Genomic DNA, 144,179 nt, shown 5'->3' on the forward strand with positions numbered 1-144,179 from the left:
CCTTACGATTTGGCCACTTTTACGACCGTTTTAAGAGTTGTTACGAGTTATTACGATATGCTCACGGTAGAATTCCACGATTTGTTACGAGTTGTTGCAGATAATTACGATCAACTAACGTGTTAGTAACGACCTGTTTACGTGTTGTTACGAATAGTTACGAGTTAGTTACGAGTATTTACGAGTCCTTACGATTTTTAACCAAAAAATAGCAACTGCAAATAAATTGTTTAAATTTGCAGCTTTTCAACCTTTCCCCCAAAACGTAAACAATACGTAAGAATACGTAAAGTATACGTATCTATTCGGAAAGCACTCGTAGCTACACGTAAAATGCTCGCAATAACTCGTAACAATCCGTAAAGCCATCGTAACAGGACCCAAATTGAATCGTAAACAACACGTCAGCACTCGTAATACTCCGTTAATAATCCGTAAATGATCTGTGAATAATTCGTAAACAAATCGTAAACTAACCGGAACAAATCGTTTACAAAATTGTTACAAGTCATTTACGGATTCTTGCGAGCAGTTTACGAATGGTTACGTGTTGTAGCGAGCGATTTACGATACTTACGGATTGTTACGAGCTATTTACGAGTTATTTACGGAAAAATAAATCCGTGGACAATCGTAAGAAGATTTTTGACACGTAAAAAAAATTGCCTCTCCTTTCTTGGATCCTTACGAGTGTCTGCGAGTTGTTGCGAGTTGTGACGAGTTATTTCCGGATACCAGCGAGTTATTTACGGATGCTTGCGATTGACTACGAGTTGGCGATCCGTATAAGGACTCGTAAGGAAAATCCATGTATGTGAATGGGGCATTACACGTTATAAAAAATAATTACCGTGGCGTTTTTTTTATGTTGTTGTTGTTATTATTATTTTTTATATGGGGGCGGTTTTGAGGCGGCATAATGTGTGAACAATCCTTTACAGTTAATTTTGTTGGAGCAATGCTTAAAATAAAATGATTATGCACTAAATTAAGTGAAATTCTCGCGCTGTTTTTTAATTCCAGCGGCTACTGAGTGCGGTCTACCGGCGATTCCACCCGTTGAAATGTCAGTTATGATTGTTGGTGGTCATACTGCCAAGCCACACAGCTGGCCCTGGATGACTGAAGTGATCAAGAATAACGGGCACTACTGTGGCGCCACCCTCATTGAAAATCAATGGCTTGTCTCTGCAGCTCATTGCTACAAAAAAAAGTAAGCGCATGCTGGCACAGGAAAAACAAACGATTACTATATATTCATATTCACATGTTGTAGCTGTATGCATAGCCTCGACTAAACGAGGATATGCTGGACATTAGGTCGGACCCTTCGTAAAAAGAAGAAATCCAAATATCGTGAAACCAAATTTCTTCAAAATTCATTTCGTCAAATAATATTCTTCCTATAGTTGTATGATGCTCATGAGCTTAGCTTCCCACATTTTGACACAGTTTGTCTCGTTAATTATTTTATCAAGTGACTTTAATGTACTGACTTTAAGCGTGGAAGACAAACCCCCCCCCCCCCCCTTTTTCAAATATTTTTTTACTACTTGTTCAGATGTGAATACAAATATAAATTCATTATAATATATACCCGATCAGCAAGTATCCGATATCTGAATACTCAAAGAAAGTTTCACCCTTATCCATTTCAGACTGAACCTTAGCATCTACGAGTTTTCCGTAGGAGGTCACAAAATAGCCGATACAGGAGAAGCGACTCGTCAGACTTTCAGAGCCCAGAAGATTATCCGTCATGAAAAGTATTTAGATGGCGGCGACAGTCACGACATTGCTCTCATCAAGCTCGATGGTCTTGTCCGATACAATGACTATGCCTCACCAGCCTGTCTAGCTGAATCCAGACCAAGTGATGGTACAGTGGCCTACGTCACTGGCTGGGGAGCTTTAGGTAGGTATTACATTATATATTGGCCCAGACTATAGCCTGTATACCTTATAGATGATTAACATGTATAATCATTTAAAAAAAATTATCCCGCATACTAAAAGCCTTGCAATTGATTGGTCTAAACGAGGTCACATGATCAATGATAGATAAGTACTATCTCCCTGCGATAGGACTTTTGTACCGTAATTTTTTGCTGCTGCCCCACTTGCCCATTGAATAAGCGTAGCAAGTAGGTTACGCGAAATGTCAAATTCAATGTCAATGTCAAATGAGCGCGCATCGACTGTATTACATGTATGCGTGTTGTGCTTTGTAAAATCTAGCTGAAGCCGTGTCTGCAGAATCAGTTCTTTTAATTATGTAAAATTCACTTTAAAAAGACCGTATTGCCGATGTGGGATATAAAACAAATACCTACTTTACTCGGGCAATGTATGATAGTAGCCTAGAGATCACCTCGGCGATGATAGTTTGTACCATTACCCTCGTAGTCGATTAATATTTGCTTACTTTCTTTATATCTTTACATATTTTTTATTCATGAATGACTTTATCACTCTCGTTTGCTTACAAAATACCAACGTGCTCATATTACTTCATATTCCATATGAATACAATATATATTTGACTGTAAGAAGCAAAGCCGTCGATTCTTTTTCATTGTTGGGGATGAATTATCTTAGTTAAAAACGCTTCTTAGGATACACAGCCCAGATATTATCAGAGGCTACTGCGCAAGTACTATTCTGACTGAGGCCCTATATTCGAATCTTATCTCTTTAAAGGGAAAATAACCTTTGAAACAATCATGTGAGAGCACACAATAATGTTAATTTAAAGAAATGAAAAGAAAAATACAGGATCTTACCATAGTACACTTTCACTTCGAGGTATCTGAATGTGAATATTATGTAGGAATCTAAAATAAATACAAACATCTATTTCAATTACCTTCCAGTTGTCTTATAATGGAGATAGTAAATACTGAAGATTTTGCTTTGCTGAAAGCTATCCGCGATGATATGTAGCAGACGTAGATTAGATCTTAAACCAAATCCTTTTCAGCGACCGTGGGCAATTCTAGACAGGGGTTGCAAGAGTACTAAATACTCAAATAACTCGAAACCAGTTTGAGTAAAACTCCGTTTAAATACGAGACGGTTTACCGCGTCATGTCTGAACTGGTCTTCTTTATCATCATCATCATCATCATCATCATCCTCGGTCACTTCTTCAGGGTTGGTTATGTTCTAGAGTAAACTTATTGCACGTGCTTATTGCACGTGCGCAGATTTTGGTCTTGGAATTATGAATATGTTCAATGGCATCCTTCACCAGGCGTGCAATTCCGTTTGATCAATTTGCACCATTGCACGCTGACATCACAAACGATGTACAAAGGATATTGTGAGGTAAGTGACGTCACCGTGCAATGGTACAAAATGGATCAAACGATCATGACGACACAATAATCATAAGCATGGTACGCGCATGGTACGCGCATGGTTTGCTTAAAAATAGTGCACGCTCACTATCGGTAATTTCATCGATAAAAAACCAACAACAAAAAACCCGCTGAGATTTGGACTAGTCTTAGCTTAGAAAAACTGTTCTTTAAACAACAACAAATTGTTTTAAGCACGTTAACGTCCGAGGTGTTGAATAAAACAAATAGTGAATGGTCTTTATTCGTGCAATGGAGCAAGATTTTGCATTCGGTGAGAGATGAGACGCTCTATTCAACTTGGCTGCGGCTCGTTGAATAGAGCGGAGTGTCTCTTATCTTTCACCTCGTGCAAAATCTTGTATTATACAACGCTTACTAAGATTCTTGCAACCTCATTGGTCAATTCTTGATCACATGACATGCGCTAAAAGTACCATTGAACGGCATCATTGACGCGGAGTGCAATTACGTTTGATCCTTTCGCACCATTGCACTCTGACGTCACTAACGATGTACAAAGTATATGGTGAGCTAAGTGACGTCAGAGTGCAATGGTGCGAAAGGATCAAACGAAATTGCACTCCGCGTATTGGTACGCGCGGCGCATGGTACGCGCGTGGTTTGCTGCCTGCTTAATAGTGCGCGCTCACTATCAGCAATTTCATCAATTGAAAAAAGAAAAAAAAAATGCTGAGATTTAGGCCTAGGAAAAGTGTTTTAAGCCCGTTAACGTCCGAGGTGTTGTGTAAAACAAATAGTGAATGGTCTTTATTCGTGCAGTGGAACAATATTTTGCATTCGGTGAAAGATGAGACGCTCCATTCAACTCGGCTGCGCCTCGTTGAATATAGCGTCTCTTATCTTTCACCTCGTGCAAAATCTTGTACCATTGCACTCATGACCATTCACTATTTGTATACTATACAACTTCCAAGAATGTTCTGTAATGTGATTGGTTCAAATCGGGTCACGTGACATTCAGTGGACTGCACTATAGCATCCAAATGTACTATACCTGCACTCGCCAGAGTGCAGGTATAGTGCTTTTGGTATAGCACATCCCCTGCACTCAGAATGAGGTCATCGATGCGAGTGGCAATGAGCGGGCGTGTCAAAGTTTGCGCGAAGTGTACGCACAATGATGCTCGGATAGCATGAAATTGGATAGACTTTGCAACTTTTTTGATCACTTTTTAATTTTAATCAACGGTCAAGACCGAAGCGTGAGGGTGAAGGTTATAATCCAATTCAATTATTTATTCGTTGGCTTTGGGGGGGGGGGGGCAGCTCTGTAGCAGGGGGAATTTGTATAAAACAAACAACGCACGTTTGCTTGTGCATTTGTGGGCCGAAATAATGCAATCGCCACCTGGATATACAGCACTCTGTCCTGTGGACCTCGGTGCGGTATATCCAGGGGCTCTTCTCGCACATCGTGCATTATTTGGCCATGAATGTACTCGATACCGTGCGTTATTTGTATGCCATTGCACTCATGGCCATTCACTATTTGTATAATAACTAGTTATGTAAAGTTGTGATTAAATACCACTTACTTGTGTGCACGGTGAAAAATACACATTTTATCAGAAGCCTATCGACTATGTACAGATTGTAAGGAATCTGATACATGTAAGTAATCAAAAATTGTATGGTCAGATCAGTACGCTACTTGAAAAAAACAAAAACAAAAATATGTATATTATATAGTCTATATAGATACTGATTAGTGATTGGTCAAAGCGCCATCACGTGACTAGAGCTGCAAGGATCTCCAACGTTATATTGCCCGATTGATGTCACAGCGGTCCGTTATATTGGACCGAGGAGCGTCATCACCTACGTCATAGATAGATAGATAGATAGTTTATTGGTTTCCACAATATCTCATTTTACAAAGAGTGTAACAACATATTGAAAATGATTATTTTATACATGTACATACAATACCGGTACACACTATTCAGAATATTGTCCATTAAGTTTATCTTAAGAGATACAGTGGCGGAGCCCATGGAAAAGCAGAGCTTGTTGTGGATAGGCTCCTTAAACTAAACATGACATAATTAACTAAAGTAAAGTATTACATAATTAACTAAAGTAAAGTAGAATGTTGCATAGCTGCCGCACGCGCAATGCGCTGCATGCATACAAAATACTAGCCTGCGCCCAAAAGCCTGCGCCTATACAGCTCCGCGCTTCTTGATTTTAGTATTTTGAATTATTTATTTATTTATTTATTCAGTTTTATTTAAAAACAGGGTAGTCTTTTCAGTGCCAGAGGCCTGCTTTACAAAAGAGCCCTGTACATACAAAGATTTACAAAAAATAGAATACATTGTAGAAAACAAAGACATTATATAAACAACATACCATAAGAGAACTAAAACAACTTAAAAACTAGATCAAAGTTAACATAAGGCCTGAACTATTAAACATTTAAGATATTTTTGATACAATACAAAATACAAATACAAATACACATGCCATAAATGACAGACATAAAATCAAAAGGGTAAAAGGTAAGAAATAAAATTACTACAGACTACACAATTACAAACAAACAAAACAAACAAAACTAACTGTAATAAGTCATGATATAACGTTAGGTACCAGTGCATGCATTAAGGAGGGAGTGATTTAATTTGTTTTATGAACATTTGGAGTGAAGTTGCCGTGCGAATATGAGTCGGTAGATTGTTATAGATGCTTGGAGCGATGAAAGAAAAAAAAAAAATCGTTTTTTAAATTCAGTCTTGGGTTTTGGGATAAATAAGGGATTCAAGGTAGAATGACGAGTAACATAGTAAACTGGACGTTTACAAGCAAAAGGTTCTAAATAATAAGGGGCTAGATTATTGAGTATGTTGTAGACGAAAATGCAGTAGTGGTAGTTGATTCTATTTTCAACACTTTGCCATTGAAGAGTGCTTAAAAGGATGTCTTTTGGGGTTAGATAGTCTGCATTAAGGACTAATCTTGCATATCTGTTCTGCGTCCTCTGTAATTTGAGTAAATCTTTATTTTTGCACTTGCCCCAAACAACTGAACAGTAATCTATATGTGGAAGAATGAGGGAGTAATAAAGATGTTTCAGTAGGCTTTGGTTCCAATAACTCTTAATCCTTCTAGTGCATGCAATAGCCCGATTAATCTAATTAGTCACATTCAATATGTATGGTGTCCAACTTAGACTTTGGTCAAGAGTTACTCCTAAATATTTGATCTCAGTAACATTCTCAAGATAGTCTCGTCCATGACAGATTTTCAAAATTTGGTTCTTAGTTTTATGTTTCGTTCCAAAGACCATCACTTTAGTTTTCTTTGCATTTATTTCCATACTATTTATTTCAAACCATTTACGCAGTAAATCATAATATTTGTGTAGTTTCTTCTGACTGCTTTTTAAATTGTTACCTTTACAAAACAGTGCCGTGTCATCAGCGTACAGAGCAATTTTGGTTTGTTTACTAAATTTTAAGTTACACATCTCATTAAGAAATAAGCAAAAAAATAGGGGGCCCAAAATAGACCCTTGGGGCACACCAGAGTAAATCTGTAGAAAATTGCTTTGGACACCTTGAAATGAGACGCATTGTTGCCTATTCGTTAGGTATGAAGAGAACCAGTCTAATTCAACAGAATTAATACCATAATGTGGCATTTTTAATAACAATATTTCGTGAGATATAACATCAAACGCCTTTTTGAGATCAAGGAATATCGCCACTGTTATCAAACCACAGTCAATATTGTTTAACAAGTAATCAGTTATTTCAATTAGACAAGTTGCAGTTGAATGCTTTGGGCGAAAACCCGATTGGCGCTGAGATAGCAGTTTGTATTCTTGGAGATACTCATAAAGCTGGGCATGGACTGCATTTTCAAGTATCTTTGACAGACAGGACAATAAAGAAATTGGCCTATAATTGCCAATGTCACTTGTTTCACTACTTTTTGGTACTGGAATAATCTTGGCTCTTTTGAAATCACTTGGGAAGCATCCTGAGCTTAGAGATTTGTTAAACACTATTGAAAGTGGTTCAGCAATAAAAGGGGCAGCGATTTTCAATAATCTTGGATTTAAGTCATCCAGACCAACAGCTTTGTTAACATCAATTTTCCCAAGTTCTCTTTTTACAACCTCCGAATCTATGCTTTGGAATTTAAACGTTGATCCAACCTTTGATAATGTATTCAAGGAATTAAAACTTTGTTGGTTAAGAGGAGAATGTCGTTTTCCAACACTAACAAACAATTCATTGAATGACGTTGCAATTTCTACTTTATCTGAAGTCATATGAGTTCCTGTGTTAATATTCGGATTAACTGAAACTTTTTTCTTCGGGAGTAATTTTTTCAGGACTTTCCACGAATCTTGCAATTTGTTTGCACATTGTTGAAATTTGTTGCGAAAAAAGTCCCTTTTCAGCTTTTTATTTAAGATATGTACTTTATTTCTGAGATATTTATATTTATTCCAAAGTTCATTGATTTCCTGACCTGCTTCTGCTGATTTTTGAAGTTTGTCAAACTTTCTTTTATAATAGTCACGATCCCTAGATAGAGCCAGGTATTCAGTTGTAATCCAGGGAAACCCATTTAGTTTCTTTCTTACTGTAACATGGGGAGCATGTTTATCAGCTAATGCCTTGAATGCTTCACTGGATTTCTCCCAGCAATACTCTACGTCCTCTTCGGACGATAATAGATCATTCCATTGTATTTTACATAGGTCTTCGACAAAATCTTCGACGACAAAATGCCTAAACGATCTAAATGAAAAAAATTCGGGCTTAGCTTTTGGGGTATTATGTCCAAGGATCAAATAGACTAGGGAGTGGTCACTTAGTCCACTTGAAATTTATTGACGGTAGAGGAAGACTTGGACCTGGCGGGGAGTTGTCGGCCAACGATCCTCCCTTTCCCCGTCTCGGTCTGTCACCTGTTTCTCTCCATTATAATTTGCACATATTGACCACAAGGTGGCATGAAGTGATATATCCACCTTTAGATTGAAGAACTTGGACGAGAGATACAGATGGAAACAGAGAGAAAAGGACACAGAGTGAAAGACAGATATACTGAAAGAATGAAATGGAGAAATAGTGATGAGAGAGAGAGAGAAAATACGAGAGCCAGATCAAGATACAGAGAGTGCGCGCCCTCTACAGGTGCAGAGACAAAGATATTCCAGACAGAGGGAGAAGGAAGATAGAGAGAGAGAGAGAGAGGGAGAGATAGAAAGAGAAGATCCATAATATAGAATGTTGATAGAAAGATAAGGAGAGAGAGAGAGAGAGAGAGGGAGAAATGAAGATAGATATACGGAGAGAGAGAGAGAGAGAGAGAGAGAGAAATAGAAATAGAATATCCACAATATAGATAGGTGATAAAAAGATAAGGAGAGAGAGAGAGGGAGTGAAATAGCGAGATAAAATGTAAAGAAGTAATTCCCTCCTATACCCAATGCGCTATACTGTATATGCAGGGGCTATGGTCTGCGTCACACCGAGCATGGACCCTACCACATCAAGCCCTTTACGGGGAACCAAAACCTTCATCCTAAGTTACCTTTATTGTAAAGTTTAAACGATTTGAATAAGATTAGTGAAAAATTGAACAAAATCAGGCAAGGTATAAGGAAGTGGGAACCAGAGGGCGATATTTAATTTGATGACATCATTTGTGGACAACTCTCCATGCCTTCTGATCATGGAATTTCACAATTCTTTCATTTTCTTCGTATTTATTTGTGTTTAATATCCGACTTCATAAAATGTGAAGTAGAATATCATTCTGCATTCTATATCTTGTTTTCAGGGGAGTAGATCATCTCAATCACAAGAAAGAGGGAAAAACATCACTCATTATTTCATTAAACAATCATGCGGATATCATGAAATTATAATTTTGGAGGATATTTTCAAAGTGGGGAAATTTTTGTTGAATAAACACACGCTCACACAAACACACGCACGCACACACACACGCACACAAGGTTTTTCCCGTCCATTTTAACAATTTCTTAATATATCTTATTCAACAATAAAAGAAAGCGTACACAAATTATGAAAAGGGTTTATTTAGCTCTATCCGACGAATTTGAATGAAACTATTTTGAAATGATTGCAGACCGTCAGGTGGGACGTATTTAACAGAAGTCTGACGATATGAAATGGACAGGTTTTGAAATTGATTGAACATTTACCAACTTGAATGACAAATGACTAAATCAACTTATGGACATTTGCACGTTGTAGGATTCTCAGGACGACATTGAATTGCACATTGATGAAATTGAATGAAAAAGGTGTTAACTGACTACTGAATTCTCTTATTCACATAGGCTTAATTCAGGCACCACCAAGCTCCCGTATACAATGGGTTAAAATTGACGGGAAATCCTATATATATATAAATAACCCTACATGGTACATTATGTGGACATCATAAAAACCCTAACCCTAACACTAACCCTAATGTCTACTTAATGACTCATTTTTTCACTCCAAATGTCCCTCCAATGACGCCTTTAGTAAAATTACATATATAGAGAGAGATATATAACAAAATTGGACCTTCTATGGCCAAATCTACGGGCGTTCTCAATGACGTCCCAAGTGAATCAAGTGCCTCGATACAAACTATTTCATTCACCTGATAATAATAATAATATTTAAATAGACAGAATCCAATCTGCATACATTAGTTGTTGCCACACTTAATACATACAGTTTGCATTCTGACTATTGCGAATCCTAGACAGGTGAATGAAATAATTTGTATTGAGGAACTTCACAAAGACGTATGTATTAAATTTGATTACATTACGAAAATGGCCTGTTCTCTTCCACGCAATACGGTACAGACGGGACTACACGACTAGCATAACTTGTCTCGACCAAGCCACAAAACGGCTTTTTATCAAATTTCAACAATAATTTATCATCAAGTTTTAAAACAAATATCCATATTTATGTTGTTATTGTTCAGAAACAATAATCGGAAGAAACAAAACTCGCCGAAGAGTCATTCGTGTCAGGGGCGGATCTAGGGGGTTAGGAGATTTAAATCCCCCCTTGGGCTGGCTAAGGTGCTTTCTACCCCCCCCCCCGAAATATTGGTTGCCACTTTTTTCAAATTGAAAACAAATTTTAGTGCTCCCTACCCCCCACTAAGCGAAATATTGCCGGTCGGCGCGATTTTTCATATGTCGACCCCCCCCCCCCCCCCCCCCCCCCGTCCACGCCTGCATAGAAAAGAAGCTAGATCCGCCCGTTAAAATTCGTCATCCTTCGTTATTAGACGACGAAATTCTCATAACCATCTTTGGTACAAGCTCGCTGATTGGCTGTTTATTCACTTGGGGCGTCAATGAGAACGCCCGTAGATTTGGCCAAAATCCGTTCTGGATTTCAGTACCTCAGCGATCACCCTGCTGTTACTATAGTAGCTTCTCAATTTTGCACACGAACCGCAGATTCTCTGTCCGCAATGAGCTTGCGAAATATCCCTAATGATGGTATTGAATGCACTGGAAAAGTCTATAAAAGCTGATCTAATGTACGACCTAGGAGTATCTAAATGTGAATACACTTTATGCAAGAGAAGCGAAACTGCATCTTCCACACCCCTGTTTTGTCTGTATGCAAATTGCATGGGGTCTATGTTGAATAGGCCCCAGCGTGTGAAAGTGGGTCACATCGTTTCTGATGATCGGGTAGTTAGTACTGGAGCGCCTCAGGGGTGTGTACTATCCCCAGTGCTATTTTCACTGTACACTAGTGACTGTGTTAGTACGGATGCCGACTGTACTATCATCAAGTACGCCGATGACACAGTCATCACAGGATACCTTTCCGGTGATGCCAACTGTTATTTCGCGGTGCTTGATACTTTTGTGAAATGGTGTGACTCACATTTCTTGCAACTCAATGTATCAAAAACTAAGGAAATGATCGTAGACTTCCCTAAGAATGTACCGGATGAACATGTACCTCTCACCATACATGGTGATGTAATAGAACAAGCCAAGGAATATAAATACTTGGGTACTACCATAGCAAACAGACTTGACTGGTCAAGCAATGTACATGCCACACAAAAGAAAGCTAATCAGAGGTTATTTTTCTTGAGACAACTCAAGAAAATGCACTTAGATAACACTCTTCTCGTGTTGTTTTATAAGTCAATTATCCAGTCCATTCTCTTGTTTAATTTAATTTGTTTTCATGGCAACCTCACATGTTACAGTAAGAAAGCGCTAGATAGACCACGGAAAATAGCACAGAAAATCATTGGTACAGCACTGCCCAACATGGAAAAGTTGTATGGTGAAGGTTCACTAGCTAAGATCATGCGAATCATGAAAGATCCAACCCATCCTTTGTTCAGTCACTTTAGTTTCAACAGATCTGGTGTTCGTCTATGTGTCCCCCGTACTAAGCGGGCCCGCTTTAGAAACTCGTTTGTCCCCGATTCCATCCACATGTTCAATAGTAAAGTAATAAGATGAGAGGTTTCCTGAAGGTAATGGGAGGGGGGAGGGGGGCGATATCGTTAATATATTTTGGTACTAAGTATACTTTAACATTTAAAATGATTAATATTATTCATACATGAATATTTAAATTAATTATACAGTTGCCAACGAGTCAATATGATCATATAGTTAAAATGCAAAAGTATGATTTATTGTTCTAAAAAATGTAGTGCTGAGTTTATTAATGAGCAATGTGTAACTTAAAATGTGTTCAATAATTGATCTATGCTTTATATACTGTATATAGTTGTAACCATGTGAAAGAAGAATTTCCACTCAAAGTGGACAATAAAACAAATCAATCAATCAATCAATCAATCATGTTTGTCGAACTGGCAACAACTAATGTATGCAGTTTGGATTCTGTCTATTGAAATACTATTATCCTTATCAGGTGAAAGAAATATTTTGTATCGAGGCACTTCACAAAGACGTATGCATTAAATTTGGTTACATTACGAAAATTGCCTAATGGCATCGCAAATGCAATAGCTCCGTAAAGATACGTACGCAATCACCGAAAAGCGAAACCACGTATTGTATCGGCGGTCTGTGTGCGACGGCCGTAAACCTGAGTGCTCTGCGTCCGCGAAGGTCTGTAAGTTGCTGAGCGAAAACTCGCTATTATCCATCACCCTCCCACACTCACACATACAACACACATACATCCACCCTTGAGCGTGCATACGTAATAATAATAATAATAGTGGAGTCTTGTATAGCGCTCATGTCTAGCACATTGCCAATCCTGGCGCTCCATTTATTATTACCCTGGCTTTAGCACGGCTGCTGTTACGCCCCTCCCCCAAGCGTTAAAAGGAACTAATTCCTGCCAGGTACCCATTAACCTCACCTGGGTGGAGTGTGGCAATTGTAGATTAATGTCTTGCCAAAAGACATACGCACATAACATTGCAGAATATTGTATTTTCTGCACTGAATTACCATTTCTTTCTTTGGCATTTTGATAAAATGTAAATTGTTCAATTTCATAAAAGAGAGATAAAAACTCATTCTTAAATATTCGATTTATTTGCTTTGTTTGTGCATCAGTGAGGGCTTTATTCGGGGGGAATTAAGGGCTTGATGTGGTAGAGTCCATGCATGCGTGGTGTGACTATGTCGGGTTTCAGACCATATAGCGCATTGTATATAGGAGGGAATTACTTTTTTACATTTTCTCTCGCTATTTCACACACTCTCTCTCTCTGTATATATATATATACATATATATATATATATATATATATATATATATATATCTATATATATATATATATATATACATATATATATATATATATATATCTTCCTCCTCCCTCTCTCTAGAATAGCCATGTCTCTGCACCTGTAAAGGGCGCGCACTCTCTGTATCTTGATCTGGCTCTCTTATTTTGTCATTACTATTTCTCGATTTAGTTCTTTTACTGTGTATTTTCTCCCTTTCCAGAGGTATCCCTAGTCCAAGTAAAAGATTCTTCTATCTAAAAGTGGATATACCGTGCGTCCCAAAATTGAGGGTGATATGATACATTCATGATTTGCTGAGTGAATTTCATGGTTTATTAAACCAAACTTGTATGCATGAGTGAACGAGAATTGCATTTTTTATTGTAGCATTGTAACTTTCCCTGGTAGATTCAGTGGTGTGTTCATGGGAGTCAGGATGGGGTAATGGTACATGTTGTAATTTCCATGTTACAAACTTTTTTTTTTTTTTTACATCTGTGACTTTGAATACAAACCTTCACCCCACATTTCAGTTATTGTAAGATTAGTTGAACATCTCATTGATTTACTTATTAACCAGAAGGAGATTTTTGTAAATTAATTATTCAAACACACCACCGAGTCTACCATGGAAAGTTACATTGCTAAACGGTAATAACAAATGCAATTCTTGTTCACTCATGCATAAAATGTTAATCCCATAAACCACAAATTTCACTCGATTTCACTTGATCATAACTTGGTCATATCATCCTCAATTCCGTAAGCTCCAAAGGATTTACCTCTCACAAATTGGAAGGCTAATTCCTGCGCAACCCAATTTTCATTCCCTTTACAAAAGTGAGCAGTGCTCACCCAAGCATGAATTATGTTCAGAGTTTTTGGTGTCATATGAAAGTTGAGTTTATGAGCTTTCCATGCATATAAAACTTTTTTGCCCAGAATCATATATTTTTTATTCGGCAATCGGCAGCCATTTCAAAAGTGTATAGTTCTTTTTGGGACGCAAGGTATCACTTCATGCCATCTTGCGGTCAATATGTGTAAATTATAAAGAAACACGTGACCGGAGAGAGGGGGAAAGAGTTCTTTGGCACTGCACCCCCTCTCTTTCTCTTTACCTCTACTGACCTCTTGAAATGTATCTGTTTCGAACGATATCAGGACCATTTTGTCAAATTACTTTGCTTTTCAAACCATAAAAATATACAATTCAAAAGGTAATTTAATATTCAACTTATTACATCGGTTTATTCATCACAAGAACTGCATTCTTGCACTTCATCTATTGGTATTTATTACAAGGTCATAATATTACTTTGAACATCAGAATATAAGCTGTCCAGAAATGTTAATAACGAAACTCTAAAACGTCAATACGAGATTAAGTTTAATACTGAAAGATTAGAAAAGTTGTATCCAAATAATGTGGCCAAGATTGCTCTAGTTATCCGATGGTCCTCGTATTTTTCTTTTCTCTCTCCCTCTCTAGTTTTGTCTTCTTATATGAGATTGTACCTCTAGTTTTGAGATATATAGATATATATATATATATATATATATATATATGTATAGTACTCCGAACATACCTGCTACATGGTGACCCTTTTATAACTTGGCAAAATATTAACTCTTCCTTCGAAGTTGATAATGTCAAGTATACCATTTTTTAAAATGTTTTTTAAAATGACCAAATATCATGGCGTTGTCGAATGTAATCCACAATGCAAGTGCGTTTTATGAATATTATATTCCGCTTGTTCAGTTCGTATTAGATATTCTAAGATAAAATCCTGCAAGCGTTGAAATTGTGTAATTATACATTTGTCAAGAACCATCGATACATTCTTACACGTTGCAATTACTCTTGGAGGAATAACTGTGATCAATTGTTTAGTTGCTGGCCATGGTATCCTTTATCCAATCGTTAAATTATGACACATCAGAGTAGACCCCGTAGGCATTTGCATCGGCACAGCCGGAACCCCAGCTGACGACTCCTACAAGAGTCCATTCATATGAGTTAAATCCAGCTTTAGTCTTCACCACCAATGGTCCGCCGCTATCACCCTGTACAGCAATGAGAATGAGATTAAAAGAAAGGTTCAATTTTGGGGTGGTTGTGGGGCATGGTGGGGATCGATGCATTTATCTTTTTCAATGTGGTATTGATGTTCGTAGTATCCAAATATAATCACATCCTTCAGCCCCTCCACATTTACTTAAGCTAAATAAATTTCTTCCCAATTTATCGTCCCCGCCTAGTGCTTTCTTTCAGTCTATCTTCCTTTTTAAAAAATGAATATTTTATTTTGTATCTTGTTATTTGATTTGATTTGATTTGATTTTGATTTGATTTATTTATTTTCCACTCAAATATCCACAAATTAAATGACATATATAAACCATACAGTAATACAATATATAATAGAACAAATGAATTATACAAGTAACGAAAAACTGACAAGTATGTTCGTAATCAAGTATTGTGGTCAGTTTGATCTGTCTCCAGAAATGTTCTGTTGACTCCAATCAGAGTTAGAATCCAAATTCGGCATTATAACACCCTTCTTTGGCAAGACGTATGGGTATGTGTATGTGTGTGTGTGTGCGTGTGTGTGTGTGTATTTCATATATAATATTTGTTTAGTTTTGTTTATTATAAGTGAATAATATGTACAATTTATTTATTACATATGTTTATGTACTATAAGTTTACTTTCAATTTTTGCTAAGTTATATATACTGCATATGAGTTTTTGTTTAATTATGTTTATGTTTAAGCAATCAATATTGAAAATATTTGTTTATTTTATTCAATTGTATGTTTGTATTACACTATTGGAGGAAAAAAAAAAATAGAAAAAAAATTAAAAAAAAGTATTTCATGCTGACAATCTCAGACTGTAGTTTATCTTTCGATTACACTTTGATTAATCGGAAGAAAAGGCCAACCCAGTAAATTTTAATGTCAGTAACGAATTCAGCACTAGATGAAGCCAGCGCACGCCCCTCCCTTGTTTTGTACTTAATGGGCGGAAATGAAACGAGCGTTTCAAAAGAGGAGAGCTCTTATTTCTGAAACAAAACAGTCGTAACTTGTTCCATAAATTGTCTTATTACCTCCGTCTCTGGAATTGGTCCCTGAACTTTTGCACAATCAAATGTAATGGCTTTCCAGTAAATGGAACAATTCAATTAAGTGAAAACGGTTAAAGTGAATATAAATATTTTTATGGGAACAAGCTACACAAAACTGCTTAGTAAAACCTTTTTATTTTATATTTTTTAAAGAAAAAAAGAAATCACGATTATGGTGGCGTCTCAAACACACACTCGCACACGCCCACACAACCCCACACATACACCCTCTCTCTTAGAGTTTGTCGATTAATTATATTAGTGCTTCACTCGGTATTCTTAATCTTTGAAGTCAGGATGCGTCTCTTCAGTGTACGTATTTTCATGAGGAAGCCTTTATTGTATACAAAATTGGATTTTATAAATTCGGAAATTTCCGGCGATGCGGTGGTCACAACCCGCCGTACTTGCAAATGCGTGCTTTCTACGTGCAAAAACGTGGGCAAAATTTGGGTATCCGTGCGTGATGAGTATCGCATCCGTACGGATTTGGGAGCACGCTGACACACCGTAGCACTTTTAGTGCACGAGGAACTTTCGCTGCGTTCGGGCTGCGTTCGGGCTACCGACTCACCCCCAGTGCGTGTGGCGTGCGTGCCCGGTACTGCCAACGAGCGCACAACGCACTGACTCCGTGCGTCTTTTAAATTTGTTTCCCACGGTCACTTGCTCTACGGAAGGCGCATTTAGCACGTGCGTGCTGCGCACGTGATAAGTGCGTGGTCCGTGCTTACTCGCCACTTCCCCAGTTCAACTGTCCAATGAGCCCGCAGAACTCAAGTGGAATGTACCGAATAAGCACGTGCTCCGCACTTACAACGCACATTGTGCGTACTGATTTAATGCAGTATGTCGTATCTGCGGTGGAATGGGCGGCATCTTGAGGCAGCAGCAGCTGGGACTTCTGGAGAACATCGGAATGTCGTCCTATATATACCCCGACATCGGGTGGAAAAACTCACCGAGTTCATCGCACGTGCACGCACTTACAACATGCGAGTGAGTAAGGACACCGTACGTGAGCAGTACGTGTAAGTACAGCCTCGGTACGATAACGTGGCAACCGAACGAAGACCGTACGTTGTAAGCACGGACAACGCACTTACCACGTGCGCAACGTACGATGCACGCAACCGGTCACGGCCAGGCGTGGCGTGCGGGCCACGTACTAACACCGTGCGTGTGACGTGCGTTGCCGGTACTCCCTCCCTGCCTTTGCCACTCCCTCCGTACGTTTTCAGAAAAAACGTGGCGGCCGTGGCCTCCCCAAAAACCGTACGGACTAAAAACACACACGGTGGGTTGTGACCAACGTTTTAGTGATCTGGCGACAGTTAATCCGGAATTTGATGCGTCCGAGATATAGGGCTAGGGTTAGGGTTGCAACTGGGTTAAAGGTTAGGATAGGGTTAGGGTTAGATTATTAGATATTACTGTAAGTCAAGGGTTGAGGTTAGGAATTCGGTCAATGTAGGATATTGACTGTGAAACAATATTGTCATCGGAACAGTTTTCTAACAACCGATATTTGGGGCACAATGTTATTTCAAGGAGATAACAGGGAGGTTTTCTCGTTTTAATCAATACATTTACATATTAGCGTCTTTTTGTATTGAATTCAATGTTTGACAGAAAAATTCGTTTCATGAATATAACCTTTAAAGATTCATGATCATTGATTAAATATTTCAGCATCTATTTATCTATTTTTCCTGTCTTTAACACACGACTCCACATGTATACGGTTTCTCTATACCCTGCCTCTCTCCGAAAGTCTAGATTTTAAACTATAGATTGGGATATATACAGGAAAAAAGTAAAATACATGATTATAGATTACAATCTCAATAAATAAAAAATAATAATTGTAAGTTTATGATGACAATAATGACTTGCTTCTGTGGCAATGTATTGTTTGGTTCGGAATATTATCTCGTCCTATTGAAATGTTAAGTTCTTGTTCAATCTGTTTTCTAGATCAGAATCTACTACCCAATCGTGCTTACTGTGATAATTGGAACAGGTCTACCAGGTAGGTTTATAGCATCTTTATTTATTTCTCAGTACTTTGATTTACTTTTTATTATCGATCGGTCTTTACCTCTGCTGTTATAATATTCGGAATCCCTTAATTTATAACCTTTTGAGTTGAAAAATGTTGCCAAAAGAATTGCCGGAAATATCTTTAAACAAGCAAAAAGACCTATGTGTGTGTGTGTGTGTGTGTGTGTGGAGAGGGGGGGGTCACACTTGACCTCCTTTTTGCGAGATCTTTTAAATTAACAATCAAACAAAATGCTAAAGATTATCTTTCAGGATAATAGAATAACTCGTTATTGTTCGATTACGGAGTACCAATAGTCTCGTAACCATTGTTGAGCAACAAAATATGCTTTATAATTTCAGATTCCCCCCCCCCCCTTTTTTTAAATAGATTTATATACATGTTAACAGTTTTAGGTAGTATAATTGCCATTAATATTCACTGTGCACGTTTGAAATCAAAGTCAAGAGGCGGATGCAAGATTCTTTAAACAGAGTAGGTGAGCATTTGTCTCTAAAATCGCCAAGAAAAGAAAAGAAAAATCGGTATTTTACTCATTTCACCATAGTTTGTTCTTCGCAAGTTCTTACTGCGGTACCCCCCTTTCTCCCCACCCCCTCTCTCTCTCTCTCTCTCTCCACAGGTGTACATGCCCAGTCATGTCACAAAAGACTTGATGATGCGTCAACGAGATTCTTTCGACTCCGATGTCGAAGAGGTCTTCTTAGCAATAACTCGATGATCGCATCTGAGCGCGACCTAGCACCGTGGATTCCAAAAGGGTGCGGAATAAGAAACAGAAGACAGCACGAAATTTGCAGCGTTCTCGGTAAATACAGAACCAAATATGTCGGATAAATCAACAGATTTACCCATTTAAAAGCTCGATGTATTACAATCAATTTACTTGAAATTAAATATTGATTAAAGAGAAGTACTTCTTCCAGTGCCGGATTCACAATTTCCTGTCCGGGGGATAGTGGTGCACTTCTCAGAAAACATTTTTAAAAAAAAGAGTTTTGATCACATGTTACTAATACCGTCTTCACAATAAAACAAATCTAATCCAGGTGTCATTGGGGCATAAAATGTCTGTCGGGGAACCATTAAGGGGAGTATTTCTTGCTTTGCCCTCATTTTGCCAATATCTTTCCTGTCATTTCATTTTTTTTAAAATAACGATTTCTTTTCTTCAGCGACGGAGAAACCGCAATCATATGAAACTCAACCATCTACAGTGCCCCCAACAGCATCAACGCCACCTTTAGATGACAGAGACTGCCAAGGTTCTCTTGCTCGGAGCGGTAACATCACAGGTAATCAAAGTCATGTGTTTTATGGGCATGTCAAAGGCGTGTCCAGGTATGGACCTCGGGAGGGACGAGCAAGGAAACAATGGAGGGGCGGATATCACCCCGACCCCATTTTTTTTTTTTTGGGGGGGGGGAGAAAAAAAAGGGGGGAGGGAACTGGTTGATTGGAAGTTTTAAATACTAAGACAATTATGGCTAATGTACGGGAAATCTGTCACGATGGACATCACCCCCCCCCCCCTTGCCACTCTTTCAAATAGTGAACGTTTTGGTGATTTATACGTTTCCACGTATTGTGTCTTTATTATGGCATAATAAGTATGATATAATTCCCTTAACGCTTTACATTATGAACTTGGAGGACATAAACATAATACAGAACAAATGCTTTGTTTCTTCTTTGTAGAGCATTAATATACCAGTGATTGATTGATTGAGCGAATGGGTGATATTCTCGATTCATTATCATGCCATTTCTTTAGGTGATATTCATCTCCGGACTACGCAATGTAATATTATTGGAAAGCGGTACCCTTTCGAAAAATTGCCACCTGTCCCAGCTGATAAATCTATGAATTTGAGTATTCGGTTTTCTACTCGGTCGGTAGGCACTATCTTGATCGCGCTGGCAGAACGATCTACATACCACACGTTTCGCAGAGCAGATGAACCACTCTACGGCATATGTAAGATGATTAAAATGTATCATTATTTAATTATAAATCATACAAAATGAATGATACTAATACCCCCTTCACATACACGGATTTTCTTACGATTCCTAAAGCAGGGCTCCCACTTAGCCGAGTTGTATTAGCGAGTTATGGCGAGTTGTGGTGAGTTGCCTCAAAGAGGCACTCGCAATAACTCGCGAACAATTCGGTATGGCTTAGCGTAACTCTTTACAACATTCCACGACTCTCCTCGAAGTCGCGAGCAGTTCCACAATTTTGGACATGTTCAAAAAATTTCCCCGATTCGTTGTAATTCGAGGTGAACTCGCCTACACTCGTAATATACTCGCATTATTCGTAACAAGCTCGCGCTACACTCTTCATAAGGTGGCTAGTTGCTACGAGTTATGAAGAGTGCAGCGCGAGCTTGTTACGGGTAATGCGAGTATATTACGAGTGTAGGCGAGTTCACCTCGAATTACAACGAATCGGGTAATTTTTTGGAACATGTTCACAATTTTGGAGCTGCTCGCGACTTTGGGGAGAGTCGTGGAATGTTGTAAGGAGTTACGCTAAGCCATACGGAATTGTTCGCGAGTTATTGCGAGTGCCTCTTTGAGGCAACTCGCCATAACTCGCTAATACAACTCGGCTAATACCCCCTTCACATACACGGATTTTCCTTACGAGTCCTTACGGATCGCACAAATTCACGGATCTTTCACGGATCCTTACGATTTGGCCACTTTTACGACCGATTTAAGAGTTAATTGTTACGAGTTATTACGAGCTATTTACGATTTGTTAGGGATTATAACGAGTTATTACGATATACTTTCGGCAGAATTCCACGATTTGTTACGAGTTGTCACGGATAACTACGAGCAACTTACGTGTTAGTAACGACCAGTTAACGTGTTGTTACGAATAGTTAGGAGTTAGTTACGAGTATTTACGAGCCCTTAGGATTTTTAACCAAAAAAATAACAACTGAAAATGAAGTGTTCAAATTTGCAGCTTTTATACCTTTCCCCAAAAACGTAAACGATACGTAAGAATACTTAAAGTATACGTATCTATTTGTAAAGTACTCGTAACTACAGGTAAAGTGCTCGCAAAAACTCGTAACAATCCGTAAAGCCATTGTAACACGACCCGAATGAAATCGTAAACAACACGTAAGCACTCGTTGTGGCTGCAGCGAGGTCGATCTCAAATAAATAGTCTAAACAAAGGCTTCTACGGGAATTGTAGCTTTAATTGGAGTTTCATTTTCGTTCCAGTAAATTCCGTGAAAACTGTGGATAAATCACAGATAAAGAATAATAAATATAAGTACATCATAGCATCATCAATATAGCAATAAACACAGTATATTTGAAATAATGTACATTGTGTCATGATCTTTATAACTCATTAAAATAACCCCAGTCACTATTCTAGTCCATCTGTATTAAATGGCTTTACATAAATACAAATCACTACAAGTGTCTCAACTAGACTTCACTATATCTTGAATAAACGATGAACTAAACAATTATACATTCTGAATCTCTACTTAGTGCTTCAGCACTCTCATAATATATCATCAAATTATTTAACAATATCTTCACTATCATCATTGTTCTTCATATCAAATCAAATGTACATATTAAACCAGCATGGGCTTGCATGTCTTACACTACGTACTAACATCAACATATCTCAGTATGAAGTACAAAATACACACACTAATTTACACTTTATGTTTCAACAATTCATAGAAATAGATTCAATATACAACAAAACTAACCTCTTTGCCTGACATAATGACAATCTTAAGACTGAAATCCCCATGATGCGCTGACAAAAAGGGGATCCTTAGACCTCAACACAACCATGTTCTTGTAGCCTTCTGAGTGTTTGATATCAAGTGGTTATCAATAGATGGCGCTATACTAGGCACCTTGCCTGAGGAAGTGCTATTACAAATATATGTGTCTTCATGTCATGCATCAACAGTACAAGAAACAAATGACTTGGGTGATAACTTAATTAAGTGCAACTGTCACAACACTCGTAATAATCCGTAAATAATCCGTAAGTAATCCGTAAATAATCCGTAAACAAATCGTAAACCAACCGAAACAAATCGTTAAAGAAATCTTTACGAGTCATTTACGGATTCTTGCGAGCAGTTTGCGGATGGTAACGTGTTGATGCGAGCGGTTTACGATACTTACGGATTGTTACGACCTATTTACGAGTTATTTACGGACAAATAAATCCGTGGACAATCATAAGAAGATTTTTGACATGTCAAAAAAATTGCCTCTCCTTTCACGGATCCTTACGAGTGTCTGCGAGTTGTTGCTAGTTGTGACGAGCTATTTACGGATACAAGCGAGTTATTTACAGATGCTTGCGATTGACTACGAGTTGGCGATCCGTAAGGACTCGTAAGGAAAACCCGTGTATGTGAAGGGGGTATAAGTGGGAGCCCTGCTTTACGGATCGCACAAATTCACGGATCTTTCATGGATCCTTACGATTTGGTCACTTTTACGACCGACTTAAGAGTTGTTACGAGTTATTACGAGCTATTTACGGTTTGTTACGGATTATTACGAGTTATTACGATATACTTCGTTACGGGTTGTCACGGATAACTACGAGCAACTTACGTGTTACTAACGACCTGTTAACGTGTTGTTACGAATAGTTACGAGTTAGTTACGAGTATTTACGAGTCTTTACGATTTTTAACCAAATACAATTGAAAATGAAGTGTTCAAATTTGCAGCTTTTATACCTTTCCCCAAAAACGTAAACGATACGTAAGAATATTTAAAGTATACGTATCTATTTGTAAAGTACTCGCAACTACACGTAAAGTGCTCGCAATAACTCGTAACAATCCGTAAAGCCATTGTAACACGACCTCAATGAAATCGTAAACAACACGTAAGCACTCGAAATAATCCGTAAGTAATCCGTAAATAATCCGTAAACAAATCGTAAACCAACCGAAACAAATTAAAGAAATCTTTACGAGTCATTTACGGATTCTTGCGAGCAGTTTACGGGTGGTTACGTGTTGTTGCGAGCGGTTTACGATAATTACGGATTGTTACGACCTATTTACGAGTTATTTACGGACAAATAAATCCGTGGACAATCGTAAGAAGATTTTTGAAATGTCAAAAAATTTTACTCTCCTTTCACGGATACTGTTGCGAGTTGTGACGAGCTATGTAAGGATACCAGCGAGTTATTTACGGATGCTTGCGATTGACTACGAGTTGGCGATCCGTAAGGACTTGTAAGGAAATCCGTGTATGTGAAGGGGGTATTTAAACACAAAGGGTTAACCCCCCCCCCCCCCTCTGTTTATACATATCTGGATACACCGATATTTGTTTAATGCTTCAAGAGCACGCATTCATTTGATCTCTTTTGTTTTGTTGTCGTAGATATAGGAGGACGTGCTCATCATGTCATTTGTCGGTGTAAGTCTGGATGTGTGGTACGTCAGAAACACAACCCATCTTATGGACTGAGTAGCAACAGAACGCTGTCAATCCTCGTCACGTACGAGCGGGGAGCCCTCAAGGTGTTCGACGATAACGACCGAACCCCGTTCATGACATACACCGATCCTCACCCGCTCTCCATTCGTCATGTTGCAATTTGTAAACGCGCTACAGAGGGAAAGTTTGTTATTCATATCTGTGATTCGTATTAACTCACGTACAGTGAATCCGATCGCAAAGGCTTTCGAAGAAAATCAACCCAAGGCAAATTCAATATCCTTGGCAATCACCTATTGAAATGTGCGAATATTACAAAGATTTGCTTTCCTTCTCATCCTCTTTCGAGGTATTTATTGGCACTAACTTTTTTTTTAAACAATCATAGTTTTACAGCAACCATTGATGACACAATTTGAACTTCACCTTCTTTTCCAAATGTATAGTTACTAACAGGGGCGTAGACAACGGGGGGGGGGGGGGGTGAGGGGGATGCATCCCCCCCACCTCACAAGGTGGGGGGGGGGGGTGGCATGTACAATCATCCCCCAGGTTTTGGGGAATGATATTTGCTTACTTAATAAGTCATAATGATGATAATAATAGTAATAATAATAATGATAACAATTATAATATTAATAATAATAATAATTATGATGATGATAATAATAATCCTCATCATTATTGTAATTGTGTTTATTGTTATTAGCCGCATTCACACGATGAAAGCCAATTCAGACGGTAAAAAAAAGAAAATCTTACAAGTATTTTGTGGTTAGCTTGTGGTTTGGAAACCACAAGATAACCACAAGATTAAACAGGCGCGGATCTACGGGGGGGGGGGGGGTTTAGGGGGTTTAAACCCCCCCCCCCCCTTGGGCGGCCTAATAAACAAACCACACAAAAAAAGGGAAAAAAAAGAAAGAACAAAAAGAAAAAAAGAAAGAAAAAAGAACGCACGCTGGAGAGAAACCCTTTCAAGTGCAAATATTGTGAGAAGATATTCAACTCATCTGGTAACTTAACCAAACACATGATAACTCTGGATATAACTGTGTATTTAACTGTTACTTGATTTAAAAAGACGTTATCATGAACTGCTTTTTATGGTCTCCATTGTGTTAATAGATGCTAGGAAAACATCACTTACGGTGTTCAAATAAACACCCCCAAAAAAATCGGTTCGCCGCTTCGCGGCTCGTGGACGATGCTCCGCATCGTCATTATTTTGGTCACCCCCCCCCCCCTTAGCAAAAAGCTAGATCCGCCCCTGAGTAATCCCCCCCCCCAGGTGTACGAGCCTGTCTACGCCACTGGTTACTAACACTTTGTAGATATGATTTCACCATTAAATTAAAATCAACCCATAAAGAATTTGCGTTTTTTTTTAAAAACCTTTGAATGTTCATTTTGTATAATTTCAAAAGACTGTCTTCTGTGCGATGTTGCAAATAAGATTTAACATAACGTAAGTTACAATGTTACATCATACACTTTATAGCCTTTCACTAGAAGTTCTTCACTTATATATATATATATATATATATATATATATATATATATATATATTTGTCTTGCAAAGGTGACATAAAAGCCTTTTGAAGGATTTCCAAAATGTTCGTGCGAGTTTACAGTGTAATACAAACTGTCTATATTTGCTGTCATTAAGAGCACCATTGTAGCAAATTTTCTTTTGAAGGTAAACTATCGTTCAGAAATTTTAAATTAAATTGCTAATCCTGTTATCTCTTAATTGTGAAAAACAATTTCCAATTTAAATATTCTGGTAATGACAAAACATTGCACAATGATATAGTTGACGATTGTGAGAAACCCATGCACTCAATATTGAATATACCTTTTTAGTAGTTATAGAACCAAGAGATATATCATCTCCTGTTTTAAGTGTAATTTAATCATCTTCCTTTCGTTAGCAATTACTGGTATTTTTTTCCTAGATCTCATCTTATTAAAAAAAAATAGCCTAATCAGAACATGATTTCCTTAGGCAATGTTATTGGGGGGAATTCTTTGCTATCGTCTCTTTAGTTCTAAAAGAACGAAACCAAATTTCCTCGTGTTATACTCAGTAGATACGCACAACTAAATTTGTTTACATCACTAAAAGGAATCCTTTACCTTTACGTAGAGAATTGGTTGGTTTCTTTAAAGATACAGAAAAGTGTTGCTGGAATTGAAATTCACAGAGGTAACTGATTTAAATAAAGGATGTTTTAAACTTAAAAACTTAAAATGTTGTTAAAGGGAGAACCAAAAGTTAGCACGAGTGCTAGTCTGGATTGGTTCTCCAAGTTTCTAAAACTGTAAGGAAAGTCATATTATGTATTCGCACTCAAAAAATAAGCAGGAAAATTTATTTGACTTAATAGCATATTATTTGATCCTTATGATTCATCTCTGCTGAAGAGTTTAATCTGAAATTGTTACGAAATGATGATCTTATATTTATGGGCAAATTGGTCCACAGCTTTGCTCCAATGAAAGAAATTGAAAAAGTCCCATGTGTCGTACTACATTTAGGAAATAGTAGCATTAAATGTTCTCTCCCTCTTGTTCTATACATGTGAGTCATCAAATCAAAGTAATCCATTAACGAATGTGGTAAATGTCCTTTCTGCAGGTCATATACAAATGCTGATACTGAATGCTCCCCGGGGTAATTGTCCTTGGTTGACCTGGTGGATGGGGGGAGGGAATGGTCCTAGGGGGTACTTTCAGGAGTGTGGGGTAATTCTCATACGGGGGTATTTTTCCGGGGGGGGGGGTAATTTTCCTTGTACGTGTGTGTGTGTGTGTGTGTGTGTATAGGATTTTGCTTCGATTTTAACCCATTGCCTACATGTGTTGCTTGAATTAAGCCTATGGGAATAAGAGAATTCAGTAGTCAGTTAACACCTTTTTCATTCAATTTCATCAATGTGCACTTCAATGTCGTCCTGAGAATCCTCCAACGTGCAAATTCGTCCCACCTGACGTACGGTCTGCAATCATTTCAAAATAGTTTCATTCAAATTCGTCGGATAGAGCTAAATAGACCCCTTCATAATTTGTGTACGCCTTCTTTTATTGTTGAATAAGATATATTAAGAAATTGTTAAAATGGACGGAAAACCCGTGTGTGCGTGTGTGTGTGCGTGCTTGTGTGAGCGTGAGCGTGTGTAATTTATCCAACAAAAATGTCCCCACTTTGAAAATATCCTCACAAATTATAATTTCATGATATCCGCATGATTGTTTAATGAAATAATGAGTGATGGTCTATTCAATCGGACGGCACTAAAAGTACATGTCCGGGTACATGTATGGTGAGAATTATTACGCTTGATGGATAATGTAAAGAAAAAACTCGCGAAAATTGGTTTGCGCTTAATAACTGTTTCAGTCTTGATTGCATCAAAGTGTATATCAGCATCAATTACAGTTGCTCTGTTAACCGTCAGTTATTAGAGACTTTTAGATTTGCACGTCGAGAACGTGGACTGCTACGTGGACATCCTTTTAAGACAGTGTGACGTCCTTTTAAGGCGTCCTTTTAAGGCAGTGCCTTAAAAAGATGTCGCATTGCCTTAAAAGGATGTCCACGTAGCAGTCCACGTTCTCGTCGTGCAATTCTAAAAGTCCCTATTGATAGTAACCATCACCCTCCCACACTCACACATACAACACACATACATCCACCCTTGCGCGTGCCTACATACTAATAATAATAATAGTGGAGTATTGTATAGCGCTCAGGTCTGGCACATTGCCAATCCTGGCGCTCCATTTATTAATATCCTGGCTTTAGCACGGCTGCCGTTACGGCCCTCAAGTATTTCAGGGAACTAATTCCTACCAGTACCCATTACCCTCACCGGGTTGGAGTGTGGCAATTGTAGATTAATTTCTTGCCCAGAGACAAACGCACATAATATTGCAGAATAATGTATTTTCTGCACTGAATTTCATTTCTTTCTTTTTTCAATTTGACAAAATATAAATTGTTCAATTTCATAAAACAGAGATAAAAAAACTCATTCCTAAATATTCAATTTAGTTCCTTTGTTTGTGCATCATTGAGGGCTTCATAGACCCTGCATATAGCGCATTGGATATAGGAGGGAATTACTTCTTTACGTTCTCTCTCTCTCTGTCTCTCTCCGTACATCTATCTTCATTTCTCCCTTTCTCTGGAATAGCCATGTCTCTGCACCTGTAAAGAGCGCGCACTCTCTGTATCTTGATCTGGCTCTCTTATTTTCTCATTACTATTTCTTAATTTCGTTCTTTCAGTCTATCCGTCTTTCACTCTGCGAATTTTCCCCTATCTCTCTTTCCATATGTATCCCTAGTCCAAGTACAAGATTCTTCTATCCCCAATAAACAAAATCACGGGAAAATCACGTCAATATCAAGGTATCGACTTGAGGAGAGTTACGTTCTTCAAACACCTGACATTTACGTAAATGTGTTAATACGTTTATTGCACTAGGTAACTTAAAACACACGTACACTAAATCACGCAATTGTCACTGCAATATCACCATTATAATAACGTGATTATCCCTACCTTGGAGACCATGGTTTGTAAACCTAATACTCCCGTGTTTGTTTGGTTATGAAATTACATCTTCATAAACGAAATTATCGCGTCACAGAAACACGTGAAGCGTTAGTGATAGTTTTAGTCAAAATATCTGCGTGAAATTCACGTGAATATTACGAGGCTGACTTGAGATGAATCATGTTCTTCATTCACGTGAAATTTACGTCGAAGAGGAAGTATGTTACTGTAACCCGCGTTCAACCCAATAATTACGCAAATGTTACACAATAAATGAACCAAAATAATGACGTTCTCATCCCGTTTCTGAACATCATGTCTTGGATCTTCCATCATTACGTCCAGGCGCGCCGGAAGCAGTTTGGGATTAGAGGGGGTGGGGAGGGGGTGCAAACATCCCAGAAGAGAAAGCTTGTTGCAACTGGTCCAGTTGATGAACCAGTTAATGCCAACTGGTAACCCTGGAAATTGAAATGGGCTAAATTATCCTTTTGATCCAGGCCAGTTATAATTCAACTGGTCTAGCTGAGCCAAGAACCATTTAGTAAAACTTCCAACCAGTTGAACAGCAACAATACTTCAATACCGGTACGTCTGTATTTCCAATGTAAAGGCATTGGTAATAAGTAGACTTACATAATTGTATTAATCGAAAGTTTTTCGTATAATTTATACGAAGTAGCGAAATGTCCTAATAACTGATAATTTATATTTGTAGTATTTTCGAAATGAATTGCATAAAACTAAATCATCAGTAATTATGAAATATGCTGTAAATTCAGATAAATTGTTTAAAAAACATAGATCTGCACGCACCCCATATTCAATATGCAAATTAATTGGTGTCAGCTGGTTCAACTCGAAATATGCCAACAGTCACGGGATTATCACCACGGAACTTAAATGGTAACTGTGAAACCATCAAGACACCCAAGAATAACTCATTTTCACACCTGGAAAACACGGAATACCCAGCTTATATTAATAATCCGTTTGAGTCATGAGATCATCACTGCGGAACTGCTGGCAACGTTGAATACCATTTAAATAGGTGTTTTAAGACACCTAATAATGACTAATTTTTCACACCTAAAAGTCACGTATGCCCAGCTTAGATTATTATTCCGTTTGAGTCACGAGATCATCACCGCGGAACTGCTGGCAACTTTGACTACCATTTAAATAGGTGTTTTAAGACACCTAATAATTACTAATTTTTCACACCTAAATATCACGGATTCACAGCTTAGATTAGTAATCAGCTTGAGCCACGTGGTCATAACCAAGAAATTTATGGTAACTTTGAAACCATTTAAAGAGGTGTGTAAGACACCTCAGAATTATTAATTTAATATAACCAGAGATTCACGGACAGAACAATAAGACGATTAGCCGGTGTCAGTAACGTGATTATTACCATCAACCTTGGATAACCTGTGAAACCAATCGATAAAGGTACTTACAAGACCAAATAATTACGTATTTATTTATTTATTTATTTATTTAAAATGGTTTATTTCATTAAAAAACATTCGCGGCCCGAGAGCCGAATTGCAGTTTCTTTTACAAGGTATACATCAGTGACAAAGTAAAATTACACGTAAAACATTATGCATGGTAGCATTATGGTAGTAAAATTGGAATTCTTTTGTACAAATGATTATGCTTCAACGACCTTGGCAAATTGCTTGGTACATATACAGAAATTCGAATTGTATTACCATATTTGCAATAAAATGATATATTAAACTTATACAATACATGAATAGCAATAAATTTTTGATGTTCAAAAGAATTAAATGTTTTGGTTGGAAAATGCATAGCCAGATGGGCAAGGTATAGTTATGGTGTTTTCTTCAATAACAGGGACAACAACAGAAACCAAATCCAGGAATTATAAAGTCAAATAGATGCTCCAATGATTTAAACAGATTATCCAAATTATACATTGTAGGTAAAATGCAGAACATTTTGTATTTGGGCCAATTTAGTAAAAGGTACATGTAGAATATTGCATAAAAATATGGTAAGATAAGTTTCGCATACAAACATGGGTAAAAGGTTGCCTTTGTAATATTCGATATAATGTGTATCATCTTGGGAATCGTTAAAAAGTCAAACAGGATTTTGTACAATTAAATCTGATTTAATTTAAAAAAAAGTAAAATTCTATAACATTATTCAAAAATGCATTCACATGTCATCCTTTTATTTAGGAAGTTATCTCAGAGAAATAGAGAGAGAGATAGAGAAAGAGAGAAAGAAGGAGAGTGAGAAAAGGGAGAGAGGGGGTGAGGATGGGAGAGAGATAGGAAGAGATAGGGAGAGAAAGAGAGATAGAGAGGAGAGAGAGAGAGAGAGAGAGAGAGGAGAGAGAGAGAGAGGAGAGAGAGAGAGAGAGGGAGAGGAGACAAAGAGTGAGAGTAACAAGACAGAGAGCTAGAGAACAATTGGAAGCCATGAAGAGGGTCTCCCCGCTCCGCAGCACAGCACTGACAGAGAGGAGAAAATAGGGATATTGAGAGAGTGAAAGTAGTAGAGAAAAATGAATGTGTTCGTCGAAGGTGAAACTGGTAATTATTCAGTACTATGAGCGTTTAACAATCTGACTAGATATGGCAACGGACTGTTTCTATACCGTGTCGTTTTGCATGACATTTCAGTGAACTTGCTTTTATTTCTCAGATTTCGAGAATGGGAGTCCCCACGTGTTTGGGGCAGCCAATGACTAAACTTTGACCCAGGCTCGAGCAGCTTCTTTGCAAATTTGAGGCACAGACATTCTCTGCGGTCACTCAAAGAGGACACTTTACACATTTGAAGAGCGTTTTGATACGAGACAAAACGTGGCCCTAACATGAGGCGGCACGCTCGCTTTTGAATTCTCTCTATTTGTTCATTTTGTTTGGCAGACAAGCCGGAGTTCCAAACGGGCGCACAATATTCCAACACTGGCCTTATGTATGAACAGTAAATGAGAACTAGATCATCTAAGGGCAATCGAAATTTAGTGAGAACTCTCAGCATATGCAGCCTCATGTTTGCCTTCTTAACAATTTCATTGACATGAGAAGTCCATTTTAGATCTTTTTGGATGAAAACCCCTAGTAATTTGACACAATCTACTTGACTAATGTCATGTCCATCAATTTGGATGACAGGCGGTGGGGGTGGTTCACGCATGAAAGTTACTGTCATCACAGAACACTTTTTGTGGTTCAGTTTCATGTTGTTGTCTAAGGTCCATTCTTGTAGGTTGCTCACACTTGACTGGATATTCGATGGCGATGGGGATTTCCTGCATTCTAGCATTGTTAGGTCATCCACATATTTCCAGTAAGACGACGGTGACTTCCGGCATGCCTCGTTGATGATAGCCAGGAAGATAATGGGACCGAGTCTAGTCCCTTGTGGAGCCCCTGCAGAAACTTCCAGCCAATCAGAGAGCGTCGTTCGATATTTCACGCTCTGTTGTCGTTTGGTGAGAAAGTTCGCTATCCATGCTACAGCACTCGGACGGACTTGGACGGACGTTCGCCACCATCGGTTAACGGACAAAAAACTCGTTGCTTAGTCAAGTGGTTATTTGGTCATAAACACTTGATTTACAGAGGTAAATGGAATCACGTTACTCCAGTCGCGTGATAAACTGGTGGTTTTTAGGTTAGATGAAAACGTGAACAGGAGTACCTTTTTTGTTGAAATGAAGGCACGTGTCGATAACGTTTAAATCTAGTTCAAAAGGCACTATACTTTAAAATCACTTAAAATACACTCCCAAAAGAGGTTACTTTTTAGTGTTCTGTTTATTGGGATCTAAAAGTGGATATACCGTGCGTCCCAAAATTGAGGGTGATATGATACATTCATGATTTTCTTGAGTGAATTTCATGGTTTATTAAACCAAACTTGTATGCATGAGTGAACAGGAATTGCATTTTTTTTTATTGTAGTATTGTAACTTTCCCTGGTAGACTCAATGATGTGTTCATGGGAGTCAGGATGGGGGTAATGGTACATGTTGTAATTTCCATGTTACAAACTGTTATGTTTTACATCTGTGACTTTGAATAAAAACTTTCATTCCACATTTCAGTTATTGTAAGTTTAGTTGAAAATCTCATTGATTTACTTAATAACCAGATGGGGATTATGTAAATTGATTATTCAAATACGGGTTTTTTGAAAAAGGAATGTCACTGATGTTGGCTACTTATTCTTCAGGTTACCCAATTACCTTGACCCTTATCCCATCTACCCAACAAAGTCCTACCCTACATTTTACCTCCCCTGTACCATTCACCATCACGCCGTCCTGACTCCCATCCCATGAACACACCACCGAGTCTACCATAGAAATTACATTGCTATACGGTAAAAACAAATGCAATTCCTGTTCACTTATGCATAAAATATTAATCCCATAAACCACAAATTTCAATTCAGCAAACCCAAACTTATCACAATTGATCATAACTTGGTCATATCATCCTCAATTCCGTAAGCTCCAAAGGATTTACCTCTCACAAATTGGAAGGCTAATTCCTGCGCAACCTAATTCTCATACCCTTTACAAAAGTATGAATTATTTTCAGACTTTTTGGTGTCATATAAAATTTGAGTTAATGAGCTTTCCATTCATATAAAACTTTATTCCCCAGAATCATATATTTTTTATTCGGCAGCCATTTTAAATGTATATAGTTTTTTTTGGGACGCACGGTATCACTCATGCCATCTTGCGGTCAATATGTGCAAATTATAAAGAAACACGTGGCCGAAGAGAGGGGGAAAGAGTTCTTTGGCACTGCAACCCCCCCCCCCCCCTCTCTCTCTCTCTATTTTTTTAAATTTCTCTCTCTCTCTCTTTCTCTACTGACCTCTTGAAATTGATCTGTTTCGATCGATATCAGTAGCATTTTGTCAAATTACTTTGCTTTTCAAACCATGAAATTATACAATTCAAAAGGTAATTTAATATTCGACTTATTACATCGATTTATTCATCACAAGAAATGTATTATTGCACTTCATATATTGTATTTATTAAAAGGTAATACTATAACTTTGAACATCATAATATAAACTGTCTAGAAGTTTTAATAGCGAAACTTTTAAAACGACAATACGAGATTAAGTTCAATACTGAAAGATTAGAAAAGTTGTATCCAAATAATGTGGCCAAGATTGGTCTACTTATCCGAGGGCCCCCGTTTTTCTTTTCTCTCTCCCTATCTAGTTTTGTCTTCTTATATGAGATTGTACCTCTAGTTTTTAGGTATCCATAGTTATGTGAATAAATAGTACTCCAAACGTACCTGCTACATTGTAACCCTTTTATAACTTGGCCAAATATTGACTATTCCTTCGAAGTTGATAATGTCGAGTATACCATTTTTAAAAATGTTTTTTGAAAATGGCCAATGCAATGTCGTTTTATGAATATTATATTCTGCTTGTTCGGTTCGTATTAGGCATTCTCAGATAAAATCCTGCAAGCGTTGAGCTTGTATAATCATACTTTATCAAGAACTATCGAGACATTCTTACACGTTTCAATTACTCTTGGATGAATTACTGTGATCAATTGTTTAGTTGCGGGCCATGGTATCCTTTATCCAATCGTTAAAATAGGACACATCAGAGTAGACCCCGTAGTAACCTGGATCGGCACAGCCGGAACCCCAGCTGACGACTCCTACAAGAGTCCATTCATATGAGTTAAATCCAGCTTTAGTCTTCACCACCAATGGTCCGCCGCTATCACCCTGTACAGCAATGAGAATGAGATTAAAGATAAAGGTGAGTTCTGGCAATGCGATTGCATTGTGAAAAAAATATGTGTGGAATGGATTAGAAAAAGTTGATCACATAGCATGTAAGTATTGGTGTGTACTGCAAGATTCTGGAGTTATCAAAATCATAATAAATTCGGCTCAGTCTTGGTAAAGTAACAATCACTGTACACAGAAAGATGTATGTGGGACAACACAAATGGTGTCGAGGCTAGTACTACCTTTATTTCCTTATCTTTCTTTGCTCATTACTCAGCCAGTATACATTTTCTTTTAAAAAATGTTTGGCACATGACATTTATTTGTAGTCTTGAATATTCAGTGTAATAATTTAGAACAAAATAAAAAAAAAAACTTATCAGTTAAGTTTCGTTAGATTCTGTGAGAATTCATTTTCTTTTTTGTTACCAGAACTCAAGTTTATCTTTAAAAGAAATGTTCAATTTTGGGGTGGTTGTGGGGCATGGTGGGGATCGATGCAGTTATCTTTTTCAATGTGGTATTGATGTTCGTAGTATCCAAATATAATCACATCCTTCAGCCCCTCCACATTTACTCAAGCTAAATAAATTTATTCCCAATTTATCATCCAGGCCTAGTGCTTTCTTTCAGTCTACCTTCCTTTTTATAAAATGAATATTTTATTTTGTATATTGTTAAGTATTCAATCAACAAGTATTGTGGTCTGTTTGATTTGTCTCCAGAAATGTTCTGTTGACTCCAATCAGAGTTAGAATCCAAATTCGGCATTATAACACCCTTCTTTGGCAAGACGTATTGGTGTGTGTATGTGTGCGTGTGTGTGTGTCTGTGTGTGTGTGTGTTCGTTTTTGGATGTTGGTTGTTTTTTGTTTGTCTTCTTTTGTTCTTTTCTTTTAATATTTTGTATAATTTGACAGCACACTTCACCCTGCTGTCACCTCGATGTTGAGGGCGCTGTCCACGCCTCCTCGTCAAAGTGTGAGAAAGGAGTACATTTGCCTATAGGACAATGGGAATTTTCGATTGGGGATCATCCCATGAGATCGACATCGACAAAAGGTTCACAAGGACGACAGCTTACGAGACCGACAAAAAATACACCATAATCTATATTTAAAAAAATAATAAAGTTCCTAAAGGTCTATGACACCAACATAAAAATTAAAGACCAGTGGATATCTCGTATGCTGTCGTTTTGGTGAACCATTACGCAAAAAAAGTGTCAGAATGCCCACAAGAGCGACGAGAGCGACATTATCGGTCTTCTGGGTTATTGGTCTTGTGGACTGTTGGTCTACTGGTTGTAGTCGTAAGTGGTTTATTTACCTGGCATGAGTCCTTGCCTCCCTGTTTCAATCCAGCACATATCATTGTTGAGTCAATTCTGGTACGGCCGTAAGCACTTTTACATGCGTCCTGACTGACGATTGGTACATTGACCTGATGTAGTACATCTGGAGAATCTCCTTTATACTCTGTAGTATACAATTTATATAGCAGAAATTAGTACATATTGACCAAGACAAAATAGTAACGATTAGATTAGCGAAATTAAATATATAATAAATATGGAATATATATGTATATATTTTCTTTCTTTTCAATTAGTGTACTGATCGGACCATACCATTTTTTTGATCACTTACATATAACAGATTCACTTGCATACTTTACATAGGGCCTAAAAAAACATGTTTGATTACAATTTTACATAAATAGTTAAACAGGTAGTGATAGCATACTAGCGAGAGACATGCTAGTTTGGCGTCGATGACCAAGACCTCATAGATTTAGCTGGTGTCTCGAATACAGGTATAGCATATAATTATATGTTATACATTCCTCACATTGAAATTATTAGATTTCCTGTCTTTTATACAAGTTGAAAAGCATATCTAAAGAGTATTAAAGAGATAAATGAGGACTCAATAGCAACGCAAATATTGATTAAGACTAAAAACCGAGAAGAGCGTAGCCCTATGAGGCGTCCTTGCACATAATACATTGTGAATACATAATAAATATCTAAGCTTTGTACTTCATCTTTCTTGTGATATTATTTATTTGAACAGAGCCCTGTTGAAGACCTGCCTTTGGATATATTTCCTACGTTTACTACACTGATATATGAATCATTGTACATCTACGCGATGAGTAATGTTTTTAATTATTCTTTTAAATCATCTATAAGCTATACAGGCTATAGTCTTGGCCAATATGAATGTATTACTTACCCAAAGCTCCCCAGCCAGTGACATAGGCATCTACGCCATTACTTGGTCTGGACGTAGCTAGGCAGGCTGGTGAGGCATAGTCATTGTATTGGACCTGACCATTAAGCTTGATCATAGCAATGTCATTCCCATTCCCATTTTTGGTATAACCCTCGTGGAGGATTATCTTACGGGCAGTGAACGTCTGACGTCTCCATTCGCTTTTACCTCCATCATTAGCACTTTTATGACCTCCTACGGAAAACTCGTGTACGGCATTTGTCAAACTGAAACGGAGAGACAAGTACGAGTCAAATTGGAACATAGTTTATCTTTATCAGTTATTTCTTGCCCTTTTCATACTCATAAGTGCCCCCTTTTCATCCCTGAGGAGTGCCCCTTTTTAGGTGCGAGAAGTGCTCCCATTTTAACCTATGATAATTGCTGATTTTACTTAGACAGTACTGGCTCATTTTCTATTCTCATAAGTGCCCTTTCCCTTCTGATAAGTGCCCCTCCCCCATTTTATTTCTCACACAACATTTTCCTCTGATTGAGAGCGACTGAAAGCAACCTTTTCATTAAAGGGACTTGGTAACATTGTTCAGATGAGAAAAAATGGTGCAAAGCTCGTGACTTCAATGATAGATGTACAATTAAAGATGATCTGAAAGTTTGAGTGAAAACAGACCATTATAAGTGATACAAATTGCGAAAAACTAATATGATCGATTCCTTAATTCTCCCAACTATATTATTACACTTAAATTACATTTTGGTGAATTCAAATCGTCACAAAGCAATGAATTAGCTGTATATACCTTCCAGACATTTAAGTGTTGAAAGATTTTTAAAAGCCTGTCTTATGTCTTTTTTCATGGAAAAACGGTTGGGAAAATTCCAAAAAGGTTGGGAGAATTTACTGTTAGATTGTGTTGCCCAGTGACGCCTTCAAAGATGGTTTGAGAATTTTTCGCATGTTAAATGGTTAATAAAGTATAAGGAATATAATAAGTAACAATTAATACCAAAATTACGCATTTTTTTCATCAAACTTCAACAATGTTACCGAGTTACTTTATATTCTCCAAAAGCTCGCCTGCTACCCTCGCTCACATTTATATTTGATATTATTATATGTTACTTTCATGATTAGATTGTGCTTAAAACTCCTTCAGTATTTTTTTCTCGTCTTTATAAGATGTAATTCTCGCACTACGACCTCACTCTTAAATTATCTTAATCTTAAACTACAGTTTACATCACACTGATTTTCTTTTTTTACTAAGACCAGTCCCATAAAAAGCACATTCATGCAGGGTTTCAGTAGAATGCACAGTCAGGACTTCTGTTCTGCCACAAACTTTTACAGAGTATTATCACGGGCATTAGCCATTTTGTGCTTCCAGTTACCTACATTCGTGGATGGAAACCATCTGATGTCGAGGGCTGATCCATGTCTACGTACACTGTATACAGTTCAGCAATATACATTTTATGTTTTAAGTTCAGAAGTCGACTCAGGGTTAGTCGACTTGAGGTCTCCTTAACCCAAGTCAACTTTCAATTGCTGCATAATAATATATATATATATACAATCAAACCTGTCTATTCGATTCAATTCAGTTTTATTCATTTCCATAAAAATCACATTACAAGAACACAATACATTTGCAAATAGTACTGTAAATAACATAATAATCTTTCACTAGAATGTACATAAGTACATTCAAATATTATACAAATAATGAATGGTTATGAGTTCAATAGTGCGAATATTTTCATGAATTGAAAGATTAACATTCTATTCAACGGGGCGTCAGCCGACTTAAATAGATTTAACGTCAATCTTTCTACTCATGAAAATATTCGCACCATTGAACGAATGAAAAACATTCATTATATGTTGGGCTCGGTGTAAAAATGTCAGAGGTAAAAATGTCAGAGGAAAAAATGTCAGAGGAAAAAATGTCAGAGGTAAAAATGTCAGAGGTAAAAATGTCAGAGGTAAAAATGTCAGAGGAAAAAATGTCAGAGGAAAAAATGTCAGAGGTAAAAATGTCAGAGGTAAAAATGTCAGAGGTAAAAATGTCAGAGGAAAAAATGTCAGAGGTAAAAATGTCAGAGGTAAAAATGTCAGAGGTAAAAATGTCAGAGGTAAAAATGTCAGAGGTAAAAATGTCAGAGGTATAAATGTTAGAGGTATAAAATAAAAACAAAATCATGTGGCAAGTTTGTTATGGTTACACCCGGGCCATATATTAGGCTTATCGAAAAAGAACAGCGAGGGATATTCTGCAGTCGTTATTTCACCGCTGCTTTATTTTCTACTTTCCCAGTTAAAATTTATTTACCTTTCGGTCCCAAATTGTGACTTTTTGCCCGATTATTGCCGAAGGAAGACGAGGGGGGGGGGGGGGGCGGGTATTCTTCTTCTGGGGCACGGTGACCCGGCTGCTCTCCCCTTCCTCTTATATTATGCTTTGCTATATATCCTTCTGAACAGTGGTCAATGCCTAGGCAGAGCAGGCAGACTAATGGGACATGGTTTCTGTTCCGAGTTTTGCGCCTTGCAAGCAATCATCAGGCAATTATTGATAGCATTCTTAAAAGTACATGATTATCTTATACAACCTTGGTACAAATACCCCTAAAATAAGACTTAACTAATAAAATACAATTAGAATTACTCATGAGTAATTCTTATTATATTTTATTCAGGTATTGTATTAGTTAAGTCTTATTTTGAGTGTATTTGTACCAAGGTTGCAGAGGAATCATGTACTTTGAAGAATGCTATCAGTTGTCTGATGATCGCTTGCAAGGCGTGAAACTCGGAGTAGCAACCATGCATGTCCCATTAGCAGCGCTCAAAATACACGGGGGCGATTGCAAAATTTAAAATCGCCCCCGTGGAATTATAAAATAAAGATTATCTTTTCTGTTATAACTTTAACACAATATTGAGTTTCAATTTTCAAACCTTAAACCAATGAAATGGAACTTAGATTAGCGTGCAAGATTTCTCGTTCTATATGAGTATTTATTAACGATTCAGCTCGCAGTGCAGTGCTGCAGTCAGCAGTGGTTATAGGCCTACTGCGCCGTTAGTAACGGTACGTGTTCACGCTGCCGCCCCATATCTGCTGGAGCTGGAGGCGATCGCGCAAGGGCAGAAACATGGTCATGGAGAAGTTTTTCGTCGTGAAAAGCGTATACCCGCTGAAATCTGGTGATTTCAAATGACCAGCAAATAGTGAACCTAGACCAGTAAACCAAAATTAGGGACTTTTAGATTTGCACGACGAGAACGTGGACTGCAACGTGTGACCTCCTTTTAAGGCACTGCCAGTGCGTAAAAGGACGTCACATGATTGTGACTGCCAGTGCCTTAAAAGGACGTAACACGTCCACGCAAATCTAAAAGTCCCTATTGGGAAGAAGAGGAAGACCAAGATGTTGTTGAATGATATGGTAACATGGGCAGATCTACAGGGGGGGGGGTTTAGGGGGTTTAACATTTTTGAGCAGACTCAGGCGACCGGTGAATATTAAAGCGGTGGGGGATGCTGGAGAGGAGGACCACTAATTTTTTTATTTTTTTTAACTCTCACTTTCACCTATCCCAGATAACCCTAAGTTTTGTGTTGCTGCTTTATATGTAGATGATAATGCATGATTACAATAAATAGAGAGAGAGAGAGAGAGAGAGAACCACCATCATTATGCAATGGTTCAGGGTTTGTGTAATGTACGTTTGAAACCATTTCTTAGCGTCTCAACCCTAAAAAAATAGCGAAACTATTTTTGAGGAAAAGCATTATACTGAACTGAATAAAGAATAATAACTTTAAATTGGCTCATACTAATACTGATACGGGCTAAATACAATGTGGTATCGGCACAGTAAGATCGGGTATTTGTATAGAGGTATTCCAAAATGACATTCTGATAATCAACATTTTGTTCTGTTATCATATGTATATACGCATAATACAACTGATCTTTGTGATTTCTTAACGTGACATAGTTTCTTCTCCCCCTGCAAACAAAAAAGAAAACAAGGTTATTTAATAAAAGGATCATGGGACAAAACGATCATTGTGATTCAAATTGATGCAAGGATTTTTTTTTTTTAATATTAAGCAATGCTTTTCACCAGAATCTTCTTTGTAAAAACGACTTTTAAAAATCTCAGCCATGCAATTCTGCCACTGTGTTGTAAGATCACTTTCACATTAGGAGAAGTGTATTTCTTCAATGAGTATTTTAAATTGAATGGAACGTCTCAACTCAGTAAGCATGGCTGAGATTTGTAAAAGTTGTTTTTACAAAGAAGATTCTGGTGAATAGCAGTGCTTATTCAAACAAATATTTGAATCACAATCATTATTTGTCGCTTAATCCCTTTTAATGATCTGTTTTCTTGCTCGTTCCAGTTCAGTTCAGTTCATTTTATTCAAAACCACACAAAGCATGATATAATCTGTTACATAATAAAGAGACTGGTAATAGTACATCAATCAACATATTCTAACTTGATTACATAATAAACTGAATGGTTTTAGGACCCCTTTAGAAGCTAAGCTTGTGAGCGGGGCCCTATAGTCAACAAAGTACATACATTTACAGTAAAAAGAATGTTACGTATGATTATACAATGGATGAAAATACTAAGCTACAGAATATAGAACATACAAATACTCTCTCACACACACACGCACCACCCACACACACACACACACACTGACAAGTAGGTCCTTAGTGGTCAAAAAACATTTCAGAATAAGAAAATACTAAGATGCAAATAAAAACTATGTCAGTCTTTCAAGTAGGTACGTTTTAGATAACCTTCTAAACCTAGAAAGAGTTGTACTATTTTTTATATCATCAGGCAGACTGTTCCATTCTTTAATGCAAGGGGAGAAGAAGATATGTCATAGTGTGGTACGGTATGTCACTGAAACAGCCCCCGTACGACTTTTGTGCCAAAATTGATTATCAAAGTGGGGGGGGGGGGGGCTAAAGTATTTACGATCAGGTAGAGGGTAGCGAGCGTAAATTGGTGTGGGGGGCTCAGGGGGTGGAGCCCCGGAAGCTCAGGGGTTTTAGGCATTTAATTACGGTCAGAGAAGCACAAATATTTTGATGCCGCATTTACGTCACTGGCAGGTCAGGGGGAGGGGGTTGTTAAGTTAAATTTACGTTATTATCCTACTTTTTTACCGGTTTGGGAGGCTAGGGGGGCGGGCCGTTAGAATCGGCCCGTGGATCCGCGCCTGTACAAAAAAGCACCAAAAACAGAATCGCTCAGTAAAGAAAGAATGTAAAGGTTGCTCAGAATAATGAGGAGAAAGTAATGTGCAGAACGAGAAGAAAGTAATGTGCAGAACGAGAAGAAAGTCAGTAACAGCTATGTACATGTAGCTTGTAAATTTGTAAGAGGCAAAATGCTGATTATAATGAAATAGCAAAGAATTAAGGAGTATCATAGGTACCAATTCAATGGAAATTTGTATAAAAAAGAGCCCTCGTCAGTACTAAAAGAGCCCCCGTGAGAAGGCTCACGGGGGCTCTTTTTTGGGGGAAGAGCCCCCGTGGACAAAAAATTAATTTGAGCCCTGCCCATTAGTCTGCCTTATTCAATATTTATATACTGGTATATTATGCTTTTGTAAAAGCAAATGGTACTAGTACACTGAGCAAACTTCTGGGGAAAAAGATTTCTAAAATCGAGAAGTTTGGCCATGTTTTATAGGCTGAGTTGTCGCTCCATGGTGTAATTATTAAATAAGAATAAAAGTCAGTACAGCCCCCGAAATAGGATCAGATATCTATGAACCTCCCCCCCCCCCCCGCCCCCACTTCTCCTTCACTTTTGAAGATTGTTGGACATTTTAACTGCGTGGCAATGACTACTATTATATGTAATTTCCAATAAATGCATATTTCCGACAATTCCACTTTCTTGTGGGCTTGGTATTTTGATACTCTGAAACAAAGCAGAAAGCCATGTTATCAATGCTAACCCATCACATTCCCGAAGTGCGCGCGTTCCAATAAAATATTGTCGATTACTATTGCGGTATAAAATAGTCTGGGAGAAAATCAATAAGCAGCTTTGTTACTCCGATAAAAAGCAGAAAGCCGACCATGTTACATCAATTAAAGAGAAGGTTGAGTTCTGGGGAAAGGTGAACAATAATTTGTGAGCGTTTGTTATCATTCTTGTTATGCAAGTGTGGAAGAACATCAAAGAAAAAAGTTATTCCCTGAAAATCTATTTCAAATGACTTCATATCCCAGGTATGACAAGTAACGGCTTTAAAATGAGGCCTGATTTGATTTGCCATATGTTTGTGTAGTCCCATATCAATATCTTTCTGTGTACAGTGCTTGTGACTTTACCAAGACTGGGCCAAAGTTTTTATCATTTTGATAAAAATTTTCGTGTTTTCGTGATTCCTCGTGATTATATGTAATTATTTGTACTAAATGCACTACTCACTTTAACACTTGACTTTTGTCGAGAACTTTCATTTCTTCGTTTGGACTTTGATCGTCTCTGGGACGTTACACGGGATGGGTTGTAGGCTGCCACCGGCCAAACCGGTCCGTTTCACAAACATTAACACATCAACCAATTCAAAATATCAAAAAATGTTAGACATTCATACATAATATAATTATATGCAAGCCTGATCACAAAAAAATAAATTTCAAAATCTATTTTCCACATTGTATTATCCTCAGGACATGTACGAAATACAACAAACAGCCATTTATACAATTTACATTATTGAAGAAAGGAATATAATAGACAAGCCCATGCAGTAGCTCTACGTCTCGACATTCTGTGTGATAAAAGTGCTGAGATATTAAAACGGCACTCATTTTTTTTTGCTTGTACATTTTTACCTCTGATATTTTTACCTCTGACATTTTTACCTCTGACATTTTTACCTCTGACTTTTTTACCTCTGACATTTTTACCTCTGACATTTTTACCTCTGACATTTTTACCTCTGACATTTTTACCTCTGACATTTTTTCCTCTGACATTTTTACCTCTGACATTTTTACCTCTGACATTTTTACCTCTGACATTTTTACCTCTAACATTTTTACCTCTGACATTTTTTCCTCTGACATTTTTACCTCTGACATTTTTACCTGGCACCATATGTTGTATACAACATCGCCCGTGCGATAGAACATCTATTGAATATCATGTGACCAAAAATCCTCCAATCAAATGACTAGGATCCACGTAGGTGTTGTATAATAAACAATAATGGAAAAAGGGAAGTTATAAAAACTCAAAAAATTTGTTTGTCGAGATATTTCCCTCAAATGTAATACAAAAAATATGATGAACATAATAAAGATTTGAAATTCCATAAACTTATTTTGCCCCCCCCCAAAAAAAAAAAATATTAAAAAATCGCATAGCAACAAAAACAAACAAAAAAACTATACAAGCCCTACAAACACACACACACACACACACACACACATCTATAAAGTGGAAAATTTCTATACAAAATCACATGTGATTATATGCTGCTTTGCACTTCTTTTAAATCCATTGTAATTCATTATAGATGTTATGTAATATTTGCCGCAAAGTATTCCATATCCTTGATGCTTTATGCACAAAATGTGGTCTATAGACAGGTTATTTCAGTACATTTCAAGGTTATTTCAAGGTAAACAACAAAAAAGTGTTTTTTGTAGACTAAAGCAGGTTTGATTGTATATATCTGTATGTATATATATATATATATATATATATATATATATATATCTATGGTGTGCGTGTGTTTGTGTGTGTGCGTGCGTATGATAGTAAGCAAATATTAACAGACCACGAGGGTAATGGTACAATATCATCGCCGAGTTCACCGAGGCGATGATAGTTTGTATCCATTGCCGAGTGAAGGAGGTTAATATTTGTTTTATATTCCACATCGGCAATGTCTATTTAAAGTGAATTTTACATATTAAAAGAACTAGGATTTCGCTCGCGGTGTTCTAATTCTGCAGACAGTTTAGCTTCAGCAGATATATTTGTTTCATTTTTACGCGATTTATGTTCAAGGCACAACATGCATACATGTAATAAAGTCGATGCGAGTGCATTTGACTTTTCCAACGCTTAAAATTAAGCGTCGTTGACTTGTACTAGTTTGGCTCTGACATTTCGCGTAACCTACTTTCCTATGCTTATTCAATGGGCAACTGGGGCAGCAGCAAAAAAATACTGTACAAAAGTACTATCGCAAGGAGATAGTATTTATCTATCATTGATCATGTGACCTCGTTTAGACCAATCAGAGTGCAAGATTTCTTAGTATGCGGGGTATAATGCTTACTCGTCGTCAAAGCAATGAGCTGCAGAGACAATCCACTCGTTGTCGATGAGGGTGGCGCCACAGTAATGGTAACCATTTTTGATGACCTCTGTCATCCAGGGCCAGCTGTTAGCCTTGGCGGGTTGACCACCAACGATCGCAGTTGACATCTCAGTGGGATCAATCGCCGGTTGACCGCACTCAGTAGCCGCTTAAAGAAGAAAAGAATATGGGAAGCATCCTAAGAAAATGCTCGGTCAGTCCAGGGAGGTGAGGTCCCTGGTCAGTCGCAGTCGACATGAGAAAGTGTTGTGATAATTGATAGAGTTTGTGATCAGAAATGGTATGTCTTCATTGACTCTCAAGAATGATGAAGGTCCTAAGAACATCATTTAGATCGATAAAGAAAACAACGCGAAAGTGTGAGAAATGGTCGCGTAGAACAAAAAACTGCAATGTGAGCTATCAGGCAAATGATGTACTTGGAACAATGTTAAATAGAGCCTGGCTCTGATCAGAGGGAGAGTAAAAGGTAGGCCTATTTTGGATGGGTAGTTTGAAGACATTTCTTGAAGAGATAGAAATGAAGGGATGGGGTAAAACTAATGGAGAAGGCTAAAGATAAAAGAGTTTTGGAACAGTATGATCACAAATAAAAAATAATAAAAAACATTTAGAGAGATGGGGAAAGAGAAGAATGGCATCGAGGGAATGAAAACAAAAATCAATGTCGAGAAAATTAGACACTGCATTAAAATCCTTGTTCCTTTATGACGCGGCAAACCGCGGCGGGATTTTTTTCATAATGACGTATAATACACTTCAATTCTTCTATTTGCTTTCTTTTTTATGGCGGTTTACTGCGTCATATCTTAAAGAAGAAGGAGAAAAGGTGACGGAACATAGATAGTATGGATGGTGATATGACAGAGTTATGGTTAAAGTAATGTTGTACCGGTGTCTTACCGTTAATAGCGCTAAAAGCGCAGGCGAGAATCAGGAACCTCAGCATGATGATGATTTGATTTCTGGTGAACGTCTTTTTGAAAACAGTCCGTTAAATGAAGAAGTGGCCAAAAAGCTGCGATACTTATACCCTTTTCACAAAGGAAGGCAAATCATTACCGGGGATGGAGGGAAGGGGTCAATGCCCATTCTATGTCAACATGAGCAGTGCACTCTCTCTCTCTCTCTCCCTCATGATGATAATTATAATCCGGATAAAATTGCAACGTTGCTGAATTACCCGTTCCTCAAAGTCCTACGCAATAGATCTGACCACGCCCATTCTATATTCGGATATCTTACAATGAGTAAACAAACATCAAACAGTCTGCCAAGATGTTACTAACTTCATGTTTAGAATGCTGTCAGTTGAATTTTCCTCATGATAGTGAACGGTATAAGTGAAGTAGATTCAGTTAAGCCCCTTTCACGCCGGATCTGCGTAAAGGTGCGTACTGTATTAGGCTGCGTTTTCATGACAAAAATGTTGCTTCCGTTGAGTACCTGCGTAGCTTATGCGTATATTGGCGTGCGATTGCGTAAGGTTAGATACCCTGTGCAAAGGCATTGGGTACCTACGCTTACGATTGCGTATAAGAGGCATAGGGTTGCGTACGTTTACGTAGGCCTAGCGTAAAGGGTACGTAGGTTTGATTAGGGTTGCGCACGATTGCTTTACTGCTTGCGCAAATAGCATCTGGGACGCCTTAATTAATCTATACGCTTTTACTGCTTCGTCGGACTGCCGTAGGGTAGCTTACTATTGCGTACGCATGGCGTAAACTAGCGTAGTGTTGCGTAGACTTGCGTAAAAATGTGTACGTTTTGCGTTTAGTGTCTACGCCGAAAGTATGCAAAGCGTTCGTCTCGCGTACCCCTTTGCGTCCCTCACGGTTTAATAAAATTTGGAGTGGACTATAAGGCTAATATGGATATTATTATTGATATTATTATAGTTACGCAGGCCGGCGTGGGGCAGAGTACACCCGGGGTAGTCGGTATGCAACACTATGCAGCTATACGAATGGCCCGGTGTGAAAGGGGCTTTAGGTCTGAGAAAACATATTTACATCTCAAAAGATGCACTGACTGTCAAAAAGGGAAGATGGTCGACGAAATACTCACACTGATGCTTTAACTTAGAGAAACTTCTTAAATATATAACACCCCCTAATTTTGCTTTACTCAATGCAGAGGAAACCTTTGAATCTATAATAAGATTAGATGGCGAAGATGTTATACTCGACCTAGCAAACTCCACAGTGATATCATATCATTGAGGAGACGATTCTGAAATGAGTTAGATCGAAGAATAAAGTATATCAATAATCAACTAGTAAATTTACTAAGGCCTATTTGTTATTTGAAATGTATTTATGACTTTAATCTTTCTTGTTCCTTTATGTCTTGTTAAAGCAAAATGTTTAAAAAATTCAATGCAGTTAAGTCAATTATATTCAAAATGATATTATCCTATTATTATTATAATGCTTAATACCTTGAAGCGCAAACTTTGACACGATCCTGATTTTGTTTTTCCTTCTTACTTCTTCCTCCTCTTCTTCTTCTTTTATTTCGGGACAGGCTCTCAGAGTATTACAATTACAATAATGTGAAAATTAAGGAATTGCAAAGTGGACATTCTCACGTTTCATAATTATAATGATTCGGTATCATTAACCTAGGGTAAAGCCCCATCAGCAGTAATACTATTCATGTGGTCACTGCAGTAATGATTACCTTAGCATTGCCAGTTTCCCATGTAATACATTTGGGTAAAGAGGAGCAACGATGGCGAAATGTCTTGTCTAAGGATGCCAGCACCGACGGAGGATCGAACCCAGGATCTATTGTATAAGAGTCAAGAGCCTTTACCAATGTACCACAGTGCTCGTCATCTACTCTTGGTAGATCATTATCACAGACAGACAAACAACATCATGACGAAGTCCATGAGAATTTTCATTCAAAGAGAAACATTGTAAAGCAGTCTGTTACGAGGATTCCTCACGTAGTCCTCATATATATATATATATATGTCTATTATCACTTGTAGAAGAATGAATCGCGCACGAAAAACTGACTTTGTCTCAATTTAGTAAACAATTTGCAGCGTTGGAAAAAATTGGCACATACTCTCGTATTTGCAAAGTCAATTCAACTTTTACCCCGTTCATATCTGAGGGTATGTTTATGCTCACTTTTTTCAGGCCAGAATGAGGCATCTGTTACGCGTTTAGTTCAAAACACGGTTGCGTCCTTTTTCATTTTTGCAGAATCACAGAAAAACGCCGATCGTAAACTCACAAAAAGGTGCGTTTTGGATCGTCGATTCTGGAAGGCATATCCGCACAATCATTTTGTAAACGCGTTTAAATGGGGTCAACGCATTAGCCTCTAGTGGGTCTACGTAGCATGCGCAGTGCAGGTTTGCAAATCCAGCTGCAAGGCCACCCAGCCAGAATTGCTTGGAGGAGCCAGAGAAGTGAGCATAAACAGTACACCGTGTAGCTGCGATTACGATGAGCGTTTCAAATCGCTCATTCTGCCTTCAAAATCAAGCATAACCCTGAGAATACCGTATTATTATTGCCGTTGTTAATCAGTAAACGATTTGCCTTGACCACTGTGCTTCAGCTTTGTAAACCAATACCGAAATACTTTCTTTATCATAATAGTGCATTATTAATTTCTGCAAAGTGAGTACCGCGGTACATTGTGATGTAAACTCTAAATACAGTGTGCAATTGTAAAGGAATAGCAATGGTAATACTACTACTACTACTACTACTACTACTACTACTACTACTACTACTAATAATAATAATAATAGCCTAATAGTCCACTCCAAATTTTATTAAACCGAAACGGAAATTCTTTTTGCCCAATTGATCGTGAGCCCGGCAGCCACTGAGCAGCGCTGACAGGCTTAGTTATGGGAATGTACAAGTTTTATGAACAATACTTAATGAAACAAAATTATGTTCATAGCGTCAAATCTCTGAGTGCGAGATTCGTTCTATAGTACTGTTACATGTACATACAGTCATATCAAATCATGCAAGATCCGAACCAGTGGAGGCAGAGCGAGTCGACTTTAGCATAATGGGGGGGGGGGGGGAGAGGAGGGGGCACCGGTCTCACTCAGTCTCAGATTAGGAGAGGGTGAAATGGGTGAGTCCTGTCTTTTTCCTTTCTCGCTCTTTTCTCATTTCCTCTTTCTCATTCTCTCTTTTCATTTGGCCCATGAAGCTGAGTCTCTGATCAGTACATAATTGATTATAATGCCTATTAAAGGCTTATAATCTATATAAGGATACTTATTTAGTCTAGGTTTAAACATTGAACCATAATCCTGTAACTGAAAAGAACGAACAGAAATCAAGTGATTCTAAATCCAATTTCTCGTTTTCGTCATGACCTAATTCAATTCGTTTATTCAGCTTGTTACATAATGACAGTAAATCATACGGAATGAAAAGCATGACGATAGGCGTTCCATAAGTCAGCACCCTATGTTAAACTAGTATAGAGTTTCATAACGTTATAAACATTAACCTAAGATTTCTACCACTTTAAGTTGAAGCAACTATCACAGAAACAACATGAAATGTTTATTGTAAATCTCACGTTTTTTTTTAAATAAATGGATACAAATAATATTCAAACAGGTGAGTATGAAATCAGACTTTCAAAAGAGTGCCATGTTGACAGTTTTGGCTCGGCCATTATCACATCACAATCGGTAGTCACCCGAACGAAGTTCATGAGAATTTTCATGTAAAGGAAAACATAGTGAAAACATGCTGTTACAAGATACATCAGGGCAGCCAACGTCAAATGTCATTGTTTTGGTTTTGATTGACAGGTTCTATTGATAGACAACTTCAGATACTGCGCCGAAAAAGGGATGTAAGAAATGATACGTTGTCAAATATTGACAAGATTTCTCCCCAACAAAAAAAAAATGATGAATCAGACGTTTTATTCGGTCTCAATATTTCTTGCCAAAAAGGTAAAAGATGGTCAAAGGTTTGTTAACATTTTCCTGACGATAACTTGTCAAAAAATTAATGCAATTTTTTTGCAATGCAATAGTTTATTAATGAGTTGATTGTTTGCCAACAAATTGAAAAATTACAGTATATCTTTTCAAAATAAACAAATTTTTATCGAGGTGTTGCAGCGGCGCACGAAGCGTCGTTATCTCTTAGATCCCTTGTTGACCTTACATTGCAAGACAAACGAATATCACTTGCGATATTATTTTCGATACTATATCCGCAATGAGGAATATATTTTGCAAACAAAATTTTGGTTCATTATTTGGTTAGAAAATGTGAAATCAAATTTCACGTCTGTTGGGCATTATTTTCATTTGCAAAACGGTTAAGATAAAAGAATCTACCCTCAGTACACGTTATCAAATAACAAGCAACACAACAGTCGCTCCGTGGCACGCTGTATATCACACTACACTATAATTATTGATTAATTATCACCCAATCATTGTACACTTCATTTCCATCATTTTGCACAATCATCAGTCATTATTCTCTCACTCACAATTTTGACTCTTTTTTTTTTCTCTCATTAACAAAAATCCAGATCTCTTGATGCCAGTTATTGCGACTCATATTGAAGTTTGCATACACAAAAGAAAAAATACTGATACACAAAACAACTAGCCTATCCTACAACAACAAAAAAATATTTTTCGTCAGTATTTAACGCAGATAATATCATCTTCTTCAAGTCGAGGCAGATAATATTATCTTTGTAGATAATATTGTCGGACTTTATCACGTGAAGTGCATGTGACCAGCGCGCCTTCCCGGGGCTGTATGCCTGGTGGGCTGTACTCTCTTATACCAACTGTATCAAGGCGATCCCCTGCCACACCCTCCCGTCTTCAGAGGCAAGCAAATTTGCATACCATTTGTTGAGTGAGTCCCCCCCCCCCCCCCTCCATGAAACTAAAATGCCCCCTCCATGGGTGGATCGACTTGCGCTACGCCACTGGTTCTGAGTTTGCATTACTTGATATATTGTATGTAGCTTAAATAACGGATTTGTGGTGAAAATATGAGTTTATGAAACTTTTTATTTTTTGTTCATCATTGTCTTAAAGATAAACTTTAGTACTGGTAATGCGATTGCATTGTGAAAGAAAACGTGTGAAAGGATCAGAAACAGTTGATCATGTAGCATGTAAGTATTGGTGTGCACTGCAAGGTTCTGGAGTCATCAAAATCATAATAAATTTGACCGAGTCTTGGTAAAGTAACAAGCACTCACATAGAAAGCTATATATGGGACAACACACATGGTGTCGGGGCTAGTATTCCTTGTCGTTTATGCTCATTACTCAGCCAGTATGCATTTTCTTCCAAAATTGTTTGGCACATGTCATTTATTTGTAATCTTGAACATTCAGTGTAAGTTTCGTTTGATTCTGTGAGAATTATTATTTTTTTTTTTACCAGTACTGGAGTTTATCTTTAATATCTTTGCTATTCTTATGCATAAGCTTATAAATTATTAGCTATTACGTCACAAATAAACCTTGTATTTTCTGTTATTATGATCGATGTATAGCGCGGTTCTCACCTTGCGAAAGGAATATCACAATATTACCATGATTATATACGTGTCGTTTATTAATAGGACCAAATATGTATCAATCATCAATTTAAAGTGAAATTCTATACACTATATTTCAGTAATTTTTTAAATAATGATTTCACTATATCATTTTGATGACAAACTCGAGAGGCTATCAATAAAGACAAATATAGGACAAATAAAGAAATGTACGTAGCCATAGCCGTCTATCATTGTGGTATTCGTCGAATAATTAAAGATCTTGAATCTGGGGATGACATGTAAATTCGTCGCTTCTGATGACTGAAGGTCACGTGGTCTATGGATCGTTTACTCTTGGGACTGACTATGATTGGAGGATTTTCTAACCAATGACAGTCTTCTTCAACAAGGTGTGGTTGTGCAGTGCAAACTTACCCTGAATTTCTTCATCACGTGAAGTACATGTGACTAGCGCATTATTCTTCTAGATCAAACCGGTATATACACAATCATGTAGGATTGTTCATCGTGCTAGGTTTGGTCATATCTCCCCTGGCGATGAAAGGGGGGGGGGGGGGGGAGGGTTGCGATTTTCAAATTTTCGGCCAAAAAATAAATACAAAATTATTGCTCACTACCACTTTTCCCCAAGTCCCCAACAGGAACAATTCCTCTGTAGGGCTATGCATTATGGTTCAAGGTATGCCCACATAGAAGATTTTTTTTAATGTTGGGGGTTGGGGCAAAATGCAATAAATTATTGAAAATTTATTGCATTTTTTTTTTTTTTGTGTGGGGGCGTCGACGTACCCTAGCGCCCGCTACGTACAGTCATGATTCATTAACTAAGCAATGGCCTCGTTACTGTGAGCCTTCAGGATCAAATCCGTGTCGATGTGCTATATTAGTGCCCTTTTTTTAATATGAGGTATTAATCCCAATTACTGTCAGTTATGACTTAAGGAAGTAGGTCACCTAGTTGATTAGCATTGTAGCACACACATGCTTTAGCAGTCACGCAAAACAAACATTCCCCAATTGTCATTCAATAAAATCTGAGAATGTACACTATTTTCTAGATCTATTAGGAATAAATCGTTGTCAAATTCATTCAATAAATTGGGGTAAAAATAATTATTCCACCATTATGACCAACAGTGAATATTCTTTTTATATGACGGAAATAAAATAAATAAACAATCTAGGGCAATGATAGAAAATCATGAAAATCCATAGGGCCTTATAATGATAATGATAATAATATACGATATAATAATAATAATGATAATAATATAATACATGTATCCAAATATGGATCTGAGAGGCCTGAATAGTTTATGACCCATGATGGCGCTATGCCAATGTAAACTAGAAAGGTCATAGTGGGTTTGCAAGCTGGGGAAATCACAGTAATATGAAATTGGTTTAAAGATAACGATCAGTTCTGGTCATGGGATTGCATTGTAAAAGAAACGTTGTGGAATCGATCAGATAAGGGTGATCATCTAGCATCTAAGTATTTATGTGTACTGCAAGAATCTAGAATCATCAAAATGATAAGAAATTTGGCCCAGTCTTGGTAAAGTACACAACAAGATGTAGGGCCTATATGGGACTACGCGAGACGTGCGCGATATCTATCAGGTCCAAATGGATATAATAATGTACCAAATATATCAATTAGTAAGCGGCTTCTCGGCAAAATTTGTATCCAGTGGCGTAGACAACGGGGGGGGGGGGGGATGAGGGGGATGCATCCCCCCCCCCCACGTCACAAGGTGGGGGGATGGCATGTACAATCATCCCCCCCCCCCCCAGGTTTTGGGGAATGATATTTGCTTACTTAATAAGTCATAATGATGATAATAATAGTAATAATAATAATGATAACAATTATAATATTAATAATAATAATAATAATTAGGATGATGATAATAATAATCCTCATCATTATTGTAAATGTGTTTATTGTTATTAGCCGCATTCACACGGTGAAAGCCAATTCAGACGGTAAAAAAAGAAAATCTTACAAGTATTTTGTGGTTATCTTGTGGTTTGGAAACCACAAGATAACCACAAGATTAAACAGGCGCGGATCTACGGGGGGGGGGGGGTTAGGGGGTTTAAACCCCCCCCCCCTTGGGCGGCCCAAAAAAAAAAAAAAAAAAAAAAGGGGGGGAAAAAGAAAGAAAAAAAAAGAAAAAAAGAACGCACGCTGGAGAGAAACCCTTTCAAGTGCAAATATTGTGAGAAGATATTCAACTCATCTGGTAACTTAACCAAACACATGATAACTCTGGATATAACTGTGTATTTAACTGTTACTTGATTTAAAAAGACGTTATCATGCACTGCTTTTTATGGTCTCCATTGTGTTAATAGATGCCAGGAAAACATCACTTACGGGGTTCAAATAAACACCCATTGTCATTATTGGTCAACCCCCCCCCCCCTTAGCAAAAAGCTAGATCCGCCCCTGAGTCATCCCCCCCCCCCCCAGGTGTACGAACCTGTCTACGCCACTGTTTGTATCATCATGTATTAGTCAAAACATATTCTTTCACATGATTGGTAATAAGAGTTTCCATTTCTTTTTTGAGAGGGGCGTTTCCAAAACTCGTCTTTATCTTTAATAGAAGCAGGGAAATGAGAAGTTGTGAACTTTTAAAGGTGCGATCAATTCAAACACAAATCGCGACTCTGTGACTTAATAATAATAATAATATACCGCACTTATATAGCGCATATCACGATATGTCTCTATGTGCGCTGTACTAAAACAACTTCAAAAGTTTATTTTTTCCCTCCAGAAAATGTTCAATCATCCATTCACCCTTAATATAATTATTTCAAATATTTTTTTGTAAATCCCCTGTATGAAACAAAACTATTCCGTCATCAATAATTAAGAAAATGGAATCTTGTGAAATTTTCTGTACAGACAAGATTGGAGAGGAGCTCAAATTACGTCACAGTGTTGCCAATTTTGGCACTGTTGACAACTTCGAAATTCATAACTTTGCTATTTTTAATCGGATATTGCTTAAATCTTCCCTGAACTGTTTCTCTGCTAAATATTAAAACCAACTATATCAGGGTAAACTTTCCCTTATAAAAATACATCTAATCATGGAAATTTGATTCAAAGAACATTATAAACCTTTCAATGAAGGTGATATTGGAACAATCCTCCCAGAACCGATAATTCATAGGACCTATGATACGTAGGCCTACGTGAGATCGATGGTATGATGCGTAGGATAAATAGAATATTGAACCATCTCCAACAAAAAACAAGGAAAAGTATTTTTAGAAACATTGATTACACATTTAGCACTGATTAGAGTTACTCTTATCAGCCACTTTGCTATTCTTATAATTTCTGGGTTATATTAAGATGATATTTATTTGCTCAGACTATATGTGGTCGAAAAGTTTGTAGTAATTGATTAAGGGGCAGATAAAAAGTTGAAAATAACCTTCGTATCAACAAACTTGATAGGGGTTTCTTATTCTTTTTCCTTTTCTTAATTGCCTCATTGCAAATATACTTTACTCCCTTGTATTGAAGCCATGACTTAACATGAACAGCGGTAGGTCTAGAAGAATATCATTTGGGGAGAAGGCTTGGTTTTATTTTATAAATTTCCACATGTGCCTCGCTTGAATTAATTTGTAATCAATAATTTCTTTGGGAGTGGCTTAAATTATCTAGACAGGGCTTCACCCCCCTCCCGAACGGATACTATAAATAATTGGATCTCTTATGAAATTTAATATGCATTAAATATGATTTATATCGTATTTAAGCAACTGCAGGTGGAAAATCTGTGGACCAACAAAAAATCCTTGTACAGGATTTGACCTCGTGTTTGTTAACTCAATTTATATTTTTGTCTATATATTTTTTGTTACACCTATTCACGTAATTGGACAACAGGTATTGTTAAATAAAAGTTTGTGAAGTGCATCGCGTAGCGAACGTTGCCACTGTTGCCTGACTAGATGGCTTCGCCAGACGTCAGACAATTAGCATTGTATACAAGACCTGTAACAGACTGTCATTCATGTAAACAATCGACCATTAGAAATGTATTTGTCCGGGGTATTTGTGATCTCTGGTTTATCTGAAGTTCAAATGATCTGCATCGTCGCACCTTCCCGCAGGAATTTCCAAAAAATACTTTTGATATTGTTTGAAAGGATTGGCAAAAGAAAATGTCAACATAATATGTTAAAAATATATTTCCCCCACCTGACAGCTAGTAAATTTTACAAAATGGTTGTAGGCCTATAGTGACACGGGATAACTGTGGCAATAATATAATGGTGGTTCCGTAAGTTATCATTTGCACAATATCAATTTACAGGCATGAAATATCCACTAGGTCATATCCATGTACATGTATATGTACCGTATTCCATTTTCGTTTCCGATATTTAATATTCCTGTATGTTCCTGTTTATACGGGCAGGGAAACATATAGAAACATGATTGTGTGTTAGGCATATTGTCTCGAATCAGAACAATACAGGCAGACCTTACACCGAACTGACTACATGTGCATATGAAGGCTCTATAAACACATACAACGCAAACAAAATACTTCATAGGCCTACAGTTTGATAATTACAATTGTGTGTAAGATAAAATGTATTTGTCAATTTGTTTGTATAAAGAAAATATTTCTACTAGCAGGTTCATAGTATCTCTGGACTCTGGCGGATCCAGGGAAGGAGGAATAAAGAAAGAAAGACAGAGAGGAAAGAAATAAGAAAGAAACAAGTATTGGGACAGACAGAACAATGAAAAGTATTTACTAAAATATTTAAAAATCCATATACAATTTTATGATGTGTAGCAACCCTCCCCCTCCCCAACATATCATGACACAAATAAGTTTTAATTGAACTTGGTTCCTACATGTACATGTACATGTATCCCCTTGTCTCCCTTCCCTTTCTCTCTGTCTCTCTGTCTCTCTTCCCTACATATCTTCTTCTCTCTCTCTCTCCTTTTCTTTTCTCTCTTACCAATATTCTTGTTTTTCAATATTCCTACATGTATGTATCATTCATCAAGTTTATATAACCCCTCCCCTCTCTCTATAATAAATATAAGTTTTGGAGAGGGGAGAAAATTGCATTGTGGAGCATGGCTGTACATTTTACTTCTTCTATTTTTGTCAACATCAAAATGATTGTATTGTCATTACCTTTATATATTTTCTGCATGATGCATGGAAAAAGAAAAAAAAAAATCCATTTATGATTTGTGGATAAAGAAATTAGTTGCATTGAATTAATGAAATTACATGTCTTTAATTTTTACAGCACATTTATGTGCATCATTTTATTAAACATATATTGTGTTGATACTGATCATAATGCACAAAAAATATACTTTCATCAATAATTTATAGGTTAATTATTCATTAATCAAATAATGATAACCATTCCATTCATCCCTCCCTTTACAATTCAGCTACAAAGCAATGGCCCATGAACATACATATACACGTATCAAGCAACTATGAAGTCAGACTCCTTCTGTAAATATACAATCAAAGCAACTTAAAATACTAGTTTATGGTTCATTGAATGATCACTATAATTGTTTAACCATGTGTCATTGCTATTTTGCACATGACCATAAATTAATAGTATTACATGGAGTCATGGATGAACATTTACAATGAGTGTTCTGTACAAAAAATGTCAATGGCAAGGTCATTAAGGACAGAAAGTATATCAAAACAACAACAGCAACATGAATGAGAAAAAAAATGGACAATAAAACTTATAATGCTTTTCAAACTAAAGAACATAATATATTGACACTGCAATCATTAATTAATCATTGCATTTCAACATTGACATTATGTTTTAAGTTTTTTATTTTTTTCAAAACTACCTCTTGCTCTGAGTTGGATAGTAAAATTATGGATAATCTCAAAATTTATATTATTGGACTACATGTGTCTAAATTGCACAAACAGTGATTGCACATCTGTATGCAATACACTACATTTCCATTCAAGAGCACTTTTAAATCCATATGAAAATTGCAGTCAATCTTGTGATTAATACTATGAATTTCACAGTATTGGTCTTTTACATGTAAGTAGTAAGTCTTTCTGAGCATTGAAAAACAATATAAAGTATAATGTTAGTGTATCCAAAAGGACAGAGCCATGCGTGCGTATGTGTGTGTTGGGGGGGGGGGGGGGTCCATGTCACCCCCTTTCCTGTTACTTTTAAAATACACGTAGCTCTGCCCTTGGAAGTTATTTACCAAACAGACTCATCCTATTCCATGCACATGTATGCGTCCCACTATCCCACAAAAGATCTATTTCTGCCCTTGGGAGAACAATTAAACTGCTCCTTGCAGGACTTAAAACTCAAACTATGTAGAAATTAAATGTCCTTTCTAAGACATGGAACAGTCTGGAAGTTAATGTTCTTCAGTGTGATAAATTACATAATGGTCTTACAGAGTGGTCTGTGCTGGTCTAATACATTTTCATGCTACGATATGCAGGCAATAAATATTACAACTAAAATGAAATTCAATCCATTTCACTACTACAGAAAAAAGAAAAAAGAAGTAGGTAATCAAAATTTAGTTACCTAATCGAATTTCTTGCAGGCACTTGCATTCGTTGGTAAACAAATTTATGTTGTACATGTATGCAAAACTTTGCCTTTTGTACATTGTAGTCAATATGAAAGTTTTATAATGTATGTACCTCTCCCCCTTATCCAATATCAGACAATGATTCTGCTTCATCTGTTCGGGTTTATGTTTAAAACGAGCACATGAATTATGCTTTTAGATCCCCTCCTAATTGCAAACAAAACATTGAACACCTTGAACAGTAATTAGTGTACATTGAATACCTGCAATGAATATGTACATTGGTAAACAATATTCTCCAGAACCATGCACCCCCACCCCTTCTACTCCCACTATTTTGTCAGTTATTCAATGTATAATTTTGATTACCAGTATACTGTTTTCACCTCACAGGATCCCAAACACCTTAGAAACATAAATATGAAAACATCTAGAACATTTCAATCAGCATAACAAATCACAGAAATACCGAGTTAGTATGAAGAAAGAAATAACACCGGCACACGGAATGCAAGTCAGACTTGGTTTCCATGTGGGCCATATAAACAAGTATGTACGGTTGGGTTGGCTAGTCTACAGTACATGTACTCACAAGTCCTGTCTTTGTTTACTGAGAGTATAGTTCAATTAGCAATATCTTACAGATGTATTGGTAAATCAATAATGATAAATCAAAATCGATTTTAGCAACTGTCCACCATAAAAAGCCATTTGCATTCTACATGTATATTTGGAAAATAGTATAGCAACAGGAAACTCCTAAAATGATACAGAGCAAATGAACTTTGGTGATTAGGACACTTTAAAGTCCCACTCTACTACTTGTAGCTACAAATGTACTTGCTCCCTCTATATAGAAAACAATGCCTAAGCGGTGCCCATTGGTCCCCCATGATCCTCTTTATGTTAATGAGAGATGAGTGGATGAGATAGCCACCTGTCAGTGACCACTCTGAGTAGTCTAATCCCTCCTGGCCAAATTAGTACAGGTGGGCTTTAATGTATTTTTTAGTCACATATCAAAATAGATGTATTGAGACATTGCAAAAGAGAAAAGAAAATCTATAAAAAAGTTGAATCACTTCAATTTATAAATATTGCCTTCATGAGAAATCTTCATAACAAAATATGTTGAATTGCTTGGAATTAATAAAGGTATCAACTAGGCAATCAAATTAATATTCATTGAGAGAGTTATGTGAAAACATGTATGTCAGAGACCTACACATTTCTCCCCGTCCAGTTCCCACATAGACATGTACAGTATGACACTTGAAAATTGAAATGTTAAGTAAAGAAGTAAACCTTGCATATAATGAGAATTATTATTAAAGAGTACAAGTACAAGAAGATAGACCAAGAAGATAGACCTGGAAGCTTGACTGCTGTCTCAGCATTCTTCCAGTATTTGCGGTAAAGGTAAAGTAAAGATCATATAATCTCATTTTTCGCTAGTTTCACAGGCATGCACATCACTTTGATTATACAAGTCTATACTATGAGCAATTGTTTAAAACATGTACAATCATAGCACAACCAATATAACAGATACAAGTACATTAATGTACATACACATACCATGATAAATTATCTCATTTTATTGTAAATGTTAAAGCAATACTGATTTTTCAAAATTTTCTCTGCCATATAAAAGTACATGATAAGAAAACAAAATCATCCCTTTTTTCAGATGGCTGTCTAAAGTGTCTATACTATAACCCAGGAAGGCTTTCCTTATCTGCAAATAGGCAACCTAACACATAGAGCATACCAAACAATAAATTCAGCTGTGCTGTTTCATATGGTAACATTTTCAGTTTTCTTTGGCGAAATTTTTTCTCAAGTTTGAAAGCCATTGGAAGAGTGAGCATTGGCATCAGGAGCCATTTAGAGAAGTTCATTCCAACAACAGCAAAGGTGATGTAAGGTACGAAGATGAGGAAGCAGTAGAGAGCGTATGAAGCGGTTTCCCCCAACAAAATGGCTGCTGTGATGACGCCAGCTAGCTTGTCTATTTTCATGTCTCGAGCGTTGTTGCTGTGAAGAATAGCCTCTGTGTTCAGGGCAAGTGGAATGGCATATAGGAGAGGGACGATATTGAGATGACCCACTTGGTTGACGAAGGCAAACATGACCGAAAGAGGACCAAAGGTAATAAGGATGACCACATCACCAAGGGCTAGATATTTGAATCCGATTCCTCCAGTGTACAGAAAAGAACTGGACAAACCTCCAAAATAAAGCAATGCAATGTGTTCCATTTTTGCAGGAGAAAAAGCAGCTGCAACAACAAAAGCCACACAGCCGAGAGCATAGAGCACAGCACCAAACGTAGCAACAGTGTTGGGCTCCAATCTGTGGTCAACCAAAGTTCTGTCATCACTCTTTTTGCTGTCAACACCTTTCATGTAATCGTAATATGTATTGACCAGGTTACCTGCACCGTGGACAAAGAGCACTGCAAAGGAAGAAGCAAGGCATACCATAGGGTTTAAAGTTCCAATGGATTTATAGGCCAGTGTGGAACCCAGCAGCATAGCAGTTAATGAGGCACTGAATGACCACGGTCGAAGAGCATGAACGTAACGTCGTATTCCCCCGCGGCCGAGTCCACCCGCCTGGTGAAACTTCCCGGAACCGTTCAAATTCACGGCAGAACCGGTAACTCCATTGACATTGCTGACACCATTCTTCAAAATAGAGTTTGCAGTTATAGAATGATTTTCCATTTTTCCAATGTTGCTTTTGAGATAGAATATGACAACGTGGATGATTGGAGTTCACTTCTTATGACAGCTTTTGCGATTATTGTGTATAACGATCATGATGAAATACGTGAAGATGCAATGAGTAGGATGTCCGACACGTAATTTGTCACGTTATTTCATCAAATGAAAAGGAATGAATGTAGAGGCCAAAATCTGCGACGTTAAGGTGTGACGTTCATGTAGGTGGTGTCGCCAATCAAAAAATAAAGAAAGAGAGGAAAGAAAGAAACAAAATTATAGATGGAGAATCTAAAATCTTTTTTTGTTCTTCTTCTGTCTGTCTGTTCCAAATCACAACATGGGAATGAGGAGGGGGAGGGGGTCGATGGATCTAAGTACTGGTGAGTCCGTCTGATATGAACCATTGGTACAATGGGCAAATGTTCAGTGAAGGATTTATCCCTTTTATTATTAAAGACTCCCGACAAAGAATCTCCCCTCCGCAAAATTGGAGAGAACAACCACGCCCGTGGACCTTTTATCATTTACACAAAGGTAAAAGTGTATAGCAAGAATCCCTATTCAGTGAAGGATTCATCCTTTTTATGCAGATGCTTCTTCTACCATTCTTGACCAGAAGTGCGTTTCAAACTCAATGATATGGGCATCGTCCCATTGAATGTTGTGTCCAGTGTTACGGGTTTGTTTTGCTACTTGCTGCCTAATCTGAGGGCTCTGTTGTGCTCTTTAAAAAGAGGACACAATAGGGGCGGCGCAATTTAAATATCAAGGAATGTATTAGAGTTCATTTCTAAAATGAAATGAAAGGGCTATTTGACTTTCAAGAGCGATAAAAACTCTAATCCATCCCTTGAAATTTAAATTGCACTGCCCCCATTCAGTGTGCCATTTTCAAAGAGCACAAAAAGGCTTCAGATTGAAGATTCCATCTCATAAAATTGTTTATAAGAGAGAAAGAGAGTTTATTTCGAGAGAAAAAATGAAATGAAAGGGCTATTTGACAAGAGCCCTTTCATTTCATTTTAGAAATAACCTCTCTTCCTCTCTTTTAGACAATTTTCTCTCTTGAAAGTCAATAACCCTTTCATTTCATTTTAGAAATAACCTCTTTTTTTCTCCTAAAGACAATTTCTCTCTTGAAAAGGCTCTGCCAGGCCCCTCAAGCTCTGCCATGTTGTATGGATCCATAAGAAAGCAAAATAAGCCCACTCAATAATTGATATATATTAAAACGTCATAGCGATTCATCCAAATAAGAAATCCACGTAAGAGGCATTTTGAAAGCCTAAGAAAATTCTTTCAAATTCCAGGATATTGGGTGTTCTTTTTCAGGAAACTCTATTTAAACGAGTGGAAGCACTGGCGGTTCTGTTTTTTTTAAAACTGTAACAATTCTCCTTTGCGCCGCCCCTATTGTGTCCTCTTTTTAAAGAGCACAACAGAGCCCTCAGATTAGGCAGCAAGTAGCAAAACAAACCCGTAACACTGGACACAACATTCAATGGGACGATGCCCATATCATTGAGTTTGAAACGCACTTCTGGTCAAGAATGGTAGAAGAAGCATCTGCATAAAAAGGATGAATCCTTCACTGAATAGGGATTCTTGCTATACACTTTTACCTTTGTGTAAATGATAAAAGGTCCACGGGCGTGGTTGTTAGTAGCCTATAATCTAGGCGGAGTGCCGAGCTTTTTTCTTTGCTGCTATAGACTAACCTTAAGCAGAACGTCTGATACGGCGAGACTACGAACCGTGAGTCGCGAAGCGGCTCACCGCCTATAATCACTGGTCTAGCTTTAGTCGTTGTTTTTTTATTATCGACCTTGAATCCGTGCCAGTTTTCGTACGAAAAACTGCCACGGATTCAATGTCGATAATAAAAAAACAACGACTAAAGCTAGACCAGTGATTATAGGCGGTGCGCGGCTCACGGTCCGTAGTCTCGCCGTATCAGACGTTCTGCTTAAGGTTAGTCTATAGCAGCAAAGGAAAAATCTCGGCACTCCGCCTAGATTATAGGCTAGGTTGTTAGAAGCTTAAACTACATTTTTTCTCTCCAATTTTGCGGGGGGAGATTCTTTGTCGGGAGTCTTTAATAATAAAAGGGATAAATCCTTCACTGAATAGGGATTCTTGCTATATGTTACCTTTCTTCGCTCCAGTGAAGCTATATGCGGCTTTCTAAAGCATGGGCCTGAGAACTACTTTCAAGAAGTACAGAGTTTTGTAGAATGGTGTGATCAATCAAATCTAATCCTCAATGTACAAAAGACAAAGGAAATAATTTTTGATTTTCGTCGCTCTTCACATTCTCATGAGCCTATTACTATCCATGGACATCCCATAGAACAGGTCCCAGAATACAAATATCTAGGGACAATCATCGACAACAAACTGAATTGGAATCCAAATTCACAAGTTCTCGCAGGAAAGGCTAATCAACGGTTGTATTTCCTAAGGAAATTAAGGGAATTCCGAGTTGACAATACCATCCTGGTACTATTCTACCAAAGTTTGTTACAAAGTATCCTTACTTTCAGTCTCGTGTGCATGTATGGGAACCTGTCAAATGAGAATGTGAAGAAGCTTAATAGAGCTAGGAAAGTCGCTCAGCGAATTACTCACACAGAGTTGCCCACAATTGGTGCTCTGTATGAAAAGAAGGTTCTACTGAAGATTCATAAAATAATGCAAGATTCATCCCATCCTCTACATGAGCTCTTTAAGTTCAACCGTTCAGGTATACGTCTAACAGTGCCTAAAACAATACGATGTAGATTCAGACAATCTTTTGTTCCAAATGCCATACACATTTTCAACAATTCTGTAAAACGATGATTTTCTAATTTGAGTGTATGTAATGTGTGGATGGTTTGGGTGCATGCGTGGAGCCAGGTCGTAATCTTTTCTCCTTTTCTGTCCTCTCTAACTTTACCTGAAGCATTGTTTTGGGTGTGCACCTATCATTCTACCACTTTCTTCTCTTCTTATTTATTTCCTTATCTATCTCCTTTCCTCTATCTCTATTGTATCCATGTACCTGACTTCACGCATGCCCGCACACACACATGCATACATGTAAATTGGTATGTTATGCTCTGATCACAACTCTGGTTTTTTGCATGTCTTGTCATGTTAAGCAGAGTCATTTTCATGATAACCATTTTTCGAACAGTTGAGGTCTTTTGTCATGCTTTTTTGATCAAATTTTTAATCAATTTTTTAATCAATGTCAATATTTCAAATGTCAGTATTAAGTGCAATAATGTAACCTATAACAGTAAATGTCTTTCAACTCAACAAATATGTATATTTGAGAAGAACTGTCTTTTATGATAGTGTTAAAATGCCTTTCACTCTGTCCATAATGATGCGAAACAGTAATCTTTCAAACTTTTAATGAATGAACAACGTATCTCGAGTGCGTGCATGAGTGTCAGCTGCTATGTTCTTTCTCCCTCCCTCTTCCCTCCTTTCACTTGAAGCTTTGTTTTAAGTGTGCATTTCTCCCTTATCTACCACTTTTTCTTATTTCTCCCCTCTCTTCTACACTGCATCTCTTTGCATACATGTACCAGACTTCATGCATGCCCTCTCACATGTTTTTAGTATGTTATGGCCGCTGTCCCATGACACTTGTATATGTATATGTAAATGTGAAATGGCTAAGGCTAGGTTCCTTATTGAACACTTTTTTTATTCTAACTTTCTACTGCACAGGGTCTATCTCTAGCTTGCGGCTCTGAATTTTCGAATGTTTGAATGTTGACGACTCATTTGTCTTTTTAACCACGGGCAGTCATTGTTCTTGATATCCTGTACTCTACCTCTACCTCATCTCTTCCCTCCCAGAGCTCCTCGTTTTCTATCACCTTCTCTTTTCTCCCTCCTTCTCTCTCTCTCCCTCACATTTCCTTTCTGTTCTACTCCATTCGACTCCTCTCTCTCTCTCTCTCTCTCTCTCTCATTTGTTCTTTTCTCTCTCTCCTCATACCCCTTTTCTGGGAGAGAAGGGGTGAATGTTTCAGAGCACTTTTAAATTCATTTATTCAATGCATTCTGTGCATTATCAAGATTCATTTTTAAATGCCAGTTTTCAAGTTTACATGTCAGCTTTGTTAATGCTATTATTGCTATTATTATTGTTATTATTATTAGTATTGTATCTTCTTTGTATCCTCGAATGTATTTATATATTGTTTATGTTGTTTGTATATGTACGTCACTCGCCAGTGGAGGACGAATTTCTGTATTTTTTTTAAAATCAGACAATAAATTATCTTGAATCTTGAATTGAATCTTGAATCTTGAAAGCAAGAAATTGCGTAAATAATTTGCTGTTGCCGGGAGTCTTGCATGGGGTGGAGCCCCAGGAAATTCTTGAACTTTAAAAAAAATTAGGAAATTCCAAATAGTCGTCATAAGCGATAGAAATTGTAATTTCCTCCTTAAGAGTCACATAACCCCTTTCATTTCATTTTAGAATTTAACCTCTCTTTCTCTCTTAAAGACAATTTCATATAACTTCTGTTTTCGTATTGTTGTACTTTCGTCCGCAGACTACTTAAGCACATGTCGAGCCAACTCAGTCGGAAATGTAATATGTAGGCCTAAGTGTAAATTTAAGTTTCATGTTCTTCCTTTTTTCTTTCTTTCTTTCTTTTTCTCCCTCTCTCTGTCTCTCTCCTTTTCCTCTATCTTCTTTTTTAAAAACATTATTCTTTCTTTTCTTCTCATTTTTCTGTGTGTGACATGCGTAACGCGTACGTCTATCAATGTCTTAATATGGTAGATTTACAGTTTGATGTTTCCCTTTGTAGGTGCACCTTATATTCCAGAAAGTGCCCTGTTTTGATGGTGCCCCCCCCCCCCCATGTATTGATCTCGATAAAAATAACTTTCTCATTAATTTTATTTCCAATATATCTAATACTTGCACTAATCTCCAATTTAAAAAAAATCGTCTACTTTCTCTCAAGAGTAAGACAACATTATATAAAGGATTCATTAATGCAAGGCTATCACGCGAGTAATCTCTCAATTTCTAACTTCCTGCTTTCCTCATCTCCCAGTCTCCCTTGCTTTAATATTCCTCGTTACTTCCTTCCAATTGAACTCCAACTTAATTGATGTTATAGGCTACACTGTATCTATTCTTCAACTACAGGTAGATGCAAATGTTACTCAAAATCCATTATATAAATCACACTCAGGATACAGCCAATCGACGAGAATTGCTTCAATCTATATTTTACATGTATCATTAATATATGGTTTTACAATGGCTATGGTGATGAGTTGTCTAGGTAACATGTTGATGTGTTTGTTAAAATGTATTACCATGGTGCACCTTCTTGTTTACAAAAAAAATATGTGTATGTATTAACGTAAGTTCGTGCCTTTACATATCACAGTAGAAATCAATGTTTTATTTGATGCAGAATAATATTAATATTTGGAGATTAGAAACACAAACAGTTTCCATAACCGTTCAAGTGTTTCAAGAAAAAGTTAAGCAAACTTTCTCCTGGATGTAAATTCACACTAGCGTATAGCACTAGCGAGCTCTCTGATCCAGGCTAGACTCTTCGCGAGCGGTTTCATTGGAATTTTAAGCGGTTTCATTGGAATTAATCGAGAAATTCCCCTCGCTAGCGTGTAAATAAAAAATACGCCGGCCGGCCATACGTAAATGGCAGTGACGGTAACGACGAATTAGGAGGAAGGGGTGCATACGTGAACTACAAGCGTATTGGGGATGATCATACTATCATTTTAGAGTGTGCAATCTGGGTCGGAATCCAGCATAATATATTTATAAAAAAGAGGTTCACATAAAAGCACTCATGATAAAGCCGCGCCCGGCCCCTACAACATCATTTTGGATTTTCAGATGACGGGTGGCAGGGGTAGGGGGCAAAGTTCGCCCCACTCTTCAAGTACCCACCCCCCCCCCCCCCAAAGGGCCACTTTTACTTTGTAAAGAAGTGCCCCTTCCCCTTTTTAACTCGGATAAGCGCACATTTCATCAACACATGTGCCCCCTTTCCTATCTGATAAGGGCTATTTAAAAAAATAAGGGCCTTCATAAATAAAAAGTGTCCCTTTTCATCTCTGGTAAATGGCCATTTTCATATATGAGAAGTTAATTCTTTTCACTTCAGTGCGCTCTTCACCTCCGATAATTGCCCCTATTCAAATCTGAGAGATTCTCGTTTTACTTTGAAAAGTACCACTTCCCCTCCTGATAAGTACTCTTTTCATCTATGATGGGTGCCCATTTTCACCTTTGCTAACTGCCCTTTTATTTTGAATCGTGCCCCTTTTCCTTTCTATTAAGGGACCTATCCCCTTTTCATAAATGCCCCTTTTCACCTCTGATAAATCAATTTCTGATGGATGCCCCTTTTTCTTTTTGCCCATTTCCCATACTCATAAGTGCCCTATCTCATTTCTGGTGAGTGCCTCCTTTCAGGTGTAAGAAGTGCCCCGTTTGAACCTTTGATAATTACTCTTCGTACCTTGACACATGCTCCTTTTCTTTTCTAATAAGTGTCTTTATCCCTTTCGATATGTGCCCCTTAACCTCTCATCATCAGGCACGTAGGCACGGGGGGGGGGGGGGCATGTGCCCCCCTTACCTGCTCATCATTAGTCTTGCACCTAATTTAAAGCGACTAAGAGTAATTTCCCCTAAAGCTCGCTCGCTCGCTCGCATTTATAGATGATACAATTATATGTCACTTTAAAACAAATGTTTTTTCAGTCTTCCGTGATGCTTATGGCTCGGTGTAAAAATGTCAGAGGAAAAAATGTCAGAGGTAAAAATGTCAGAGGTAAAAATGTCAGAGGAAAAAATGTCAGAGGAAAAAATGTCAGAGGTAAAAATGTCAGAGGTAAAAATGTCAGATGTAAAAATTTCAGAGGTGAAAATGTCAGAGGTAAAAATGTCAGAGGTAAAAATGTCAGAGGTAAAAATGTCAGAGGTAAAAATGTCAGAGGTAAAAATGTCAGAGGAAAAAATGTCAGAGGTAAAAATGTCAGAGGTAAAAATGTCAGAGGTAAAAATGTCAGAGGTATAAATTTTAGAGGTATAAAATAAAAAACAAAAGCATGTGACAAGTTTGTTATGGTTACACCCGGGTTATACATTAGGCTTATCGAAAAAGAACAGCGAGGGATATTCTGCAGTCGTTATTTCATCGCTGCTTTACTTTCCACTTTCCCAGTTTAAATTTATTTACCTTTCGGCCCCAAATTGTGACTTTTTGCCCGATTATTGCCGAAGGAAGACGGGGGGGGGGGGGGGGGGGGGGGGTATTCTTCTTCTGGGGCACGGTGACCCGGCTGCTCTCCACCTTCCTCTTATATGCTTTGCTATATATCGTTCCGAACGTATCAGGACAATTACCCCCTGGGCAATCACCCCCCGGAAAATTACCACCCGGAAAACTACCCCCCACGGACAATTACCCCCCAGAAAATTACCCCCCGGAGAATTACCCCCCGAGGACAATTACCCCCCAAGGACAATTACCCCCCAGAAAATTACCCCCCGGAGAATTACCCCCCGAGGACAATTACCCCCCAAGGACAATTACCCCCCGGAAAATTACCCCCGAGGACAACTACCCCCCGAGGACAATTACCCCCCGAGGACAACTACCCCCGAGGACAATTACCCCCCGAGGACAATTACCCCCCGAGGACAACTACCCCCGAGGACAATTACCCCCCGAGGACAACTACCCCCGAGAACAATTACCCCCCGAGAACAATTCCCCCCAAGTACAACTACCCCCCTCTTCCGAGGACAACTATCCCCGATGACAATCACCCCCGAGGAATTTCTAACACTGTGACAAATAATGCGAGCTTCTCTCCAAATTGCTCTTTATAGAAAATTTCATAAACTTTCAATTTCTATGTTATTTGTGAAGTTCATTTCAGTGTGGGAGGGGGAGGGGTGGGAGTTGCCCAATTCCCTCGAAGTTTTGCTACCGAGTAAATAACAGAAATTACATTTTTTAAAGAAATTCAATAATACATTGCGCGCAGATGAGTACGCCTTACAGCCTCTCTCACCAACAATGGCAAAACAAATAAATTAGGATGTAATATTTCATTTATGCATCCTCTGTCACTTTTTAAGCTGATCGTGTATTTGTCTTTGTATAATGGGCCCTCGACCATGATCCGAAATTAAGGTTTTCTTCACGTTATCTATATAATTATGTTGTCATGCGGGAGTATGATATGCGCAGGTCGAGGGTTCGAATCACGACACCGGCACTAATATCCTTTTTCAAGATATTAACCTGCACTTGCTACTCTCCACCCAGGTGTTAAATGGGTACCCGGTAGTATGCAACCGTCATTGTTGGTCACAACGGTGTCGATTTTTATCCGTGGTTGGGGGGGGGGGGGGGGGTGATAGGTGCCAAAATAATTTCGGCAATGGATCAAAGCAACCAAGAGGTAGAAATGTGTGGCAGGTTGCACCCCCTCCCTTACAAGTTATTAATTTTTTCAAGTCACCCTCAATAAAGATAACATTTCAGAGAATATGGGACCCATGTGGGCTTGCAACTTGGGTTATTATCCTCTCAAGCGCGTAGCAAGGATTTTATTTTAGGGGGGCGGTAGTGAGCACGCGAAGCGCGCTCCCTAAAGGGGTGGCTGCAGGGAGGGGGTTTTTCCCCGTCCCACGCGAAGCGCGGAAGCTTTGATGTTTCATTTAATTATTAGAGAAAGAAGACGATTCGTTGTACCGTTCTCGACTCTTAATCCTTGTCTAAATTCAATTTCTTTTGACCTTTAATTAAATTATTAGAGAAAGAAGACGATTCGTTGTACCGTTTTCGACTCTTAATCCTTGTTTGAATAAAGTTCCCCTTCCTTCGCGCGTAGCGCGGAAGCTCTGACATTTCATTAAATTGATAAAGAAAGAAGACGATTCGTTGTACCATTCTCGACTCTTAATCCTTGTCTGATTTCAGTTCCCCCCCCCCCCCCTCCCGCGCGAAGCGCGAAAGCTTTGACGTTTCATTAAGTTACTAAAGAAAGAAGACGATTCGTTGTACCATTCTCGACTCTTAATCCTTGTCTGAATTCAGTTCCCCCCCCCCCTCCCGCGCGAAACTTCGACGTTTCATCACATTATAAGAGAAAGATGACGATTCGTTGTACCGTTCTTGACTCTTAATCTTTTTTCTTCCTACGTCCTCTTCCTTTTTTCTTTCTCTCTCTCTCTTTTTGTTTGGCCTGCGTTTTTTACGCGCGCCTGTATACGCGCCTGTATCCTTTCTGTCTCTCATTATCTCTCTCTCCCACTCTCTACTTCTTTTTTGCACTTTTGCGCTTTGCGCTTGATATTTAGCTCGTTGCTTTTTAACGCTGCGGCTTTGCATTTGGCGCACTGCATTTCTATGATGCTGTTGACTGAATAAATTGATCAATTCCTGATGAAGCCGTATGAGCGAGAATTCAATTTATTCTTGTCTCATATACGGATGTCTCATTTATGTATTATGAAAATGAGATAGCAAAATGTGTATATTGATGGTCATCTTGCGAGTAATAACCATTAACTACTCTCATCGGGCTCTCATCATTAATGTTTCTCTTCATTTTTTTTTTGATGGTGAATTGTTGGGGGGGGGATGATTGGACAGGCCACCCCCCCCCCCACCTAAAATATTTGGGGGGGGGATATATCCCCCCATCCCCCCCCCCCCCCGGGATCGACACCCATGAACATGGCGAGTGCCTGAGTCATGCAAAATGGGAGAAACTTTTCATTTTTTAAGAGGGTACCATGACTCAAAAAGTTGAAATAACGCTGCTCAAGAGAAATGTATTTCTATGCATTTTGAGAAGCGCTTGACAATTAACTAAAACTTACATCCTTCGTGGAAATCAGCAGCCGCACTGCCGTTGTATAACTTACACTGTCGCTCATAAAGGTGGAATATTTTAGTTTTACCCCAATTTATGGAATTATTTTAAAAATTATTTAAAAATAATAGATCTAGATTTTAGTTTACATTCTCAGATTTTATTGAATAATAATTTGCTAATGTGTGTTTTTGCGGGGACTGCTAAAACATGTGTATGCTACTATGCTTATTAACTAGGGGACTTACGCCCTCAAGTCATAAATGACAGTAATGAGGATTAATGCCCCACAAAAGGGCACTAATATAGCACATCGACACGGTTTTGATCATGGGGCCTCACAGTTACGAGGCCATTGTTTTGTCACTGAACTATGACTGTGCGCAGCGGGGACTAGGGTAGGGGGCAGTTTCCATAAATTAAAAAAAAAAACAGAAAATGCAATAAATTTTCAATAATTTATTGCATTTTACCCCGGTCCCCAACATAAAAAAATCCTCTGGACGGCTATGCATTATGGCTCAAGGCATGGGCACACAGAAGATTTGTTTATGTTGGGAACCGGGGTAAAATACAATAAATTATTGAAAATTTATTGCATTTTCTGTGTTTTATTTTATTTATGGAAACTGCCCCCTACCCTAGCCCCCGCTGCGTACAGTCATGGTTCAGTGACAAAGCAATGGCCTCGTAACTGTGAGGCCCCAGGATCAAAACCGTGTCGATGTGCTATATTAGTGCCCTTTTGCGGGGCATTAATCCTCATTACTGTCATTTATGACTTAAGGGCATAGGTCCCCTAGTTAATAAGCATAGTAGCATACATATGCTTTAGCAGTCACGCAAAGCACACATTGGCAAATTATTGATCAATAAAATCTGAGAATGTATACTATTATCTAGATCTATTATTTTTAAATAATTTTTAAAATAATTCCATAAATTGGTATAAAAACAAAATATTCCACCTTTATGAGCGACAGTGTATATGTATTAAAGGGAAATGTTTAGTAACGAGGAAGACAACGTGCTAGTATTTGAGCGAATATGGGTTCATGAAGGGGGTCTTATAGGCTCGTAGCCATCTCTCAATGTATCAGATCGTCTTTTGCTATTGAATCCTGATTGTCCACGGGGGGTAGTTGTCCTCGGGGGGTAATTGTCCTCGGGGGTAGTTGTCCTCGGGGGGGGGGGGGGTAATTGTCCTCGGGGGTAGTTGTCCTCGGGGGGTAATTGTCCTCGGGGGTAGTTGTCCTCGGGGGGTAGTTGTCCTCGGGGGGTAGTTGTCCTCGGGGGGTAGTTGTCCGGGGGGGGGTAATTTTCCGGGGGGTAATTGTCCTCGGGGGGTAGTTGTCCTCGGGGGGTAATACTCCGGGGGGTAATTTTCCGGGGGGTTATTGTCCTTGGGGGGTAGTTGTCCTCGGGGGGTTATTCTCCGGGGGGTAATTTTCCGGGGGGTAATTGTCCTTCGGGGGTAGTTTTCCGGGGGGTAAATTTCCGGGGGGTGATTGCCCAGGGGGTAATTGTCCTAGAACCCGTTCCGAACAGTGGTCAATGCCTAGGCAGAGAAGGCAGACTAATGGGACATGATTTCTACTCCGAGTTTCGCGCCTTGCAAGCAATCATCAGGCAACTGATAGCATTCTTAAAATTACATGATTATCCTACAACCTTGGTACAAATACCCCTAAAATAAGACCTAACTAATAAAATACAATTGGAATTACTAATGAGCAGGGGTGTATGCAGGGGGGGGGGGGTTGGGGGTTCAAACCCCCCCCCCCCCCCTTTGGTATTTTTATGTATGTAAACCCCCCTAAAAAAACCTAAAACCCCCCCCCCCCCTTTGGTTTTTTTTATTTTTGTTATTTTTTTATTATTAAAAAAAAAAATCATACCCACGGCTAACCTAAATAAGGTGACCTTACCCCCCCCCCCCCCCCCCCACTGAGCGACTTTTCGGCCGGCGCGATTTTCAAATTTTCGGGAGCAAAATATTTTAAACCCCCCCCCCCCCCCCCTTGAAAAAATCCTGCGTACGCCCCTGCTCATGAGTATTCTTATTGTATTGTATTCAGGTATTGTAGTCTTATTGTATTGTATAGCTCTTATTTTGAGCGTATTTGTACCAAGGTTGTAGAGGAATCATGTACTTTGACGAATGCTATCAGTTGTCTGATGATCGCTTGTAAGGCGTGAAACTCGGAGTAGCAACCATGCATGTCCCATTAGTCTGCCTAATTCAATATTTATATACCGGTATATTATGCTTTTGTATAAGCAAATGGTACTGGTACACTGAGCAAACTTCTGGGGGAAAAGATTTCTAAAATCGAGAAGTTTGGCCATGTTTTATAGGCTGAGTTGTCGCTCCATGGTGTAATCATTAAATAAAAAGAAAAGTCAGAACAGCCCACAAAATAGGATCAGATATCTATGAACCTTCCCCCCCCCCCCCCCACTTCTCCTTCACTTTTGAAGATTGTTGGACATTTCAACTGCGTGGCAATGACTACTATTATATGTAATTTCCAATAAATGCATATTTCCGACAATTCCACTTTCTTGTTTGGCTTGATATTTGGCTTGTATTTTGATACTCTGAAAGTAGGGTCCATGCTGAAACAAAGCAGAAAGCCATGTTATCAGCGCTAACCGCACCATCACATTCCCGAAGTGCGCACGTTGCAATAAAATATTGTCGATTACTATAAAATAGTCTGGGGAAAAAATCAATAAGCAGCTTTGTTACTCCGATACAAAGCAGAAAGCCGCCCATGTTACATCAATTAAAGAGAAGGTTGAGTTCTGGGGAAAGGTGAACAATAATGTGTGAGCGTTTGTTATCATTCTTATTATGCAAGTGTGGAAGAACATCAAAGAAAAAAGTTATTCCCTGAAAATCCATTTCAAATGACTTCATATCCCAGATATGACAAGTAACAGCTTTAAAATGAGGCCCGATTTGTATGCCATATGTTTGTGTAGTCCCATATCTGTCTGTGTACAGTGCTTGTTACTTTACCAAGACTGGACCAAAGATTTTATCATTTTAATGACTCCAAAACCTTACACTACACACCAATACTTACATGTTTATGCTAGATGATCAACCTTTTCTGATTGCTTCCACACCGTTTCTTTCACAATGCAATCGCAAGACCAGAACTCAACTTTATCTTTAAATGCCAACCGCACCATCACATTTTAGAGAAGCGCGCGCTTTGCAGAGGTTCGGTTTAAATTACATCGTTATTTATAATTGTCGGTCGGAGTTTAAAATGGGGATGAGCTTCTGAATCGAGACGGTCTTTTACTTTTTGGAGCGGGTTTTTAGTTTTCGGAGCGAGTTTTTACTTTTCGGAGTGACTTCTTGATTTTCTTATTCTTACTCCACTTCCTTTGCCGCCATGAGGTGCTAAAGATTTAGCAGAGTTCGGGGCGCCCAGCCCTTATATGTAACTTTTCGTGATTCCCCGAGATTATGTAACTATTTTGTACTAAATGCACTACTCACTTAACACTTGACTTTTGTCAAGAATTTTCATTTCTTCGTTTGGACTTTGTTCGTCTCTGGAACGTTACACGGGCTATGTTGCAGGCTGCCACTGGCCAAATCGGTCCGTTTCACAAACATTAACACATCAACCGATTCAAAATATCACAAAATGTTAGACATTCATTATATGCAAGCCTGATCACAACAAAATACATTTCAAAATCTATTTTCCACATTGTATTATCCTCAGGACATGTACGAAATACAACACACAGCCATTTATAAAATTTACATTATGGAAGAAAGGAATATAATAGACTAGCCCATGCAGTCGCAGTACGTCTCGACATTCTGTGTGATAAAAGTGTTGAGATATTATGACGGTACTCATTTTTTTTGCTTGTACCTCTGACATTTTTACGACTGACATTTTTTCCTCTGACATTTTTACCTCTGACATTTTTACCTCTGACATTTTTACCTCTGACATTTTTACCTCTGACATTTTTACCTTTGACATTTTTACCTCTGACATTTTTTCCTCTGACATTTTTACCTCTGACATTTTTACCTCCGACATTTTTACCTCTGACATTTTTACCTCTGACATGTTTACCTCTGACAATTTTACCTCTGACATTTTTTCCTCTGACATTTTTACCTGTGACATTTTTACCTCTGACATTTTTAACTCTGACATTTTTTCCTCTGACATTTTTACCTCTGACATTTTTACCTCTGACATTTTTTCCTCTGACATTTTTACCTGGCACCGATGCTTATAACCCCATCATGATTGGGTTTTTCCTCTTTATAAGATGTAATTTTTCACTCTGCGACCTCACAGATCTTACATTTTTTTTCGCTCGTTTTGCTCGCTCGCAAATGAATATTCAGACAATCACACTCAGCCGAAAGTGTGATGCTTAAGCAATAACTTGTATGATATATAAAGAAAAACAAATATTGAAATCGTCCCTGATAATGGAATCACAATGAAAGGGTATATACCAATGTCTAAAAAAATGTATATTTTCGCTTTGAGATTTCGCTTTGTAGGTGCCCTTTTTTGTTGGTGCTTTCCACTTTGGAAATAGCTCCGCCGCCCCTGCTTACGCATAAGCGCCAGCGTTAATTTCACGCTTGCGCGCACAGGGGGTGTCTGTGTGTGTGTGTGTGTGTGTGTGTGTGTGGGGGGGGGGTTCCTCTCTAGCTCTGAAGCTGATTTTTTTTTTTTTTTTTTACCTAGATTCGTGCGATTCTGTTAATACTTTTAGAGGGAGTCTGAGGGGTGATGTGCCCCCCTCTGAAGCTGACATTTTTTTTGGATTTTTGAAACTGGATTCGTGCGTTTTGGTTAATACTTTTTTGGGGAGTCTGATTTGATTTCAAAACACCTGCAGTTAATGCGGGATGGTGTTGCAGCCTCTCTTTCCCCGAAAATTTAAAAATTACCAATATGCATTTGTTATATCTTATCTCGTATATTTTGGTGACAATTAACACTTTTCACAACATACATAAGCTCAAATTTCCGCTCACTCGCTTCGCTCACTCGCCAAATTATTAAACCAGGAAATAGATATTGGGGCAAGAGGCTTCAGCCCCCACTGAAGGAAATGTCAAACAAAATTGCGCGCGAGCATAACTTGAAAACGGGGAATGTTGATATCGGACAAGAGATGTGACGTGAGCATGTCCCCTTTCCAAAATAATTGTGCCCGTTTGTAGGTACCAGTACACTATTAAAGTACAGTACTTCTAATATGACCTTGTCAGTATTGGTAAGTTTAAATAACGGTCTGCGCGAATTTCGAATTTCCGCCCCCCCCCCCCCCTATTGGAAAATCCTGGATCCGTGCCTGTCAACAGACCACAACTTAAACATCTTAATTTACTTTAATACATTTATTTCTTTATTTACTTATCTATTTATTCATCTATTTATTTAATATCAATCCATTTATTTGATAGGGGAGTTTTGGGCAATGTCAAGCTGACGCTATGATAGGTCCAAGTTGCATTTGAAAAATTATGGGGTTGAAGAGCATTAGAAGGAATAAATGATGTTTTTGTGGACGTTTTTTTTTTTTTTTTTTTTTTTTTTTTTTTGGGGGGGGGGGGGGTGGAGGTGCTTTTTCCCCCACCCCCCCCAAAAAAAAATGGGTGGCTTTAATCGGCCCCTACCATCCTGGTAGACTTGCTATTGATGGAAATTGACAATTAATTGAGAAATTATTTTGTTATATAGGCGACTCCCGTGCTAGTGAAAATGAACAAAATAAAGTGGAAGTGGAATAAAGTGGTAGACATGGGCGTCAATCCTGGGGGGGGGGGGGGGGGGGACGGGGGGACACGAATTTTCAGGTGGCGAAATGTCCCCCCCCCCCTATGATTCGGGGTTAAAATCTTCTTCTTTTTTTCTTTCTTCCTCTCTTTCTCTCTGTGTTGAGAAAAATCAAGCCAAATCAGGCGATCAGATTTTATTAATAAAACTAGAAGCGTCATTAATATTACATTCACATTACCGGAAGTTCAAACGTTGGTTTAGGATGAAAATCCTTTCACCAATTGAAAAAAAAAATCGAATTAATCCCTTGTATCTTCCAAACTTTATGGCTGATTGTTCAATGGAAACGATAAATTCATCTATCTACCCCCCCCCCCCACCTGTTGCGTTCTTGTACCTGTTAGTAGAACTTGTTTTCTTTTTAATTTGGCAAAAATTAAGCCCAAAATCGAGCCATCTATCCATCAATTTAAAAAAAAACTTCAACTTCTCAGGGGGGCACATTCCCCTCAGACACCCCCTGCGTTCTACTGTTTTTTTTTCTAATTTGGCAAAAAGAATGCACCAAATTGAGTCATGCATCAACTTAAAAAAAAGTATTTAACTTCTGAGGGGGCACATCCCCTCAGACACCCCCCTGCGTGGCGCGCCCATTCGCCCCCTTACAAAATAACCTGGCGCCGCCCTGTCTGAACTTGTGTCCCCCCCCCCACGGTCTGATTTGGATTGACGCCCATGGTGGTAGATGAAGATTAGATCAAAATTTCTGGCCCTGGCTCCGCAGCGCCTCATTTTCTCGTCCACTTCATTTTGTTCATTTTCACTAGCACGGGAGTCGCCTATATAACAAAATAATTTCTTTTGAATACCTGTTTTCGCCTGGGGCCCGGCCCCCTGGCAAAAACAGATACAAAAAAGATGGTAACGTTAATTTTACCTATTTTAAACCCCACAAAAGACCCCCCCCCCCCCCGCCTGAAGTGATCACCGTTCGCAAAACCACTCTGTCTCACTGCTATATTGCTTCTATTTGTTAACACTTTCTGGTGTCAATGACTACCTCAAAAAATGCAGAATCTACTGATTCTACGCTTTCGAGACATAATAGATGATTATTATTTTCATCATCCGATGTTGTTAAGATTGCCCGTAAAACCTTTCTTTCAGTTTCTTTTAAAAAAAAGTGCGTTTTTATTTTACCATTCATTGATAAAGTTGTCAATGACCGCTGCATAGCACCCTGCCATCGTATCATGAAAATAAAAATGGTGTATTTTATTTCATTATGCATGGTATCTACATAGTGTCCGTATAATTAGGAAGCTTGGCTATTCAATTCTGTTGTAAATATAGCTGGCATCAGGGATAATCGAACATTTCGAATACTACGTTACAACAAACTACTCAGATCTTTCTGACTTGTCATCAATTAAGAAATTGTAGAGAAAAAAACGACGGCTCCCTTCCTCGGAGAGCCACACATTTTTAAATGCACTTCAATGGAAAAATAGGCAAAGCTGCAAAGTGAAAAAGAGAAGAATATGTATATAGTGTACTTATCATGGTATTACATCTAGGTTTCAAGAGGGGTGAAAGGCCGGTCGGTACCCCCCCCAACACCATACATGTCAGTTCCCTTTAAACTGGCCTCGAAACAAGGAAACAAACATGGTCTTGACTCTGACTTCTCATACCAATAGCCCGTTATATTTCCCCTTGTAAAAAGTCTTTTCGAAGACACCATAGAGCCAATAAAGTAAAATTTGTAGTCGAAATTTTCGTCCTGAAGACGAAGAAGAGAGAACAAAAATGGAAAAGGATGGTTTGCAATTTTTGAATAGACTAAGGTTCGTAGTTTTATTAAACCTGTTGTATTAAAGTTGTTGATGGTTAAAGATGAATGAAAACACAAGAGTGTGCATATTTACACTAGGCCTAGTATTAGTAGGTCTAGTGACATAGTGCAGGGACCGTGCCTCAGCGTGCTTCAGTCCCGTCTACTGTTTTTTATGTTGTGTTTTTCAGATTTTTCATTGCTGCAAATTGCAATGTGTTGTGGACTGACATTGACTGTGGAGGTGAAAATTGTTTTTTTTAGAAAGTGAACATTTCCAAAATTACAAATTATTTCATTGATTATGTCCCCCAACTGTCGCTCATTGATTTGTCACAAGTGTAAGAAAACAAATCTAGAGTAAAGGAGCCCGTTTTCGGCCACTTGACAAAATGCTATTTTTAGGACCCTTTACTTCCTATTTATTATCATTTTTTGTTCAAATCATGAAGCAAATATTATTATTATTTAAACAAAAAAAGAATCCCAGAAAAAAATTACGAATTGCCATGACAATATTCATTTCAATTTTCACTGTTTTGGAGCCAGTTATCGGCCGAGCGTTTCAGTTTACGGCCGCATGTACAAAGTCAATAGGAAGCGCTCGCGCGCGCCGTGCGTTTCCGTGCTGATGTACAGCACAAGCGGGCGGAGCAGGTATCCCACGCCGGAGCTCCCTGGTGCTCGCCTGGCCGAAGACAGGCACAGCGGTGATCGGAAATTGGAATCTGAATTAGACAGACATATCGTGTGTGCGTGGCAGGGTCCGGCTGCATTGATTTAATACATGCGATGAGATACTTTTGAGCTTGCGACTAACACAAAATCGGGCTCTAAATCTGAAAAATACTTGAAATAAAGCTGATTTTATGGTACCCATATTTCTTACATACACAGGTAAGATACTCGATTTTTCAGATTCGGGTAGCGGGACTGCCGATTACATCGCTAAAATGTGATATTTTAGGATATATTTTTCATTGCAAATGGTTCTTCAGTGACACTGGCATGGTATGGTATGAGTGGGATATGTGTTATGCTATTATGCGATGTATTTTAGAGTGATTTTACCTTGCATCCAACCAATCGGCCGAAAACTGGAGCTGGCCGATTACCGGCTCCTTTACTCTATTAAAATTTAGGTTTGTTTTGTTGTTGTTGAATAGAGTAAAGGAGCCGGTAATCGGCCAGCTCCAGTTTTCGGCCGATTGGTTGGATGCAAGGTAAAATCACTCTAAAATACATCGCATAATAGCATAACACATATCCCACACATACCATACCATGCCAGTGTCACTGAAGAACCACATTTGCAATGAAAATATATCCTAAAATATCACATTTTAGCGATGTAATCGGCGGTCCTGCTACCCGAATCTGAAAAATCAAGTATCTTACGCGTGTCTGTAAGAAATATGGGTACCATAAAATGAGCTTTATTTCAAGTATTTTTCAGATTTAGAGCCCGATTTTGTGCTAGTCGCAAGCTCAAAAGTATCTCATCGCATGTATTAAATCAATGCAGCCGCACACCGCAACGCACACACGATATCTCTGTCTAATTCAGATTCCAATATCCGATCACCACAGTACTAGTTTTCGGCCTGGCGAGCTCCGGGGAGCTCCGGCGTGGGATATCTGCTCCGCCCGCTAGTGCTATAGATCAGCGCGGAAACGCACGGCGCATGCGCGTGCTTCCTATTGACTTTGTACATGCGGCCGAAAACTGGTACGCTATGCCGAAAACTGACTCCGAAACAGTGAAAATTGAAATGAATATTGTCATGGCAATTCGTGACTTTTTTTCTGGGATTCTTGTTTTGTTTAAATAATAATAATATTTGCTTCATGATTTGAACAAAAAATGATAATAAATAGGAAGTACAGGATCCTAAAATAGGATTTTGTCTTAAGTGGCCGAAAACGGGCTCTTTTACTCTAGTCTAACAAGCACCCTCTAGTGCCCCATGAATGTGCCTAACTAAACAAGAATTTGCTTTAAAAAAAAGGGTGTAGGACCCTACAATTTACAAATAAAATTGTGCATTCTATCCCAATGTAGGAGCTTAAATGGAAGTTCTGAGAACGTGTGTGTGATAGGTGTCTTCGGTAAAGGGTCATCTGGTTCTCAATGCAATGGACTCATCCTTAACAATCTTCTCGACAAACACATCTTTGAGGTGAGAATTTCTTTATAACGATACTAGAAAAGAGAAGAAGAAAATATGAAGAGCTTAATTCCAAAAGGAGCTAAATCCACTTTTGATGAAAATGTAGTTATTGATATCAGAAAATTGTTCACTCTAGTAGTACCTGTCTTCCAACAAAATTGTCAACCTGAATTTTTCCATAGATGCCTGTGCAAAATTTGGTAAACAATTCTTTTTTTCTCTGAAGTTACAAAAATGGATTTAGCTCCTTTTGGAATTAAACCCAAATACTGTAGAAGAAAAGAAAAATCAAATTCTAAGAAGAAGATGAAGAGGAGGAGGAAGGGACGAAGGGGAGAAAAATGAAAAGAATTGAAGAAAGTAGGATGAAGAGTTAAAATCTATTTCAAAGAAAAACTTGTAAAATAAATCTTACTTTTCTCCTTACAGAAGTATACTGTGTTTGAACATGTGAAGTCAGAGGAACAGGTTGTAAGAAGTGTGAGTGAATTAATCTCTGTCTTAGGGTGATTCTGTGCAATGTGACCTATACAACATATTTCATCCATGAACAAAACATCTCTTGAGATGACAAATGGTAGGGTTACCAGAGAGCACCATTGTTCAATTGTCACACCTAGAGATTCTTTATTTTTGGATGAAAGATGTTCAAAAAGACATATGTTGTACAGGATACATTGCATGGAAGAATGGCCCATTACCTTCATCCTTATAACGCAATGCAACATCAAAGACTATGTAAGATAATGGCTATGGTCAATCATATAGGAACTGCAGTGTAATGAAGTCGTGCTTCTTCATTATTAGGCAATTAGCCAGCTTTTAAGATTTGACAGAGTTTTTTTTTTCATGAAAAGAAAAGAATGTGCCAGGTTTCTTCCGTGAAGCATTCAAAAAATCGAAGAAAAAAATTGCTTCATGTATTCATCAACAAAATCATTAATTTGAGCTACAAGTATAATATATATATATATATATATATATATATATATACATGTATGGTTATATAATGTGTGTGTACTTGTAATTTTTTATAATTTGGAGTATTGACGAGTCACAACCTCCTTAATTAAGAAGAAGAGGGGGAAGAAATCTTAGTTAGAACACTGTACCAGAAAACATCTACACTTGTGTTTAAAGTCACGTAGAAGTCAGCTCCATGGGGAATTCGACACCGTTCTGGTGTTTACCCAATAACAGGTGTTGTCAATCACCAGGGCTAGCCTTCAGTTTTATGACCATTAGACCTTATGTAATGCTTCGCTTTTCCCTCAGCCGAAGCTCTCCGAGCGATTAGGGGGTTATTCTTGACTGGCCAACAGGTTTGCTGTGTGCAGATTTGTACTCTGATTAATGTTATTTCCACCAAGTCTGGTGTCAGCGAATTATGGCCTTCTGCACATGGAAACTGCCGATCCAGTCCCTTTAACAAGAGTATCAGACATTACATATTTCAAAATTTGAACATGAAAATTAACTGTATATTTGCTAGTAATGAATACTTTCATTTTGCCACCATAATAGTTTCTGCATTTTGATATGTATTATTGATTTCTTAATGCGTATGTTGTTATTATTATGTTCTTATTTAATGTACTTTCTCTATCAATGTGTCCTATCACATCCTTCTCACTATGACTGTATAAACAGACAGTTTTCTGCATTTTGATATGTTTTATTAATTTCTTAATGCATATGTTGTTATTATTAAGTTCTTATTTGATGTACTTCCTCTATCAATGTGTTCTATAACATTCTTCTACCTTTGATTACTATGTATTTTAAATTTGTCTATAAATCGATAATAATGTCTCCCAATTTGGATAACTTTCAATCATCAATAATAATTTTCCATAATTTGGATAACTTCAAATCAAATCAACTCAAATTCATAATGTTATACAGTTTTGCTAATTTCCAATATTACCGTATCCACATGACTGTATAAACAGACAATTTTCTGCATTTATCATACATGCATAGTTTGAACAGCTCTTTTTCGAATCCTTCTTTAAAATAATCCTAATAGTATTTGATCTACATGTATATTACCGTTAGTTTTAGTTACACATTCATTTATAAATTATGTTGACCTTATCTTTATATTTTGTTTTATGTATGCACCAGCCAATGTGGAGAGCCTCTCGACAGAATTTTTTTAATTCTTTTAGGTGATCCTCAGGCATTGGCTGGTGCTAAATATCATTATGTTTACAGTATGTTCTATCATTTGTTAACCTTGTGATATTTTGTATGTTATCATCTTGCCTGGAAATGAAATAAATAAATAAATAAATAATTTAGGAAAGATTTTCAATTATGATTTTTTTTAAAAACAACATTTAAGTCCTTTTACAAGTTTTGAGATTTTCACTTTGGAAATCCCTGCAACACTCTTTAACTTCATATTGAATTTTACTTCTTTATTTTCAGTGTTACATTGAACCATACTATGACAAATCCAGGCATACACTATACCTACAGCTTGTATCAATCTACGATGGAGCTCAGCTAGCTCAACTATGTCGACTTCTTCCTCAACATATTTCAACAGCTGTAAGTCAAGATACACTGTAGTGTGATGATTTAATTTAGTGTTTTTTGGTCAAATTCATACCATTAATCACTTTTTACATTCATAGTTTTTTGTTACCAAATTACAAACAAATGTCTTATTTAAATGAAAATGTCACTTACAAAAGCAAAGCAGATAGAAGGAAAGGAATGAAGAACTATCATTTATCATTATACCTTGTAATCAGAATGTGTCCTTTATGTTTGAGAATTAACAAACTTCATTCATCAGTGGTCCGGTTACATGGAAAAGGTTACCTTGTGAATTACGCTGTAGTATGTCAGTTGAATTATTTAAGAAGCATCTTAAAACACACCTATTTATATTGTAATTTCATGCATTACATTTTCTATCATATTTTTTGTTGAGATTCAATTCATTGATTTATTTGTTTTGTAAAGCGCTTTGATAAGTTCTAAATTGAATATAGTGCTATAAAAGAAACAATTTATTATTATTATTATTATAAGATGGTGGTAAAAATGTTTCCAACGTACATGTATAATCTTGCTTTGATGTTATTGTTTATTCAGGATAGCCATGCATACTGGAAGAGTCATGAGGGTCAACATGCTAGACTCCTACTCTACCTCTTTACAATATCTCACATTATGATGGTGAGTAATAGAAAACAGGTTCAAGAATCAAAGCAATCTAATTTGTCAAATTTCTTTCACAACTACCGGGCGAAAAAATTTCTGATCAAAATGTCATAACCTAAGGCTGAGATACCTGTATGCTTATCTCTAGCTCGTAAAAAATAAATGCCCGATAAATGCAGGTAGTGTCAAAAGTCGAGAACATTGATGTGCGGATTGAGATGCACATTTTAATGTTTGACTGTACACTTATTATGATGTCATTCAATAAAGCATAATTTGAATGCAGGTCTCCTCGACTGTGTGCCTGTTGATGTTTTGATGAGGTTTGTTGCTTATTTTTAAAACTTTATATTCATATTACCGACCCGTTTTATAAACAAAATTTATGTTTTGAACCTGATCATTAACCTGATTATGTGATCAAATGTCATTTATATTCTTACACACAGGTTTGTCACCCTAGAGCTGTATTTGACACCAGTTATGTGAAGCTTTTCAGGGCATTGCAGACTACAAGGTGAGTACAGGTGTACATGTATATAAATATGTGATGTTTTGCTCTTTGTGTATTTTGTTGTTTGTGATCCAAGTGATCCTCTTGTGAACATTGCCGTTGACTGACAGACCACATGACTTACCTTCCCTTGAGACTGAGGGCAGTGAAACAGATTCCTGAACCTTTGTAAAAAAAGAAAGTCTCTAGAGCTTCAGCTAATGGTCCAATTGCAATCACCAAGATTATGCTATATACTGTGAAACCCTTTGGAGACCACCTGTGATTCATCATCATCATCAACTTCAGGTGGCGCTGTAAAGCGCTGCTGTGGTCTTCACGAGAGCACTCCATGCAACTCTTTCACCTGCCATTTGTGTTGCACCTTTCTTTCCTTGTCCAGACACTTTTTTGATATCATCAGTCCAAGATATTGGTGGACGACCTCTACCCCATTTTCCTTCGACTGCTCCTTGCAGTATGTGCTTCTCAACACCTTCAGATCTCCTAACAATGTGCCCAAAATAGTTTAGTTTTCTTTCCATGATTCCCTTTCTGATGGTCAAGTCTGTTCCAATCTCGAATAAAGACTGTATTTCTTGCCTCCCTTGAGCAGTCCTTGTACTGTTGTATTAAAGTGATATAACTTTTGGTCAATGCATGATCCACCCAGCATTCTTGAATTCATATAATATTTAGATAGTATATTCCAGCTGAAAAAACTATTTGTAACATGGCAAGCACTATGCATGGGTGGCCAATCCCTATGTTTCCTGGTACCCATGATATCAGAGGTAGGATATACATGTATGACCCTCGCCGGGGGACACATTTGTCTTTAAAAGTGTTTTGTGAAAATATCTGTTATAAATCTGCAATTATTTATTTTCAAAACCAACATATACATGTGTGGCACCATGAAAATTTTCATATTTAGATTGCTTGATTCATGCTCTAAACATTGTTAAATGAACACCAAATACAGATTGCCTGGTAGAGAGATGTGTGATGAAACAAAGCCCTAGTCGGATCGTCACATCTAACACTGAAGCAGTTAGAACTAATAAACAGTTATAGTATGGAGTTTATTGACCTTTTCAATTCAGTAGATATGACAGTAATACCACTGTTTCCTTTTTCCTTTGACAGAGAGAAGCTGTCACCCCAATTGAGTAGCAGTCTGAAAGGCTTGTCCGTTAGCAGACAGTGGCAGACGTCAGGTCGTATGTGCACACCACGCCTTCTCTTTGTCTCTCAGCAGGTGAGGATAGGCAGTTTATGATGTTTGTATATTTATGGTTACTGGGGGTGTTTTACAAAGACTAAGATCGATTTAAAGTTGGACTTAACTATAGCAGGCCGTTCATGGCACTAATCCTCTAACCATTCCTGGCATTTGTTTCTCAAGGGACGTATAAAATCATGGTCACAAACAGCGCTCAAAATACACGGGGGCAATGGGCGATTCGCCCCCGTGAGCTAAACAATCGCCTCCGTCAGAGTGCTCACGGGGGCGATTGCAAAATTGAAAATCGCCCCCGTGGAATATAAATAACAAATATAAAATAAAGATGATCCTTTCTGTTATAACTTTCACACAATGTTGAGTTTCAAGTTTCAAACCTTAAACCAATGAAATGGAAGTATGGAAGTAACATTTTAATAGCGTGCAGGATTTTTCGCTCAAATTCTTCGTTGTCTAGAGGCTGCCACATTGTGAAGGAATAAACGCCTTTCGCTGCAAGATTGCGCTATATCTCCCATCTCCACATCTCTATGGGTATTACGGATACAAACAAACAACGGAAGATCGCAGTGCACTGCGGTCGTCAGCAGAGCGACTATACTGGCTGTGCCGGTAGTATACTGGTGTGCACGCATGCCGCCCCATATCTGCTGGAGCTAGAGGCGATCGCGCAAGGACCGAAACGTGGAGAAGGTTTTCGTTGTGAAAATCGTGAATCCTCTGAAATCTAATTCCAAAACACCAGCAAATAATTAACCTCGACCAGTAAATCAACCGAAAGCTAAAATTAGTAAAAGGAGACCTGCTGGCAAGGAGGCAAATGTATACGGGCTTGGACCAGAAATTTCGTACAAAGAGAAGAGATCTGACCATTAGCTAGCTGCATGTTATAACTTGTAAAGTTGTAAGAGGAAAATAATGCCGACTATTCATGATAATGATTAAAAAGCAAATAATTTAGGATTTTCATGGGTACCCCCAATTCAATGGAAATTTTTATTAATAAAAAAGCCCCCGTCAGTACTAAAAGAGCCCCCGTGAGAAGGCTCACGGGGGCGCTTTTTTTTTGGAAGAGCCCCCGTGGACAAAAAATTAATTTGAGCCCTGGTCACAAATTTACAGAATTTACATTTTTTGATAGTTCATTATTGAATGAAAAACATTTATCTATAGATCATAATTTAGAGACCAATGGTGAGTGAAATCAGTGGCATAAAAGCCCTGCCATAGTTGAGTCCGAATTAAAATTGATCTTAGTCTTTGTGAAACACTCCCCAGGTTAACTAACCAATGGCCCGGAAGATAGAAAGTCCAGAAGGCTAACAGCATATATGATCGTCAGTCCTACAGGTCACTGAGGGTTCAAATCCACCTCCCCCTTCCCCGTATTAACATTGCAAAAAAAAAAAAAAGGAGGAGGAGGGGGAGGAGGCTCAAAGTGCTCCAACATGCCCCAAGGAATATTCAAGGAATTTCTTCCTACCAGTAACTATTTAACACCTTGGTGGAGAGTAGCAAAATTTAGATTTATGTCTTGCTAAAGGACACTCTAGTTTTATCAATCTCAGATCAAACGTCAAGAAGTATAATTTCTAATACTACCGATGTAGATTTAATGTTCATGGTAGTGCTATCGATCCAAAGGTTGCCTCAGGTTCAAAGATATATTGTGTGCAGTAATCATATTGTGTTCTCATCCTGTACAGAGTGACCTCAATGATGTCAAGGACACCGGACAGGGCGGACAAACCAAGGTGGGTTGCAATCACATTGAATCGTTTAATTTTGATATTATTTTGAATGTGCTAGGAAACCTGATATGGAATATTGATTTTGTTTGTTTATTTAGAGTAATTTGAATTAATCTTGAATGTTATTGTGATTTAAACATACATGTTTTAGTCATAAGAATTATCAGAAAAACTTGCACTGATTGTTGCTCAAAATACCAGCATTTTATGCAGTGGAGATAATAGTTTGACAGAACGTTAAACACAACATCTGTTCTTGGCTGGATTAGTATTTGACTAGTCTACATGCAGATCAACTACCACAAGAGTCGTTTTTTTTAATGAATATTTTCTTAAATGTGATTTCTGTATTGATTTTCAGAAGAAATCCCAACGTAAAGCTCTTCAACATCATCTAGAAGATCAGATCTACAGGATCTTCAGAAAAACTCACATTCTCACAAACAACATGTAAGAATTGAAAATGATTTGAAAGAAAGGTTGTATGCCACATTTTCCAGTCATTAATGTCCTTTCTGCTCTTGTTTAATTAGTGCTTTGTATCAAACATTCTATATGTATTATTTATGTAAATATGGAGTAGCGAAATCACAGAACTATGTATTTTGGAATACAAACTGGTTTATAAAGACCACTGACGTTAGACAATGAAAAATCATCTTGATGCTTGTTAAATACAGACTCCCTAAATATGTATGTTTCATATAGAAATTCTGTTTCAGGGGGGGGGGGGGTATATTTATATAAAAGTTGTGTTTCTATACATGCAGTCTTTCAAAGAAGGTTTAGTTGTATCTATCTTTCTTTGAATCTCACCAGGTCTCACTGTCTGTTCAGTATCCCTTTAAACCAAGCCTTTGTCCACATCTTGCATTCTCATGATCAACTCAAGGACACCATACATGAACTAATCAACTCATGTTCACTCACCAGTAGCAGTGACATATCAGGTATGGACCTACGTACACCCACACAAATGGTAGAAAGTAAACTAAGATCATACTGCAGTAAAGTGCTCATGGTGATGCTTGGGTAAAGGAAGCTGTAAAAATCTATGTACGCCTTCACCCAAAGATGGCGCAATACACCCTTTCACGGTTAAGGCAGCCATTTTAATTTGCGAGTAAATGTTGCGGCATCAATGTTTTCAGATGCGCGTATGCATTGTTGCGTCACTGCCTGCGCTGTGCGCTCACATCATTATTGATATGGGCGCCATTTTAAATTACGAGTAAACAACTTTGTTCACTCATAATTTAAAGCCCCACTGTCCTACTTGTAGCTACTTGCTCCCTCTATATAGAAAACTACCCCAATCGATGCCTGTTGGTCCCCCATGATCCTCTATTTCTTATGTTATTTGAGAGCTGAGTTGATGAGAAAGCCACCTGTCAGTGACCTCGCTGTGTGGTCTAATCCCTCCTAGCCAAACTAGTACTGATGGTCTTTAAAATGGCGCCAATGTCAGCGCATGGGCACTCTTGTAACCCTGAAAGGGTGTATTGAGAATACCTTACTGTAGTGGTGTAATGTTGGTAAAGTACCCTGCCTTTAAAGGTACTATGTCCCTTTTGCAGCCAACCTCAAATTCTGTAGAACTTTGCAGGAATTATGAATATTTCATGTATTTCCTATCTGTGAAATTTAAACGTTAGCAGTGTCCTCATATTCAAATTATGCAAGGAAACCTGTTTACTTGCTAGACTCTACTATCAGACACTATTGAGTGACTGACTTGCCTTTTTTCTTCTTTGGTAATAACATACATGAAAAGAGTTGTAAAGGGTACTTGAGCATTTGTCTACATCAATAACCCACTTCTTGTGATGGCCAAGATTAAACTGATTGAATCTTTGCGCAGCATAAAACGTATGACCATTCGGTACAATGGTCTGAAAATCAAGACTACTACTTTTGGGCTCTGTAGCCCTAAAGTCGATTTGACAACTAATAGTCATTATTTTTCCACTTGAAGACATTTTCAAGCCCTACCTTTTTTAGGGAAGTTCTAAATTAGTATTATCTTTCAAATGCAGTTGGAATTTAACTTTTTCATTTTTTGGCCTGCAAATGGGACATAGTACCTTTAAGGCAGAAATTGGGTAAGGAAAATTGAGAAAGACAGAGTGAGAGAGACAAAGATGAGAGAGATGAGAGAGATGAAAGAGAGAGAGGGAGCTAAAATCAAAGAGGAGTAAATCTCCCCCTTCCTTCCACAAGTGTGCTATATAATATATGAGAGTCATATGATATACATGGAACTGTCTTACATCATTCTCTCCCACCTTTGAACCTTTATCTCTATAGATAATCACCAATCAGAGAAGGAAGTATTTGTTATGCCTATCACTATGGAAACCATACCATCTCTGACGGACAAGCCTGATGATTCTCTGAGAGCGTTTGTTCACCAGCACGTTGACCTCATACTCAACAAGAAAGGATTTGATGATACCCTTAGAGGAGCTGCTATTGCACATTTTGAGGTACACAAAAATTGATTTAATTTGATTTGATTTGATTTATACATAACCAGTCAGTCAGCCCATTTGCACTTAAAGTGTGTTGTGTATGATCCATTTTTCTTATGGCAGATTAGCCAGACTTGTGCTAAACAAGTTATCCAATGAGGTCTTCTACTACTACATTGACATTTCCACTGTAATAGGAGGAAACTTGTTTAATATTTGTGCATCCTTTCTCTTGGTTATACAACTGTATTTCACAGTACAGTCAAACCTGTCTACAGCGACCGCCCAAGGGATACACAAAAAGTGGTCTTTGTAGACAGGTGGTATGTGTAGACAGGTTCCTTTAATACATGTTTCAATGAGAAACCACTTTCAAGGGAAACAACAAATGTGGTCCTTGTAGACAGGTGGTCATTAAAGCAGGTTTGACAGTATCAACATATTTCAAATACAATGTCAAAATGTAGGATATGTGAATGCACCAGAATTTTGACAGTACAATTTTTTTATATGGAGGAAATTTATCACTGGTTATTTTGTTATCTAATACACATTTGACTTTCTTCTCTTACCTTGATTGTTCTTCATACAGTACCCAAGCATGAAGACTTGGATAGAAGTAGCTACCTCATCTTATCAACTATTAATGAATGTGACCGATGACCCCAAGGTGACCTCTGCACTGACCTACCTTCAGACTGCTCTAGACCAAGATCTTAGATTCTCAGAAATGTAAGTCATCTCGAATAATGTCAGTACAAACTTGGGTATTTTATTAGGCTGGGGACTGCCTCGAGAGAACTTTCATTTGTTTCTTTTGCTGTTTCCCATTTCATGTTCATTATCTATTTCTTTGCTGTAAACATGTTCATTTTTTACTCTTGTCTTTACTTCTCTTTTTAATTTTGTGTTTGAAGTTCTGTGTATGTATACTGTGTATCCTACATGTAATTATGTTCTCGATGTACAATGTGTTCTCCATGTACTTTTTTTTAATGGACTTGAATGAATTAAATTGAAATTAATTGAATTGAATTAAATTGAATTAAATATAAATATCTCTGAAAGACATCTTAATAAATTACAAACTTTTGAAATTTTAATTTGAAGCCTGTTATCTTTTGTATTGCATAAAAAGTGTTTTACAATGCCTATTGAGAGGGCCTTCGGTCCTGAAAGCGCTATATAAGAACTAGCTATTATTATTATTATTATTGTGGACAAAACCCCCAAAGTATCATTTTCCATCAAAACAAGCATTGCACAGCACTACATTACCGTGCTTCTATATTTTTATTCAAATTCATATTCAAATTGAATAACTATGGGTGAATAACACATTTTGTAATTCATATGGAAAACATCATAAAGTGCATGAGATAAGGATACATGTTAAATCCGGAAAAAACAAACTTTGACATTTCTTAAACTTTCATATACATCTACCTGCATATTTTAAATGATATGAAAGATCATTGCAAACGAGCTCATACAGATACGTGATCATAGTATCCCACACTATTCAATTCATATGTGAACTTCAAAAGTTGAATCTGCACTAAGAAATTGAAATTTTGCTCAATGACATCTTTCTGATCATGAGATAGTTAGAGTGTTCATTAATAATGACGGATTCATTTAGTCAGATGAACTCTGTGTTATTGAGGTCATGCATTTATTTTATAATCAAACTAGACAGTGGTATAAATAGATCATAATCATACAGACATATATCACAATATAGCATACATGGCCCAGGACAATGGATTTACCAAACCAGGGGGGTGTTTCATAAAGCTGTTTGTAAAGTTACGCATGACTTTAGGAATGACTTATATAAGAAAAGCCAAATGGGATGCTCAATCATTATTAACTGCATCAACTAAAGTCGACCTGTGCAGATGTAGATTAACATTCATATGATAACAAACATTTTTATGGCAAAGTATACTTTTTTTGCCATAATTTAATAGAGGTTATTGGGAATATAGTCACACTTTGTTAAAACATCAGGAAAAACTTTGGGCATCCTATCTGACACTTCATATACAAGTTGTTTGTAAAGTCATGCATAACTTTACGAACAGCTTTATAAAACACCCCCAGGGCATAACATATAAACATAAGACATACAGGTTTTACAGATATGATACATAGTTCAATGAGATAATATTTTTGAGATAATTAACAGTTCAGAATTTTTTTCTTCAACATTTGTGGTATAGGAGATGCAAGAAGATTTTACCCATGGCAAGCCGATCTTATCAGGAGAATGCTTCTTCACACTATACCAGCACAGTACATAGAAACAAGGTAGGCAGTGTAAAAGGGTTGTGGTTTGTACCCCTGTTACCCTTTTATAGTATTATAATACAATATACCAGCGCTTTTCAACCAAGGTGCCGCAAGAAAAATTTAGTTATCGAGGTAGCCGAATCCATGATTTTTGTATTAATGTTATTGGCAGTAAAGTGCCCACATACATAATTTTATATCATATCATACAAATTACATTTTTCAAGTAGCATATCAAAAAGGGTCTTTTTTTTTGCTCTCTTGTGAAATGTGCCCATATGTGTCTACACTTTACATGGCACTTGACGAGTGCCAGAGTGATGCAAAATGAATCTTCTGTGATGAATTTGAGATTGGGATGATGCAAAAGTTTTCTTACTTAAAAGGGTGCATGACTAAAAAAGTTGAAAAATGCTGCATTATAGCATGTTATTGGACATGTATTCTATCAGAAGGATGTTATTATCAATAGAAATATATAATGTTGCCATTGTGAATAGGACAACTTATGTTTTGTTTCTCAGCCCTGTAGGAAATCATTTTCTGTAAAATTTACTCACCCTTTGAAGCTATTGCAAGCCATGAAGATGTATTCCCAGCATGCTCGTGGTCCAGCCTACGAGACATTCGCTGACCAGCTTCAGGAGGAATGTGAACTCTTCTGGCAGAGTGGACGACAGCTGTGTGAGGTCATCAGTCTGACCGGTCATCACTGCATCCACAAGGTAACTATATTAACATAAAGAATATGTACAGTTTTGAATTGAATTGAATTGAATTGGTTTGGTTTATTGAGAAATCACATCAAACAAGCAGCTCGCAGGCTGAAAATGTTCAATTTACAAACAATTTAAAAATATAGAGAGATATAAACATATATAAAACTAAAAGTCAAATAATTGGCAAGGGCATAAATTTGTATTACAAAAAAATGAACACTGATGAACTAATGAAACAATGGATTGAAATATGTTGACAGTTTGAGGCAATCTAAGAGTAAATTGAATAAATGTGTATGTTGCAAAAGTAATGTTATTGAACCCATTTAAGGCCATGCAATTAGAGGAACAGACAAAGTGGCCATCAGACAGGTTTCCCTATAGACACGGTATACTCAATCTTTCTTTGATAAGACTGCTGGCTTGATCTAATGGCTCCCAGGAAGAGGGGTGAGGAGGGGACCATGAGATATCAAAAAATAATTGCACAGTTATCTGCATGAATTTTGCAAATCAGGAGATATCAAAAGGAGATTGTGTAGCAGTGGTCATCCAGATACTGTTTTGTAAACCATGGCAACTTTCTTGTTAGCTCAAAATCCTATACAAATACAAGTAAATACTATACATCAGTTTCATTTGTGCTGTCAAAAATCTTCATCTTCTCCCAGTAATCCTGAGTTGGACCCACTGAGAGATGGTCAAGTCACCAACCCCATACTAATAATAATCAGACACCATGTGCTTGTAGACCTAAATCTAACCCTAAATCTAACCCTAAATCTTACCCTAAACTTGCCCCTAACCGTCATCCAATGTTGTTGTTGTAGTTTTTATGGCATGTATCATTCATTTATGAATATTTACGCAGTCCATTCAGGTGGAGTATTCTAAAGTCCATCCTTTTCATTGATTCTTTCTCACAGCTCCATCTCCTCCCCAGTGATCCATAGCTAGACCCACCGAGAGAGATAGTTCTGAGTCATCTACCCCATACTAATATTAATCAGAAACCATGTGCTTGTAGACCTAACTCTAACCCTATGTATTGGTCATCCAATGTCTCACATCCTATTCTCTCACACAGCTTCATCTCCTGCCCAGTGATCCAGAGTTGGACCCACCGAGGGAGATAGTCCTGAGTCATCTACCCCATACTAATAACAATCAGACACCATGTGCTTGTAACTGTGGCAGGTCAGTAGGCACCAGGGAAGACCCCTTCGATGTCAAGGTAAGGTCTACATTGGTTTATAAATCCATTGAATACTGAATTTTCCAATTCCTATAAACTTCATACAGGCACCATCAGGTCAAGCAGGCAATGGGTTAACATATGTTAGCACCTTCCAATAAAAAGGTTAATTTTTATACGAATAACTCGTTTGCGAGTGCATTATTGTATAAATGCACTGCACACAGGTCACAGTAGGGTAATGAATGAGACTTGTCACGGCTCATTATCAAGCTCATTGCGACTTTGCTGAGTGCAGTGAATATCATTTTTGCAAGAACTTACAAACAATGAATTATTTGTTTTTATAAAAAGGGGTCTTCAATATGAATTTAAAGTCCAGAAAAAAAGCAAAATATCAAGTCAAGATACTTACCTCTGAGTTCTATCATATGAAGTATTACTTGAATGTGAGTGACTAATGATATTAATAATGATATTCTGTTCTTGTATAACCTATATCACATTATAGTCACCCTTAGTACTTTGAAAGAAATCTGGACATTAAACATATTATCAAATGTTGAAACTGTAACTTTGATCAACTTCAAATAACAAAATAAAAAAAATCACATGATATTTAACATAAAAAAATAATGGAATGCCCCCATGTTCTTCTGAAACTTTCAAATTCATCAATAGCATGCAGATTAATACACATATGTGTAGATGCAACAAGTGGTAATCTTATAATTTTCTGTGAAAACTCTTTTTTGAATGTACAGGTTGCCAACTATGACTTCTTCAAAGAGATGGAAGAGAAATGTTGCAGTAAGCTGCATCACTATGAGTTCACAGTCTACAGTCCTGCTCCCGCAAGACGACCTTCACAGCTGACCTCTGAGGGTGATTCCATTCCTGTAAACGAGGGGGTGTCAGATCAAGAGGATGAGGGACGTACAAAAGCAGTTGAAAAGATCAAGTTAAGCACAGGTAAGAGGGGTGTGTGTATTTGTTTATTACTCACTCAAACACTGCTATGACACAAATTAAATTAAATGTTGTGAGAAATTAATTCAAAAGATATTGTATAGGCTCTAAATATATTTTCTATTACTTAATTTGGTATACTATATCTTTTATGGGCATGATGTTTAAATATGAAGAAAAAAAACTAGCTTTTCTTTGTCCTAAAACATTATACAACATAACATATATGACTTTAGAAGGGATTGTCTGTCCACGGCACAGAAGGTGATAATCATTTAATAATGACTAATAATTTATTAATCTATGGATTCTAAGTGAGAAGCGATAAATCTGATTAGGAACATACCAATCAATATCAGACTTGGTTTTATTGAGGGGTGCAATATTGTTACCCTTTGTGTCCACTGCACCTGTTACAACCTGTCTGAAACTGGATTTTGAAGAAATTGCTACAGGATGAAATACAGTATGGAAATTCCAACATGTGCATTGCATATGACAGGGATCATGAATGCTGATACACACTGTATGAATATTGATGTTAATATAGCAGGTCTTGTGAGCCTTCCAGTAGAAAGAAAGAAAGACAAGGGGCTCTGTTTCATTAACGATGCTATCAATCATGTTATTAATAAGTTTTATGGCACAGGGCTGTGATCAGCTGTAATTATTGAGTGACGTCACTGTTTTCACACCATTCACACTATTATCCACCTGCAGAAGAACTGCTGAAGAGTGATGAACTTGTTATGAATAGCAACCATAAGCCTGGTGTGATAGTCTAGTGGTTTAATCACTTGACTGGGAATGCATAGGGCGTTGGTGTGAACCCTGACATGGCATCTATGTCCTTGAGCAAGGCATTTCACTCTACATGGCTCCTCTCCACCCAGGTGTTAAATGGGTACCAGTAGGATTACATGTAATATGAGATTGGTCCAGAGCTCGTCACGTAATATCGATTGCGTTGATCGTAATTGTTATATTTTCCTCGCCGGTCACCTTCGATGGTTATATTGACCAGCTGGTGAAATTAATATATTCTTAATCGATGCATGTCACCCTCTTCAGGACTGTATGCATTTTTTTCTCAATTTTTTTGTTTTCCCTTGGAATTTCGTTTTTCTCCAAAATTGTTTTCTTCCTTCAAAAGGTCTTTTTTTCTCAGAATTTCTCTTTTCATCACTCTTTTTCTTCTCGCTGCTTTTTTTCAAATTTTTGTTATGTCAAAAAAAAATTTCAGCCCAAAAAATGGACCACCCCCCCCCCCCCAGTACATTTTCAAACCTAGGCTATCTAATATAACAGATATTGACTGGCAGGGGGTATATAACATTCTTCCTGAAGGGAGTTATATTTCCCTCGTGACCATACTTTCCCTCAGCGCTACATGCTTAAGGAAAATATAACCATTTGGGAAAATAAAACTCCCTTCAGCGCTCCAAAGAATGTTATATTACACCCCCTGCCAGTCAATATCTGTATATTATTTATGTTTGGATTTATAGTTAATAACACTATGAACATGTCAACAAAGAAAGCGGACAAAATAAACAGTTCCTCAGGTAGACAAAAGAACATCCCTTCACTGCTATTATGTAAAAATGTGTAGAACAGGTGTCACATGCAAATTCACTTTTTACATAATAGCAGTGAAGGGATGTTCTTTTGTCTACCTGAGGAACTGTATATTTTGTCCGCTTTCTTTGTTGACATGTTCATAGTGTAAGCATTTGACTGGAATGCTCTTCAGAGAACAATTGAACATGTGCTCAAAACATTATTTAATAAAGTACCCAGAATGACAACACCATAAGCACTTTGGTCAGTACATTGTAACTGGTAAGGCAATATGTAAGAAACAGTAATATTGATTATTTTTTAATCCTGTGGTATGTTTCATCTCACTCTCGATGTAGATACTAAAGAAAGTCAGTCAGGTGTGATGACCCCTGAGCTTAGTCTAGGTCAATCAGTCCCTAATGAAGGGTCTACTGATCAGCCAGTCATAGGAACAGCTGCTACTCTATCAACCCAGGATGAACAACCTGATCTGGAAGAGGACAAGGAGAAGGAGGAGGACACTGATGAAGGTAACTAGTAAAGCCTGTCTGTTCTAGTCTGGCCAGGGGCTGATTAGACCACCCTGCAAGGTCACTGACAGGTGGTTATCTCATCAAATCAACTCTCATTTAACATAAGAAAAAGGTGATCATGGGGGACCAACAGGCACCGATTAGGCATTGTTTGCTATATAGAGGGCTCAAGTAGTAATAAGTAGTGCATGTGTGTATTGGGTTTTTTCAGACGTGTATCAATCAGATATTATTATTTACTTCTGGGGACCGACCTTTACACATCACCACCCGAAAGACGTGACTCGGTTTCGAACCTGCGTCCTCGGCTGAATCAGTTTGTAACATCCACTTTTTAGCTGGATTACAGGCGCACGCCACAACGCCTAGTGCAATGTGGATTTAAAAGTAATAACTCTTTTCTAGTGACATATATCTTGGTAAATGGTACATTCTGTTCCTAAATGTGTAATTATGTGGAAAGTATTTTGACTTCTGAGTATTTCCTTGGGTGAGTGAGTGCATATCAAATACAGATATTTATTTTCTTATGGCACATGTACATTGTTAAAGCTGGGGTATGAATAGTATTTAGTACTTTGTATCCTCAATACAAAGTACTTTATAAATCTAACTATTATCATTACTACTACTGAAAGTACTGTGTACCAATTACATGGATCTCCATAGTGATTTGATCAAACATTGTTTTCTTCCTTTGAAGATGATGCAGGTGTTTCTGAACCTCATTACAACCGACCCTTAGAAGGCATGTTATGTAGCATCACACCCAGAGGCATGCTACCATCGTTCTCTTCTTGGTCTCTGGTTTGTCTTGGTCCATCTTCACTCTATAACCCAACCAAAGGTAAGTCATTATAATAAGTTTAGAAATGAAAAATAGTTAACATCAGCAATGATAATGAAAGTTCTAATAATGATGATACTGCTGCTGCTGCTGCTGCTACTACTACTACTACTACTACTACTACTACTACTACTACGACTACAACTACTACTACTACTACTACTACTACTACTACTACTACTTCTTCTACAACTACTACTACTACTACTACTACTACTACTACTACTACTACTACTACGACTACTACTACTACTACTACTACTACTACTACTACTACTACTTCTATCGTTGAAATCAGTTTACAGTGAATTATGACCCGGCACCAACAAAGTTGCGTGGCATGATCTTCAGTTTGAGCTCACTAATTGTAATTGGTAAAGATGGTCAAATTTAAGTCTTTGGTACTTTCTGATAAAGTATACTTTCTTCTTTAAACTGTGGAAGCCCCAAACAATCTAAAAGTGTTATTTTGGTTGTGATTTGTAGATATATTCTTTAAGGGGGGGGGGGGGTGTTTCACAAAGACTGAGATCGACTTTAAGTAAGACTTAACTATGGCAGGCAGCTCTTACCATTATGATCTTTATATAGTCTTTTTCCTTCAATAATGAATTATCAACAAATGTAAATTCTGTAGATTTGTGACCATGATCTGTACGTCCCATGAGAAACCAATACCAGTAAATGGTGAGAAAAAACAGTGGCATGAACAGCCTGCCATAGTTAAGTCCGACTTAAAGTCGATCTTAGTCTTTGTGAAACACCCCCCAGATCTTGAATTTATCATCACTGATGTTGTTCTTCTGTTTCAGGTTTGGACCATCCAAACTTCATGCGAGACAGCAAGCATCTCTTAGCCTGGGACATACCCATCCCGAAAGGCTCTGTCATGGATGCAGTCTGGCCTTCACCAAGTGAGATGGTAACAACATCATCTAAGAAAGGAGGCAGGGGAAGAGACAAGAAAGGTGAGGATCACAGTCAAAACAATTATTAATAAGTATGCTCTGTTCCTGTACTTACGGTATTGCCCGTATCAGAATGCGATGTAATGCTCTTATGTGCTTCCAAAGGCTCAATGATTTCATAGGTGTATTTTCATTCATGTGATTGAGAGAGCATATAGCTCTCATTTATTTCTTCCAATATGTACAATTAAAAAACAAACAAGTTAACAGTATGTCATGCATAACTTCACGTTTACATCAAAATAACAGAGTAATACATACATAAGAGCTAGTAATACAAATAAATGAAAGAAAAGGGTGTCCCGTAAAAAGCCTCAAGGGCTTGTAAGGAGGGGATCACCAGAGTAAACAAAAAACAAAAAACAAAGAAAAAAGAATAGTTGTATACAAATGAATCATGAATAATGCTAATGACAGCCGGTGTGGCCGTTGCTCATTTATTTCCATCTTCATATAAAAAACAATAGCTCATTACAATATTATACATTTTAAAAAATACATACAATCATACAAATTCATGCATATATAAGACATGTAAAAAGTTAGACAAAATTCACTTCAAGCAGTATCAAACAGACCAAATTAACCAGTCAAAAATGAGAAAAAGGGCTTTTAAAAAAAAAGCCCTTGTAAAATTTTTAAGCTTTCCTTGGTGAATAGAAGATTTTGTTCATTTTGCAAGAATGGGTGTTACCTCATCCTGTGATGTACATGCAAATATAGATGGTTAAAGGTACTTTGTACCTTTTGCAGCCAACCTCAAATTCTGTAGAATTTTGCAGGAATTATGAATATGTCATGTATGTCCTATCTGTGAAATTTAAACGTTAGCAGTGTCCTCATATTCAAATTACATGTATGCAAGGAAACCCGTTTACTTGCTAGACTTCACTGTCAGACACTATTGAGTGACTGACTGGCTTTTTTCTTCTTTGGTAATAACATACATGAAAAGAGTTGTAAAGGGTACATGAGCATTTGTCTACATCAATAACCCACTTCTTGTGATGGCCAAGATTAGACTGATTGAATCTTTGCGCAGCATAAAACGTGTGACCATTCGGTACAATTGTCTGAAAATCAAGACTATTACTTTTGGGCTCTATAGCCCTAAAGTCGATTTGGCAACTAATAGTCGTTATTTTCCCACTTGAAGACATTTTCAAGCCCCACCTTTTTTAAGGAAGTTCTAAATTAGTATTATCTTTCAAATGCAGTTGGAATTTAACTTTTTCATTTTTTGGGCCTGCAAATGGGACATAGTACCTTTAAGATATCTCAAATGATATCATTCAGTCATGGATCTGTACCCTAACGGGGCCAGTTTCTTGAAACCGTCATAAGTTTTTACACATCCCATAGAAACGCGTTTTAATTCTACATGTTTCAATGAGATGTCCAAGAAGTTAAACTTATGACAGTGTGAATGAATGACCCTATGGATACAGCCCAAGTAGAAACACTTATGAGATAGGAAGAGTAAGCATTACATCGAAGGGTCAGTGACACAAAGACGTAACTCCATTTTGGCCATTTTGAGAAAAAAAGTGGTTTATGTGTCACTGAACACTTGGGCCTTAAGGAGTAAAGTCTATGTTTCACTAGCCATTGACTTCAATGGGGTGTTGGGTGGAGTTAAGTCTTTGTGTTTCCTGGAAAGCCCACATTTTCTGAACATTTTGATATCAAATTCTAACTTTGGCAAAATATGGAGTTACGTCTGTGTGTCACTGAACCCTCGACATCATCTTATTTCATCTTTGTGTATTCTTTCAGATGGTTCATCAGACGGGCTGAGGGCATACATCGGTAATGAGTACGAGTGCCCAAGAGGTCACAGGTTCATCTGCTCAGGACCAGACAAGGTTGTTAAGGTCGCATCAGGGTCAGGAGGTCCTAAGGAGAGCGCTAATAAACTTGTCACCTTGGACATGCCACTCTATTACTCCTGCCCATGCAGGTTTGTTTGAAGTGTATTTGTTTCACATTTACATAAAAAAACAATGTAAATATTTTTGTTTAATTTTTCATACAAGCGTATAAGTGTAGATTACAAGCAAAAAATTAAAGAGTTCAAATCAAGTATAATGTACAGAAAATAGGTACGAAGGTTTAGAAATATATAGATATGACAGGCAAGGTAAAACAATGTAAAATGTAGGGAGCCTTAATAAAAAGCATAGCTTGTAAAGTGAATAGGCTCCGTACTAAGTAATACAATATAGTAGATCTGAATTTAAAAGGTATTATAGGAGGCAAAAACGGAGTGGTATAGTATGAGATTTTAAGGACGTACAAAGAGAATGAATTGCATATTTCCTGTTGATCCCTTGAAGACTAAGCAATAAACCACTCATTGTAAATCATGTATGAAACCATTCTTCAAAAATGTTCATTGTTATTTAGTATTAAGTGTCACCAGTGCCTGGGAGGGAAAAGGTAACTGAATCACTGTGACCCTCCAGGCTCTCTTCCCAATTAGCACCTGATACTAATATACAGTGAATATATTCAGTCATAGTTCTAAGACTATTGTACTTTTAACTTGTAATTACATGTACGTTTCAATTGTATTCCAATGGCAATTCAGTTGTAAGACTGCGACGATGGAATTTAAAAAAAAAAAACTTTTTATCTATTCTTATGTGAAGGTGGATCACTACACAACAAACAATAATGAGATACATAATGGCATGATATATTCAGCAGCATATCGTCGGTGGGGTGACAAAACCTTGTATCTCAAAAATCATGAATTTTCAGGAGAGCGAAAAAACATTTCCTGTCTCAACGGATTTAGTGCTGTGACACCGTCCTTTGTGTGGAATTTGTGAAAAAACCGAGACAGGAGACGTTCCATGGATTTATCAGGTGGTTTTGTAGGCCATTAGGTACACAATTATGCAAAAAAATCAAAATCTCAAAAAATTGAGATACAAGGTTTTGTCACCCCACCGACGATATGGCATTCATTTTGACCTGAAAATCACCAACTTGTATTTGAATAAATTGTCAAGAGAGCATTTTTAATTCTTAGGAATCGCAATTTTCAAAGCAAGCATGTAAAGGAAAAAAGAATGAGTTTGATAGTGCATTGTCTATTCCCAGCAATGAATTTATGTAAAATTATCAAAGCAGGCAAGCAAAATATAAGTTGATGACTTTTCTAATGAAATGTCTATTCACATAATTGTATTTCAATCTTTTGAATTTTATGTACAATTATTAAAGCAAGCAAGCTAGCGGAAGAAAAGTTAATGAGATTTCTAATAAATTGTCTCTTTACAGAATTGTATTTCAAATTTTTATACTTTTCTATTCTTAGAGCCAACAAGCCTCCACTAGGTCAGCTGATCAGGTCATTCATAGTGACTCCACCCAAACCGGTCCACATCAAACTGAACCCCAAGGTCAGGCCAGGACCACACCCTACACCTGTCTTCACCCCTCTACCAGGGGATGAGGGTATTACTCTCACCCCTAGCAGCATGTGGGTCCTCAGATACCCGTATCCTTTCTCAATCATCAGTCTCAAACTTCTGTATTCCACATTGCTTTCAGCTAGGCACTTTTCCCAGTCTTTCTCATAGATGAATCATGGATAGAATAGTCAGTTTTGTTTTCAGTTTCATCACCACCATTGATAAGGCCACTAAATATTGATGCTCTACAAATTGCTGGAATGACTTTGATTGAGTGTAATTTTGAGATAAATTCTTGTAAAATACTCAGTTAAACACAGAACATTTGCGAGAATAATTTACCTGGTATTTGACCAAGCTATATTTTAGTTTCCATATGAAATCTTTTAGCGCAGTAGAATATATACTTAATGTTCGATAGTTTCTGCGCTCTATAAATGTATTATTATTATTATTTGTATTATTATCTTTACCACTGAAACAAAATCTAAAACTATTTCCCCTGTTTGGAGGGAGCAAGGCATATATTCAATTACTTTTAAAGAGAGTTTAACATCCTTCTGGCTCTGAACAGACAATGTAATTTACATCTACAGTATTTGATTAGAAAATAATTGATATGTTCGTTGAAAAGTATTTTGCAATAATTTTCAGAACACTCTATTCTGATAATATGAAAGAGAAAGAGAAAAAATATTAGTGTACTTCCATGTATATAACCTAATGTATCAATCTTCCTTGACCGCACTTGTGAACCAGATTTGTGTATGGGAGTGAAGCTGGTCCAGTCATGCCCCCTGCAGACAATCAACCCACACCAGGGGCTAAGCTTCTCAAAGGACTCTACCTGGTCACCCTACAAGCTCCTGAAACCTGACTTGACTATCAAAGGTACTTTAAATGTTTGAAAGTAAATTTCAAGTTGCCTTTGGAAGAGCTTAGATGAAGTTGAGCTCCCTGAAAAAAGACAGCAAGCCTCGTCCTAGACCACAAGCTTCTCAAAGGTCCGTCCCTGGTGGCCCTACAAGCTCCTGAAACCTGACTTGACTGTCAAGGGTACTTTTAACTTCTAAAGACAAAGGACCATCGGCCACTGGAAGAGCTGAAAGTCCTTTAAGCACTGACAACAACCTCCGTCGTAAGTGGTCATGGTTCTGAAAAGACTGTACCTGTTGATCCTACAAGCTCCTAAAACCTGACCTCGTCATCAAGGGTATCTTTACCACTTGAAGGATCAGTTACCTTTGGAAGAGCTTAGATAAATTCCTATCAGACATCAACCCCCCAACCAGAAGTAGCTTTTCAAGGGTCTGTACAAGCTCATAAAACCTGAGACCATTTTATGACTTAAATGTACCTGCAATGCAGAGGGAGATACCCATCCATCTGTCCGCCTTGGGGCAATATGCTTGAAGATAAGCCATCGAACCCCTGTGCATGCATGCAGCCATCAAACGTATTCTCTCAAGTTGCAACATCCACCAGGCTCCCAATGCCTTTGAAGGCTCAAAAGAACTTGATGATAACTCACTTCATAACACACTAGACTGGCTTTCAACCAGCCTTCCTGTATGACTGACCTTGGCAACAATGAATGCTTGGATCTGCTCGACCTTGCCTGTTCTGCCAGAAGCTATGGGGTGCATGGCTCACCCCCATATATTAGAGGTCATCCAAGGGTCAGAGGTTAGAGGTTAGAGGTGAGCTGTGTTGTGTCCAAGATTAAAGGTAAACATGTTCTTGCCAAGCAAATGTGGAGTTAATTTAGGATTTGAAATTCAGTTCATGAACACACATGTACATTTTATTTGCCACATTGAGCCAATATATGTTAAGTATGTGTCCACGTTCAGGAACTTAAAAAAACTTAGTACAAAGCATCATGATGAGATATCTCTGATCCTAGTAAGATACAGGGAAATGTGTGTAGTTGAACATAACTTAAAAGTTTATTTAACATGGTATGTCGTCATAATCATGATTTTAATTCATGGTCGTACGCAAAAAATATATATGTTATTAAAAAAGGAAAATCAAGCCTCAAATTGTATGTGATAAGAGAGAGGAAAAGGAAGATCAGTGTTATAAAGTATTTCTGTAGAGAAGGCAACATGATTATGTGAAGTAATCAATGATGAGTAAATTGTTTGCTATGTGATGTGCCATGGGAGAAATTCACCAAGGTGAACACTGTGCAACATTAGGCAGAATTCTCTTTCCAATCCGTAATGTAATCTTATGAAGACTTTTAACTGTGTTTCATTGTTGTTCAAAGGTTTATTATTTTGATGATATTTTTAAGTTTTACCCATTTTGATTTGATATACATACGATGAGTGGTATAAAAAAGATTCCAATGAAAATATTTTCATTATACCCAAGCCATGTATTTGCAACTCAATGCAACTCCAATATATGGATGGTTGGTACATGTACTAGTAGTCGATTGTGGATCTTTTTCCTACATTTTATATGTCTCCACTACAAAGTAGCTAGAGGCATTTATTTATGGGTTGTATGTCCGTTTAGGTTTGTAAAATCGCTATATGGCGGAGGCATCATTTCGAAGTTCCATCTAGTTTTTTTAGCAATTTGTGATGTAAACCATCTCAGTGAAGATACCACTTGTAGTGCTTGTTAAAATGTAACATGAACATTGTTTTCAAACTCAAACGCCGCTTTGATAGAGTGGGGCCTGTATGTCCTCTGTTCAGCATGCAGAGTAGTTTGTCTGGCAGTTAAGATACATCTTTTAAACAAATCTTTTAAAAAATCATTGTACCTTATATTTTATTATATTTTGATAAATATAATCAGGCAGATCAAAGTAATTTCTTACAATGTATTGATTTTTAGGCATCAGAACTGTAGACGACTTTCATTTCACAAACAACATCAAGGACATAAGTACAGGTAGTCACATGTATACTTGAGAGTGTCATTATACAATGTAAACTCACTCACAGTTTAACCAAAATGAAAAGGAGTTACGTGTGCCTGTCTCTTTTGTTTGTTGGAGGAAAGTTAAGCTCATGAGAGGCTGCTTATCACTTTGAAGAGAAGAAGAGGAAGAAGAAGAGGAAGAAGAAGAGGAAGAAGAGGAAGAAGGAGAAGGAGCATCAAGACAAGCAAGAACCAGACCTTTTGTGCAAGAGCGCCCTATATGAAATGTTCATATACTTTTAAAATAGTTTTATACCCCCCCCCCTCCCCCAGCTCTGGTAAGTAATATTCCAGATAAAAGAATCATGATGAATTGAATTCGATATGCTACATATTACTGTTATTTCTTTGTTATTTTTTCTTATCTGCTATGAAAACCTAATCATTGTCAACAATCTAAAAGAGAAATTCCTGTTTTATTTATTTATTGTACTAAACTATTAAATGAGCGTCGTGAAAATACAATCTAAGGTTGCTTTGTTTTGATTTTGTTTTTTTTAAGACGCATGTTTCAGCGACGATCGCTTCATGGTTAATTTCATACATAATTTCCTAGACAAATCCCTTACGTCATCCTTTGATTCAAACACAAACCCTATGAAAGTATCATTTGATGTTCAAAATGTTATCTTTTGTTACTGGAAACTTAATATATGAAGTATTTGTATTCTTGACATGTTTCTAAGAGTCCTGCAGTTTCTACATTTATGCCAGAAAAGAAATAATCTGTCCATTTTCCCACAAATTTCATGTAATAATTCAAAAGGCTTACTTTTGGATCTATACCTGATGGGTATTACATAATGAGCAAAAATCCACCCCCAGAGAAGAGAACTTCTCAAAATGAAATCTTTTCCCAAGCCAAATTGAATGCTCTTCAAACTCTATAAGGCTAATAACGCTATGCCCAAATCAGTCCCAAACCTGATGGTGATGTCCTACCACCCCCCCCCCCTCCTCCGCATTTTACATGTATGCACACATTAGTCTGGTGTGAGTGAGCTGTGATGCATTGAATACAGAACTGTTCCAAGTACATCCTCTCAATGCATTCATCATTTACATATACATGTAAGTTGTAATTATCATGCATGATGACTCACAGGTGTAAAGTTTTCATGTTTTTCAATTATTAGACTGATCATATACATGTACATGATGTACATGTATATGGAAATGCACCCCCAATTTTCTATGATTTTTAGCAGTGGATTTTAGAGAGATGATGATTAAAGGTAATCCTTCATATTCTACATCATATAAAGTTTGAATGAAAGTTGTACATTTTTGTAGAAGAATATGGTTGACGCATATATTTACATTACACAGTATGTTTCATGCATGTGATTTAGATTCCTTTGTTCTCCCATTGTACATGTATATCCCATAATCTTCCCATAATCTATGATATAATGATAATGCCTCTCGTAAGTCTAGCCACAATAACCCCCAAGCTACATGAAATATTGAAAACCCTTTCCTAAAATGTATTGATGAACATTCATTGTTGATATGGCAATCAATTTGAGAGGATTAGGTTTAATTGGATTGGGTGGGTGATGAGTGAGAGAGATGAAGTATGACTTCCGATCACCTGTCTGTACTACTTGTGATGAAAGAGGGGGATTCGGAGTATGAAGGGGAGGGCCAGGACGAGGATAGAAATGGCTATGATCATTGTAATGATGACAATGGTGGTAGTGATGATGTGATAATTAAGTTTAAAATTATTTGAACTTATATGCAGGCACGTAGCCAGAGTTCGATGTTTGGGGGGCACGTACATGTAATCGATCGAGGTCAAAAAAGGGGTCTAAAAAAGTTCAACCGATCTTGGAAATTTTAGGGGGGGGGGGCACATGCCCCCCGTGGCTACGTGTCTGCTTATATTATGATGATGTAGATGACAATGATGATCAAAATGATGATGATGATGACTATGATAATGATGATGATTTGATAAGTAAGTTTTAACTGATTATAATTCAATGATGGGATTTATGATGATGATTATGATGATGATAATGGTGATGATTATGATGATAAAGATGATGATGATGGTGATGATGATGATGATGATGATGATGATGATGGGGATGATGATGATGAAGATGATGATGATGATGATGATGATAATGATGATGATATGATATGATAATGATGATGATGATGATGATGACTATGACAATGATGATGATAATGATGATGATAATGATGATGATGGTGATGATGTGATAAGTAAGTTTGAACTGATTATAATTCAATGATGATGATGATGATGGTAATGATGATGATGGTGATGATGATGATGATGGTGATGATGATGATTATGATGATGATGATGGTGATGGTGATGATGATGGTGATGGTGATGGTGATGATGATGGTGATGGTGATTACTATGATGGTGATTACTATGATGGTTGTGATTATAATGTTGATGATTATGATGATTATGATTATGATGCTGCTGCAGCAGCAGCAGAAGCAGCAGCAGAAATAGTCCAGAAAAGGATCAGAATGATTAATTGGGGTAAATAAATAATGCTCAAATGATTATCCAAATTAGTCCCCTATTCACTCCTCATACAGCCTACTTGTTCACCCAGATTTACAGTATTACCCTTTTTTGCCTTGGTTAACTGAGTAGTTCTTGCTCTTAACCTATAGGAATAACATAATTCAGTAGTAAATGGGTTATCTGCTGTAGCAGTTGTGATACATGGAATGAGTAGCACTGGCAATAGGGTCAGTGTAAGAGACTGAAAGAGACTGATGACTATTTTTTAATAACAATTAGAAGAAAAAAAAGAAGAAAAAATACCCCCCCCCCCCCCATACCAAAAAAAAAAAAAAAAAAAAAAAAAAAAAATATATATATTTAAACAAAAATAGAAATAAAAATAATATGTGTATTAGCACAATCAAATCCACATGTTCGATATAACAGTAAAAAAGGTCAACTAAATCTGCATCTCATCTTTAATATGATTAGATTGTAACATTGATCAATGAAGCATGATATATGATTAGAGTGGGTGAGAGGAGGCAGGAAATTAGACTATGAATATTGCATGGGGTTGTTAAGCAACACTGTCCAATTAATCAAAGCCTCAATATATTTGTTTAACTTTCTCTGCCATATTAGCTAATTGTCTGGTGTGGGGGTTCACAGTATTTCTCATATAGCCACTCCACGAACAACTGGGACAGACAAAGGGATTAAAATCATTATTATTATTATTATTTCTTTATTGCAACCAAAATTTGAGGTTCGATTTCAAATACAAACACAAATTCCACCAGATAGATAACACTGGTAGAAGTAATGTACACACAATCAAATAAGCTGTCAAGTCTGATATTAATTATAAATTAAAGTAAGCTCATGAGTACATTATTTCATAATTGCTGTATATAACATCAGAAATAATTAAGAGTATATGTGTCTATAAATTAAGCAATTTATAATTACAATTTATACTAATAATGGATAAACTACATTCTGCTGCTGCTGCTGCCACTTCTAGTGCTACACATTCACTACCACCATTTTTACTCCTGCCACTGCTACTACTATATATATATATATATATATATATATATATATATATATATATTACTACTACTACTGATACTACTACTACTACTACTACTACTACTACTACTACTACTACTACTACTACTAACTATTACAACTACTTCTATTAATACTACTGCTATATTACTACTGATACTACTACTACTACTACTTCTACTTCTACTTCTACCTCTACTTCTACTTCTACTTCTACTTCTACTTCTACTTCTACTTCTACTTCTACTTCTACTTCTACTTCTACTTCTACTTCTACTTCTACTACTTCTACTTCTACTACTTCTACTTCTACTACTACTAATGTTTCTAAGTAAAGAAGTATTGAAAGTGGTATGTATTGTTGAAAACAAATATTTCTGAAGCAGAAAATAAATGAAAATGTGAGAAAGAAATGGAAATAAAAAACATGAAACCCTCAGGTGGTGTATAGTGGCTTTCACTTCTTCATGCTTTTGTTTGAAATCTTTTTCATTTGAGTTACCTAAAGGTATTCCAATGCAGAGCCCACCCGGCTAGCTCAGATTACTGGTTTCATATTTCTGCTCTGTTTCACTCCCTAATGACTGGTAAATGATACAGGAATAAGCTTTCTCATCCATATCCATCTGGACCCATTCACACTTGAAGAAAAAAATGCTACTCTGAAAAAATAGAAGACAGAATGCCATACCTGCCTTCACTTTTATTTGCTTTCATTCATTTACACAGTTCTTTTCCAAGATATGCAAGCCAAGACAAGTACCACAGTTCTTTAGTCATGAGCTATCAGAGCATCAGTTGAGCACAGATGATGCATACGTTGGAACCATGTTGATATTCATAAATGTTTGAAAGCAGAGGAAATTCAACTTTTACTATGATGGTAAGTTATATCGTAATATTCATTTATGTACAGTTGATTGATTTATCACTTTCTTGAGAATGTTTCATTTTGCTTATTTCATTTAATGTGACATATTAAAGCTTTCATCTAAAACACAGCCCTCACTCCAGCAGTCCACCTTTCATTCTTGAGTTACAAAAAACAAAACAAAAATCAAAATAAGAAATAAGAATACTTCAGTTGTTAACTGTACATGTATGCAGGCCTGCAGGTATGTGTATGGATGCAAGCCAGCTCTTTAAAGGGGGTATATATATATATATATACTTATGCATTTTTGTTCAACCCTCATGGCCTGTGGTATGGATCAGCATTATATCCGTACCATTACACTAGCACAAAAGAAACCCTGCAGTTGCTGTATATCAATGAAAAATGTAAAATCCCTTGGATTAGCTTCCTAAGATCCCACTATTTAAATAGGAGTGTGATTTGGGTCTATTTTTCTTCTCATTGCCTTCAAGCATTGTTCATGTACATTAGTAGCCCACCTTCCAAGCTCCTTTGTTTTCAACCCCCAACTATGGTTTGGAAGATATTATAGAGGCATCTTTGCAGTCCCCTGGTTTCATATCTTTCATTTTCTACACTTCATGATACACAGTTGATTGGAATTTGCGTTTTTATTCTCTACGGTATTTTAATTTTTTGTCAGTTTACTATTTGTATGTACATGTTTATAATTTGCTTCCTTTCATATTTGCTCAATGCAAATTTCTTTAAATATAGAGTTTATCTTGGCACTGACATGTAGTTTTGTTCAGATGAAAGAATATTTCAACTTTCCTTTGGAGAGTTATTTTTAGATCAATCTTGAATTACTTACAGTCATGGAGGCAAAAGTAAAAGCCTCTCTCCAAAGGCAAGCTCCAGTTTCAACAGATGTTCATGAAAACCCATCACATCCAAGCTGGACTCTTACAAGAAAACCAGGTAATTTGTTGTGGGATGGTTTAATAGTAGAAAGTTTTTGTTCTCAATTATTCATATGCATAATATTGTGTATTTGAATTTTGGATCATATAATATCAGGTTTAAGTTAGTTTATTTGTTTAATACTGCTGCTCAAATGCTAAGATGTGACATGTAGTGTAAGTAATGTACGTTATATGAATATGAAAATATTCAATTATTTTTCATAGATTTGAGATAAGGGGCTAAAAAATAAGAACACCTTGAATAATAATCTTTACAGTGTATAATCGCATAGAATGATAATGAATAAATTGATAAATTGCAAACTTTCTTTAATTGCACCCAAGCATGCAGGTTGTAGTGATTTCACTGGATGTTAGGTGGGTGTTCATACAGAAACCAATAAAGGTGAGTTTAACAAGTTCCCTTTTCTGTATATTCAACAAATGCTCTGGCAATATTTGGTTTGAGGGCAATTTCTGCCTATCAGTAGATTTGTCACTAATTTTTTGTCATTTGTCAATGAATAAAGGCTTTGTGAATCTGGTCCCTGATGTCTGATCACCCAAATAAGTTCTCTATTGAATTCATATTCTATGGACATTTTCAAAGACTTGTCTGACATAGCAACAAATTGTATCTGCAAGGTGGATGGTGCTCATAAGTGAACTGCTTTATAATCAAGGTCATCAATTTTCTGCCCTCTATTTTGTAATAATTTTTGGTTAATACCATCACTGTCATCACTATCGATCATTGTTATCACCACCATCATCACCATCATCATCATCAACACCATCATAATCATCATCAACTTCATCATCATCACCATCATCATCAACACCATCATAATCATCATCAACTTCATCATCAACACCATCATAATCATCATCAACTTCATCATCAACACCATCATAATCATCATCAATTTCATCATCAACACGATCTTAATCATCATCAACTTCATCATCATCACCATCATAATCATCATCAACTTCATCATCAACACCATCTTAATCATCATCAACTTCATCATCATCACTATCATCATCAACACCATCATTATCATCATCAACTTCATCATCAACACCATCTTAATCATCATCAACTTCATCATCATCACTATCATCATCAACACCATCATTATCATCATCATCATCATCATCATCATCATCAACTTCATCATCAACACCTTCTTAATCATCATCAACTTCATCATCATCACCATCATCATCAACACCATCATTATCATCATCATCATCATCATCTTACATGTATGTAATCGTAGTAACAAAAGATATTTTTGACCTTGCCACTGTCACTTCCAACGCTTCTGTCTCTTCACTTTGTCGTCTGAAAGTTAAATGTCGCAGAGGATATTATTTAGTCATTAAATGATGAACTATTCATTGGACAGTTTAGCAGGACACGCAAACACTCCGAAGGGCATGTGCATTGCATGCAGCTGCTGTATTTATAGCACCACTATAATAACCCATCAGGTATTCATGTGCTAGCTTCCTAACATGATCTTCTCAAGATGTTAAACTACTTATCGTCAGTGGGGTGACAAAACCTCGTATCTCAATTTTTTGAGATTTTGATTTTTTTTTTGCATAATTTTGTACCTAATGGCCTACGACACCATCTGATAAATTCATGGAACGCCTCTTTCTTGGTTTTTTCACAAATTCCACACAAACACCCTTAAACTAAACCTTGTAACTTTAGCCCCCTTTGAAGCTGCACTGACAAAACCTTGTAACATAAGATACGTAATTCCTTTTCCTCCTAACTCACACACGGCCTAACAGTACCGAAGTTAGTGTATTCAAATCCTTGTAACTTATTCAACCAAATCCTCTTAACTCATTCAGAGTTGAAAGTAAGAACTCGTATCTCAATTTGAATACAAACTAAAAACTTGTATCTCAATGTAGATAAACGCAAAAACCTTGTAACTCACTTTCAAATATAAAAACAATTATTTTACTGTATTTCAACAATGACATTAAAAATTGTATAAATATTCTAGTTTTAAAAAGAAAGGACGGTGTCACAGCACTAAATTTGTTGAGACAGGAAAGTTTTTTCGCTCTCCTGAAAATTCATGATTTTTGAGATACGAGGTTTTGTCACCCCACCGACGTTATATCTCTCGAGTATCCTTGATCCAATCTATCTTTATACATCAAGAAGTTAAGAAACACATGTTTCACCTTATTTCTCTTAGGTACCATAAATAAATATTTCTTCATAACCTATTTCTACATAGATTACCCTGTTCATTATCTGTAGCACCGTTCACTCCTTGGTAATCTTCTTAATTTGTTTCCTACAGGGAGAAGTAGAGAAATACTCATTTCACCCTTTTTCTTGAGTACATATGACAACTTTTTATCATCCAAATTTATCCCTTACAAGGGAAAGAATGAAGCTTGCATCTTCCAATAATTCCTATTCTTAACACCATCTATATACTGTCTCCTTCTCCTTTCATTTGTTAGGCTTAGGGTACATATATTGTTTTTGTAATTTAAATATTTATTCTGGAAAAGAGTCTTATTTCGTTTTCTCAATCACTTGTCCTATTTTTCTGTCTGTAAGTGGTGTAAAATTAGGTCAAAGCTTTGATAAAATGCCTGGTGATATCATTCTTAAAGAAGATATAGTTTATAAACCTTGATTAAACAAAAAAACTGATGAAGAAATGTTGTTCTTTATCCAGAACTTTCATTATCTTGAATATTGAAGAATACAATCTTCAGCTTGTTTCTGGTAATAAAGCTTGCAATGTACACTTTTTTCCAAATATAAAATCCAATAGAATAACAAGGTCCTGGGAAAGAGGCCAGGAAATCAAATTGTATCTTGAAATTGAATTCTTTATTAAATGGAATAGGATATTTACTGCCTCAATGAAACTGAGCAACTGTGTTATAATGTAGATATTTTGAAATTACTTTTCATCAAGAACTACATCTAAATGACATCTAAAAAAGTCAGGAATATAGAGGGGAAGGCACAACTACACAGGATATATGTATATATAAAACAATTGAATGGCCATTTCTGAAATGAACTAAGTACAGCTTATGTGTTGGAATCGTGATTCTGTATCTTTATTTTTACAACAGAGGCTTTAGTAATGAAAATTTCTATGTGCAGTGGAAATTAAAAATGGAAGAGTTAGAGAGCGAGAGAAGGCTAGACAGAGAGAGAGAGAGAGAGGGAGAAAGGGGGTGGGGAGAGATAGAGAGGGAGTGCAATGGAGCAAGTGAGGGAGGGAGCAACAGCAGGAGGGGGGAGAGAGAGAGAGAGGGGGGGGGGGAATGAAGATAAACAAGAGAGAGAGAGAGAGAGCAAAAGGGAGGAAAGAAGAAAGGAGGGAGGATTGGGGGGGGGGGGGTGTATGGGGAGAGATGGAGGGGAGTGTGTGGGAGCAAGAGAGGGAGGAAGCAAAAGAGAGGGGGTGAGGGAGCAAGGCAGTGAATGAGGGGGAAAGAGAGAGAGAGAGAGAGAGAGAGATGAAGGAGGAGGTGGGGTCAGCGTCCAGTTTGCTAAAGAGCAGCTGGGTCTATTATTTATTTCTGCATTGTATATTGATTTCTGATTGTAGCAGATTGTTAGTGTGGTGAATGAGAGTTCCTGAATAATCCTGTAATGAATATTTGAAAGCATATATATCAATAATTATTGTGTTATGGTTATTTTGGAGATAAGTGCAAATCCGAAAATTGATGTAATACTAATTTTGGAGCAACAATCTTTTGTATCTGCAATTGTAGATGTGTTCAAATACTTATAGGCATTCTGAGTGTAGATACTGTATTGGGGATTCTGGATACAGTACTTGTGCTAGATATTTGTAGGTCAGCCCATGATGTAACATGTACAAGACAAGGATGGATACAGACAGGAATGGTGGAGAATAAGAGAAAGAAAGAAGGAGGGAGAGAGAGAGAGAGAGAGAGAGAGAGAGAGAGAGAGAGAGAGAGAGAGAGAGAGAGAGAGAGGGGGCAGAGAGAAATATGGGAACCCAAGAGAAAGGAAGAGAGAGAGAGAGAGAGAGAGAGAGAGGGAGAGGGAGAGGAGGAGTGAAAAGGGGACAGGAATAAAGAGGAGAAAGAAGAAGAGGGTTGAGAGGAGATAATGGTAGGAAAGGGGATAAGAGAGAGAGAGAGAGAGAGAGAGAGAGAGAGGGGGGGGGGGGGGAACCAGAGTGAAGAAAGAAGGAAATTGAATAGGGTAAAGAGGGAGAACACAGACAATGATGTATATAGACAGGGAAAATACAGAAATTGAAGGGGAAAATAAGATTGGTTGACATGACTGAGGGAAAGTAGGGTAAAATGTTAATCATACAAGAAATAGATGAGTAGAAACATCAGAAATAGGAGAGAGAGAAGAATAGAAATAATATGGAGTGATGAAGAGACATACTGCAATGAAGACAGTCAAAGAATAAGAGGGGAGGGAAGAGAGATGGAGATAGAAAGGAAGAGAAAGGGAAATGAGAGACAGAGAGATGGAGAGAGAGAGGGGGGGGGGGGGGGGGGGAGATGAAGTAAAGCACAGAGATACAGTTATTATACACCAAAATGGAAATAGAAATGTTAAAAACAAATGAAGCACACAGGAGAATTGCTGTTCTGAATCAAAGGTACATCTAAAAATTCATACTTTCAGAAGTAGAGTGAAGTCTCTTCTTGCTTTCATCATCTCATATCTCATCATGTTCCATCTCTCTCTATACCCTAGTTTTGCATCCTCTGTCATCACCCCTGTCATTAGGATGCTTTCCATCTGGTAGAAGATGGAATGACCAAGCAATGGACAAATAATCAATTTCAACATGTTCTCAGAAACCATCTGAAGGGGAGAATTAAAGAAATATTCATGGAAAGCCAGTAGAAAACCCACCAAAATGTGATGGAAAAAGATAGTTTGGACTTATTCTGAGAAATACCATCATTCGCATGTTGGCAATTAAGAAATTGAGAGAGGACGTGTCACATATTACATATTATGTGTTTGTATGTCGATTATTCCTTAGTTTTCCATTTGGTGAAATGTGGAATGACCATTTAGGTATAAAACATGTCTGTTCTTGGAAATACAGAACTTTGTGTGACAGAAAGAGGAGACAAGGAATTACATATGCTTGCTTTGAAGTTTGAAAGCTATCTTGTGAGTTAGATCAAGGAGTTTTAAAGGCCCACTGCACTACTTGTAGCTACTTGCACCCTCTATATAACAACCAAAGCCTAATCGGTGACCATTGGTCCCCCATGATCCTCTTTTTCTTATGTTAACTGAGAGCTGAGTTGATGAGATAACCACCTGTCCAGTGACCTTGCAGAGCACTCTAATCCCTCCTGTAAACTATGGCAGATAAGCTTTAAAGTATATCTTCTAAGTTAGATGTAATATTATGAAAGTAATGTTAGGATGAACAATAAGCTAGTGTGGATATTCCAGGACATATGAATTGTAAAGTGAGTGTAAAAGGGGGTTTTATAGACGGTGTGTAAGTCATTAATCCTGTAAGTACAGCCTTATAACAGAAAATTGAAAGTGCCCCTATACAAATTTAAGTTCGTCGCGAACTCGTATTATGCTCGTGGTAAGCTTAATAAGATCGTTTTTTAGGCTTTAAGCTCGTAACACGCTTCCAGGACGCTAGTAACGATCTTACAAAATCTTCACGAGCTCGTGAACGAGTTCGTCACGAGCTCGTGGGTAAAAGGGGGAGCTCGTGGCGAGCTCGTGACGAGCTCGTTGGTAAAAGGGGGAGCTCGTGGCGAGTTCGTGGGTAAAAGGGGGAGCTCGTGGCGAGCTCGTGGGTAAAAGGGGGAGTTCGTGACGAGCTCGTTGGTAAAATGGGGAGCTCGTGGCGAGTTCGTGGGTAAAAGGGGGAGCTCGTGGCGAGCTCGTGGGTAAAAGGGGGAGTTCGTGACGAGCTCGTTGGTAAAATGGGGAGCTCGTGGCGAGCTCGGGCGTAAACTGGGGAGCTCGTGGCGAGCTCGTGGGTAAAAGGGGGAGCTCGTGGCGAGCTCGTGGGTAAAAGGGGGAGTTCGTGGCGAGCTCGGGTTAAACTGGGGAGCTCGTGGCGAACTCGGGGGTAAACTCGGGAGCTCGTGGCGAACTCAGGGTTAAACTGGTAAACCCAGCCCTCTAGGGTGGACACCAAAGTTTCATAATTTTTTTAAAAATATCTATTTGATTCAAAATTGAACAATTCAATGAATGTTATATACACAATGTAGAAAGCCTTTCTTGTGAAAGATTAGAACGATTATAAATGAAGTTTTCTTAACAAAATTGTATTTTGTATTTTTCATATACGGTAACGCATGTTATGGGTGGACACCAAAGAATTTTTAGAATTTCAAACATGTGCTGTTTTTTTAACTATAACATTTTAATCTTCATCTTTTTTTAATTGATTTGATCCATGGAGTTCTTCCAAGAAATAAACTGGGAATTGTCAAAGTTGTTCATATAATGTGCATTCATCATGCAGAAGCACCAAATGGAATGCATGTTGCATGGTGGACACCATGCATAACAACTGTTACAAGATGTGAAATATGGTGATTATGAAAAAACTTTGCCATGTACGCAACCTAAGGTTATTAATGACATGAGCATAAATAGATTCAGCACTTACTACCAGACAATAATTGAACATCAGATAGTCATACAAATTTAGAGAATACTCATTACCAGGAACTAGGTTTTTTCATGTCACGTTTTGGTGTACGTCCTAAAAAGGGCAAAAAATGGGTTTCACCTTACATAAAAATTTAAACCCAGGGTTTTGAAACACAATGTTATTTAAGTTATCTCCACTACATATCTGCATTAAGACATGGACAAAATTATCACCATAGAATATACTCTTTTATTTTTATACTTGGATCTGAAATATCCATGGTGAAATCTCTCCAGTATCATAAAAATACACATATGCAATTACATTGAAAGTTCAGAAAATTTATGTTGAAATTGAAACAATAGCTTTTTCATGCTGAAGTAACCTGTCAAATTTCTTGTAAATTTAACTAAATTCTTTTGAAACTTTGAAACATTTATTTGCAGCATACCAGATTGGGAAGGGGGGTGCCATTTATTCTGACTGTATCATATATTTAACACCCTGAAATGTCACTATCAGGTATTACATAAGACCACACACCCAGTGCTTGATTCGAGGTCAACTCCCTGTTTCTATCTTGCTCTCTCCTTATGTACATAGGATCACCCCTGCTTAGACACAAATCCCTATTCCTCTCTTCTCCCCTCTCTCACTTTCTTGTGTACTCTCTCTTGTGGAATTACCACTGGTAGCATTCCTGATAAGAATGAATTGATTTAGGCCCATTTGGTCAAGTCTTTTTCTATCTTGCTGTTGTGGAGAGCAGACATGGGTTTTGAATGGTATTGCAGCTCCTTTGTTTTAGGTAAGAGAAAAACTAATTTCTCACACCTTTTAACTTAATGTTCTATTGTGTATTTATAATAAGACTAGGCCAACAGTTAGGCCTACCTCTCTTATACATTTATGAAAGAGAAGTGTAGAGTAATGATTAATGAGATAATGTATTCATTCTCTTTCTAGTGAGATATCTTTTCATATATTGGGAATTTTGTTTATCTATCTAGCACATAGTATATTCACTTCAATAAAGTAACATTAGATATCTATGTGATAAGGTTATATTCATGTAAACATTTCTGTATCTTGAATGACAAACCCTACCTTTTAGGCAACATGAGAGCACAAGAATGCATTTGGTCTGAATACTGAAATCTAGTTTGCTAGCAGATATAAAGAAGGGATTGTTCTAGAGATCCTATAGTGTACATGTATCATTACTTGGTACCCTGGGTTGGTGAATACACTGACAAAAAGGGGGGATGCTACATAGTTATTGTATGAATACCGCTTTATTAGTTTGGATCTTTGTAATATTATGAGTGATTAGAATGATGGATAAATAATTACCAAAATGGATAATAATATTTCTTCAAAGGCAGAGTATTATACAGTGTAATTACTCACATTTTTAATTTCATTATACAGTGTAATTATATAATTTGGAAATCATTTATTCATTCATATTGTTGTGTGAAGTTGTGAACCCTGCATACAGGTAACATGCATTATACAGGGTTTGTATTGACTCTAATAAAGAGCTACTTGTTTTAAGTTACATTTTATGTTAAATCTTTTCTTTCTGTTCTTTGATATATTTGTGATTTAATTGATTGATATCCCAGAAGTAATGAGCTTTTAAATTGCCCTAAGAGTATCACTGTATTCTTAAAAGCTAGCCAACTGAATTGCCCTTGCATGGCCAGCCTGCAGATGTTACCAGGATATTGAAAGGCTGATAAGTTAGATAAATATATATATATGCTTGCCAATAGCTCAACAGGATCATCAAGTTCACCTCTATATGTAGACACAAATTTGTTCTCAATGCCAACCTGCTGTTAAGCATGCCATTATAAAGCGTGCAGCCATTTTTTCCACGAGATTGTCGACAAACTCGCCAACGAGCTCGTCGACGAACTCGTTGACGAACTCGCCGACGAACTCGTTGACGAACTCGCCGACGAGCTCGCCAACCAGCTGATCGGCCAGTGACGAGCGTGTATATTTCGAGCACGCCAACGAGCTCGCCAACGAGCACGCCAACGAGTTCGTAGCTAATTTGCATATTTGGAACGAAACGAGCTCGCTGGCGAGTTCGTCTGCTTGCTCGTCAACGAACTCGTTGGCGAGCACGCTGACGAGCTCGCGTGTAAGCGTACTGAAATTTGTATAGGGGTGTACTCTTGTTTTATGAAGAATATTGATGCCAAGTCAATGCATGGTGTACAAGGAATCTATCAGTTTAGCAAATACATTAAATAGAAAATATATAATCTGGCAAATGATGTGTGGTTTCAAGCTAACCGATCACATATTGACTGCATTATAAGTTAATCTATAATTGCATGTTGTACTGACTCATACATCCCACTGAGGGAGAGAGTGCAAGATTAACATCAGTAAACATCAAATAGCGGCAGACTGGATTCAACATAATCGCATACATCCATCTCTGTATGAATCTCAATAATATTTGACAAACCTTCCCAAAGGAAGACCAGCTGATCGGACCAAAGAGTGGTGTCTCCACTCCATGTTTGAGCTTGGAGTTCAAGTTACAACAAAATTCTGTCGCAGATTTTAGCAGGAAATTTCAAGCAACGCCCAATTACCTATGTGGGTTTACGGATGAGAGGCCAAGGAATGATGCTATATCTTTGTGAAGACTTAATTCAAACCATTCAGAATGTTTCTTGTTCAACATGAATCCCAAATTCAGCATTTAGAAAAACTAAGTCTTATCTGTAAAGTTGCTGAACATGTATGATTGTATGACTTCCAAGTGAACTCCTTTGCTCTTTAGTGCAGGAATATGAGAATGATTTTTGTTTATATTTACATTAGAATTTCCAGTGTGATATCAGTGCTAGAAATGAAAATACTGATTAATTTCATCTGGGCCTGTTTCACAAAACTTGTTATGAATAACAACTGCCACAGATCTATGTCAAATCTGCTCACAGCTCACAGCTCACAGCAAGGATTTCTGTAGCTTATAACAATTCTTGTAACTTAACTAATTGTCATTGATCACTAGTTTTATGAAACAGGGCCCTGACTGTTGATTTAAGGTGAACATATTTTCTTTCTTCAGAATCAGTAAAAAAATCACCTGCTCATGGAAGCTTACCAAAACAGGCAATTTTTCTACTGAATGGGAAGAAGAAAGTGCTACAAATTGTTGAGTCTGTAAACCATAAAAGAAATTTGAAGAAAACGAAGTCAAATAAATGTCATGAATAGTTTCAAAAGAATTTTATGACTATTGGTGAATATTACTGTTCAAAGGTAATAGTTACATATCATAGTTATTATCATTCAGTTTTGATTGATACAGGACCTTTCTAAAAATAGAAAAGGAGATTACGATCATGAGGATGTGCCTATGGTGCACAGTAATAAATTATACATGAGAGGTTATCTAAGGAAATAGTGAAGGATCAAGGGGTCAAACTATAATCTCTTAATTGATTGTTATTATTAGGATCTGAAATCTGGGGTTCATTATGAAGTTTAGATGGTCGATTGTCCTGTTAGTCTGGAGCCCTGGAGAGAGAGAAGGGGAGAGAGGGGGGGAGAGAGAGAGAGAGAGAGAGAGAGAGAGAGAGAGAGAGAGAAAGAAAAAGAGAGAGAGAGAGAGAGAGAGAGAGAGAGAGAGAGGGAGAAGAGAGAGAGAGAGAGAGAGAGAGGGAGAAAGAGAGAGAGAGAGGGAGAAGTCAGAGGCAAAAGGAGAGATAGATAGAAAAAGAGAGAATGAGTTAGAGAGTCAGAGATAGACAGACACAGAGTTTATGAGTGGGGAGAGTTACATGTAGAGAGAGAGAGAGAGAGAGAGAGAGAGAGAGAGAGATAAAGGAAGAAAGAAAGCTGCAGAGACATACATAGTCCATGTACATTTATGTATGAAGGAATTAAGTTGGAATTAATGAATGTACTTTGGAACAAGCGTATGAGGGAGACAGATAAAAGAAGGAAGATAGCAGCTTACATGCAAAATAAATGCAGGAAAAATGAGTAAGAAAGCCATCACGTTCTATAAGTAACCTTTTGTGATTACCCATCACTGTAATAATAGTCAAATATGTTTATCAGCAACAGAGCACGGACAGGCAGGCCTTGGAAGCTCTCAAATATGTCTGCTGATGTCAAGAGCTCTTTTTTCAAAAAAACATTAAAAAAAAAGCCCATGAAACAAAAATGCTGAAGAGCTCTTGCTGCATGCTTCGCTCCTGACAAGAACTTTACATTCTTGAACTGATCAGAAGCTAAGATACTGCTGGATTTATTCATAACCAAAAAGAAAAAGCCTCAGTAATGTGTTTCACGATCTCGTTGCTTTATTGTGAATCTGAATGAATCTGAATGTAGTACGTTAGCTTGCCTTTAAAGGTACTATGTCCCATTTGCAGGCCAAAAACTTGAAAAGGTTCAATTCCACCGGCATTTGAAAGATAATACTAGTTTAAAAATTCCTCAAAACGAAAGGGCTTGAAATGTCTTTTTGTGAGGAAATAATGACCATTAGTTGTAAAATCGACTATAGGGATTGCAATCCTTTTAGTAAATAGTCTGATTTTCAGACCCTTGTACCGAATGATGTACGTTTTGTGCTGCGCTGAGATTCAATCGGTTTGGCCATTACAAGAAGTGGATTATTGATGTAGACAAATGCTCATTTAATACAGCCCATTTTATGTATGTTGTTGCCAAAGAAAAAATGAAATCAGTCAGACACTCAATAGTGTCTGACAGTGAAGTCTGCAAGTTAACAGATTTCCTTGCATAATTTGAATATTAGGACACTGCTAAAGTTCAAATTCACAGATAGGACGTACGTGACATATTTATAATTCCTGCAAAGTTCTACAGAATTTAATGTTGACTGCAAATGGGACATACTATCTTTAAGGCGCTATAAGCAGAACAAGAAATATCGAGGGAATAAAATGGAGAGAAGGTATTAGCGAGAGGAAAGATAATGTTTTATGAGGGATGCGTCAAGGCTAAGGATAAACATTAATCAGTTTGTCTTGTTCGCCCGCGGGGTATATTGAGCGTGATGATAACGTCATGAGCACTTCTGTTCGCACCTCCATCAAGATGAGATCGATGGAACTAGAGGTGAGGATAGCTACTGTCTATAGGCCTAGATGGATACTATATGGTGTGCGTGTGAGAAAGAGAGAGAAGACGAGAAACAGAGAGATGACGAGAAACAGAAAAGAGAGAGAGGGGGAAAGAGAGAGAGAGAGTGGACGCGAGGGAGAGAGAGAGAAAGGGGAGTAAAGAGAAGGAGAGGGAGAGAGAATAGGGAGTGAAACGGTAGGCAGGGAGGAGGAGCCTGGAGAAAACAAAGAGTGGAAAGAAGAGAGAAAGAGGAACAGGGAAGTATAGAGTAGATAAGAGAGAAAGAAGAGAGAGAGAGAGGAACAGGGAAGTATAGAGTAGATAAGAGAGAAAGAAGAGAGAGAGAGAGGAACAGGGAAGTATAGAGTAGATAAGAGAGAAAGAAGAGAGAGAGAGTCTTGATGATCAGGAGAGAAAGAAAAATCCAATTGAGTTGCAATCTCGTCTCAGGATATTTAGTTTCCTGATAATGGCAATAAATGTCAACTATTTTATAGCTCCACTCCAGCCAACTATAGGATATTGCCAAGTGTAAGGAGGTTATGACTATGACACATACATGTTAGCATCCTAGCTTGCAGCACCCATATGTACCCATGTAAGCTGAAATGATATGTTCTACTTGTCACTATGAAGATTCTTTCTAGCCATGAAAAGGACAAGTTTTAATAGTGGACGAAATCTTTCATAACAACAAAAATCTAGAAAAATGACATGATAACAATGATAATAACAAGAAAAAGAAGAGAAGAAGAGGAGAAAAAAGGAGGGGAAGAGGAAGAGGAAGAGGAAGACAAGAAACTAAGATGAGAAGCATACCTGAACCACGGGCCAAGTACACAGGCATTTTTATATATTTTTTTTCCTGGCACTGATACAATTATTGTTAGCATACAAGAAATGTTTCCTTATTTTCAACCCTTACAGCACTCAACAGAAAGTGTAATCTAAAACCAAAATCTCTTGTTTGGGATGGTGTCACTTTACACTGAAACCTTTGTAACAAACCACTAACAAAAGAATCAATATTATAGCTGGGGACATGGTTTTATGATTTTTTTTTTCCTGTTGATATGAAAGTTGAGGAAAGGATTAGAGGATGGAATTTGTGGTTGAAAATAGAAGAGAAAAGGGACAAAAGAGGAATTACAGACTGGGAAATTCCTCTTTTGTACAATATTTATTTGAGGTGTGTAACTCCATTATATGCGCATGTATGGAGGATTAAGTTTCCAATGATTTTTTTTTCTAAAAGAAAATTTTGTGAAGGCTAGTTCTGGCAGAGTAGCCATACAATGGAAAGTTAGATATAGGTTAATATAAAACTATTCAAAGGTTGGATTAAAACAAGTAGAGATGTGGAATTGTAAGTATAAATGATTTACACAGACATTGTAGCTGTGGAAACTTTTCCGTGCATATACATTGGTTCACCACATAATGGCTTCCCTGGAGGGAATCTATTTTTCTTTATCCACAATTGTGGTTTGTTCCTGAATGACAGATATTTCACACTTGCTCAATTCAGTTATCTTAAAAATTATCAGGCTGTCTGTTAGAATATATCTTTTTCTTAAGCTAGCTGTGTAGCCATGACAAGACCTCCTCTGTTTGGAGCTGTAAGGGCATTAAGTCATACAGCAGTGTACTTTAACAAGCTCTAAACAGATGTTATATTTTATACTAGTTGTATAATTTCCAAGAAAGAAGAGAGAGAGAGAAAGGGAGAGAGAGAGAGATAAATGGAGAGAGAGAAAGAAAGAAAGAGAGAGAGAGAGAGAGAGAGAGAGGGGAAAAAAGAAAGAAATAGAGAGAGAGGGGGGGGGGGGGGGGTCAGAAATTCTATGCCGCTACAAAGAAATATAAGCGACTAGAACCTTGTTTACTCATTTAGTTTGCACTCAATAGCCAAATATACTTTTTTTTTTAATTTACCTTTTTTGTGAGAAAAAAAAGGGAAAAACACAAACTGTGTCCAGGTTTTATAGAACAATGTACATGAAAACATTAACTATACAATGACAGACATATTACATTACATACTACATTTAAACATAACAGACACATTGAAATGATATGTTAACAAATTGGTATATACTGAGGATAAGCTGAGATGAGAACTTTTTAAGCTCTGTTCAAGGACATTTTCCAAGAGAAAAGAAAGAAAAACATTCAGCTATTGACTCTTCTCTAATGATTTATCAGAATCCAAACATCTATCCGAAGATTTAAAGACATGCTTTAGTACTTCAAGAGGTAGCATCTCTCAATAAATTAATGTTTGCATACAGGAAACCTTTCTTTCATGCCTACCTCATATTACTTGTTTATTGTCTAGACTGTCTTTGAAGATCTAAATCTGAAAGGAAGCATGATCAGTTAAATATTTCACCTAAACCATTAGGAATTATCACATTCTGGTAAGTTTCATGACAACAGCACACAACCCCAGATTTCACTCAAATTTCTAGTTCAAAACTTGACAGTTTGACTTTTAATGGGTGAATGCACTTCTTAGTATAATAGCCTCACACACAATACCGATACTACAATACAACCTGTCGCCTCATGCATGAGTAATAATGACATGTTGGAAAAAGTATATTTTTCTTTGGCAGCTATTGAGAATTTTTCCCTGTCAATTAGATTTTTGCTTTCTTACACCTAGCTTGCAGCATGTGTTATGAGCTGCAACTTAGCTCACTGTGCTTGAGAATTTCATAGCTTCAGCTTTTCAGTCAGTACTTTTGGCTAGGTTCAGTTCAGTGTGTATACTCTCTCTCCCAATTCAACACTTGTGCAGGGGCCGTGGATTCAGAGCTCACATGTCTCAGCAGCTATACAAATTGAGGCCTGAGAATGTTAGGCTCTGAAGTGGAATTTTGAGAAGTTTTACCAGACTTTGGCATGCCAGGGCTTGAGGGAGGTACAACTGCATCATAGGTGAGTTGAAAAGTGGCTTAATTATTATTAATCATTTTGAGGGTGTGCATGTGTTGTATTTATGGTGAAGAGTTTTAACCAATTGCAAGGTAAACTCTTTCTAGGATTCTCTGAATATACTGGAATGTCATTTTACATGTTGGTCTATCTCAGATGTAGAGAAAAGTCATGATTTTACTTTTTTATAACTGTATTTAAGAATATAGAAAATAGTTCTTAATGATTGAAAGAAATTGATATCTATAATTTTGTTGTGGTGTCTGTGTCTGTGTGGATATGATGGCCTCTAGCAATGATCCATCAAACTTTACACAAAATTTATGTAATACATGAATATCTGTGTTCTTTCAGAGAGGCCTGGGTAGAGAGAAAGAGAGAGGGGGGGGGGGGTGGAGATAGAGTGAGAGAGATATATGTATGACAAAGAGAGTGGGATATTTAGCACAAGAGAGAGAGGGGGACAGAAAGAGAGTGAGAGAGAGAGGGAGAGGGGGGGGGGGGGGGGGGAGAGGGAGAGAGAGAGAGGGGGAGGGAGAGAGAGAGAGAGGGGTACACAGGTACACAGGTTGGGGCACAGTGCAAAACTCGGAGGTGAATATTGGAAAACTTCCATGTACCCAATCATGTAGTTTGTGAACATAATATAATTAGCCCATGTTTTAGTTTTGACCTTTCAGGGCTAAAGTTGGAGTTGATTTATGTCTTTAAGCTGCTGTCACTTAGTCTTTGACTGCAAACTTTCCTGATTGAATTAATGCAACAGACTAGCATATGTGCTCGTACATGTATATTAGAGGCTACATGAAATCTTGCAACGTTCATATATACAAGAGAGAGACAAATTATTAGTGAGAAAAAAAAGGAGCCAACAAAAGATCATGACAGTTTGAACTGTCAAGAATGAGCTGCATGTTGTACTAGTAATGCTTGACTGAATCATGTGAGAAAGCTTGAACAAATTGTTAATACATGTAGTACATTGTAAAGCTGACTTTGTGTTTGTTATCCTTCTGTGTATCCGAGGGATAATTCACTGAAGTGTCTCTAATGTCTTCTTCTTCCAAGGAAAGTGCTGCTTCAAGGCCTTGAAGATTGCGCACTGTGTGTGCCCTCTAATAAAATAGTCATAGGAATAGACAGCGTTATAACTCTAAAAGTTCAAAATAAGAACAACTATTAGAAGAAAAAAAACTGGTAAAATGTAACAAACTTTACTCAAGGAAATCTCATTTTGATTTTGGCCAATCAAAAAAGAGCTTGCATGAATTAAAAAAAATTCTACCCAGGCACAGTTGTAGAAGAATAATTTGTTGTTTTTCTTTAAATTCACTTATAATCGAGAAAATTAATATATTTAAAGGGGGAGGGGCTTGAAAGACATTTTGAGCCCCCACCCATCCCCTCCTCCCCTAGAACCACTGCAGTTCTACCTTGTTCTTGTGTAAATGATCTTGACAGACCCTTTAAAGGGTTAGAAACTAAGTGTATCAGCCGACATTGAACCTTGGTGCCTGGTTTGTAGATGATGAGACGGATATGAGAGGAAGCACCCAAGAGTGTTTTCTGAAGGAAACCAAAGCCATAGCAAGCAAGAAACTGACTAATTTAGATAGACCTCACCAGGATGTTATTCTTTAAAACTGTCAACTTTAGCAGGCTTTAAGTTTAATGTTTGTAGGAAGAGAGTGTCTCAGAGTGATTCTACATGCAAACCCCCATGAACCCTATGAACGTATCTTCTTTCTCAAAGTTCCAGCGTACGTTGATTAGAGCAAGTTAACCAACTTTGATACTAGCTGTTCCAAATTCAATATCATAGTTGAGTTGAGTTGTTAGTGAAAAAAAAAGATAACTGCCAATGTCTTGTTCTGTCAAAGGGAACTTCTGACAAATAACAGTTGGGAAATAATTATAACTTTGATACTGTTCCAAATTCAATTTCTCCAAATTCATTTCCACTTTTCACCACTGCTTGACGAATATTCCAAATATCCAGAATGTGATCACTACTTGAACACAAACTCTGAAAATGAACTTTACTTTTTTTTTAAAGATAGCAGCAAATGTCTTGTTCTGATAGAAGGAACTTCTGACCATTGAGAGTTGGGAAATAATTTACATTTCTGGCTGGGATGTCAGTTTTCCTCATGCAGTGGCTATGTGTACAACTAATAAAGGACATCTCTCTCTCATAGATTTGAATAAACCTCTGTGAGATTGATGTACATGGTCCCCAGACAGACTACTTGACATTCCTTGCAGATATTCACACTAAAATTTATCTGGAATCATAGATTGAAAATGCATCTGCCATATGTATCTTTTGATGCAAGTGGAATAATAGGAGTACGTATTTAAAAAGTTCCATTCCTAATTTCATTCTGGCCATCCAGACTACAGACTACCTTCTTTCAAATTTCAAAGGACAGACTCATATTTCTGTTTGTTGAATGATGATTGGACGCCAAGGTTGACATAATCAACATAAAGCTTTTTGTATGAAAAAAGGATTAACTTTGTCAGCAGTTTCACAGACGACAATACAAAATATTTGTATTTGTGTATCCTTGGAATAGTATCATTCTCCGTTCACCCATGACATATGCTTGACAATCATCAGTGAAGTCCATTCACATTACCAGAAATTCATTGTAAGAATTGTATACATGTGAGTACGATAACGTTTTTCATAGTCTGCATGTCGTATTGAGAAATGTTGTATAGCAAAACATATATGTGAGACGCATGTTGAGCATGGTTTTTAATGAAAACTCAATAAGGAAAAAAGCCTGGCCCATTCTAATTGAAAGGGCATAAACTAGACCGGGCAAAGCGTGAGCTAGGGCACACTAATGATTCAATTTGGCCTTGTTTTCACGAAGGAAAATCGTCACGCAAAGTGAATGCAATTTTTTTTCACTACCGTCATTTCGTGAAAACAGCGATGAATTCGTCGCGTCGGTGCAATAACGCCCTTACGCGACGCGAGAGTGCGCCGTAACGGAGAGAGTGCTTGAACGTTAATCACAGGAAGTATGAATTTTACCTAAAAGCAGTCATTGATTGTTTGATAAATCAATGTATCATATCAAGATGGGGAGAAAATACTGTCCAAAAAGAGCAGCCATAATATAAAAACTAGGTTTTGATTAGAAACATCTTTAAATACATGATTTCTGTGAGGGGCTTTATTGCGCTGAATTCATACGCATGTGTAATCTACGCAAGAAGGGCGTTCATTAACAATGGCTTTATTGCATCGCCTAATGCGCGCTTTTGAATTTGCGCAAGAAGGCCCTTGCCTATACGTACAGTACACAGAAGGGCTTTATTGCATGGTGCGCGCAATGTGCTTAGCAGATTTTTCTGCTGTTTTTCTATTTCGCTTTTTTTTTTATAATAAAGGTCTTTTTTTTCCTGCCTGCATGAACAAAATTCACGGATAGACTATTGTAATAACTACTTGTATATGACAAATGACAAGATTTGGCGAAAGTTCATATTCGGCCGATTGAAACGCACAATTCATAATTGTTTTGTTTTTTAAAGATCGTCATTTATTTACATATTTGAACATATATATTTCTAAACGCTACACTCTCACAAGTCATCCTCGACAGCCCTCTCATGATTGTGTTCCAAACTTCCAATGACATCATACCTTAATGGTCAATTTCTGTTCTTTCGTTAGTCTCCCCCCCCCCCCCTCCCCCCCCCCCCTCCCCCCCCCCCCCCCCCCCCCCCTCCCCCCCCCCCCCCCCCCCCCCGGGGCCCCCCCCCCCTCATACCCCCAAAATCTGACTCAAACCATGACACTCATTGCACTCTCATTTCATTTACTCTCACACCTCTCCCAGCATACCTTTGCTCATTAACTTCAAAGTCAACAACAAAACATAAATTTCAGTTTTGATAAAATGTTTAATTTATTTACAGTTCTGAATTCATAAGTTAAATTATATTTTTTTGCAGTTTCAATATATATATATATAATTCACTTAATGGCCTTGTACTATGCAATTTATCCATGAATACTGAAAAAAGAATAAACTTCCAGTTAAACAAATTGCATATAGAAATGTCAGTTGTGAATATAAGAGAATAAGTGATTCAGATTGAACATTCAATAAGTCATACTAGGAGCGGCGCCAGGGTATTTAGTTAGGGAGGGAAAAACAGTCACTTTTTATATGACTCAGAATGGAAGAAAGGAAAAAGAAAAATAGACTAGGTTACCCCTAGCTCTGCCAGGAGGTGAGGAATATTCTTTTCAAATCTCAGATACAAGGTATATCAAGGAGACCTCTGCCCTGCTTACCCCCTGTGTTGCTGTGTCTGTATCACACAACTTTCTTTCTATCTTTTTTTAAGAAAGCTCTGTCAAATTTAATTTCCCTTATATTCTCAATTTACATCAAGTATCACTGATAAATGCAAGGGCCTTCATTCAATGTCATTTACAGAACATAGATTTTCTTTGATTTCAAGACATAAGCCAACATCTAATTTTGTAGATATACAATTATTGATAATAATCAAGAATAATAAATACAGCATTTATTTGGAAAATGAAGTTGTGATTCAGAGACGCACTGCAGAAAGTCATACCTCATACAACTTTTAGAAACATAATTAAAAATCTTCTTACATCCCAGTCATATAAAAAATGTATACAACCAATAGTGTACCTTTCATGTATAGAATGCTTTTAGATCGTCTCTTCAGTTATTTTGTTTGTAAAACTTTATACAAGATGGTAACAACTTAACTAGAATAAATGTACACAATTTATAATTCAATTCATAATATCAATTCTCTGCTGAAAAGACCTGCTATCTATTTTAATTGTGAATGCGTAAGAATTAGTCAAAACATCAATTACCTCCATCTCCACTATAAATGTTTAGGTACTAATTAGTGATTTGCAATAGGAATGATCTATTCATATATACAACTTTCATTTCAGGGATCGCCATCACCACAGCGACACCATCACTGTTATATTTTATTGTTATAAAGAAAAGTAATAACAAATTGGTTATAATCTGGCATGTTTTCCCTAACCAAAGTAGATACATTGTCTTACTCAAGAACAAAAGTATGCATTCTAGTAATTAGTTTAAGGGGAAAAGTGCCGTACTCTGGATCTATTCTGTGACTACAACCAGTCTAGAATTCAATGACCATCACTGTGACAGCACAAGTCCTGCTAAACATCTATATGGAATAGTTTTAGAAAACAGTAACAGTTGGCCCTAATCTGGCAGTTTTCCAAGACCAAAGTAGATAAATGGTCTTACTCAAGAACAAAAGTATTCATTCTAGGTATTAGTTTAAGGGGAAAAGTGCCGTACTCTGGATCTATTCTGTGACTGGTAATACAACCAGTCTAGAATTCAATGACCATCACTGTGACAGCACAAGTCCTGCTAAACATCGATATGGAATAGTTTTAGAAAACAGTAACAGTTGGCCCTAATCTGGCAGTTTTCCAAGACCAAAGTAGATAAATGGTCTTACTCAAGAACAAAAGTATTCATTCTAGGTATTAGTTTAAGGGGAAAAGTGCCGTACTCTGGATCTATTCTGTGACTGGTAATACAACCAGTCTAGAATTCACTGACCATCACTGTGACAGCACAAGTCCTGCTAAACATCGATATGGAATAGTTTTAGAAAACAGTAACAGTTGGCCCTAATCTGGCAGTTTTCCAAGACCAAAGTAGATAAATGGTCATACTCAACCACAAAAGTATGCATTCTAGGTATTAGTTTAAGGGGAAAAGTGCCGTACTCTGGATGTATTCTGTGACTGGTAATACAACCAGTCCAGAATTCAATGACCATCACTGTGACAGCACAAGTCCTAGCTGCTAAACATTAGTATGAAATATGTTAAAACAATGACAACTGGTCATAATCGGGCAGTTTTCCAAGACTAAAGTAGATAAATGGTCTTACTCAAGAACAAAAGTATGCATCCTAGAGATTTGATATGTGACTGTATCAAAACGATTTCAGCATACAGTCCACAGTGTGTCATTCGGCACCTTTACTGTAAAAGCCTGGTTTAAGTGTTAATAATTAAATATTATAATGTCTCCACCTAACCTGTCAGATTTATGAAAATTTATTGCTCATCAATTCATATTTCTCAGCAATAAAAGAAAAGGGTTTTCGAAGCATATCTAAAGATTGATAGCGGAATGAACTTCCCTGCTTACTTTAATGAGAGGTGCTGTACCGGCTCTGGATGCATCTTGAAATTTCTGGAAGAAAAGACACAAGTAATCATTGTCATGGCTTTTTTCTAAAAATATAGATAAATTGTATTACTCAAGAGTAAAAGTGCCATTCTAGGTATTTGATCTGTAACTGTATGAAAACAAGTCTAGCGTACAATCTACAGTGTCACATACAATGTGTGACGTGTAATGACTGTGGAATAAACGTCCCTGCTTAATTTAGGAGGAAAAGTGCCATACTCTGGATCTATTCTGTGACTGGTAATACAACCAGTCCAGAATTTAATGACCATCACTGTGACAGCACAAGTCCTGTTTAATATTGATACAACTTTTTTTTTTACTGCATGGTTGTTAATTTACCTGACTGCTAAGAAAGCATAAATGCTTGTTAGTAAGTAACCAACCAGGGGACCGACGGCTTTAGGTCCTCTCGTTTCTACTCAATGCATCTTAAAATTCCTGGTAGAATAGCTGCAACTAGTAACTAAGAGCAGAGCAAAAGTGTGCATTCTAAAGACTTGATATGTGAATGTATCAAAACGAGTTCAGCATACAGTCCACAGTGTGACATTCAGCATCTTTCCTGTAAAAGTCTAGGTGTAGCTGTGTTAATAAGTAAATGTTAAAATGTCTCCAATTTATCTAAATTTACTGCTGATCAATTCATATTTTATCAACAATAAAAAAGATTTGTTTTTTAAATTATATCAAAAGACTGAATGTGGAATATACTTCCCTGCTTATAGTTGAAAGGGAAAAGTGCCGTACTCTGGATCTATTCTGTGACTGGTAATACAACCAGTCCAGAATTCAATGACCATCACTGTGACAGCACAAGTCCTGCTTGATATTAATATGGAATATTTTTCCTTAATGCATCTTAACATTCCTTTAAGAAATGACACAATTAATTGTTAACTGGCACAGTAAGATTTACACAAATGAACCTTTCAAAAAGCCATTCATGCGGTTGCAAACCATGATAGCAATTGCAATCTAAATAGTACACTAAGAATTACTGACTGCACATATCAGTCAGGTACAGTTGTGTGATTCTAGTTAAATTAAATGCAGACAAGAGATGCTGGACCATTATCTGCAAGGAAAAATAATTGCAATTGTGACTACAGCACAGTTTGTTGCCTGTGTTAAAAAGAAAAAACCTAATACACATGTATGTGAATAAAGTTACTTAGCTTCTTTCAGAAGTATGCCTCGATCACCTTCCTTCTGATGAAAATTGTAACTGGAGAATCTGTTTATAACAAATACAAATATAGGGAAATTAATATGTATATTCAGTGCTTCAATGAGGAAGATTTTCGTAGTATTCAACAAGTTCTGGTTGAATTATCACTGGAGTAGATCCTCTGCACAGACTGACAAGGTCACCATACTTCTCCTGAGAGAGCTTCGGTCTACTCTCATAAAGCTGACCAGGAAGCTGTAGATATGTTTTGTCAAATGGAAATATCTTGTACAATACATATTGTACGCAAGAGCTACAATAATAGTTGAACCTTACTTACATTGGCAATTCATTCAGAAACAAAACATCATGTTGTTACCACAAAGACTAGTATGTGAGGACAATTTTTCATCCATGCTATATATATTAAGCACTTGTACCTGTATTTGGAAGTTGAAGAAATGTGCTACTTATCAGCATCATACAAACGTTCATGTTCACTTTAAGAAGCAATGGCAAAAGTTGTAGGCCTCAACATGTGATCAAATTATTCAAAACTTTAATCACACCTGAAAACCATAACTATAAATGAACACTTCTGTTATCAAAATATCAGTTGTGTATTATGATCTTGTATGTTATGAATATCTAATATCTTCTGTACATATAATATTATGGCAAGGATTTTCCAGTGGAAATTTCATCAAGTGAATTAAGAGAAGAGAGCATAATGAAATTCCTTTCAGTGAATAAGAATATTTTACTACATGAATGTCAAATTCATTGAACCATACTACTAGTAGCAGCAGTTTTCAATATGCACTTACAAGTCGACTGTAAAAATTATTCTTTGAAAGGATTCTACATTTTCTTGACATCTCGAAAAACCATCAGAGTAAAAGATGTTTTTGATATTAATATCTCTAAAAGACAAGATAGATGAAATTTGTAGATTATATGATTATTTTTAATGACAAGGCAGGAAAAAAAAAATCTTCAAAGATATCAACAAGTATTGTTGTGAGATACAAGGGTTTCATCAAGCATTTTCATTAAATATTTGCACCAATCTGTTGAAATCACAACAAGATCAACACATAACAGTACAACAGCAGTATGGTTGCATGCTAAACTTACACACAAGTTACTCTTCATCAGGCATCTCATCTGGGATACTTTGTGAAGACAAGTTCTTATAAAAAGAATGATAGACACTGGAATGACTAAGCTCTTGCAAAGTCCAACAAGATCATCCTTCTCGCAAAAGAGATACACTGCCGCAACTGATACAAATTATGAATTTGCAATTCTTTAAATCGCTGGCAAGATCCTGAAAAAAACATCTCTATGAAATCTGCACCAATCTGTTGAAATCACAACAAGATAAACACATGAGAGTACAACAGGAGTATGGTTGCATGCAAAACTTACATGCAAGTTACTCTTCATTATACAGTGCGTCCCAGAAAAAACGAAACCGAGAAGTATCGATGTTTTATCATAACTTAATCACAACCATAATTAATGAATGATACATATTTGGAAAGCTTAGAGTCTCCTCTTTCAGTTGATGCTACTCACGTGATGCATATTTTACGCATGAGTGATAAACAGCAATTTGAAGGAAGGAAACCGAAAAGTGATTTGGCGGGCGGTATCTGAATTTCAAAGAAAAATTCATATTTCCAGAAAGTTCATTTTCTGCTCTTTCATATGATACCTCAATCAAAAAAAATGAGCCAGGAATAACAAAGTTCTGTTTGTTTAAAGTAGCCCTTACATTTTCATAATTTTAACAAACGAATTCGTTTTCACTGGGTGCCTGCCGTAGCAAAAAGCAGATTTGACAAAAGACTTAACTCCGTTTCGTTGACAATCAGTCGTAGTCAAGAGTCTTCATGCATGGCTGATTGTCAATGAAACAGAGTTAAGTCTTTTGTTAATTTCGTTTATTAATACGACAGGCAGCCAGTGAAAACGAATTCGTTTATGGAAATGCAAGCACTATTTTAAAAAAACAGAACTTTGTCATTCCTAGCTCATTTTTCCTGATTGAGGTGTCATATGAAAGGGCAGAAACTCAACTTTCTAGAAATGTTAATTTTTTTTTCGAAATTCAGACACGGCCCACCAAATGTCTTTTTGGTTTCCTTCCTTCAAATTGCTTTGAATCACTCATGCGTGAAATATGCATTATCTGAGTAGCATCAACTGAAAGAGGAGACTCTAAGCTTTCCAAATATGTATCATTCATTAATTATAGTTTTGATTAAGTTATGATAGAACATTGATACTTCTCGGTTTCGTTTTTTCTGGGACGCACTGTATATAGGCATCTCATCTGGGATACTTTGTGAGAAAAACTTCTTATAAGAAGAATGATAGACACTGGAATGACTAAGCTCTTGCAAAGTCCAACAAGATCATCCTTCTTCGCAAAAGAGATACGCAACTGATACAACTTATGAAGTTGCAATTCTTTAAATCGCTGGCAAGATCCTGAAAAAAAACATCTCTATGAAATCTGCACCAATCTGTTGAAATCACAACAAGATCAACACATAACAGTACAACAACAGTATGGTTGCATGCAAAACTTACACGCAAGTTACTCTTCATCAGGCATCTCATCTGGGATACTTTGTGAAGACAAGTTCTTATAAAAAGAATGATACACACTGGGAATGACTAAGCTCTTGCAAAGTTCAACAAGATCATCCTTCTTTGCAGAAGAGATGCACTGTCGCAAGTGATACAACTTCTGCAGTTCCATTTCCTTCACCAGCCGACGAGAGCCCGTCAAACGCATCTCTCTGAAGTCTTCCTGAAAATCATATCTGAACTTCACAGTGTTTGTCGAAGATTTTTCGTAGCGGAACTGGCGGATTTTCATCCACTTTACAAGGGAACCTGTATTATCTTTAATGTTAGTCTTAAACCACAGACTCGACAGCTTGGCTATGTCAAAAAAATCCTCGTGACCAAGATGCACAACAGTAAAAGGCATTCTGCGCCTGGCACACTTTATCAGTCCAATCCATTCGTCAGGGTGGTGAATGGTAGTGCCCTTCTTCATGGACTCAATACAAGAGTGTACCATGTCACATTCCATTTGCGTATGGCCACACTCAAGAAAAGTGTGTTCAATGGATGCTAGCTCAGGCACAGTTAGAACACCATACATAAGTGCTGCTGACATTAACCTGTTGCGGTTTTGTCCACCACAACTGTCTGAAAAAAGACTGACATTCGAAACACCTTTTTGAAGAGTTTGTAAGGTTTTTAGAACGCACGAGCTGATCTCGGCAGCTCCTCTCCTACCATCATATTCATGCCAAACATAGCATGTGGCATCTCCAGTAGACTGGTCATGAACTGTTAAATCGTATGAGGAGAGTTTCCTCTTATAAAACAGAGTGCTAGCAGTCCCTGAAGGAGTATAGGTAGGACCTGCTGAAGATCAAAGCTAAAAGACTTATGAGAGGGGTCTGTCTGTGCTCGTTCCTTACTCGCAGTCTTTACCTTTCGGCACATTTCTTTATTTGCAAGGTGTTGCATGTGCTTTGTAACACATTCTTCATTTTTCTCTGCTTCTGTTTTGTTCTTGAAGCTTTCACAGTTTTTACAAGTGTCTTTTTTTGGTGTGTGAAAGCCAAGATTGTACTCTGTATTGAAAACTGTCCTATACAGATATATAGAGACTGGCCAGAGGTTCTCCTGCTTATACATATCATACATCTTATTTACACTCAGTAAAGGGGAGAGGTACTGTCTGTTGGTAGATTTACGACAGTAATGCGATTCCACTTTGGGGAAACTCTCAATGTGAGAACGAACACCATCTATCATTTCATCGGGTGTTTTGTTGTACGGAGTATCTTTTCCTCTTCCATCAGTCTTGGAAAAGCTTTTACCAGTACTCTTGGAGCAGGTATATCTTACTAGCTTCTCCCCAATTGCCAGAGTACTCAAAAAAAAACCTTTACAAACTTGATAGGTACTACTATTACAAGGTAGAAAATACTTAATGCTACGTCTCCCACAAGATTTTTTTTTTGTTGATGTTTTCCTGGGTTTTCTCACCTTCTCATTCTGCACATGCATCCTGAGGAAATCACGTCTGTTGAAGTCTCCTGTTTGCCAGTACGTCCTACAAAGTTCATCTCTAGCTTCTATGGAGAACGTCCTATTGCATTCAAACTTGCAGGAGTGGCAGGGAGGTCCGGGCTGTCTTTTGGTTATTTGTTTTCCACTGGCTGAGACGTATGCCTCCCCGGAATTCCTCAAAGTTTTGTTGACGTTTCTCTGCCAGTCTGAAGGAGTTGATTTTCTTTTCCTTGGTTTCTGAACACAATAAACACAAATGTAGATTAATGGCAGAAATTTAACTTATAATATGTTAAGCCATGCATTTGTTTTCTTTGAGTAGCAATTAAGGAAGCAATCACAATAACATATGGACCTTACATATGATATCATCTAATTTTATTCCATTTACTTCAATGTTCGAGTCAAAGGCAATTTATAATATGAACATATAACATCCATATAGAATGACTGACGATGTAGATTCATTTACATGGTAATCAATTCAAGCATTGTGCAGGGGAACTAAAAACGGATATATTGTATAAACCATAATAAGAACAGTATCTCATGCAAAAATAGGATATATTAGGCATATATTTAGCTTTGAAATAAGAAGAGGGAAATTATTTTTAAGGGTTAGGGGCATCATGCATGTGAAACGTTTTGGGTGTCAAAACACATATTTGATAAAGAAGATTGATATCTGTCTTAAATTTTTACTAAAATGATGCATGTTCAGAAGAAACATTTGGAGGGGGAATGCAACTAAAGGTTTGTGCACAACTTTCATAGCTGAATTAAAAACTGCCATAGCCTTTACTTGCAGAAACTTGTTATTACATGTTTACAACAGTATGATTTCGGTGCCCCAATCCCCTCTGGACTCCTCTTACTTTTTTTCCATATCATTCATGTAGAATATATGGAAACTGCAAGTCAAATAAACCTGAGAGCATTCACGCATGAACCCTTATGATACAACAGACTTACTGTTGAACGAGTACCATCACCATCACTGCCGGGAGTTGATGCACTGGAAGCCTCCATGTCGCCACCATCCGTTTGAGAAGCATCCATGTTGTGGCCATTAGGAGCTGGAGTAGAAGCATCCATGTTGTGTCCATTAGGAGCTGGAGTAGAAGCATCCATGTTGTGGCCATTAGGAGCTGGAGTAGAAGCATCCATGTTGTGTCCATTAGGAGCTGGAGTAGAAGCATCCATGTTGTGGCCATTAGGAGCTGGAGTAGAAGCATCCATGTTGTGGCCATTAGGAGCTGGAGTAGAAGCATCCATGTTGTGTCCATTAGGAGCTGGAGTAGAACCATCCATGTTGTGTCCATTAGGAGCTGGAGTAGAAGCATCCATGTTGTGGCCATTAGGAGCTGGAGTAGAAGCATCCATGTTGTGGTCATTAGGAGCTGGAGTAGAAGCATCCATGTTGTGGCCATTAGGAGCTGGAGTAGAAGCATCCATGTTGTGTCCATTAGGAGTTGGAGTAGAAGCATCCATGTTGTGGCCATTAGGAGCTGGAGTAGAAGCATCCATGTTGTGGTCATTAGGAGCTGGAGTAGAAGCATCCATGTTGTGGCCATTAGGAGCTGGAGTAGAAGCATCCATGTTGTGTCCATTAGGAGCTGGAGTAGAAGCATCCATGTGATCACCTCCTACTTGCATTTCAGAATGTATTGCCTCAACAATCAAGGCTAGGGTGGGGTCGTTCTGTAATAAGAAACAAAAAGGATAACATGATTTTAATGGTTTCAGAGTAATTTGTGGGGTAAAGATACTTCCCTTGATATAAAACTATTAATGTTTGCATGAAAATATCTTCTTTATATACTGCGATGTATTTATATCAAATTCGAATTTGATCATATTATTAGAGCTACATATCTTCAATTTACCCACACATGTTGATCTTTTTTTTAAAGCTGAGATGTGCAAGCGGTTTGCTTCCAAACATGTCATTGATGCCAACAAGAACTTGCTCCATATGTACTGCTAAAGTATCCAATTATAAAGTACTGTATGTGATCTTGATAAGCATTCACTTTATTACTTTTTGCAATTCTGAATGTACCCATGAGGAAAAAAGGCACACAAGAAATGATCTTACCAAAAGTTCAATATGATTCTCACAGGGGTCATCCTCCATAAAGTGTTTTGCACACAAAAGTGACATGCATAAGACGCATGCAGCAAAAATGTCCTCTCTGCAATTAGTATGCATGCAGCTCTTGTGGTGTTCATTCCCTGTCATTTCTGTTCATTCAAATAAATGATAAACAAGGAAAAGACAATAATCTTGTGAAAGTTGTGAATAAATTAAATTTGTATTCAAAACAAAGTATGTTTGGCTGGTCATGGAAGCAAAATTAAACATGTGTGGAGTACTCGCATCTTCCTTATTCTTCAACTATCAAACTGCCTGGAAATCATACTTGTTACTTCCAAGCTCTTCAGTAATACAGTCCTGGTACAAAACAATGTGGTTTGAATATCAGGAAATCTATATTAATACAACTATTTCTCTTAATGACATCTTTATTTAAGAAATGGATAAAGGCAAATTTGGGCCAGTATTATCTGTAGAAGTGAGGAATTTGACCAAAGTAAAAAATATAATTATGCCTTGAATTCAAATTATAACAACAATGTATAGCTATTGTTAGAAAACTTGTATAAAGTACATATAACTGTGTGTCATACAAATAATATTAGATGAGTCTAAATGATACTAAAATAGAAAGATACCTCAAATCACTAAAAATTTGGTTCTTTGAATATTAATTTTGCAAAAAGTAATGTGAATGATGTTTTAATTATAATGTGTACGTTATTACAGTGTGACAATTAAAGATGAAAAAAAAAATCAATGTCCCATTTGCTGTAAAACACATACCAATTAAATGATATTGTCGCATGCAGATATTAGAAAGCTTGTTTGTTAATCGCTTACCATTATGTACTAGGTGCTTAAGAGGGATATCATCATCAGGATCACTGACATCATTTTGCACTGAGGCAAAGGAGGCATCCATGTTGTCCCAATCAGCATCCCCTAAAAAGAAAAAAATTCATATTACATACTCGTTTTTAGTGACTAGCGATTGCAGAGTGGAGACAAATGGATAGATGGGAATTTTTTTCTTTTCAGCATTCAATCATATGAAATGTATTTAATGTAAGATTAATGTTTTTATTCATAATATTTACAATGACTGATATTTTCTACAACTCAAAATATAATACACCTCCAGATATTGTAAAGAATGTTTGTTAATCGCTTACCATTATGGACTAGGTGCTTTAGAGGCATATCATCGGGATCCATGACATCATTTTGCACTGAAGCACAGGAGGGAACTGTGTTGACACTATCAGCATCGTCTAAAAAGAGAAAATGTATATAAAGTAAGATTAATCTTTTGATGGCTAACATTTACAATGACTGATATTTTCTATAATTAAAAATATAATGTACACCGCCAGATATTGTAAAGAATGTTTGTTAATTGCTTACCATTATGGACTAGGTGCTTTAGAGGCATATCATCGGGATCCATGACATCATTTTGCACTGAGGCACAGGAGGGAACTGTGTTGACACTATCAGCATCGTCTAAAAAGAAAAAATGAATATAAAGTAAGATTAATCTGTTGATGGCTAATATTTACAATGACTGATATTTTCTATAATTAAAAATATAATGTACACCTCCAGATATTGTAAGAATGTTTGTTAATTGCTTACCATTATGGACTAGGTGCTTTAGAGGCATATCATCGGGATCCATGACATCATTTTGCACTGAGGCACAGGAGGGAACTGTGTTTACACTATCAGCATCGTCTAAAAAGAGAGAATTCATATTCAATACTTGTTTTGCTGACTAGCCATTGCAGATTTGATAAAAAGAGGGATGGATGGGAAATGTTTTCTTTTCCTCATTCAATCATATGAAATTTTATTTTATGTAAGATTGATGTTTTAATGGCTAACATTTTGAATGACTGATATTTTCTACAACTCAAAATAAATGATATATAAGTTACCTGATGAAGTACGATGAATCACTTGAAGTACCTTCCCTGCCCACCAACGCCCACGTTCATCTTTCATCTTCACGTTGGTCCCTTTCCTTAATGGATTCTTCTTAAAGAACCAAACGTCTTCCGAATCCACGTAGTGCCTGGATCCATCCTTTTTCCATTGGATGAGCAGGTCTATACCATTTGTTTCAGCTGTAAACAAAAAATAACAGCAGTCAATTTAACAAATTTGAATTGTTCAGCTATGTGGTGTTGAAAAGATTTGAAATCTACATTCCAATAGTACCCTAGTCTGCGCACCAAGACTTTTCATACAAAAATGTAAAATGTTAAACAAGAATCTAAAACTAAATACCTGCGTGACTTGTTCAAAAATATTCGGAAGATTGATGCAAAAAATCTGAACAACTAACTCACATTTAACACCTCTCCGCTTGGCTAGAACATTGATGTGCAAGTATGTGCACCCCATTCAATTTTATGTACATCCAATTTGCAGCCATTAATTGTGAGATTTATAAAAACTACAAAAGTTGCATTAACTCTGTTGATTATAACATGACATGGAATGGCAAATTTGTTTCTTAGAAAACCGTCTGTTGCGTCTTTTCTTCCATCGCAATCACACATTAATTAATGCAGTTTAATAATGACAAAAAATAATTATTATGATTCTAGACCTAGGGTCTGCTTAGATCTAGTCTAGAATCTAGATCTTTAGATGTCTATAATATATAGTACAGACTAGAGCGATCTAGACCCTAGATCTAGACTAGGTTAGATTTAATGAAACAAAATGATGGACATGCACCTCATAGATCTAGGGCTAGGCCTAGATCTAGTCTAAGCGAATGTTCATCTACTGACTCTAGCTACATCATACATGTTTGGATTTAATGAAACAAAATGATAGACATGCACCTCATTTTAATTCACCTTTAATCATAACCATATGAATTTTGTTATATAAGCGAATAAAGATGTTCATAGCTACAATGTTTGTGTGCCAAAGGTCGCCATAGACCCGACACTTACATTGCAAGTCTAAGCCGTATTCGCCATAACAAGACACGATATACAGTACGTGGGACAGGTGTACTAAATTTGTTCATTACCAGACACTCTTCAGTACCGTATACCAACAATAAAATCATTTAATACGTATATCGGCACTTAAATACTTTCAACAACCATAAAGCCATAAGTAACTGATATAAATGACTTATCTGCACATTACAACTTGTTTATTTAAATGCTTACGTAGTAGACTGGAATCCCCGGCAGACGACATGTTGATCGGCAGGGCGTTCTTGCACAAACAATTTTGTACCGCGAAGTCCGCGCTAAAACGCCTCTAGTACGGGAGGGCGTTACTGCGCTGAACGTAAACCGTGATGACGACTAAGGGCCTATTTGTATTGCTCATAACTCATCAGAAACTTCGAAATACACAACAAAAAATATATTTCTGGAATTCTTGTGTCATGTAGATTCCATTTCTGTGAAAATCTCAAAAAGGCTAAAAATCGTCAAAAATAGCAGACGACACAATATTTGGAGCTAAGGGCGTTCTTGCACCGACGCGACGAATTGTTCTTTATAACACGTTCCTTTAAACAAATTTTGTATAAATTTCCAGTGTGAACAGACTTTTAGTTTATGTGCTCACAATGAATAATTCAGTACCTGGTATTTTTATGATTAATATGTTGTATTTTTAGCTAGTCTAGCCTGCCTTCTAAGTCATAAAGAACTGATTTATTCATTTCAATCTATGTAGTGAACCTTCCTGGGCATCTGTTCTTGCTCAGGGCATTTAACTCTAAGTTATCCTTCCCAATGGCTCTCTGGGAGAATTCAGAAATAATTCTAGTTATATGATTGTAGATCATACAGAATGTCTACAGTGATCAGGAGAATGATAATGTTATATTGAAGTGAGACTATCTGACATCGATTTGACAGCTCAGTTAGGCTTTGATAAACCATGATGCTAGTTAGTCAGAGGTGTCAAACAAATTATAAGTGATCCACAATTATGTCTATCAACATACGAACATGCAGTCAGTAACAGTTTGTTAGAGGAATCAAACAAAAGTAGTTGAGTGTGAATATGTAGGCTCACTATAAATGTAGTACTGTTTATACCACGAAAGGGGTACCTCCATTATTCATATTACTATATTTATAACAAGAATGTTGAGATATCAATGCTCCATTACAATTTTTAGTAGAATTGTCAGTCTTTTTGTAAGTATCCCAAGTTCTTTCATTTTATCTTTTTGAAATATATAATGGTCCAAGTTATTTGGGTAGAGACATGATAGAAAATGTTGAAATTACAATGTCTTGTAGAATTATATTCTACTCAATTTTCAATTTACCTTTCCCTATGGCCATAAAGACCATATTTGTCATTATTGGAAACCATTCATGTATTTTTATCTTTGAAACCATCGACCTTCATGTCTATAGGTCATTCTATTTTCCCTAGATTTGTTTTCATGCAGAATTCTTTTGTCCCTATCTAGAACACTATTGTTAAAAGTTACAAGTAGTTTGTATTTTTAGGCACCTCATGGAATACCTTATAGAGGTTTTCAGTCGAAAGAAATTGTGAAAAGTTTTCTTGCGGTTTCTTTCAACCTTTCATGAATGAGAATGCTTCCATGTATTCATAAGAAAATTTAGTTCATACTATATTTTAGAGTGTTTGTGGTTGGTTGTTATTTTACCTGACTGCTACCCACAAATTCATATAATATATGTTCTGAATTTATCAAGACTGATCGGTACCTTGAGTTAACACAAAATTGTTCAAAGATTTCCAAATCGCCCCCTTTATTGTGGAAATCTAGTATTTAACACAACTTTAAGCCCTTATTTGGTCTAATTTTATATTTCCTTTTACAACTCGTTTATGTAATTATATCCTGAACTAAGTTTTCAGACATCAATTGTGTATGTTTCAATAAGAAACATTGTTTATGGCAAGCAAACTTTGGCTTATCAATCTTACAGGAGATCACTTAAAATCAGGTTTAAAATATATTGGTGTATACCAACTATGAAACATGTTAGTAAGCCTTCAGTGAGATAGTTGCATCTATTTTGTACTTTTATTTCTTCATTTCCCCTGTTCACTTCTGTTAGAGTTTAGAAAACTGAGATAGGCCTGCAGAATGGCTGCTATATTCATCACATCTCAGTTAACTTGACTTATCTTAAGCCTTAACCCCTTTGATCCTGCATACTGTACTGGATGATGATTAAATGAGATAGCACTTGAGATTCAATGAGATGAAGGGTTAAGCTCAATGATTGAGGTGTACTTCTTTAGCTAGGATTACTCCTCAAATTGTTACAGGCTGGATTCAAGGAGTTATAAGAAGATTATGAAAGGATGAGTCACCTTCTTTCTATCATGAAGATTACTGTCTATTGATGTATTGGAGAGATCCTCTTATAGAGGATTTATTTCATTGTGGAGGCAACCAT

The 144,179-nt window shown here is 37.3% G+C and overlaps 5 protein-coding genes across 8 annotated transcripts; 2 read left to right on the forward strand and 3 right to left on the reverse strand.

Moving 5' to 3' along the window:
• Positions 1 to 1,026: 1,026 nt before the first annotated feature.
• LOC588084 (cationic trypsin-like) lies at positions 1,027 to 24,033 on the forward strand. The gene is made up of 4 exons (XM_030987624.1): positions 1,027 to 1,213; positions 1,659 to 1,915; positions 19,519 to 19,638; positions 23,762 to 24,033. The coding sequence occupies exons 1-4, from the start codon at positions 1,065 to 1,067 to the stop codon at positions 24,031 to 24,033; spliced, it is 798 nt and encodes a 265-aa protein (XP_030843484.1). The 5' UTR covers positions 1,027 to 1,064.
• Positions 24,034 to 33,355: 9,322 nt separating this feature from the next.
• Positions 33,356 to 47,135, reverse strand: LOC594731 (trypsin-1). Its single transcript, XM_030986495.1, has 5 exons — positions 45,693 to 47,135; positions 44,748 to 44,937; positions 36,394 to 36,659; positions 35,486 to 35,634; positions 33,356 to 34,150 (listed from the first exon to the last, which is right to left on the reverse strand). Exons 1-5 carry the CDS (start codon positions 45,736 to 45,738, stop codon positions 33,974 to 33,976), a joined length of 828 nt encoding a protein of 275 aa, XP_030842355.1. The 5' UTR covers positions 45,739 to 47,135; the 3' UTR covers positions 33,356 to 33,973.
• A 12,146-nt stretch (positions 47,136 to 59,281) lies between these two features.
• Positions 59,282 to 61,066, reverse strand: LOC100888882 (ubiA prenyltransferase domain-containing protein 1). The gene has a single exon (XM_011666441.2). The coding sequence runs from the start codon at positions 60,684 to 60,686 to the stop codon at positions 59,670 to 59,672; it is 1,017 nt and encodes a 338-aa protein (XP_011664743.2). The 5' UTR covers positions 60,687 to 61,066; the 3' UTR covers positions 59,282 to 59,669.
• A 17,062-nt stretch (positions 61,067 to 78,128) lies between these two features.
• LOC100888744 (protein smg8) lies at positions 78,129 to 103,892 on the forward strand. 3 transcript variants are annotated; one of them, XM_030986496.1, is made up of 22 exons: positions 78,129 to 78,222; positions 80,272 to 80,389; positions 80,810 to 80,860; positions 82,814 to 82,936; positions 83,489 to 83,572; positions 84,007 to 84,074; positions 85,200 to 85,311; positions 87,003 to 87,050; positions 87,409 to 87,497; positions 87,867 to 87,997; positions 89,355 to 89,533; positions 90,111 to 90,250; positions 91,744 to 91,831; positions 92,383 to 92,538; positions 93,620 to 93,766; positions 94,492 to 94,699; positions 96,616 to 96,789; positions 97,496 to 97,639; positions 98,452 to 98,607; positions 100,384 to 100,567; positions 101,933 to 102,115; positions 102,789 to 103,892. In XM_030986496.1, exons 1-22 carry the CDS (start codon positions 78,185 to 78,187, stop codon positions 102,904 to 102,906), a joined length of 2,739 nt encoding a protein of 912 aa, XP_030842356.1. In that variant the 5' UTR covers positions 78,129 to 78,184; the 3' UTR covers positions 102,907 to 103,892. The 3 variants fall into 3 exon arrangements, with proteins under 3 accessions (XP_030842356.1, XP_030842357.1, XP_030842358.1); XM_030986497.1 differs by having other exon boundaries at positions 87,412 to 87,497; XM_030986498.1 differs by lacking the exon at positions 80,810 to 80,860.
• A 26,634-nt stretch (positions 103,893 to 130,526) lies between these two features.
• On the reverse strand, positions 130,527 to 142,269 carry LOC589671 (myosin light chain kinase, smooth muscle). 2 transcript variants are annotated; one of them, XM_011682002.2, is made up of 8 exons: positions 141,942 to 142,269; positions 140,685 to 140,873; positions 140,383 to 140,481; positions 139,588 to 139,689; positions 138,745 to 138,890; positions 137,619 to 138,347; positions 136,623 to 136,883; positions 130,527 to 132,605 (listed from the first exon to the last, which is right to left on the reverse strand). In XM_011682002.2, the coding sequence occupies exons 1-8, from the start codon at positions 141,970 to 141,972 to the stop codon at positions 132,570 to 132,572; spliced, it is 1,593 nt and encodes a 530-aa protein (XP_011680304.2). In that variant the 5' UTR covers positions 141,973 to 142,269; the 3' UTR covers positions 130,527 to 132,569. The 2 variants fall into 2 exon arrangements, with proteins under 2 accessions (XP_011680304.2, XP_030842359.1); XM_030986499.1 differs by lacking the exons at positions 140,383 to 140,481; positions 140,685 to 140,873; positions 141,942 to 142,269 and adding an exon at positions 139,920 to 139,979.
• Between the last annotated feature and the right edge of the window lie 1,910 nt (positions 142,270 to 144,179).

This window comes from Strongylocentrotus purpuratus, unplaced genomic scaffold, assembly GCF_000002235.5.
Source record: "Strongylocentrotus purpuratus isolate Spur 01 unplaced genomic scaffold, Spur_5.0 spur5_scaffold_16, whole genome shotgun sequence".
NCBI classification, from domain to species: domain Eukaryota; kingdom Metazoa; phylum Echinodermata; class Echinoidea; order Camarodonta; family Strongylocentrotidae; genus Strongylocentrotus; species Strongylocentrotus purpuratus.

What these genes read in the sequence shown, in the direction of transcription:
- LOC588084 (XM_030987624.1), top strand. Translation starts at nt 1,065, where the DNA reads ATGTCAGTTATGATTGTTGGTGGTCATACTGCCAAGCCACACAGCTGG. An exon ending in CACTGGCTGGGGAGCTTTAG is followed by an intron (nt 1,916 to 19,518) that starts GTAGGTATTACA and finishes TCTTTTCTTCAG; the next exon opens with CGACGGAGAAACCGCAATCA. An exon ending in TCGGAGCGGTAACATCACAG is followed by an intron (nt 19,639 to 23,761) that starts GTAATCAAAGTC and finishes TTGTTGTCGTAG; the next exon opens with ATATAGGAGGACGTGCTCAT.
- LOC594731 (XM_030986495.1), bottom strand. Translation starts at nt 45,738, where the DNA reads ATGCTGAGGTTCCTGATTCTCGCCTGCGCTTTTAGCGCTATTAACG. An exon ending in GCTCATTGCTTTGACGACGA is followed by an intron (nt 36,660 to 44,747) that starts GTAAGCATTATA and finishes TCTCCGTTTCAG; the next exon opens with TTTGACAAATGCCGTACACG. An exon ending in CACTGGCTGGGGAGCTTTGG is followed by an intron (nt 35,635 to 36,393) that starts GTAAGTAATACA and finishes TGTATACTACAG; the next exon opens with AGTATAAAGGAGATTCTCCA.
- LOC589671 (XM_011682002.2), bottom strand. Translation starts at nt 141,972, where the DNA reads ATGTCGTCTGCCGGGGATTCCAGTCTACTAC. An exon ending in AAAGCACCTAGTCCATAATG is followed by an intron (nt 139,690 to 140,382) that starts GTAAGCAATTAA and finishes TTTTCTTTTTAG; the next exon opens with GGGATGCTGATTGGGACAAC. An exon ending in TGCATGTGCAGAATGAGAAG is followed by an intron (nt 132,606 to 136,622) that starts GTGAGAAAACCC and finishes TGTTATAAACAG; the next exon opens with ATTCTCCAGTTACAATTTTC.
- LOC100888744 (XM_030986496.1), top strand. Translation starts at nt 78,185, where the DNA reads ATGGAAAAGGATGGTTTGCAATTTTTGAATAGACTAAG. An exon ending in AGGAACAGGTTGTAAGAAGT is followed by an intron (nt 80,861 to 82,813) that starts GTGAGTGAATTA and finishes CTTTATTTTCAG; the next exon opens with TGTTACATTGAACCATACTA. An exon ending in GGAGGAGGACACTGATGAAG is followed by an intron (nt 96,790 to 97,495) that starts GTAACTAGTAAA and finishes CTTCCTTTGAAG; the next exon opens with ATGATGCAGGTGTTTCTGAA.
- LOC100888882 (XM_011666441.2), bottom strand. Translation starts at nt 60,686, where the DNA reads ATGGAAAATCATTCTATAACTGCAAACTCTATTTTGAAGAATGGTGTC.